The 144,179-nt window shown below is 33.1% G+C and overlaps 5 protein-coding genes, 3 long non-coding RNA genes, 2 other non-coding genes and 1 pseudogene across 13 annotated transcripts; 3 read left to right on the forward strand and 8 right to left on the reverse strand.

Annotated features, from left to right (window-relative positions):
- Window positions 1-13,975: 13,975 nt before the first annotated feature.
- On the reverse strand, window positions 13,976-16,228 carry LOC114416657. Its single transcript, XR_003667526.1, has 2 exons — window positions 15,169-16,228; window positions 13,976-15,038 (listed from the first exon to the last, which is right to left on the reverse strand). It is a non-coding gene; the product is annotated as an uncharacterized LOC114416657 (long non-coding RNA).
- Window positions 16,229-30,054: 13,826 nt separating this feature from the next.
- Window positions 30,055-32,575, forward strand: LOC114416658 (protein STRICTOSIDINE SYNTHASE-LIKE 11-like). Of its 2 annotated transcripts, none has more exons than XM_028381611.1 (3): window positions 30,055-30,375; window positions 30,841-31,131; window positions 31,986-32,575. In XM_028381611.1, the coding sequence occupies exons 1-3, from the start codon at window positions 30,131-30,133 to the stop codon at window positions 32,476-32,478; spliced, it is 1,029 nt and encodes a 342-aa protein (XP_028237412.1). In that variant the 5' UTR covers window positions 30,055-30,130; the 3' UTR covers window positions 32,479-32,575. The 2 variants fall into 2 exon arrangements, with proteins under 2 accessions (XP_028237412.1, XP_028237413.1); XM_028381612.1 differs by having other exon boundaries at window positions 30,056-30,375; window positions 30,856-31,131.
- Window positions 32,576-35,529: 2,954 nt separating this feature from the next.
- On the reverse strand, window positions 35,530-35,615 carry LOC114417551. Its single transcript, XR_003667813.1, has one exon. It is a non-coding gene; the product is annotated as a small nucleolar RNA snoR77Y (small nucleolar RNA).
- Window positions 35,616-37,343: 1,728 nt separating this feature from the next.
- Window positions 37,344-37,429, reverse strand: LOC114417552. The gene has a single exon (XR_003667814.1). It is a non-coding gene; the product is annotated as a small nucleolar RNA snoR77Y (small nucleolar RNA).
- A 10,117-nt stretch (window positions 37,430-47,546) lies between these two features.
- On the forward strand, window positions 47,547-53,334 carry LOC114416660 (plant cysteine oxidase 3-like). 2 transcript variants are annotated; one of them, XM_028381614.1, is made up of 5 exons: window positions 47,547-47,817; window positions 48,721-48,872; window positions 49,554-49,716; window positions 50,654-50,851; window positions 53,095-53,334. In XM_028381614.1, the coding sequence occupies exons 1-5, from the start codon at window positions 47,661-47,663 to the stop codon at window positions 53,115-53,117; spliced, it is 693 nt and encodes a 230-aa protein (XP_028237415.1). In that variant the 5' UTR covers window positions 47,547-47,660; the 3' UTR covers window positions 53,118-53,334. The 2 variants fall into 2 exon arrangements, with proteins under 2 accessions (XP_028237415.1, XP_028237414.1); XM_028381613.1 differs by having other exon boundaries at window positions 47,555-47,817; window positions 52,586-53,334.
- A 1,403-nt stretch (window positions 53,335-54,737) lies between these two features.
- LOC114416661 (enolase 1, chloroplastic-like) lies at window positions 54,738-59,117 on the reverse strand. The gene is made up of 7 exons (XM_028381615.1): window positions 58,430-59,117; window positions 57,189-57,496; window positions 56,650-56,804; window positions 56,251-56,568; window positions 55,884-56,030; window positions 55,746-55,796; window positions 54,738-55,298 (listed from the first exon to the last, which is right to left on the reverse strand). The coding sequence occupies exons 1-7, from the start codon at window positions 58,849-58,851 to the stop codon at window positions 55,233-55,235; spliced, it is 1,467 nt and encodes a 488-aa protein (XP_028237416.1). The 5' UTR covers window positions 58,852-59,117; the 3' UTR covers window positions 54,738-55,232.
- A 6,344-nt stretch (window positions 59,118-65,461) lies between these two features.
- Window positions 65,462-69,342, forward strand: LOC114415963 (tetraspanin-11-like). The gene is given in 4 exon segments (XM_028380831.1): window positions 65,462-65,696; window positions 65,699-65,862; window positions 66,448-66,731; window positions 69,318-69,342. Coding segments are annotated over 4 exon segments (708 nt in total).
- A 10,702-nt stretch (window positions 69,343-80,044) lies between these two features.
- On the reverse strand, window positions 80,045-81,932 carry LOC114415964. Its single transcript, XM_028380832.1, has 7 exons — window positions 81,794-81,932; window positions 81,620-81,690; window positions 81,390-81,536; window positions 80,877-80,987; window positions 80,516-80,782; window positions 80,198-80,308; window positions 80,045-80,098 (listed from the first exon to the last, which is right to left on the reverse strand). The coding sequence occupies exons 1-7, from the start codon at window positions 81,930-81,932 to the stop codon at window positions 80,045-80,047; spliced, it is 900 nt and encodes a 299-aa protein (XP_028236633.1).
- Window positions 81,933-84,517: 2,585 nt separating this feature from the next.
- LOC114415965 lies at window positions 84,518-96,933 on the reverse strand (annotated as a pseudogene).
- A 20,785-nt stretch (window positions 96,934-117,718) lies between these two features.
- On the reverse strand, window positions 117,719-120,564 carry LOC114416662. Of its 2 annotated transcripts, none has more exons than XR_003667528.1 (2): window positions 118,960-120,564; window positions 117,719-118,181 (listed from the first exon to the last, which is right to left on the reverse strand). It is a non-coding gene; the product is annotated as an uncharacterized LOC114416662 (long non-coding RNA). The 2 variants fall into 2 exon arrangements; XR_003667527.1 differs by having other exon boundaries at window positions 118,995-120,563.
- A 22,382-nt stretch (window positions 120,565-142,946) lies between these two features.
- LOC114414155 lies at window positions 142,947-143,716 on the reverse strand. Its single transcript, XR_003667136.1, has 3 exons — window positions 143,608-143,716; window positions 143,369-143,506; window positions 142,947-143,040 (listed from the first exon to the last, which is right to left on the reverse strand). It is a non-coding gene; the product is annotated as an uncharacterized LOC114414155 (long non-coding RNA).
- Window positions 143,717-144,179: the final 463 nt, after the last annotated feature.

The following is a 144,179-nucleotide window of genomic DNA, read 5'->3' on the forward strand; positions in this document are numbered from 1 at the left end:
ACCTCACGTGACGAAAGGCGCGATGATCTCCTCCAATGGTGCACCTCTCATAGGGTAGCCTAGTTGTCTTATAGCCAGCATGGGATTATAATTAATACAACCCCTCATTCCCATCAAGGGGATGTTTGGGAATCCTTCACACGAGCATAACACTTCTGCCCCTCCTTCTTTCCATCGGGGGAACCAACTAATGGACGCTCCTACCATACCTGCCAAGAGTTCTTCTCAATTTGCTTTTCCCTTTTCGGCGCACATGTGATGACCTTATAAAGGATAGACAGGCCTACCTTCATGATGAAAAATGTGGGAGACCAACCACACAGAAAGAGCAAGCATACAACAGACAATTCTTGCACCGCTCTTCTCGCATCTCAGGTCAAACGTATCATATGCATCGGCTAAAACAGTGATGATCAGGCTTTCCTTGCTATGATGATAAGCAAGAAAGGCTTCGATCACTGCTAAGTCCACTAGCCCGTCTACATTTGGAAATAGTATGGTCCCAAACACCAAAAATGCTAATATGTCAATGAACGAGGTCCATTCCCCTTGATTTATCAAAGCTTTTGCCTTCTCCTCCAAACACTTCCTAGGTATCCCAACTACCCCATTTTTATTTTGCTTTAATCGGTCTAGCTCCTGTTCTAAGATCTTGACCACTTTTGCTATTCTTGCCATAAAAGGATAGAACCTAGAAAAAAGGTATGGTTTCCTTCCTTTTAGCGGGCATCCTAAGATCCCTTCGAACTCTTCTATGGTCGGTGCCAACTGAAAATCCCCGAAAGTGAAGCATCTGAGCGACTAGTCATAGTATTGAGCGAGTGATACGATAGCTACAATGGACACTTCTACCATGGTCAAATCCCAAATTTTTCCATACGCCTTGCTGAAGGCTTGACGTCGAACTTGATCCATCCGCTATCCTAGTTCTCGCAAGCTGGCTAGTTCTAGGCTCTTGACTTTGACATGATAGAACCTTTTTTAAAAGGAGGGTGCTTAGTCCGACCCATGTTTGCGGGAAGGAAAATTTTGATGACCAATACGTCAACACTCTATCATAGAGGAGGTATGATGAATGCATCAGGGCATGTTTATGCTATGCATGACAAATGCGTTTATCTACGGACACAAGAGCTCGGAAGACCATCTCTTCTTACCCATAATGCATTGGGTATCATGGTTCGTTTGCAGTCATTACCATGGTGCCCAATGCATGCCATTAAGAAGGCAATGCAGACTTTCCGACTTCCCTTGACGAAGATTACGAAAAAAAATGCAAGGCATGAGCAATGACACGACATGAGTATGCATGCATGAAAGTAATGACTAATGACAATAAAGAGTATGTGGTTGGTAGCACAAAGAAAACATGCTAAACGAATGAGCACGATAACGCAATGACTTAATGCCAAAATGCCATGTGTGAACATAATAACATGGTAAATACAAGAATGATGTACACAATCACGATGTCATAAAGATATGCATGGCTAGATCAAGGAAACAAAACATAGTGTGTTTGTCTCATGCCCCTAATTTAGGAACCTAATGGAAGGGATTAAAAGTTGGCTATTTAGTGACAACTCCCAAGGAAGGTCGTACATAACTTTCAAAGGTTTCTAGAGATATCATCCTCTTTGATATCAAATATTGGGGCGGTAGGGACTACCAACGACAACGTATCATCAAAAGAGAAAAACTCTAGATGAGGCTTCACTATTATCAAGCGAGTCAGAGACCCAGCATGACCACAAATCGACATCCACTTCCTATGTCTCACACAGACCCAGGTATAAGGCCTAATAATTCACTGTGTGTGCAAAGGTGTAGGTGCTATGTGTGCATAGAACAAACAAATATTTCTAATTATGCATGTAATAGGTAGACAGCCACACACCAAACACAAAAGCATAGAAAAAAGGTTATATAAATATGTACAAAACAAGAACATAAAAGAGAAAAGGGAAACTAAATAAAGAAAAAGTCATGATAAACATTGCACACAAATTAAATGGCTTAACTCTCTAACAAAAGGAGTCCTCAGTGGAGTCTCCATCTATCGCAACCTACCCTTCGGCGGGAGGGCAAGGCGAAATGCCAAAGGTGCGTCTTCCAAAAAGGAAAACGCGTGGGAGTCACCACCAATGTTTATTCAAGGAAAACATTAGAAAAACCAAAAAAGAAAGGTCTGGGAATTTCAAAAATAAGGGTTCATGAGTTGTTTACCCATAGAGAATGTATTAGCACCCCACACGCCCGTCACAAGGGACAATAGCCTTTAATCGAGTGTGTGCAACGTGACTTCAAAATTATTTATTTTCCCTTTTTATATTTTTTACTTTTTAGGGTCGACAAGAGTGTTACCCTTGCTCCTACGTATCCTCAGGTGCGATGAGGAATTCAGACCTACGTAGTTCTTTAAAGCAAGAAAGTTGTGTGTTGAGTTGATTTTAGGCTTTTGAAAGATTCATTTTTAACTAACAAGAACAAAAAGAGGCCGTCAAGGCGTTGGACCTTGAACGATCTCAAGTGACTTCAATGGAGGGAAATTCAGTTATATGTTGATTTTAATCTTGGTTTTGTTCATTAACTTTCAATCTCTTTAAAAAGATGATTTACAGCACTAATGATTGGTTGAAATTTACTTTACAAGTAGAAAAAAGATTACCGATGATAGAAGAAAGAGATGAAGATTCACAAAACAACAAAGAAGACCCCTAAGGGTGCATAGATCGTATCCAAATCCTTAAAACACAAACTAACCGGATGACAAACGAAGACCCCTAAGGGTGCATAGATCGTATCCAAATCCTCGTTTCTCTCTTCTTTCTTCTTCTTCTCTCTGATTTCTCTCAAAAACCTCTCAATGTTGCATGTCCAACCTCTTCCTCAGCCTCTCTCACACCTATTTATAGGAAATGAGGGCATTTGGGACTATGGAAACTCGCCCAAGTGAGCTGGAGCTCGCCCAGGTGAGCTGGAGCTCGCCCAGTCAAGCTAATGCTTAGTCTTGAAGAAATTGGCTTGCCTAGGTGAGCTAGTTCCTTTAGCCCTAAGCAATTTAGGGGCCCAGGTGAGCCAGAGGCTAGCCTGAGCAAGCCAGGGTCCAGAAAATTGCCTAAAATGGCCCTTTTGCCCCTCCCCTTAGGTATTTTTTGCATCCTTGACCATAACGTCGAACGACCTCACACCTTGTGCAGAAACTAGTGTCGAACAACACCTTTTGGTTAGTGAGAATCAAAACATCAGCGAATGATAGTTCTCGAACGAAATTAGGGTCTGACAAGTCTATAGCTTTAGGAGTGTGAAACAATTTAGAACACTGTAGCTATTATATATGAAGGGTCTTCACAAGTAAAGATGAACAAGCTAAGTCTCCTCACAAGTAAGTAAGATTTATTTACAATGGAGGAAGGTGAAGACATACAATGTATGTTTGGACGCATCCAAACCATTTTAAATGAACTAAGATCCTTAAGCAAATATTTTGATAATTATGATCATATTGACAAAATTTTGTGAAGTCTGTCTAGAAAATGCACACCACAGGTTACATCAGTGAGAGCCTTAAAAAATATTGACACCATGTCACTTGAAGAACATGTTGCAACTTTAAAGATTCACGAACAAGAACTTCAACAAGACGAGGGACACAAAAGAGGGAAGTCTCTAGCACTCAATGTCTAGAAATCCAAAAAGGTCCCATCATCCAAGAAGTCATCTTCTATATTAGTATCCAAAAGTTCATCTAGAGCTCTAAGTGTGGAAACTCCTCTGGTCAAGAATCCAAGGAAGAGTCTGATAAGGATGACTAAATGGCATTAATCTCAAGAAAGATTCATAAGATGTGGAAGAACAAGAATGAGTCTAGATGGAAGAACTCATCCAAGAAGGTATTCAAGGAGAGAAAAGACAGAGAGAAAGTTTTATAATATGCTACGAGTGAAAAAAGCCCGAAAACTTCAAGTATGAATGTCTAGAATTAGAGAAGTTCAAACACAACAAGAAACACTTCAAGTCAAAGTATGAGTGAAAAAAGCCTAGACACTTCAAGCTTGAATATCCAAAATTAGAGAAGTCCAAAGACAAGAAGAAATACTTCAAGTCAAAGGACAAGAAAAGTCTTATGAGCACCTAGGAGGACTTAGACGATACCACCTCTAAGAAGAAGAAGGAGGAGGAGAAGCCAACTTGGGAAGAGGTAAATCTCAATAACCCTGAATCTTTAGAGATGGTAAATCTCAATGACCCTAAATTTTAGAGGCGGTAAATCTCAATGACCCTGAATCTTTGAAACAAGCTTATCAAGAACTACTTTCAAACTCATCTTTTTTTAAGCCTTACAAAAACTTGAGAAAAGATTTTAAAAAGCTTTCCAAAGATCATAAGGAACTTGAAAAAGCTATTGATGCTAAACCATATAGTTCTTTGGAAGACCCACTCAAATGTACAATGCTATCTTAAAATAAAAGAGACTAAATTCTACCTTGAGAATGAGATGATAACCAAAGAAAAATGTGCTTTACTCAAAAATTATTATGAGTTAGACAATAAACTTGAAACTTTACAAAAAGAATTAAAAGAACTTAACGACCTTCATGATCATGTTAAAGAAGGTATCACCTTTGGACATAATGTTCACGAACACACAAAGATTATGAAGGTCACAAAAGAGCTGTGAAAGTTTTAAATGACAAGCTTTTAAAGAATGATACTTTAAAAGGTCAACCTCAAGATGTTGTAAAACTTCATGAGGAGATTCATACTTTAAAGACAACCTTAGCAAAATTTGTTAGAGGTTTCAAATGACTTGAAAAGCTATTAAGATACAATAGAAGTCCTATGGACAAATCTAGTAATGGGTACAAAGGGAAAAGGTATGTTCATGATAAGGATACAATTGTTTGTTATTTCTATGGCCATGTTGGACACGTGACATCCAAATTCAAAGACCTACCAAAGAAGGGTGTGTGTCCAATGCATTCAGCACTAACAAGAGAGAACCCAAAAATATTTGGGCACCTAAGGAGTAAATTATTCTTGTCGCATATATCCTTGACAAGCAAGAAAGAAACACCTATCATGCTACTTAAATAGTGGTTGTTCACGACACATGAACAAAGAAAGGTGTATGCTCCAATGTCTGACCCCCATACATGGTTGAACTATAACTTTTGGAGGGAATAAAAAATAACTGATAATTGGGGTAGGTAAGATAGGTATCCACCTATTGATAATTTTTTTTCTTAAAGGTTTAAAAACTAATCTACCGAGCAGAAGTCAATCATGTGACAGCGGGTATGATGTTTCCTTTAATAAAGATGAATGTATCATCCATAATAGTGATGGGTTCATACTTTTTTCTGAAAGAGGAAAAGACTGATGCAGGAATGTCTACTCTTCAATAAGAAGAAAGAGATGTGGCTCTTGGATAATGGATGCTCTAGGCATATGATTGGAGACAAAAGAAAATTCTTCAACCTTAAGAAGAGACAGAATGGAGAGTATGTTGCTTTTGGAGATAACAGAAAAGCCTTCATCAAAGGAGTAGGTAAACTTGGTAAGCATTAGTCAATTGTGTGACAGTGGCTATAAAGTTAAGTTTGAACCTATTTCTTGTCAAGTTAAAGAAGAATCAACTAGAAAATTTCTATTCTCTGTTATAAGAAAGAGAAACCTTTATAGGATATGTCTAGAATCCTTACCTAGCCAATCCTGTCTAGCAACCTTCAAAAGTGATCAATGGATATGGCATAGAAGAATAGGTCATCTCACCATGAAAATTCTTTCTAAACTATCTAAACACAACCTTGTAAGGGACAATACACTCTTGCATTATGAATAACAACTATGGTCAATAAAAAAACTATAAATAGGTTGAGGAGCATCACCAACTGGTGACTGAAAGCTTTGCAGCTCATATTGAGTTTCTACAACAACTATAAGACTACTTCTTTCAGGGTCCTCCTACATCTTGGGGAGGTTTATCTTTTATTTTCTTTTTTATTATTTTAAGTTTAGGCATTTTAGTTTTCAGTCTTTCATTTTTAGTTTTAGATTTTATTTCCAGTTTTATTCTGTCTTTTATTTTGTTTTGTGCATTGAAAGCACTACATGTATAAAGTGTGGGGAGGGGTACCATCACTTCCTAGCTTTGAACTTATATGATATATGTGACTTCCTACATTATTTTGATTTCATCACTATGAAATAAAATTCTTGGGTTTAGAATTTTGAGTTTTCAATTATTCCTTAATAAAAAAAATAAGGGTAATTGGGTGAAAATTCAGATTTTTTTTAAGAAGAGACATTAGCATGCATGATTGTGAATTGTTATTAAGAGCTACCCTCATATATGTGAGTTTTGAGCCTTAATTCTCTTGATGTGTGTGTGATATTATCCTTTCAGTAGCATTTTTCTATTCTCTGTTTTGATATGCATATCCTTGGATGAATTCTGAATTTTTCTGAAAAAATGAGACATTAGTAGGCTTTCTTGAGCCCTGCAATTCTTTTGATGAGTTTTTCCCTTAGTTGACCATTTTTAGCTTGGATGATTAATTATTTTGGTCCCTTGCACTCTGATTATGTGAAATATTAATGTAAGGAAAAGGAAGGGGAATGTATGTATTTTGCAGGTTGTGTCAATAAGTAAATCTCAACTCCTTCTCTTAACTCAAATTAAAAATAAAAAGGGGATTGACAAAAAAAAAAGTGAGATAAAACTCACAAATAAAAAGAAAAAAAAAGAGAAAGCAATCTCCCAAAGTAAATAAAAAAAGATAAGGAAAAAAGGATAAATTTAAATGAAAAGGAAGGTAAAAAAATAAGTGCAAGTTTCCCTGTTGTTTGAGTGTGTTCATATGATTGAGTGGAACCACTTGTTAGCCTATTTCTTTTAGTACATACCTTACATTACATGCATGACCCCATTACAACCCCATATGTCTCACTTGTTCTAAATTTTTGGAATTTATTTGAGTTGAATTGATTGATTTACAAAGTTGTGAATTTCTTATTGGATTGTGATTGTTAAATTGCGTAAACACTAAAAGAAGGTGAGTAGAGTGAACTTGAAGCTCTTTAAGGTTGCTTGCATGTTGATTAGTAGCCTAATGGATTCTTGATTTAATTTTTGATACCATAATGTGTGAGTTTTAATTTTGAATAATGGGGATTTCTGATACATGAGTTATGACTTGAGAGAATATGTTTTGATTGGGAACTAGAACAATTGCTTGAAGTCAAGCAATGCTCAAGTGTGGGAAGGTTGTAAACCATATTTTGAGTGATACTTTGTGTGAGTTTTTACGCCATTTTCATGCATTTTCTTGGTAGAACTCACATTTTAGACACTAGTTTTACCTTGGGCATTTCCTTTTGGCAGCCATTTTCTCACTTTTGTCCACTATTTGTTCCTCAACATCTAGAGTTTCCTCTAAATGTATTGACATAGCTTTGATTTGGTTCATTCCAAACTTTTGTTGTTTGACTATTATACCACCCCTTTTGTTAATAACCTTTTGTCTCTATTTTGGTGTCCACTTTGACATAAACTGAGTGTACACCCCTTGCTTCCATAACAGTTTATTAAGTAGAGCAAGGCAAATGATGCCTTGATTGCCATCTCCCTTCATATGATTAGTCATATGAACATATATGAGGTGTGGTAGGTTGAAGGGGATGCCTTCCATTAAGTGGAACAGTGCAAAGCGATGATTTCCAAAGATATTATATTAGCGTGTGACCTTCCCCTTTGTAATTGCTTCCTATGAGGGTTCTTTCAAAAGTTCTTGCTTTGTCAAAATCCAATGACCATTTTTCATGGTAAGTGTTGCTTTTGTATTCCACTCAAATGGCTTCTTCTATATGCTTCTTTGAAATTTGAACTTTAACCCCACATACATATCCCGCCAAAAGAGTGATGGTGGAAAATTTTGGATTTCTCCAAAAGGTCCTAATGAGTTCAAGATAGATCTTCTGAGGCTCGTTGAAGTATGCTCTTATGCCACATAGTTGTAGATTTTTGTCTAGCCTTAGTCCTTTCCTCTTAAGCTCTGGGATGTCAAAGTATTACTTGATGCCCATCTTTGTGTGGTCTGCATCAACCCTTTTTAGTCTGGAGGTGGAGAAAAGTTTTATGTTCTCCATGGAAGGGTTGAAGAAGAAGATTTTCTAAGATTCAGGGTGTTTGGGTGAAAGGCATATGTAGGTTAGGGTTTGCACAAAAAGTGAAATGATTTGATTAAGGTGGAGGGTAGTTTTGAGCGATTGTTCTCAAAGAATGTGAAGAGGTTTATGGTTTGAATTGCTAAGGTTAAATGACATTTGAAGTGATTTGATAGGTTAAAGTTGTTTGGTTACTTGCCATAAATGACTAAACACAGAGCAGTGTTCGTGACTTTGCCAAAAACAACCTCATTTCACAGTTATATTTAAGGAAACAAATATGTGCCATAAAGCTATGGATTTGTCTAGACATTGGACATGATGTACTTAATGAAAAGCACATGCAATAGCTAAGTTCCTTTGGACGATATTCATTGGGCGCTTAACTATAACATAGAGATACATGCATGAATAATGACATAACATTAAGTTAAAGATTATACCTTTCTAATGTAAGAGTTTGAGAATGAACACTTTATGAAGTATGAATTGAGGTATGTTGGATTTTGTTCTTTCCATAATTCATATTGAGTCATTTTAATACTTGAAAAGACTCATCCTAGTGGAATAAGAACATTGCCCATTTTTAATTTTGAGTGATTGCCTAGTGTTATCAACTCATAGATTTTACCGTCATGAGAAACTATTCTTGTTGAGCTAGCCAAATCAAAGATAGATGTCTTAAATGTTTTAGAGATGGAGACTATAATTTTTAAAAGGATTTTGTTTTTTATTCCATCTTTGATATATATCTCAGAGAAAATCAACCTTATATGGCATACTTGAAGACCTCTTTCAAGGTTACAATTCTGAGATAAACCTCATATTATATGTTCAAGATTTTGTGCCATAGCCAGTAATTTCCTTTGATGGATAGATACTATAATAGTTTTGATTTTTTTAGCTCTCCAAGATTAAGTTTTTAAGGTTTCCTTTTGTCTCTTAGTAGTAAGGAATATGAAGTATCATGGATCAAAGACAATACATTCATTTTTGTTAAAGAAAATATAATTCCAATTTTTAAACAATTGATTTATGCTCAGCAGATTGTGTTTTAAATCTTTAATGATTAGGTTGAAAAAAATCAGTGGATATATTATACTTGAGCAGATTGTGTTTTAAATCTTTAATGATTAGGTTGAAAAAAATCAGTGGATATATTATACTTGTCTTACCCACTCCAGATGTAACTCCTTATTGATTCCTTCTGGGAGTTTATATTCCACCATGCATGAGAGTAGGGCATCAGGACATAGACCTTCCTCTTCTTATATGATGTGAACAACCATTGTCCAGGTACTATGACTGTAGTTTCTTTCCTATTAACAAGCATATCTACAACAACAATAATATTTTCTTTAGGTACCCAAATCTTTTTGGGTGTTCCTTTTGTTAGTGTTGTAGGCATCGAATGTGTCTCTCTTTGGCAGGTCCTTGCACTTGGACGACTTGTCTCCAACTTTTCCACAAAAATAACAAATAGTTATGGACTCATCATAAACAAACTTCTTACCCTTGTAGCCATAGCCAGATTTGTCTACATGACTTCTTTTATACCTCAACAACATGACAAGGCATTCAATTTCACTAACAAATTTGGTAAAAGTCTTCTTTAGAGTATCAATTGCCTCATAAAGTTTTACAACATCTCGAGGTTGATCTTTTAAGGCATCATTCTTCACAAGCTTGTCATTAAGATTTTTACAGACTTTTTATGTGTTTCATATTCTACCCAAAGATCATGTTTATTGTTTTCCAAGTCCTCATAATTTTTTTATAAATATGAATTGGCTCTAAAAAGATCATATCTCTCATCATTTAGATTATCACGAAACTCAGTGATTTCTTTCACATCCTTTCATAAAGCCTTAATTTTCTATTCTAAATCATGAAAGTTTTGCAATAAAACATCATTTTCTTTGGATAGTTCCTTACTCTCAAGATGAAGCTTATCTTCCTCCATTGATATAGTTTCATGAGCTCCACTCATTTGAGTAGTTTCTTCTAAAGAATTATCACCTTCAACTTCACATATCTTTTCAAGTTCATTATGATCTTTAGGAAACTTTTGAAATATTTTCTTAAAGACTTGTAAGATTGTGAAAGAATGGGAGAGTTTGAAAGAATTTAATGATAAGCTTGTTTTAAAGACTCAAGGTTGTCAAAATCTACCTCTTTGTCTTGTTTTTTATTTTGACTCTTCTGATGTTATGTTATTTATTAGACACAAATTTGATTACTCCTTATCCTCTTCATCTGAGGTGGAGTCATCCAAGTCTTATTAAGTGCTCATCAATCCTTTCTTGCTCTTTGACTTGAAGTGTTTAGGCTTTTTGCACTCATAATAGATGACTAGAATCTTCTCATTATCCCTTATTTCCTTGAAGAACATTTTGGATGATTTCTTCCATCTGGATTCATTGTTGTTTCTCTACATCTTCCTGATCTTTCTGCAGATTAATGACAAATCATCTTTGTTAGCTTCTTCATATTCATATTCATCATCAGAGGAATTATCCACACAAACTACTTTTGATGATGCTTTAGGCAATGATTTGGACGATGAAGGTTTCTTGGTCTTATGGACGATCAGTGCAAGTGATTTCCCTTTGTTTCCTTCATTGTCTTGTTGGAGTTCAATTTTTTGAACTTTGAGAATACCAATAAGTTCCTCAATAGATAGGTTGTCTAGGTTCTTTGATGCTCTCAGCGCAGTCTCTTGTGGTCTCCATTGTCTAGGCAAACTTCTTAAGATTTTGTCAATATGATATCATAAGATTTACCAAGATCTCTTAGTTCATTTAATATGGTTTGAAAGCATCCAAACATACTTTGTATGTCCATGCTTTCATCCATAGTAAACATCTCATACTTAAGAGTAAGGAGACTAAGTTTGTTTCTTTTTACCTCAGTGGAACTCTCATGTATTATAATAAGAGTGTCGCACATTTCTTTGGCTCTTTTAAAGTTGTGGATCTTTGTGTATTCTTCTTCATAAAGGGCACACATTATGGAGTTTCTTACTTTGGAGTTCAATAAGAATCTCTATCTTTCTCATCAGTCCATTTTTCTCTTAGAAGCTCATTGAGGTTGTCATCATAGGGAATGTAGTTTCCATTTTCCACTACATCCAACATGTCAATATGACAGGACTCGAAGACTACAATAATTCATTATTTCTAATAGTTATATCTTACACCCTTGAAGAGTGGTGGCCATTCACAGCTTGTCCTTCATTTTTCATCTTTCTCAACAATTTTCTTCCACTGCCATGTCAAGAGCTCAAGATTCCAACTAAAATGAAAGATATCACACTATAAGAGAGGTTGAATAGTGTGTTAAATAAAACTTAAAGTTTTTTCTAAAGATAGAGAGTTTAACAAAACAAGTTTATCACAAGTTTGAAAAGAATGTTCTTAATAAGAATGTCCACACTTAAAAATAGATTTTCACAAATACGGTTTTATAAAAACTTGCGCATCCAAAGACAAGATCAAAGCACCTTATATTAAACAAGTTATTATAGAAGCTAGAGTAAAAGCACAATTTTTATACTGGTTTGCTCAACCTAAGCTACATCCAGATCTTCTTTAAAAAACTATAAAAGGTTCCACTAATCACAATTGATTACAAATAGTTTGATTGAATGCAATATTCAAATCTCTCAAAGAGAGAATATACAATTAAGCTTGAATACAACAAATAAATTTGCTAAGCAAAGGATAGACTTCGTAGGTTCTAATTCTTTTTAGCGTTTAGACTTTCAGCACTTGTAAAAATTGAATGAATTCTCATGATTTGTGTTGATCCTTGAGGTCGATATTATAAGCTTCAAAAAATATCCATTGTGGGATTTGCGCCTTCCTCAAATAATTTTGTCATCAACGGCTTGTCTTTTCTACTATGTGGAGCTAGTTAAGAGAGAGGGGACAAAGGTACAATGCTTTTATTGCTCTCTTCTCCATTACGTGTATGATTGATTTTGTCATTGATGACATTTAATTTTGTCTCTACATGTATACACTTAAAATTCAAACATTAGACGAATTTCACAACATACATCAAGAGGGAAAATTCTAATATAAGGGCGAGCAAATCAACCTCGAGATGCTTTCAGGTGCAAGGCAATCATATGGACATTAACTAGCAGAATATAAATCACTTGTGTTAGTTAGTTATGTCCTTTTGGACTTATAATAACACTTGTACATTGGTAGTGGTTTTCATAAATTCATTGAATGCTTGTTTAATAATAATGCATTAGAAGTTGAATGATAAGTTAATAAAATCAATTTCCTTTTACCTTTAGACAATAACTTGTAAAAGCATATAGATAGCGATTTTTACCATTTGAGCTTACACTAGTGGAAAAAGGAGCTTTTGACGATGGTTTTTTTAACACATTCAAAGACAACATCATAGAAAGTCAAGACTTTTCATGACGGTTCCTAAGTCAAGACTTTTCATTAAGGATTCTAAGACAATTTTTCCAAAAACTTATAAAGTCTCCTTTCTAAGACGATTTTTGAAAAAACTGTCTTAGAATGTCAATAAAAATTAAAAATATTATTTTCGCCATAGATATAATAAAATATTATTATCAAAAATTGTATAGATATAATAAAAATATTTAAAATATTATTTTCTTTATATTTTTAAACAAGAAATAAAATAAAAATAAGATGATATTTCTAATTATATGGAAAAATAAAAAAATATGTCCTTATATTTATGTTTAATTGTGAGAAACTATTTTTTGTGTTCCTTAATAGTACTATGCAATAAAAAAGTATTATTTAATGTTGCGTTTTTTTTTTTGAAGAGGAATGTTGAGTTTAGATTCTAAATACTATATCAAATTTCAATGAATAAATAAAAAACTAGATACAAAAAAAAAACATGTTTGATTGGAAAAAAAATAATGAATAGAGAAAAACTTCACATCAATCAAATCAATGAAGAAATTCTGATCAAGGTTTTAGAATTTAAAAAAAAAAACATCTAAACTACATACTAGTTCACCTATAAGTTTCTAATATATGTTGAAAATTCATTGAAGAATTAGACTTACTAGTTTAAAAGCACTAATTACACCAAAAAAACATACATGGTTGGACACTTGGAATTATTTGGCAAATAGGTAATACTTGGAGTTGGAGCATTGCAATGATTTAAAAAAATATGTTCATAATTGGTTGTTGTAGTTAATCCACCATATTGAAAGGGATTGAACATACTATGAAAGTATAGTTTCAGGTTTTGATTCTTAGGTCCCATGTTATATGTTTCCTGAGCATCATAGACATATATATAGTTACAATTTGTTTCAGCAAGCAATTAATTTAAGCCCTATGCCACCTCCTGTTCATGCACGTTTCAAATGTTGGGAAGTTGAAAAGAGAATGAGGAAAAAAACTTGCCCGTATCTCCTGATCCCAAAGGTTTAATTGGCCTAAAATGATTCAAGCCTAACTGGTCTAAAAACATTATCAATTTGCAAAATGTAACTTACAGGAGATATTCAAAAAGTGACTGGGATGAAAATTTAAAATATAACAACCATATAGATAGAGAAGGATCTTTGATGTCATGTTCACTAATTCAAATAATCTTCAATAGAATACATAATTAAAAAAAATCTGAAAAATATAAATATAAAAATGTTTCTATTCTTCCAAAAATGAAATCCGAAAAAGAAAGAGACATAATCATAATATTCAAATTTATTGTGGGGTTGAAAACAAAGTAAAATAGTCTAGTAAAGGCAAGACAAGAATGGAAGCCATCACAAATGTCAAATGAGACATGTTGAAATGTTCATCACATAAGTCGAGTTATTTGTTTATGGTCATACTTTGTACTAGTACTTTTTGAATCTTTAACTAGTTAATATCAATAAACTGCAAAATGAAATAAGTTCCATAACCTTTTACCTTTGTTTTTGGTAAATGAGATATCATTAACTACAAAAAAAACAAAAGTTATTATCATAAATTGCACCTTCTGATCATGCATAGGCTGCAATTGAAACAAGTTCCACAACTTTTTACCTTTTTAGTTAATGTGATTTGATCAATAATTCACATCACTTTGCAAAACTCTAAAAAAAGAAGATAAGATTCAAAATATGAATTATTAGAAACTAGAGTCAAGCTAACTAGAAAGCAGAGAATAAGAAGTTCAAAAAGGAGAGTGAGTTAAAAAGCAAAGGACTTCTTGAACAGTAAAATTTTCATGCAAAATGAGTGCCAAAGCAAAGCATGATCAATTTTTACAACACAGTATAAATTATTATCAGAAGTGAAATTCATTAGTAATTAGCACAGTTGAGTAGTTTGTCAATACGGGACTTTCATGATCTGCAATATGAAATGGATGGCTAATTATTTCTACCAAAAGATATTACTAAATATAAATAAAAGTTTATGATAGTGTATTCATCTTTTCGCACCTAAACAAGTTAGTGCAAGCTTCACCTTCTACAAGAATGTAACTGTCAAGGAAACATTAAAAATTTAAATAACTACCATAAAACTCACATTTAGCATAGATCTCATTGACTTTCTTGAAGTCCTTCAAGTCAACCAACATGTGGGAAATAAAACATAAGCCAGCATCCATACAGGCAAGAGCAGTCATAATTCAGGTGTTACTTCTGTAACTCTGTTCTATTGTATGTTCACCAACAGAGCACACAGCATCAACATTTTTTTTCCATTTTCCTCACATCACATGCATATTAAAGTATTCACTTGAAATACTTGCATCACATAGAATAAAAAGGGCTTACCAATCTAGAAACCACATGCTTTCCATGATCATCAGTTGTCTTGATAACATCGTTAGGTGTTGCAGGAAGAACCTTCCAACTTTATATTGCATTAAAGTTCCAAAATAATGTAGTACAACCCAAGGGTCAATATTCAAACAGAACAAATTGTTTATAAAGAAGAAGAAAAATCATTTAAGTGCAAATAATAATAATAAAAAAAAGGATACTTTCAATGAATTGTTGGGTGTTATTAAGCTTGTACAACTTGTCTACAAGTATTTGCTCTCTGAAAATGTTATTCATGTTCTTCACCTCTTTTCCTTCACCAGACATAATTTTATCAAAACCCTATGCCCCTGGGAAACCGTTTGATCGAAAATAAACCAAGTAACATCTCAATTTTCAAACACTAAAACCCTATAACAGAATTGGGACCAAAATGAGCTTCAATATCAATACCAACCAGCTAAAAAAAGTGATAAGAGAAGGTTCAATTGAAAAACAATGAATTCGAACAATTAAGTGAATGCAAAGCAAAAGAAAGGAGAAGAAATTGACCAGAGATAGTAGAGCAACAATGCTGGGAAATCAGGACTAGTAAAAATGACCATGTTTTGGGAAAATGAGATTCACAGAGAGATCTTGTACCAAAAAATGATAGAAAGATAAATTCCCCCTTCGAAGGACACAAGCTTGTTCCTTTCCACCTCCACCGAACCCCCGATGATATCCCCCTTCGACAACGACGTCCCTGCCTCCGCCAACACATTATGCTCCTTCACCACCACCTTCGACAGCTTCATGGGCTGTCTTCACCACCGTTGGAGACACAGCAACAACAACAATGCCAAGTCAAAAACGAATCCCACAACGATTACGATAATTGCACCGGTGGAGAAGGGTGGTTTCGCTTTGTCTCGGTCTCGGTCTCGTGGCAAGGGTTTTGAGAAGACGTGTCATTGATTTGGAGATCTTCGAAGAGAGCGATGGCAAGGGGTTGTTGTAGTTTATCGAGCTCATCGATGAGGGCAAGGATGGAGGGTTTGGAGCAGAGAACCTCTTCATGTTCCTTGTTCAAGGGCTTGCCTTGGGTGACGACCTCTTCCATGACGAGGATGCAATTTAGCTTCTTCCCTGGGTGATAGGGTTTATGTTGGCTCTGAAGTGAGAACAATTGAAGAATGTGAGAGGGCGCGAGTGAGAGAGAGACATGCCTTTTGAAGAAGTGAAATGCTTTTCAAAGATGGTTCTTGAAGAAATTAACGTAGTAATGCATTTTCAAAGACAATTTTCTTAAAATCATCTTTGAAAAGTTGCAATTATTTACAAAAAATGTCACCACCATTTTTTTAAGACGATTTTTTTATAACCGTCGTTGATCCACCACCGTCGAAAACCTTTTTTTAGTAGTGTTATTAAAGCGACAAAAATACCAAGGGGGTTGAATTGGGGTTTTGAAAACTTTTTATGTTCCTTTCAAAACTAAAAGGTTTCTAATGATAGTTTAGAAAGAATTACTTCATAATGAAAAAATGTTCTTAACTCATAATAAAAATTCAAGTTGCTTAGAATGGAAGTGCAAGTGTTTTGGAACAATTCTTTTAAAGATAAAAACTTTTATTTCGAAGGTTGGTGTTTAATAAAAACATATTGATCAAAACAAGTTTGGTTATGTTGTTAACAGGCAAAATAACATATTTAGTGTTCTTCATTAAAACTAGATCTCATATCTATGCAATAGTAAAATAAAAGAGATAAGGAAGAAAAGTGCATAGATATTTGTATATTGGTTCAACCTGACCTTTGGCTGCTTCCAGCCTTCAGCCTTCAAAATGAGATTTCCACTAACATAACCAGTTCACAACTGGACTAGCGACCATTGGATTTTACAATCTTGTTAGTTCCACACTGGACTTCAAACCTACACTCTGCTAGACCAGCTACACTACTGGATATCACTCTTGCTAGACACTTTTGGGCTTTACAAAAAAATGGGTTTGTGATTCCACTGCACAAAGAATAGATTTTATCATCACAAGAGGAATTCCACTCAGGAATATGGTTTCATACTTCTAACTAAGATTATTACAAGTTATAGAACATAACACAAAAATGGGTTACTCTGACAGAGAGTGTTAAAGTTAGACCAGAAATTTCTCACACAGAGAATTTGTTCAAGAAGTTGCAGAAATGGAATGCTTCAACTTAACTTTTCATAGCCTTCGAAAGTACCTTAAAAAGCTCTCAAACAGACCGTTGGAGTGAACTCCACACAACTGACACACTTCTAGAGCAAGTAGGTTCACTTTTCGACTATCATGATGTGAAAACTGACGAAACCATTCTAAGGTTCCATTTTTGGAACCTTTATGAGGGGCATTTTGAAGAACCATCAGAATAGTCATTCTGATGTTTTCTAAAACCTAGTCCATAATTTATTAAATTCTCTTGATGAAGTTCATATTGATATTTCATTCTGATGTAGTGCAACTTCATCTCTTCTTAACATTGCTTCATAGTTTCATGCATTATGAAGTTTGACTACTTTCGAAATATTGTAGTAAAAGTTTGTTGTTGGTGTGTTGCGTTTTGTCCATGGTTTAGACTGAGTTGATTTCTTTTGTCCTTCAATCTAATGCGTCTCATCAAAATTTCTTATGGACAACTTTGTCTTTCAACAGTTGTACATCTTCTGATGTAGTCAGTTCTTCCTTTCTGAAGTGCCCACAGTGATTATGGCAAAGTGAATAATTTTTCAGACTTCAGTCTTGTGATTTTGTTTAAGTAATGCATTTTAAGTCTTTCTGAACTATTCTAATGTTTAGAAACTCAGAGTCTTGATCTTCATCATTCGGATGTTGACTCTGCCTTGCTTTGTTCTGAACCACGATGTTCTTGATGTAGATTTTGATGAAGCTTTTATGTAAGACCTTGTTGTTCAGTATTTTGCCAAGAACTAAGTACTCAAAGGGAAGCAAACTCCATCATTTTGATAGGCTTCAAGAATTCTTTTGAGTTCTCAACTATGACAATGGTTCTTTGAATCTTTTTTAGTATCTCAGAATGAAAGAACATATCTGTTTCTCAAAGTAAGAAACACTGAAACACTTAAGCAGAATGTTAGCCATCACTTAATTCCATCATCCTTTCAATTTGCATTACTAATGGTTTGTCATAATTAAAACCATGGATGTGGATTCAACACGTATATCAAGTATGTCTTGTTTTCTTCATGTAAACCATTAGTCCATCAATAATTTATATCTTTGTTATTTTGTTATCATCAAAATTATGGGTATTTTGGATCATCCAGATATACCATTTAGACCGTCTAGATCTAACAAAAAAATCATTTGTGCACCATCTTCTTCTTCCCTTTCACCTTTATTGTTTTGTTCATTTTATTTGTAAATTCTTTTCTACAAAAAAACCTTTAATAAAAATGGTTTTAGGAACTAAAAACATAGAAATTCAACAAGTATCTATAACTGAACAGAGATATTCCTATTTTAGTTCTGACTAGTAACTTCCTTCTTTCTAGAAATTGTTAAGTTTTCGTTCTAAGCTCATAACAATTCTTTATTTGAACACATTCTTTCTAAAATAACTTCAGAACTGTTAGTGCTTAGCTTCACTGAGCTTTAAAAGATTGGCTAAAATTTTGTTAAAACATAAGCACTTAGACAATGAAGGAAAGCTGGAGTTGCTGCACATGATGTCCAACGTTATGTCAAAGAATAAGATCGGGCTGCACAATGCACAAGGCAAGATGAAATGTCAAATGAAGAATTGAAGCTGCAGGATTCACGATGTCGGATACAATGTCCAGGACATCCTGCCCGAAAATACTGGAGTTGCTAAAAGCATTGAAGCTGCAGGATCCACGATGTCGGATACAATGTCCAGGACATCCTGCCCGAAAATACTGGAGTTGCTAAAAGCATTGAAGCTGCAGGATCCACGATGTCGGATACGATGTCCAGGACATCTGGCCCGAAAATACTGGACATATAAATCTGTTATATCTTTAACAGATTATTGTGCAGTTAGCAAGAGATAAGATGATCTATCTTTAGGAACGAATTAAAAGAAAATTAAAGTTCGAATTACAAACTAGAAGAGTTCGTTCAGGGATTAAAGATTAAAGATTAAAGATAAAAACTAAAAGATCAAACTGTATCTTTTAGATCTTTAAGTGCAGATTTTTTCAGAAGAATGATAGATCTCATCCAGCACAAGAAGTTGCAGCCCAGATACGCTCACTGCTATATAAACACGAAGGCTGCACGAGTTCTGTACCAAGTCCGGGATTGAAGAGTTATTTTGTGAGTTTTGGGACTTGAGTGATTTGTGAGCCACCTTGATGTTATCCTAACATCAAGTGTTGGACCTGAGTGTGTAGAGTTGATCTCTAGTTTGTGTAGAGTTGATCTCTCTAGTTTGTGTAGAGTTGATCTCTATAGGTTGTGTGGAGTTGATCTCTATTGTTCAGAGAGTAATCTCTGGTGTGTATTCGATTTAATTGTAAACACGGGAGTGTGATTGAGAGGGAGTGAGCGGGGTTTCTCATATCTAAGAGTGGCTCTTAGGTAGAGATGGCACGGGTAGTGGTTAGGTGAGAAGGTTGTAAACAGTGGCTGTTAGACCTTGAACTAACACTATTTTAGTGGATTTCCTCCCTGGCTTGGTAGCCCCCAGATGTAGGTGAGGTTGCACCGAACTGGGTTAACAATTCTCTTGTGTTATTTACTTGCTTAATCTGTTCATACAGTCAAATATAATCTCCACGTTCTGAAGCGTGATGTCGTGACATTTGGTACGACATCTGTCCCCAGTATCAGAATTTCAATTGGTATCAGAGCAGGCACTCGAAATCACTGAGTGAGATCTAGGGAGATAAATTCTGATGAACATGGAGAAAGAAGGAGGACCAGTGAACAGACCACCAATTCTGGATGGAACCAACTATGAATACTGGAAAGCAAGGATGGTGGCCTTCCTCAAATCACTGGATAACAAAACCTGGAAAGCTGTCATCAAAGGCTGGGAACATCCCAAGATGCTGGACACAGAAGGAAAGCCCACTAGTGAATTGAAGCCAGAAGAAGACTGGACAAAAGAAGAAGACGAATTGGCACTTGGAAACTCCAAAGCCTTGAATGCTCTATTCAATGGAGTTGACAAGAATATCTTCAGACTGATTAACACATGCACAGTGGCCAAGGATGCATGGGAGATCCTGAAAACCACTCATGAAGGAACCTCCAAAGTGAAGATGTCCAGATTGCAACTATTGGCTACAAAATTCGAAAATCTGAAGATGAAGGAGGAAGAGTGTATTCATGACTTCCACATGAACATTCTTGAAATTGCCAATGCTTGCACTGCCTTGGGAGAAAGAATGACAGATGAAAAGCTGGTGAGAAAGATCCTCAGATCCTTGCCTAAGAGATTTGACATGAAAGTCACTGCTATAGAGGAGGCCCAAGACATCTGCAACATGAGAGTAGACGAACTCATTGGTTCCCTTCAAACCTTTGAGCTAGGACTCTCGGATAGGGCTGAAAAGAAGAGCAAGAACTTGGCGTTCGTGTCCAATGATGAAGGAGAAGAAGATGAGTATGACCTGGATACTGATGAAGGTCTGACTAAGGCAGTTGTGCTCCTTGGAAAGCAGTTCAACAAAGTGCTGAACAGAATGGACAGGAGGCAGAAACCACATGTCCAGAACATCCCTTTCGACATCAGGAAAGGTAGTAAATACCAGAAAAGGTCAGATGAAAAGCCCAGTCACAGCAAAGGAATTCAATGCCATGGGTGTGAAGGCTATGGACACATCATAGCTGAATGTCCCACTCATCTCAAGAAGCAGAGGAAAGGACTTTCTGTATGTCGGTCTGATGATACAGAGAGTGAACAAGAAAGCGATTCTGACAGAGATGTAAATGCACTCACTGGGAGATTTGAATCTGCTGAAGATTCAAGTGATACAGATAGTGAAATCACTTTTGATGAGCTTGCTATATCCTATAGAAAACTATGCATCAAAAGTGAGAAGATTCTTCAGCAAGAAGCACAACTGAAGAAGGTCATTGCAGATCTGGAGGCTGAGAAGGAGGCACATGAAGAGGAGATCTCTGAGCTTAAAGGAGAAGTTGGTTTTCTGAACTCTAAACTGGAAAACATGACAAAATCAATAAAGATGCTGAATAAAGGCTCAGATATGCTTGATGAAGTGCTACAGCTTGGGAAGAATGTTGGAAACCAGAGAGGACTTGGGTTTAAATCTGCTGGCAGAATAACCATGACAGAATTTGTTCCTGCCAAAAACAGCACTGGAGCCACGATGTCACAACATCGGTCTCGACATCATGGAACGCAGCAGAAAAAGAGTAAAGGAAGTAAAAGAAAGAAGTGGAGGTGTCACTACTGTGGCAAGTATGGTCACATAAATCCCTTTTGCTATCATCTACATGGCCATCCACATCATGGAACTCAAAGTAGCAGCAGCAGAAAGAAGATGATGTGGGTTCCGAAACACAAGATTGTCAGTCTTGTTGTTCATACTTCACTTAGAGCATCAGCTAAGGAAGATTGGTACCTAGATAGCGGCTATTCCAGACACATGACAGGAGTTAAAGAATTCCTGGTGAACATTGAGCCCTGCTCCACTAGCTATGTGACATTTGAAGATGGCTCTAAAGGAAAGATCATTGGAATGGGAAAGCTAGTTCATGATGGACTTCCTAGTCTGAACAAAGTACTGCTGGTGAAGGGACTGACTGCAAACTTGATCAGCATCAGTCAGCTGTGTGATGAAGGATTCAATGTAAACTTCACAAAGTCAGAATGCTTGGTGACAAATGAGAAGAGTGAAGTTCTAATGAAGGGCAGCAGATCAAAGGACAACTGTTACCTATGGACACCTCAAGAAACCAGTTACTCCTCCACATGTCTATCCTCCAAAGAAGATGAAGTCAGAATATGGCATCAAAGATTTGGACATCTGCACTTAAGAGGCATGAAGAAAATCATTGACAAAGGTGCTGTTAGAGGCATTCCCAATCTGAAAATAGAAGAAGGCAGAATTTGTGGTGAATGTCAGATTGGAAAGCAAGTCAAGATGTCCCACCAGAAGCTTCAACATCAGACCACTTCCAGGGTGCTGGAACTACTTCACATGGACTTGATGGGGCCTATGCAAGTTGAAAGCCTTGGAGGAAAGAGGTATGCCTATGTTGTTGTGGATGATTTCTCCAGATTTACCTGGGTCAACTTTATCAGAGAAAAATCAGACACCTTTGAAGTATTCAAGGAGTTGAGTCTAAGACTTCAAAGAGAAAAAGACTGTGTCATCAAGAGAATCAGGAGTGACCATGGCAGAGAGTTTGAAAACAGCAGGTTTACTGAATTCTGCACATCTGAAGGCATCACTCATGAGTTCTCTGCAGCCATTACACCACAACAGAATGGCATAGTTGAGAGGAAAAACAGGACTTTGCAAGAGGCTGCTAGGGTCATGCTTCATGCCAAAGAACTTCCCTATAATCTCTGGGCTGAAGCCATGAACACAGCATGCTACATCCACAACAGAGTCACACTGAGAAGAGGGACTCCAACCACACTGTATGAAATCTGGAAAGGGAGGAAGCCAACTGTCAAGCACTTCCACATCTTTGGAAGTCCATGTTACATTTTGGCAGATAGAGAGCAAAGGAGAAAGATGGATCCCAAGAGTGATGCAGGAATATTCCTGGGATACTCTACAAACAGCAGAGCATATAGAGTATTCAATTCCAGAACCAGAACTGTGATGGAATCCATCAATGTGGTTGTTGATGATCTAACTCCAGCAAGAAAGAAGGATGTCGAAGAAGATGTCAGAACATCGGGAGACAATGTAGCAGATACAGCTAAAAGTGCAGAAAATGCAGAAAACTCTGATTCTGCTACAGATGAATCAAACATCAACCAACCTGATAAGAGACCTTCCATTAGAATCCAGAAGATGCACCCCAAGGAGCTGATTATAGGAGATCCAAACAGAGGAGTCACTACAAGATCAAGGGAGATTGAGATTGTCTCCAACTCATGTTTTGTCTCCAAAATTGAGCCCAAGAATGTGAAAGAGGCACTGACTGATGAGTTCTGGATCAATGCTATGCAAGAAGAATTGGAGCAATTCAAAAGGAATGAAGTCTGGGAGCTAGTTCCGAGACCCGAGGGAACTAATGTGATTGGCACCAAGTGGATCTTCAAGAACAAAACCAATGAAGAAGGTGTTATAACCAGAAACAAGGCCAGACTTGTTGCTCAAGGCTACACTCAGATTGAAGGTGTAGACTTTGATGAAACGTTTGCTCCTGTTGCTAGACTTGAGTCCATCAGATTGTTACTTGGTGTAGCCTGCATCCTCAAATTCAAGCTGTACCAGATGGATGTGAAGAGCGCGTTTCTGAATGGAAACTTGAATGAAGAAGTCTATGTGGAGCAGCCAAAGGTATTTGTAGACCCAACTCATCCAGATCATGTATACAGGCTCAAGAAGGCTCTCTATGAATTGAAGCAAGCTCCAAGAGCTTGGTATGAAAGGCTAACAGAGTTCCTTACTCAGCAAGGGTATAGGAAGGGAGGAATTGACAAGACTCTCTTTGTCAAACAAGATGCTGAAAACTTGATGATAGCACAGATATATGTTGATGACATTGTGTTTGGAGGGATGTCGAATGAGATGCTTCGACATTTTGTCCAACAGATGCAATCTGAATTTGAGATGAGTCTTGTTGGAGAGCTGACTTATTTTCTGGGACTCCAAGTGAAGCAGATGGAAGACTCCATATTCCTCTCACAAAGCAAGTATGCAAAGAACATTGTCAAGAAGTTTGGGATGGAAAATGCCAGCCATAAAAGAACACCTGCACCTACTCACTTGAAGCTGACAAAAGATGAAGCTGGCACCAGTGTTGATCAAAGTCTGTACAGAAGCATGATTGGGAGCTTACTATATTTAACAGCTAGCAGACCTGACATCACCTATGCAGTAGGTGTTTGTGCAAGATATCAAGCCAATCCCAAGATAAGTCACTTGAATCAAGTAAAGAGAATTCTGAAATATGTAAATGGCACCAGTGACTATGGGATTATGTACTGTCATTGTTCAGGTTCAATGCTGGTTGGGTATTGTGATGCTGATTGGGCTGGAAGTGCAGATGACAGAAAAAGCACTTCTGGTGGATGCTTCTATTTGGGAAACAATCTTATTTCATGGTTCAGCAAGAAGCAGAACTGTGTGTCCCTATCTACTGCAGAAGCAGAGTATATTGCAGCAGGAAGCAGTTGTTCACAACTAGTTTGGATGAAGCAGATGCTGAAGGAGTACAATGTCGAACAAGATGTCATGACATTGTACTGTGACAACTTGAGTGCTATCAATATTTCTAAAAATCCTGTGCAACACAGCAGAACCAAGCACATTGACATTAGACATCACTATATCAGAGAGCTTGTTGATGATAAAGTTATCACACTGGAGCATGTTGACACTGAGGAACAAATAGCAGATATTTTCACAAAGGCATTGGATGCAAAACAGTTTGAAAAACTGAGGGGCAAGCTGGGCATTTGTCTGCTAGAGGAATTATAGCAGCTACTGCAATCTGAACGTGCTCAAACGTATCACTTAACATTAATAGCACGTTCACTACAAAGCAAATTCGACCGTTGCTTCACACGTCCCTCTACATTCCTCATTCAAACTTATATTTTCGTGGTAATCTCGTTTTCAGCATTCCCCAACAGCTTTCAGAAATTTACGAAATCATTCCAAAGGCTCTGCATTTCCATGGCTACCTCACCAAAAGAAACTTCAGCTCCTAGTTCACCCGCTGTACCATCATCTCCATCATCCACCAAAGCACCATCAATCCAGGAACAACCTGAATTCCATATCCAACCCATACAGGTGATTCCTGGTCAAGCCCATGTTCCTGAAAAACTGGTTCCCAAACGACAACAGGGTGTGAAGATTTCTGAAAACCCTAGTCTTGCAACAAGTCCTAGGGAAGTAGACACAGAGATGGACAAGAAGACCCGCAGTATTGTGAGTAACATTCTGAAAAATGCTTCTGTTCCTGATGCTGATGAAGATGTTCCAACATCTTCCACCCCAGATGTTGCTATTCCTGATGCTGAGAAAGATGTTCCAACATCTTCCACGCCAAATACTGAAGCCCTCCCTTCACCCAGTGAAGAGGAATCAACAGAAGAAGATGATCAAGCCACAGAAGAGACCCCTGCACCAAGGGCACCAGAACCTGCTCCAGGTGACCTCATTGACCTTGAAGAGGTAGAATCTGATGAGGAACCCATTGCCAACAAGTTGGCACCTGGCATTGCAGAAAGACTACAAAGCAGAAAGGGAAAAACCCCCATCAAGAGGTCTGGACGAATCAAAACTATGGCCCAGAAGAAGAGCACTCCAATCACTCCTACCACATCCAGAAGGAGCAAGGTTGCAATCCCCTCCAAGAAGAGGAAAGAAATTTCCTCATCCGATTCTGATGATGATGTCGAACTAGATGTCTCGACATCAAAGAGGGCCAAGAAATCTAGGAGAAAGGTGCCTGGAAATGTTCCTGATGCACCATTGGACAACATCTCTTTCCACTCCATTGGCAATGTTGAAAAGTGGAAATATGTGTATCAACGCAGACTTGCGGTTGAAAGAGAACTGGGAAGAGATGCCTTGGATTGCAAGGAGACCATGGACCTCATCAAGGCAGCAGGACTGATGAAAACTGTCACCAAGTTGGGAGATTGCTATGAAAGTCTAGTCAGGGAATTTATTGTCAACATTCCCTCTGACATAACAAACAGAAAGAGTGATGAGTATCAAAAAGTATTTGTCAGAGGAAAATGTGTTAGATTCTCCCCTGCTGTAATCAACAAATACCTGGGCAGACCTACTGAAGGAGTGGTGGATATTGATGTTTCTGAGCATCAGATTGCCAAGGAAATCACTGCCAAACGAGTCCAGCATTGGCCAAAGAAAGGGAAGCTTTCTGCAGGGAAGCTGAGTGTGAAGTATGCAATTCTGCATAGGATTGGCGCTGCAAACTGGGTACCCACCAATCATACTTCCACTGTTGCCACAGGTTTGGGTAAATTTCTGTATGCTGTTGGAACCAAGTCCAAATTTAATTTTGGAAACTATATTTTTGATCAAACTGTTAAGCATTCAGAATCCTTTGCTGTCAAATTACCCATTGCCTTCCCAACTGTATTGTGTGGCATTATGTTGAGTCAACATCCCAATATTTTAAACTACACTGACTCTGTGATGAAGAGAGAATCTCCTCTATCCCTGCATTACAAACTGTTTGAGGGGACACATGTCCCAGACATTGTCTCGACATCAGGGAAAGCTGCTGCTTCAGGTGCTGTGTCTAAGGATGCTTTGATTGCTGAACTCAAGGACACATGCAAGGTGCTGGAAGCAACCATCAAAGCCACCACAGAGAAGACTGATGTGAGCTACTGTAACTACGAGTAGCTGATAGAAGATACTGCAGCTAGAGCATGGAGACAGGGGGAGCAGAAAGGTGATGTCACGTAAGATGTCTTGACATCCTGGAAAAGACTAGTAGCTGATAGAAGATGCTGCAGTGAACTGCTTCACAGCAGTAGGAGCATGGAGACAGGGGGAGCAGAAAGCTGATGTCACGTGAGATGTCTTGACATCCTGGAAACGACTTGCAACTTACCAATTCCGCTGTGCTTGATTACTCTGATAATGAAAGTTGCTGATCCCACTTGCATAACTGCTCGTACCTGCTCAGGAAGTGTCTAAGTATGTTTTAGACAAAATTTGCCAAAGGGGGAGATTGTTAGTGCTTAGCTTCACTGAGCTTTAAAAGATTGGCTAAAATTTTGTTAAAACATAAGCACTTAGACAATGAAGGAAAGCTGGAGTTGCTGCACATGATGTCCAACGTTATGTCAAAGAATAAGATCGGGCTGCACAATGCACAAGGCAAGATGAAATGTCAAATGAAGAATTGAAGCTGCAGGATTCACGATGTCGGATACAATGTCCAGGACATCCTGCCCGAAAATACTGGAGTTGCTAAAAGCATTGAAGCTGCAGGATCCACGATGTCGGATACAATGTCCAGGACATCCTGCCCGAAAATACTGGAGTTGCTAAAAGCATTGAAGCTGCAGGATCCACGATGTCGGATACGATGTCCAGGACATCTGGCCCGAAAATACTGGACATATAAATCTGTTATATCTTTAACAGATTATTGTGCAGTTAGCAAGAGATAAGATGATCTATCTTTAGGAACGAATTAAAAGAAAATTAAAGTTCGAATTACAAACTAGAAGAGTTCGTTCAGGGATTAAAGATTAAAGATTAAAGATAAAAACTAAAAGATCAAACTGTATCTTTTAGATCTTTAAGTGCAGATTTTTTCAGAAGAATGATAGATCTCATCCAGCACAAGAAGTTGCAGCCCAGATACGCTCACTGCTATATAAACACGAAGGCTGCACGAGTTCTGTACCAAGTCCGGATTGAAGAGTTATTTTGTGAGTTTTGGGACTTGAGTGATTTGTGAGCCACCTTGATGTTATCCTAACATCAAGTGTTGGACCTGAGTGTGTAGAGTTGATCTCTAGTTTGTGTAGAGTTGATCTCTCTAGTTTGTGTAGAGTTGATCTCTATAGGTTGTGTGGAGTTGATCTCTATTGTTCAGAGAGTAATCTCTGGTGTGTATTTGATTTAATTGTAAACACGGGAGTGTGATTGAGAGGGAGTGAGCGGGGTTTCTCATATCTAAGAGTGGCTCTTAGGTAGAGGTCGCACGGGTAGTGGTTAGGTGAGAAGGTTGTAAACAGTGGCTGTTAGATCTTCGAACTAACACTATTTTAGTGGATTTCCTCCCTGGCTTGGTAGCCCCCAGATGTAGGTGAGGTTGCACCGAACTGGGTTAACAATTCTCTTGTGTTATTTACTTGTTGAATCTGTTCATACAGTCAAACACAATCTGCATGTTCTGAAGCGTGATGTCGTGACATCCTGTACGACATCTGTCCCCAGTATCAGAATTTCAAGAACAATTATCTTTTTCAAAAAGAAATTTAAGTTTATTGAAAACACAATTCAACCTCCCCTTGTTGTTTTATTTTATTCACTTCATTTATAACTAACCAAATAGATTTTAAGAATTCTCAAGAATCATGATGTTCGAAAATCAGGTTTTTTTTTTACAAATTCTCTACTCTATCAAAAACCTCCCTTTAATTAAATAAATTTATTTTATAGGTTAAGTTTGTAAAGTTGACTTATCACCGATTAGTTTTTTAAATATATTTTTATACTTTCCTATAAAGCTTATTAAAGCTAGATAAAACAAAGTAATTGTTGGAGGATCATAAACCACTTTTTTTTGCTAACAATGGTATTGGTACAAAGAAGCCCTGCCAGAAGCGGTGACTAATCTTCGTCAAAGACTATGAGCATACAAGAGATGAGTGTACGTATTCCCCTCCCAACGTGATTTATTCATACCCAAGGACTAACCAGGATTCAAACTATGAATCATTTGATTAAGCGACACAAGCCGCTACCACTTGTGTCAACCGTTGTTAGTATCATAAACCACATTTATAAGCTTAATTAGACACCTTCTCACTCCATTTAATAAATTATTTTGAATATTACTTTTTATTAATATGTTGGTGTGAAAATAAGTCAATTGGTCAGTCGTGTCATCTTATTACCAACAAGTGATTTCCTTTAGGCGACTAACTCAAGAAAGAAATTGTGTCCCCTAATTGAGGGGTTCCTAGTTCACTCTAATGAGCTTTCTAGCAATCGTTGAATTGAAGTTTCTATGTTATGTTACTTCTATGAAATTTGCAGTAAAGGAATTTGATAAACATCATGGGACCAGTCAACCAAAAGTTTAAATACCAAAACCTAAAATGTCAAAAAGTCCAGGGACTAAAAACGTAGTTTATCTCATTATTATTTTTATATATAATATATGTTAATTAAAAAATTAATGGGTTTGATGATTTGATGAAAGATTGAAAACTTTAAAATGAATGTTGCAACTTGCAATTAAAATGAATGTAATTAAGGGGTGAGGCACACACATTCTGAGTAACAATGTAACGGGGATGGAGGTATATATGGCATTTTATGTATTTGCTTTTGCTTCATCGTTTTTATATTAGCTTATAAATTTGAGTAAAAGATGTATACCTTTATCTTGTTATACACTACTAATCTTGTGTTGAATTCAGGTGCATTTTAATAAAATTTTAGCTTATAAAAATAATTTCATTTTTAAAATTAATAAATAAATTTAAATATTGATCCGTCGATTCAACCCGTTTGTAAATGGATTGGGTTTTTAAAAAAAAATTATAAAATCAAACCCAACCCATTCAAATTTGATTGGATTTGATCATAGATGTGACCAAATCCGATCAAACCTTACCCTTGAACACTCCTAATTTAGTGTTCTAAGTTATTGAAGAGAGAGACTAAAAATACAAACAAAAAATTGAGAAACTAAAACTAGACACCTTATTATTTATGACCTTTTTTGTTTGAACATTATTTGAGTTTTATGTGAATCTAATGAGACAAATTTAACACATTGAATTAATTAAAAAGGTTCAAAATCATATCCTAAAATTAAAAATAATTGTCATTTTAAAATGACAACATTAATTCAAATTTGAGAATTAAAGGAGAATGAATCTTTAAAAAAAACAATGACTAAAATAAATTTTAATAACAAGATGAAAGACCAAAGTATATTTGAATTGGAGAGAGAAAAAGAGTACAAATGAAAGACATTCAAATGCTACAAGTTATTTGAATTCCATAAATCAATCCAAACTTGTAACAAACTATTAACATTTTTGGCAGAAAATTCGACTTTCCTGTGTCTTCTTGCCCTAAAGCTGGGCCCCGGAGCCTTTCTTTGGCTCTTTCACGTTCTAATAATGACAAGCAGGGTTGAGGACATTGCGGAAAAAGGAACCAAAACAACTTCAGTTTCATCGATACATAATATATATCTTCTGCTTCATCACATAATATTATCAGTTCTGCTTCATCTATACATACAAAATATTACTAACTTAGTTCAACATATATTGTTGGCAATCATGTTGAGCACTAACCCAATAGCTATCCTTGTGATCTTAATTTCCCTCTTCTATTCAGCATCTAAGGTTACCTCCACCAGAATACTCGATAGGCTCTTTCTCCCTTCATTATTGACAGGCCCTCAGTCCCTTGCATTTGACTCCATCGGTGGAGGGCCTTACACTGGAGTTTCTGATGGGAGAATTCTAAAATATGAGGAAACTTATTCTGGTTTCGTCGAATTTGCTTACACATGGCAAGACAGGTATGTATCTGTCTGCTACCATCAGGATGGATGATGAGTCTATCTTTTATTTTGTTGATTTAATTGTACTTTTTATTCCTAATTTTTAAATTTTTAAAAAAATTTATTCTTAATTTTTTAATTTGACATATTTTATTCTTAAATTTTAACAAACTAGTGTATTTATCCTTAATTATTTTATTTCTTTCATAATTACATTTTTTATTTCCACCTTTTTATTTTTTTGAAAAATTTTACACTTCTTTTTATTATTTTACAAATTTTACTCCCGATTTATTATTTTTTGTAAATTTTACTCTTCACTTTTGTGTTTATTTGATAAATGATTGAGGTAAATTTTGCAAGTTTCTTAAAGGTTAGGATAAGATGTGACAAATTAAAAAGTTAGAATAAAATTTGTCAAAAATTAAAAAGTTGAGGGTAAAATATATAATTAAATCTTTTTTTTTTTTTATGCAACCAAAGCCATTGTTGGTGCAGGAACAAGACAATATGTGATGGCATTTCTGACTTCTCAACACTTCAAGAAACATGTGGGAGGCCTTTAGGATTGAGTTTCTACTATCAGACAGGTGAACTGTTCATAGCTGATGCTTATTTGGGGCTTGTGAAAGTACCTTACTATGGAGGTGCTGCAACCCAACTTGTCGCTCATGCACAGGGAAGTAATCCTTTTGGATTTCTTTCCGGTGTGGATGTAGAACCTGATACCGGAACCGTTTACTTTACAGAAGCTAGCTCTGGCTTCAAGCTCAGGTAATACCATACTCACGGTTTCACTTTTTCATGTGCTTGCATAGCTTGCTTGTGATGCAAATGTGGACAAAGTCAGTTTGTTTGTACCTTGTACGTAGCTCAACTAAGCAAGGCTCAATCTTCAGGATGGGTTCTAATGATGTCAGATGTTTGATCCTTTATCAAAGAAAAACATGAAAAATGCAACACCTATTCTATTTCTGTCTAGTCTAGGCTGAGTGAGTTTGGGTAAAAATTTGCAAAAACTAATTTTTGAATGAAATTTTAAGTGATTTTATGTTAAAAAAAAATAATGGATTAACTAAATTTTTAATTAAATTTGATTTTTAGACCATAAATATTTGTTTGACAGGTTAAAATCTCTCAACTTTTTTTCATTACGGTTTTTAATTTCTAAATTTTTGTTTGACTATGTAATGTCCCTAAAGTTTTAAAAATGTAAGTTTCTAGTCTATAAATTTTTAAAAAATTTGATTTTTAGTTCTTAAAATCTCATTAAATGAATAAAAATAATGGATTCAAATTTTTATTTAGGAACTAAATTTTTTAAAAATTTAATGACTTTGACCAGTCAAACAAAAGTTTAGAGACTAAAAATTTTAATAAAAAAATTGAAGAACATTGATCAATTAAATAAAAATTTAGGAATTAAAATTGAATTTTGAAAAAGTTTAAAAACTAAAAAGTGAATTAATCCAAAATTAATTTATTAAGGGAAACTTGAGGTATAAAATTTTGGATCATTAAAGCTGCATCAAGTCAAAGTCATTTTTTTAAGGTGAGCAAAACATGTAATTTTGTATCTAAGAAACCAACTATGCACTAATTATAATTGTGGCACTTGAATTTTGCAGGGATATCCGTGAACTACTAAAAAACACAGATGATTATTCTGGAAACCTATACAAATATGATCCAAGCACCAACCAAACCTCATTGTTGCTCAGCAATCTTGCTGTGGCAGCTGGGGTGGCAGTAAGTGGCAATGGTTCATTTGTCCTTGTTAGTGAGTGCAATGCCCACAGAATTCGCAGATTCTGGCTTGCTGGACCTAAAGCAAATACTTCAGAAGTATTCTTGCAGCTTCCAGGAAGACCAGAGAACATAAAGAGGAACTCCAAAAATGAGTTTTGGGTGGCAATGAACTATCCTTTTGGGACACCTCCACCCCCAAGACCTCCTGTTTTGCCTCTAGGACTCAGAGTCAATGAGGATGGTGAAGTTTTAGAGGCTGTGCCTCTTGTCGATGAGTTTGGTACTGAATCAGTCAGTGAAATTCAAGAGTTTAATGGAACACTCTATGCTTCCTCCCTGCATGTTTCCTATGCCAACATTTTCAAAGTCTAGTTTTGTCACTGCTGCATTTGTGGGGTTATAAACAATGGAAGAGACATTTTAAATAAATAAAGATTTATTGATCCTTACATGCCATAGCACCAGCAAACCTCATTGCCTTGTAATCTTTTGCAGAATTGTTTGAGGTATTTTTTTTTTATCCGTAGGATCAGGTACCAGAAGATTTACAACAATTCGATTGAATCCATAACATTAATGGTGAAATCAGTGGGGTAGGAGGCAAATCAAAACCCCTTTCTGTTTTCTTCATTCTGACTGTAAACTCGACGTCGTTAGCAATCTTACTGACCAAAGATCAATTCCTTCCCTACGTTAACATATATGAATTTTTTTTTATCCATAAGAATTAAACACAATAAGAGAGCTTATAACATTTATACACTTTCCTCAACCAATTAAGTTAGACTCCCTTAGTAACATATATGAATTTGATAATTAGTATGTAGGTACCACTCCAAAAGTAGTTATATCCCGAATTTGAATTCTCACCTGTTGTTGAATCATATGATTTGGTTTTATTAATATAGAAAACAAAGATTTTATCAAGTAAATTATGGCTCGTTTAATTCTCACCTATTTTTTAATGATATGTATTTTAATTCTCGCCTGATTCTCAATATGCCAGATATATGATTTTAAGGTTCACTAATTAAAAAAAAATTGCCTGTCTCTTTTTAACAAAAGCAAATCATATTCGACAAGGGGAAGATCCGTATCCATTATATCACTTTCATCTCATGAAGCCCCGGGAAGCAAAAGCTATTTGTGCTTATAAAACAGTAGTAATTAGGCTGTATCAGAAGATTTTGTCCCTCTAAATTAAGCATCCGTTACCACTTTTGTCTATTGTTACTCTTCAACCAATATTTCTTATCCACTAAACAAAGAAGTAAAATTGAAAATCTGTCACTTCCCGTCCAAAGAAGCTAAGAGGGAGAACTTATTCCCATGGTTTGATTAGTGGATTGAGAAGACAAATAGACAATAGCAGAATTTGGAGCAGTTGAAAATATGGTAATGAGTATTAGAGTATATTGTTCAATAAATGGGTAGCCACAATTGGCCCTGATAGCAAGTTGTTTTTACGACTTTTGGTACAATTTTTTCATAAAATGGGTAAATTATGAAAAAATTCTAAAGATGATTTCAAGGGAAAGAAATAATGCTTCCAAAATGCCAATTTCACTTTTTCAATTTTTATTTTTTTGTTTTTTGTTTTTTTAAAAATAATTTTAATTGTAAAAAAAACTGTTGCAAATTGTTCCTTACATAAGAAATAACTCATTTTGTGAGAGGTAAAGAAATAATTTGTGACGGTTTTTAAATAGACAATTTTAAAAAATAAAATGAAATAAAAAATTTAAAAAGTGAAATGGTCTTTTGAAACATGATTTCTCCAAGTTGAAATCATTTTTCGAAGCGTTAGCTATTTTCGTATTTTTTAAAAAAATTATACATTTTGTTAATTTATGGAAAAATTTACACCATTCTCCTACAAAAGCCTTGTTTTTTACATGTCATTTTTACCATACAGACTCAAGTACATCTATAAGGTCGTTGACAGGCTCAACAAAAGGTCTTTTTGACAGACTCATGTACAATTAGAAGTTCTTTCTAAACAGGGAAATTGGTCTTTGATGGAGAGCATAGTTTTAGAAACCAAAGAATCAAGAATATTAGAAACCCGAAGGAAATCATCCATGAGTTTTTGAGTGTCTGCTTATTGGGATAAAAGGGATCTACATATGCAAATTGGTTGCTGCATAGCTTCTTAATAAAAAAAAATTGCAGCAAGTGATTCCAGCATCAATAGTTTCTTACTTTCTTCTATGTCCCTCCCCCCTTTTCTACACCGAGCTTTGCAAATCGATGATTTTTTTATCTCCAGCAGCGAAATTCGAAATTTAGGCAGTGAGAAAAGAATAACCTTTCTCATATGAACAGAGAAGAACTCATTTTACAAAAAGAAAGAGGAAGAAGCTTGAGGGTACATGAAAAAAAATTATTTGAAAACAATGATAGAAGAAAGCTAAGAGAGATGAGAAAGGCATTGCAGTCTTTATGACAATATCAAACTCGAAGTATATAGAATATTGATCTACAAAAGATTAACTACAGTGAAACCTCTGTTATTTGAAGAATTAAAACAACTAGTGTGATGATGCTCATCAATATTTAAATTCAGCTGGCTTTTCTCCTTAATTTATTTAACTTGCCAAGCCCGAAAGAGAAATGAACAAAAGAAAGATAGGAGATTTGAATGTTGTCATATAAATAGATCAGGCAACAAATAGCTTTATGATAGGTTGTGTTCCTTTCCTGATAAAATATCATCATATCTATCATGTGAGGATAACTAAAAACTCCCTCATAGTCCATTCTTCCAAAAATGATATGTATAACATAGAGAGAGAAAGCAAACATGTATCCTATTGTTTGCTTATAAAATACAAATAAGAGAAAGGTCAAGCTCCAACTTAATGGTGTATTTGTTGGGTAGAAAAAAATGAAAGAAAAGAGAAAGAAATAAATTATTTAAATTAATATAGAGAAAAAAATATGTGGGATCCACGTTAAGTTTTTAAAATTTTCCCTCGTTATTTTCTTTTTTACACTATCCAAACAAAGGGTAAGAGAAGACGGCTTAGGTGATTAAAGGGTTTATGTAAGCTATAAGCATTATCTCCAAGGTTTCAACATATGTCATTGCAATTTTGGATTATCTCTTGAGACATGTATAAAATATCAACAACTTTCATGACAATGACCTTAAAATAATTTTCAAACTTTAATCTACTACTACAAATAAGAATAAGAATAATTACACAATTTACAGTAAAAGTCCTCCGCCATATTCATTATTTTGTAGTTGAGTTGAAACAAAATAAAGACAAGTATATTTGAAATATTAAACCACCAAATTAAGACCTCACAGTTTAAAAATCAATAATTTAACAGAGAGAAAAAAAAAACTGCAAAACGTGACTTTGCAACTCAACAAAAACACAAACATGCTGTTAAGCAGTTAAAATATGAACCAATACGAAGCCTCAGCGCCAGTCAGAAATTCACATCAAATGTAAATTTGTTCAGACGGTAATTCCAATTCAAATAATCCTCATTGACTTCGTTGCACACATAACAACATAAAATAAAATGGGTACATAATCCTACTTTTATCCCTCAATGTGTAATTCGTTAATAAATATGTCTCTGAAAAATAAAAATACAAATTTTAATTCATAAAAGTGTAAAAAATGTGACAAATATATCCGATCGTTAACTTTCATCTGTCATCGTTAATAAAATATACTGACAAATGCGTCCCTAAAAGATAAAAATATAAAATTTAATCTCCGAACCTATAAAAAATTAATAATAGATTGTGACTAATTATTATTATTATTATTATTATTATTATTATTATTATTATGTGTTTATAATTTACTGTTCTTATTCGTTTAGTATTTATGCAATATATTTTTTAAATTTCCTTGTCAAACCTTAATCTTTGCTGTTAAAAAAAATTATCTTATATCTTATAATTTTATCAAATTTTTACTAAATTTCTCACTTTTAATCTTTAAAATTATTCCATATCACAATTCCAACTTAAGTGTTCTCATATTTAGATTAAAAATAATACGTCGAGAGTTTTGAATAGAAAAAATACAACCGGTTGTAGAACCAAACTTATTTATTTATTTATTTTAAAAAGAATTTAATCAACTATTTTTTTTAAAAAAAAGTCTCACAAAATTTAAACTAGATAAAGCTAAAGTGGAATTATAAGTCTTTTTCCTTAATCAATAAAATGTATATATATACCTTAAATATGAAAGAATCTCTTGAATAAATCTTATGTGCTTCTACTTGAGACAACACTTATTATACATAATAGAAATGAAATGAAAATAGTTACTAACAAATAAAGAACCCAGTAAATTAAAAAAAATACAATAATACTCAAACTAATACAGATGGATGTTAACTTTAAAACAAAAAAATTAATACAAAGATTTATTCTTTGTCTTTGGAACGTAGAGTTATATCTCTCTCTAATTTAAGGACTACAATGACCTTGGATTCTATTTGGCAAAATACATAATAAAGATTAATAACTAATTGAAGAAACAAAAAATTTCAAAAATAAAACTTTCATTTTCTTAAATGATAACTCAATTTTTTTATATCATAAAACTAAAGAAATTTATTTTATTTTGGAAAATAAGTAGTTATATTGATTAATTAAAAAATTAATTAACAATTTGATAGATGTGTAAATAAATAGATAACCAAAGTATAAGAGTTCAAATCTTAAGATGTATTTTACTTTTTTTTAATCTTTTTTTTCTAACTTCTCTCATATAATTCATTATTAACGTTCGGATATATTTGTCGCACTTTTTATATTTTTGGAAACAAAATTTTATAGAAAAACAACTTAGGTAATTAAAGGGTTTTTGTAAGCTATAAGCATCATCTCCAAGGTTCCAACATATATCATTGCAATTTTAGATTATCTTTTAAGACATGCATAAAATATTAACAACTTTCACGACAATGACTTTAAAATAATTTTCAAACTTTAATCTACTACTACAAATAAGAATAAGAATAATTACACAATTTACTGTAAAAGTCCTCCGCCATATTCATTATTTTGTAGTTGAGTTGAAACAAAATAAAGACAAGTATATTTGAAATATTAAACCACCAAATTATGACCTCACCGTTTAAAAATCAATAATTTAACAGAGAGAAAAAAAAACTGCAAAACGTGACTTTGAAAAGTGTAAAAAGCCAACTCAACAAAAACACAAACATGATGTTAAGCAGTTAAAATATGAACCAATACGAAGCCTCAGAGCCAGTCAGAAATTCACATCAAATGTAAATTTGTTCAGACTGTAATTCCAATTCAAATAATCCTCATTGGCCTCGTCGCACACATAACAACATAAAAAAATAAAATAAAAATTGTTTTGATATAAAACAATAGAAATGTAATCGCATAACAAATGAATTTTCACTCTTGTTTTTGGTCCAATCATAGTAGCATCGCTGGTCAATGCTCACATATAGCTACCGGCGATTGGACCTTACCCCCAAAAAAAAAAAAATTGAACACGGAAAACAAAACCCTCACAGACCCCAAATCACACGCACAGCGCAACAAAGAACGTTCTCGATTGCTGTAAGGGTTGCCAGCGGTGGATACGAACATTCTTTAAATTGGCGCTGCATTTAGAGTGTCATACACGGTATTTTCGTTTTTCCATCATCTACGTACAAAATAATAATAATAATAACAATAATGAACTAATTAAATCTCACACGCAATACAGATAAGTATCATAGCATAATATTTCTTACTGATATATTGATATGTTGCTTCAGTAAAAAAAAAAAAAGGTGAAGGAACCTCCGTCACGCCCTTTTTCAGCAATGATACAAACCACCGTTTCTACTTCTTTGGTTTTCCATAATTTAATAGACTCTCCCACAATAGTCTACTTCTAGTGAAATTTCGGACAAAAGCTCAAACTGAGCTGATCATACCTTGCCCAGCCTACGTTGTTTTTGTAGGTAGCTATATTTCCACTGTTCAAGAGCAGGTGCATATATATTTTTTTCGTTATATTAAATCCTTGATATATTAAATTAATACTACGTTGGTGAAAGGACTTGTTGAAAGAATAAAAAAAGTTCAATTTTAATTCCATCTAAGTATTTTGAGGGTGATGTGATTGCAGTTAAGGTGCGTATTCTGGAATTTGTATTGAGGAGTTAGAGGACTTGGTTGAAATCTAATCAAACAATGCAGAGTTGGAAAAATAACACTAAAGCTAGGCATCAATAAAATAATGATTTGTGTCATGTAAACCAATAACAGAGAGGAATAGAAAATTGCAGAGTTGCTGAGCTCACCTAAGAAGAAAACTTGAAATTTTCATGCTCCTTTGACTACTACACATGTACATGAGCTTTTTTTTATTATTTATTCTTCCTTTTATCGCCACTTCATCCACGTTAATACCATTGAATTTGCCCCTTATGCCTAAACACGGCAACTAAAAGTTAGGTAATCGCAGGAAAAGAGGTGGAAATTTCAAGAGGTTGAACTCTTTTAGGAATTGATTCTTTAGCTTGACTTCATTGATTGAAAAAGCAATCACTACGTGCATTTCATGGTAAAAAAACTGAATCCCTTGATAAATCTTCCTCTCCATAAATGTTAATCATGATTTCAGATAAATAAATGCATCCAGATTTACTATCGAGCTAGTCGACAATATTGAGCCTAAATCCCAAATCACCTAACATGATAATTAAAACAACGGACTCGGATCATTATCTTCTTTTATTATCGATAAATGTTACTCCCTCTAATTTTAAATATAAACAACAAAAAAATTAATTTTTCTTAAATATAAATAAATCTTAATTATTTATATCAGCTTTTTTTATTAAGAGAGGGCATTTTTACGAGTAAATTTTCTTCTTGGGGATAACTTTTAAAAAATTACCTAAAATAAGATAAGTCGTCATAAGTATTACGACTTCTGAGTTAGAAGTCGTAAAACTTGTTATGAATTTGTAATTTTTTTAACTTAAGTGAAAAAAATATTTATGATTTTAGTTAAAAAAAATTTACAACTTTAAAATCGTAAGAAATTTCTGTTTTTTTTCTTTTACGACTTCAAAATCATAAAAGTTTTTTTTTGTTTTATGATTTTGAAATCATAAAACCTTTTTTTATTTTACGACTTTTGAAGTTGTAAAACCCTTTTTAAAAAAAAGTTGTTTCAGTTTTTTGGTTTTAAAAAAATATAAGTTTATATTTTTTAGGATTTTTTTTAATTTTTTTAAATTGTAAAAAAATTTAATATTTTTTATTTAATATGGTGTATATTTTTTACAGTTATATTTTATATTTTATTAATTTATTTTAATGTTTTATTATTTAAAATATATTATATATTTTTAATATTTTTTATTAAAATGTTTTTGTTTATTTAAAATTTAGATAATCTATTAATAAAAATATATAATAAAATTAAAAGGAGATACTAAAAATTTGAAGCACTTTAATTTAAAAATTGATGATATTTAAATTAAAATTGCATGTTTTTTTAAAACTAATAATAAAACGATGTCACACAACGAATTCTCCTAGATATGCGTCTTGATCTCTATCATCGTTATTGTTGGTATTATTGTTATCATCATCATCCTCCTCATCTTCATGACTCATGTCATGCATTTGAGTAGGTAATGATAGACGATAACAAAAGTTCAATGGTGATAGATTATATGCAGATGGTGTAGTGTTGAAAGTGGTGTCAAACATTTGTAAGGGTCCATAAAAAACATTTGAAGTAGAAGAAATTTAAAATGAGTATTGAGACATATGAGAATCCTACTGGTTGAAAACTTTATTGACATCCTTGAGTTGCGTATCCAACTTATTGATATTGTGCTTGTGATGGATGATGTTGAGGCATATATTCAGAAACATGCCCGAGAGGTACATTAAATTCAGCATATGATTGATGTTGGTGATGACCAGAATAATATTGTGATTCAAATTTATAAAGTTAGGAATAATAATGAATAATAATATCAATAATTTTTTAAAATTGTAAATTAAACTTACAACCTCAGTAGATAGTGTTCCTTCGCGCGATATATATCATCTAGTTTGACGTATATATCATTGCATGTATTCTGAATTTTCATGCAAAAGACCTTAGTCCATTTCACCATAAACAATATAACTATTCTAATGATTCCATTTGGCAATCCAACCACGATGATGGTGAGGCCAACAAATGTTCGTTCTCCCTCTCATATAAATGTCATGGAGTTGATCTAGGTTTGGTGGGTCATCTAAAATAATTTATCGCATTCCAAATTGTCTCATGACCCTGTCTATTGGATGTCATTTCACAATTGCAAAACATATGAGAGGGGAATCGGTTTGCTAGCAGCTTTACAATCAGAACATGTTGAGTGGAATGGACTGGATGTTTCGTCTGTGTATTGCATTCGCCACATTGCATCAAATTTTAAAAAACAATTTAAAAATGTTGACTTAAAAAAACAAGTCATCAATATGGGTATGCTTCTTCCTATTTCATGCATCATATTCTTGCTTTATTACATCTTCACTATATTTATTACTCATTGTTTTATCTTTTGGCATAGGATATGAGATGAGAAAATCACGATTTGAGATAAAGTTGCTCGCAATAGCAGAGTTTCCACAAGCAACAGATTGGTTGGATCAAATTTCCAAGAGTAAATGGACTCATGCCTACAATGAAGGACAATGGTATGGCCATATGACTACCAACCTTGCCGAATGTATGAATTCTGTTTTGAAAAGTGCATTACCTATTACTGCCTTAGTCAATGAAACATTTAATAAAATAAATTATTCATTTGTTACTAATGGCATGAAAATCATGAATATGATAAAGACAGGACATAGGTGCTCTGAAGACGTATATGTCATGATGCAAGAAAATCAACACATTGTTACCTCGCATTATGTTCGCATGTATGTTCGAGAAACAGGGGAGTTTGAGGTTCAAGAAATTACAAATACATGACTTGATTGACGAGTAATGGCATGCACTATCAAATCGAATGAATGGGCGTGTGATTATGGACAATTTCAAGCACTTTGATTACCTTACTCGCATGCAATTGCAACATGTGTTTTTTGCAATTTAAATTATGATAACTTTGTTGACCCTCTATACAAGTTGGAAAACATAATATTTAGGTCCACATTCTATATCTGATCCTTCGAAACGATAACAGACATCGGGAAGGTCAGCCACTACTCGAATATATAATGAGATGGATGAACCAATTTCAAATAGGTCTAAGAAATGCTCATTGTGTAGAAGTGAATGGCATAATCGTATTAATTGTCCATACAAACAAATACATGACTAATATAGTTTCTACTTTTTATGTTTTTCTTTAATTTGTATTTTACATTCTATATTAATGTATTATGTTATTTTTAATTTTATTATGTATTTTTATTAATAGATTATCTAAATTTTAAATAAACAAAAACATTTAAATAAAAAATATATAATATATTTTAAATAATAAAATATTAAAACAAATTAATAACATATAAAATATACACCATAAAAAATAAAAAATAAATTAATAAGTAAAATTAAAATTATTTATTTGACATTTAAATAAATAATTTTTTTAAAATGTTAAAAAATTATAAATAAAATAAACCGTAAAAAATATAAACTTTTATATTTTTAAATAACCAAAAAACTTAAACAATGTTTTTAAAAAAAGGTTTTACGACTTCAAAGTCATAAAGTCAAAAAAAAACTTTTATGACTTTGAAGTCGTAAAAGAAAAAAAAAAACAAAAAAACTAAAATTTCTTATGACTTCAAAGTTGTAAAGAAAAGTTAACATAAATAATTTTGCGACTCCAGTTAAAAAATATTACGAAGTCATAACAGAAATTATGACTTCTAACTTACAAGTCATAACACTTGTCACGACGATAATTTTTTAAAAGTCACTCTCAATTGGAAAATTACGCGTAAAAATACCTCCTCTGGGTAAAAAAGCCTACTTATGTCTTATTTAATAAGACTCTTTTCAAAATATCTTTCATTTAATAAAGTAAAAAAAATTATGTTTGATATCAAGTTTCAATAAATGATAATTTAGGAAAAATGTTTATTTTTAATTGAAAATGATACAATTTAACTTTATATAATATATCTTTTTTGCTTATAATTGAGAGGGGAGTGAGTTATCATTAGTCTAGTTTTAAATATAAGAGAAGCATGACACATTAATTATAAAGTTAATTAAAATTGTTATATTTAAAAATAAAGTTAATTATATATGAAATATATTTTTAAAATAATAAAGTTAATTAAAATTGTTATATTTAAAAATAAAAAAGTGTTTTTATTATATTTGGGACAAGAAGAAGTAGAATGTTAGTTTGTGTTAGGTCCAGAATCTTTCTTCCCTTCCATTTTTTTTAATGATCTACCTCATCTAATATCTCTTACTCGGATCATTGTCCAACACATAAAATCCACTTTTATTCTGTTTTTTGGGATTTCGCGGCCTGATGGAATTATTAATATTTGAACTTATGGAAGCATCCGGTGACCTTTCTGAAAATAATGTGTTTCCAGCACTCTTCTGCTTTTGTTTATAAGAGCTTATTTAATAAATATTTAATAAAGTTCTTTGATAAGAAACAGATAGCATCCCAGCTTTTTTTTTTATAAGGATCCGGTTTTGTTTTGCAACCAGTTTGCTGACCTTTACAAGATCAGGAAAAACTGATTCCACCGCACATGAAAGTATGAAACCTTCACATAATTTCATCTAATGACCCAGTAACAAGACAGATCTAAAACTTGTTATAAAACCAGAAATAAACTAACCATCCTATCTTACTGTGCTTGAACCACTTTGAAATCCGTATTACTACTAGCAAAGACCATCTTATTTCCAGCTTCATACAGCCTGTTAATAATCAAAAGCTTAGCAACTAGAGAATACCCCATCAAATTTGTTAACCTCAAAAACAAAAAACAGTGCAAGCATAATTATTATGAGAATCTAGGCCGCTGAACCAATCCGTCATAATAATAGGCACTAGACATGACAACGGGCAAGGCGAAAACGAGTATTGTCTTTCTGGTTTTTGACCCCGACTTCTCACCATATATCATATTTATCCCCGATATCCGTCGGGTTAAACTTTATTACCCCATCCTCGTATTCATCGGATATCCGGTATTCCATCTCTGCTTCCATCCCCCGTTTAGATTTATTAAAAAATATAAAAAATTTATATTAAAAATCTGATTTATAAAAAAAGTCAGGTAATCTTTTAATCTGAAGCCGTATCTAATCAACTTGAATATTTTTCATCAAAATCAAGACGATTTTAAGTGAATACTCACGGATACAGATTTGATTGGCAAGATACCCACAACAGTTTTGCTGGCCCAAAACAATAGGAAGAAACCTAGAATATGGGTTGCGGGTAAAGGAGGAACATAAATCCTAATATTGCAACCTGAGAGTTGTGAGAGGATGGTTTTATAGCACTGAACAGGGCAGTTTTTTGTTTATACGGCTTAGAAACATGCCACTTTATTATTTTGCTAATAATAAATTATTGTTCTCGTGATCTCATGTAGTAATAAATTTAGTTGGTATAACAGCTGGAGTCATCTTGTTATTCGTCTACTTACAAAATTGAGTTATTGTAAATAATTATTTTTGTTCTTGAATATATAATTCGTTAATAAATGCATTCTTATAAAATACAAAATTTAGTCTCGAAAGTGTAAAAAGTACGACAAATATATTCAAATACTAATAATAGATTGTGACTAAAATTTTGGGAGAGCTATATCACATCGTTAAGTGTCTATTTTTGTTATATAGTTTTTAAACTTCATCAACGGTTGAGACATACATAAAATATTATTAATGGGAGTGAATTTTTATTACTTTGGCAAATTCATCTTACTTTTCTTTAACTACAAAAAAAAAAATCAAACATTTGGCTGTTAACTCTTGAATAAATGTTATCAACACAGAAAAAAATTTAATGTAAAACGTTAAGAAAATCATTGTTTTTGTTTAATCAAACACTATTTATTTAATTTTTTATATAAATTTTCATAATAAAATATGAATGTCTATTAGTGTATGAATGACATCAAATTATAAATTATAATAAAAGTTTGTTGATTTTTAATTTTTTTTAAATCATACACAATTATTTTTTATTGACAGATCATTTAAAAAATCATAACCTTAAAAAAAATCATTCCAAAGGAGGTGAGTGTTTTTTACAAATTAAAAATGTCATTGCAATTATAATTTCCCTAAAAATTATTTATGGATTTAATTTAACTATAATGTTTTACTTTACTTGAACCTTTCATCAAGCATGAGAGTGTAAAATAATTATTTATAGTTTATAAAATGAGTATTCTTTTTTTTTTTAGACTCAATTTAATTTACGAGTTTGTTTAAAAAAATTCGCAATCATTATATTTTTTTAAAATTATAATAATTAGTCTCAATCTACTATTAACATTTGGATATATTTGTTGCACTTTTTATATATTCGGGGACTAAATTTTATATTTTCATCTTTCATGAACGCATTTGTAAGCAAATATATCTCTATGTCAGCCATTAGAGATGACCACGTTGACAATCATTTCACTGATAAATTTATTCCTTTGTGTCACATAGACTATTTTATTAACGGTGACGGAGGAAGTTAACGATCGAATATATTTGTTGTATTTTTTACATTTTCGGAGACTAAATTTTTTATTTTCATCCTTTTGAGACCCATTTATCATCGAATTACACATTCAGGGACAAAGGTAGTTATTTACTTATAGGTGAAGTCAGCTTAGTTGAGGTTAAATACTCCCACTATTTCAAAACGATTAATATTTTAAAAAAATACACAGATTAAGAACAACATATAAATTTATTACTTGTTGAAAAAAAATATCATTATTTTGCATAAATACATTACTGATCGTCATTGATTGATTAATGGCAACAGTTAAAAAAATGATGGACGTAAATAATACTCAAAATCATTAAATTGATGAAAATTAAATTATTAGGAATAAATGTGAAATAGAGTTTTAATACTTTATTGAAAACTTAAAATATTAGTTAATATGAAATTTATTTAAATGCTAAAATATCAATATTTTAAAAATGATAGAGTAATTTATATGAATTTTGAATTGATTTTTTTTAACAGTGACCACAATAAGGCTACTTAAACTAATTTATTATTATGTTGATTTTAATGAGTTATTTTAAGTTTAAATCTTCTTCTTATTATTGTACGCTAAAAAAAAGTTATTCTCTATAGTTATTTATATGTTTGCATTGTCTAAACATTTTATAAGTCCTGTTATTTGATAGGATATGTTTATTTCATGTTATATATAACATTTTTTAAAATTTATATTTGTTTGTCATCATCAAAAAGAAAAAAATTATTGAACCTAAGATGAATTAAAATTCTTACTTATTTTAATTTGATGTAAATAAATATTAAAATTTTAAAGTTTACATCTAATAGCATATAAACAAAGTGATTGAATTTGCTTCCCATAGATAAGACAATACCATTTATTATCACTTTAATTCTTTGTTCTTTTGATTTTATGTACAGAAAATGTTGTTTATCCTTTATAGGATATATCAAAGAACAAGAAAGAAAAGGTCAAAGGATAAATCTACATACTCTATCAAATGGCAGGCCTAGAGCTATCACAATGTAGTTCATAATACAAAAGTTGATCTATCTTTTAACATGATATTTGGAGTGTCCTTTAAGGAATATAACATAGTGTTTTATGGATACAAGTTGGTGACATACATTTAATGCTACAATTAATGCTCAAACAAACATCTTAAGGCACATAATAGATGAAAGCAACATATCATTTAGAGATAACAATTACTCCCCCAACAAGGCTATAAATACCATAAGTTTTGAGGAATTGAATATATGAAGTCTAAACTATCAATTCTCTTTAGCATTTCAACTCTTGCAAAGATATTTTTTGCATTCTCAAACACCTTGTAAATTTTAAGGAAAAAAACATAAGTTTAATTGTATACTTATTGCTATAAGACGTTAACTTAGTGTATACCTAAGCTTAAACAAGTCTTCTAATTTGTAAAGAAGTAAAAGTGATTTGGTGATAAACAATACTTGAGATTTAGTTGATAGGAGCTAATATAAATACTACTTGAATTAAATAACTTGTAAAAAGAAAACTTGTATTTTTGTAAAAGTTAGTAAAATTTAATGAGTTGTCAAAAATTGGAGGTAATCTCTGTAATTGAAATGAGTTAGTGTAATTTTTTGTGTGGTTCTTTCTCATATTTATGTATATCTAACCCTTGAATTGTGAAGTTTGTTTTTTGAAAACGCTTTAGAAAAGTTTTTGCTAAAACATAAGCGTGAACACTATCATTTGTTATTTCATTGTAAGTTTTTATCAAAGTTATCTCTACAAATGATGAGTGGTTTTGCAACAAAGATTTGTAAAAATTTTAAAAATCACAGTTCAATTCCCATTGTCGTGATTTTTGCTTTTATATAATTTCTTGAGGATTAGAGGCAGGAGACGAAACAATTTTAAAATAACTCAATTCAACTCCTCTTGACTACTGAAACCACTTGATTCATGAAAATGATGTGTAAGAAATTAAAATGAAATGTTTTGAAGTACATCGACTAAAAGGTAAAGTTTTACCAATAATACACAGAAAAAATAAATAATTAAATTATTATTGTTTATATCTTATTTAATTTTATAATTATTCCTTTATTGTTTTCATCTACATATTAGATGTTTAAAAATAATATTTAGCTCTAAAAGGTTTTTACAAAATATCTTAATTATTTATATATTTTATTGAATATGATAATTATCCTTATTTTAGTTATATTAATTTCTTTTATTGTCATTTGATTCTCTATTTTTTTATATTGTATGATTTTTTTACATATAATGAACAAAATTAACAAAAGTAAAAACTTATTAAATGATTCTAAGTTAAAGAGTTAAATTTAAAATAAAAAAAAGGATAACTACAATTTTTTAAAATAAAATCAAAGAAACAAAGATTCAAGATTGAATTTATCAATATTAATTAATAAAAATTATTTTTTTATTATCTTTAAATTAACATATTTTAATAAAAAATAATAATACAATAAACAATAAAAATGATTTTTATAAAAATAGATGATAATTAAATTTCTGAAAATAATCTTACTGATACACGGACGCGGATTGTTATCGGATTTCAGCGTAAAATTTACTTGTCGACACTATTTGTTGTTTTTAATTTTTTTATGAGTAATTATTGTTTTTAATTTTTGTACAAAGAAGTTAAATTTTCAAGTGAAAAGAAAGAAATAACTGTGGGCAGAGAGAAACAGGGGAAATACCGCATTTTGGTTGAAGTAAAATAATGGTTTTGTTATGGATCGTAGATTGACACTGACCAATCCCATGTCAAAAATTACGACAATTATTATCTGATAAGCTGAGGGTAGTTATAGAGAACAAGGACATGGTTTTCTCTTCACTTCGCGGGTACTTTAGTATGAGGCAACAAAGCTCCAAGGTTCAGGCTTTGTATGACCATTGCAAAACCATCTTATCACCCTCTGGCTCTGGAACAGCCCCTCCTTCGTCCCAAGCTCTGATGAAGCTTTCTTCGATTCTGGGTATGTCTCTTTTGTTGTTCTAAACGTTCAAGTTTGCAGCTTTTTCTCCAATTAAGCAAAAAAAAAAATGTATTTTTTTTTGTTTTTTAGATTGGTTAATGTTCAGTTGGTCCAATTGGGATTTTGGGGGTGTTTTAAGTTGCTTGTGTTGGGAACATTGTTGGGACGAGTTTGGTCTTTTACGGTTAAATTGAAGCGATGGTTGGTTTTTGATTTTTTTTTAGATGATGTTTTATGTTATTATGTTAATGCATAAAAGTTCTAAGATTGATTTGGTTTTGAAGAATGAGAATATGCTCCAATAAGACTGTGGGAAAAAAAAAAAAAACTATTAGGAAAGATGCATGGAGTAAGACCAATATAACTTCAACGCTGTGAAAGCTGCGTGCTTGGACTTGTAATGTAGGTAATTTTTTATTATTGTAAATTTGTAATTACTGTTTAGTCTAGGTAATTTTACTTCTTGGAGAGGTCCAAGATGAATTGTAGAAGAAGAAAGTAGATTTGGTCATTTTTACTTTTTGGGGTTCTTACACTATGTAAGCAATCATATTAGAAGGATTGCAAAACTGAAAGGATGTTTTGAAGAGTTGATTTGTGGGAATTTGGCATGTTGCTGGATTCTGATGTCACTGATTTTGAGCAATTATTCAATGAGTATAGAGAAATATGATATCGGTCAATTGTTGTCAGGTTTGATTTGTTCAGCAAAGTGACCTTAGCTCTATTTTATCTCTGCATATTGTTAAGGTATTTATTCTGTTTCTGCTGCATTTTATAAATTGGAGGTTTCCTATCAAAATCCAGATTATTTTTCACATATTTTTGAATTTTGAAATGAAGATGTTACATTGCTTTGGATAATGGAATCTTAATCTTTGTTAATTATTCATGGCTTGGCAGACACTATTCAACCGGCTGATGTTGGCCTTAAGGAAGAAACTGCAGATGATGATCGAGGGCTTGGATTTTTTGGTGCTAATGCACTTAGTAGAGTAACTCGTTGGGCTCAACCAATAACATATGTGGACATTCATGAATGTGACAGTTTTACGGTGAGCTTTACCATTTTAGTACACACCACTGTAAGACAACTATGCATATTAGCATGGTGTTGCATGTCAAAGCCATTGAGCTCATAAGACTGTGGCTAAAAGTGCAACACAGCAAACCAAATTGAAAAAAAAACTTAATCCATAAGCCATGGCCATTTGAACATTTCAGACTCGTGTCAGATTCTGTTTGTATTTTGAATGATTGAACTGAAGAATTAAGATAGCATTGGTTTATCCGTGTGCAAGCAGTGTATGAACATGTTGGCTAATTTCAACCTCAGCATGGTAGCAATATGTTAAACATCTATGTTACTTATTTGCTCTTTCTTCTCTTTTCCAGCACTATGGTAGTCAACATTTATGTTTGTATTTCGTATGTATGTTGCATTAGTAGACTGCCTCTGCACTGCACTGCACTGCTGCAGGGTTTCATGTCTATGTCAGTGTATGTTTATTTGTTTATTTTTTTTCATTATTCTTGTCTTCTGAGTACTGGTATAAGGTGTTTATGTTACAATCCATTTATTCAAATATAGCCAAACTATTCCTTGTATTCTTTTAATTGGGTTGATCATGATGTTTACATTCTAATTCTAGCATCAATTATTGTGATTTTCTGTGACCATTCAACCTGTATGAAATGAGATTTACACTTAACGTAAGCAATGTGGATTGGTGCAGATGTGTATATTTTGTTTCCCTACTTCTTCAGTTATTCCTCTCCATGATCATCCTGGGATGACTGTATTTAGCAAACTTCTCTATGGCTCTTTGCATGTGAAAGGTTATGACTGGGTTGAGCCTCCCTGCATCATAGAAAGCAAAGGACCTGGATATGGTCAAGGTCTGACTTGTATATTGCATTTACTTATGAATTGACTTTCTTATTTCCTCTGTTTCTGTTTCGTATTTTTATTTTTTTAATTTTAAATATGTTTTTGTTTTTTCAGTAAGACGAGATTGTTGTTAATTAGTCATTTGAACTTCAATTGCCTTGTCCCATCATATTGTATAGTCTATATTATCCTCCTTTGGAACCTTATTTTTCATAATGTTTCAAATTATATACTCTAGATCTTCCTCAATTTAATAAATACAAATAATGCTTTTGGTTCAAATGTCTATCTGTCTTCATATACATCTGGATATTACATTTCTCCTGGCTACATGAGAACCATGCAGAAAATAGACATGGTTGGTGATTGGTGTAATAGAATTGGGGGGAATATTTTGTATCAATTGTTCACTCTATCTTAGATCTACTGAAAGACTATGTTTTGTTTTTTCTGATTCGATTCAAGGGGTTGATTGTTTATTTTTGTTCATCCAATCTAATATACTTATAATACAAAACCCAATAACTTACCTAGTTGCTATTTGTTTCATCTCTTTATTATCCCTTTACTTTGGCTATCAATGGGTAGACTGGAGATGCAGACTATTTGATATGTCTTTCCCCTTTGTCTACTAATAAAGCGGAAAAAAGAATGACAGTTGTTGGAAACTTTCAGCTCCTGTTATGATCTACTAAGACAGTGATTAAAATCCTTATAAGGCGGATTGCCTACAAGTAATAAATAATTCCATTATGCTATGTTTTGGCTCATGGTGATTTACATTCTTTATATATAATCTTCTGTAGATCTTTTTTTGAACATTAGATGATGTAAAAATTATCATGTTAATGGCTTATACATCCTGCTCTTCTGATCCTTATTTTGAAGTTACTTGTTATTTGTCAATTGATTTCATTATTTTGTTTTACTTTTCCTTTGATGCAGTACGACTAGCAAAGTTAGCAGTTGATAAGGTCTTGAATGCACTGTGTGATACATCAGTTTTATATCCCAAACACGGAAATCTGCACTGTTTTGCAGCAGTGACACCTTGTGCCATGCTAGACATTCTCACACCTCCTTACAGAGAAGAGGAAGGAAGGAGTTGTACTTATTATCATGATTATCCTTATTCAGCATTCTGTAAGTAACTGCTTAGTAATATTGCTTGTTTTCTATACATCATAATATATAGCAGTGATCAAGGTTTTAATTGCAGGTCACATCACATGATGCAATTGCAACATTTCGGTTGTGGTAATTGCTGTAACCACAGTAGGCCGTGATTGTGCATTGCATCACCCAAAATTGGCCTGTAATAACAACAACTTAGTAGAACTATAAGTCATTACATAAAAATAAGACCCTGTTTAGATAAACTTCTCCATAAATACTTATAGGAGAAGAAACTAAGAAGATAAAATGAATTGAGTTCTTCCGTAAGCTAAAAATCAACTCGTGCACATTAGCTTTTGGATAAGTTAAATGAAAGGGTTTCTATGAAAGTTAAGAGCACAAGTGATTTTAGTTTATGGGAGAAGTTCAATTTATTTTACTTTCGTATTTTCTTCTTCAATAAATACTTATTGAGAAGTTGATATGATCCTCGATAGGAGTCATATTGTTTTTATGGATCGTCCTTGAGTTGGTTATCTTGTAACAAGAATTGAAGACGAAATAAGATAGATTAAGGTAGAAGAAGAGGAGAAACTAATGCATAGCAATAAAACAATTATATTAATGGCACAAACTATAAGAATAAAACAACAAAAGAACTAGAAAAAAATGGAATAGATAGGAAATGAAAAGGAAGGCGACACACTCTAGGAAAGTGATAAGCCAAGCGAGGAATCACCACAAAGGTATGGAAACATTTGATAAGATGCAAAGGAGGTTTTAATTCAAGAACCAAAAAGAGGAGTCACTGCTCTACTCAGTAAACCTTATATATTATTTAACTCTCAAAATGAAAGAGATTACATCCCTATTTATAGAATTACTAGACAGCACACTTCTAATAAGGTCGGTAGCTAACCCTAATCTTAGGAAACATGAACAAAAAGCCCAAACAAGTTTAAGGCTTAAATTACAACTTAAATAAAAATAACCTTATTCTAGAATTAAAACTTGGGCTCCTAATTTACACCAAATCAGCCCATTTATTAAAATTAAAAATTGCTCTAGAAACACTTAAATAAAATGAAATAAAAAGTAGGTTGCAGGCCCATGTTGGTGCATTATTAGGTTGGCCTTCTTCCACTTAAATCAAGTGCACCATCATGGGCTCCCTTCTCCCATTTTAGGCTTGACCATGTAATGTGTTGATAACCTCTAAATTCTCCTTCGGTCTCTTTACTCTTTCTTTCATTGGTATTTCTAGCCCAACTACGGGGTCATTCATCCCTTTGAGTTCTTCCTTTCTCAAGTTCTTTTAGTCCAGTTGAGGGATCTCGTGAGAAATGTTTGTTTTTTTTTTTAGAAAAAGGAAGGTCAAAACATCAAAATTAGAGGGAACATTGCACCCACCCCCTAATTAACACTGATATGGGATAAGACATCATTTTGATATGATTGTTTCTTTATTTACATTATTGATTTAGTTTCCTACTTACTATTTGTATGTAATTGATTTATCTTGATTATTATCCCTACAATTAAGGGATTAGGTTATTACTGTAATTAAACATTGATCACTATTAATAAACAGCCAAGGGGACATTCTCTTTAGGCATTTAGAATATACAATTCAGATATTCAAATCTAAAAGTATATTGATGCTCTTAGGAAGTTAGAATCCTTTTTATAGAACTCACATTCTTTTAGGAAGTGAGTCAAATATGAGATTTCCATGAGTGATTTTCTTGATGGGCTCTGCAGCAGCTGGAAATGCACCTATACGTGATGGGGAAGAGGAGGAATATGTGTGGCTCGCAGAGTTAGAATCACCTAGTGATCTTTATATGCGCCAGGGGGTATATGCGGGTCCAGCTATTCAGTTTTAGCTCTGCTTGCTTGGATTTAAAAGCAATTGCATTTGCATGTTTCCTGCTGTGAAGGGTGGATGATATTAATGCCTGAAAATATATACTTATCCCATTTTGCTCTTGCTCCTGGAACCTAGTGACAAGAGGATCTAAAATGATCATGGAGGGCGTGTTCTGGTTAATTTATGCTTCCATTTGCTGGATGCATATTTTGAGCAAAGATTTTGATACATAAATCTGCAGTTTCTCATTGCCTTGGAACAACAAATCTTTGCTATGGTTACTGGTGGCCATTGTGTTTCATACCATGTTCCCTCATTATTAAATGTTCTAGATGTTCTTTCCTTGCAGTTGCACATAAGCATAATTATTTTGTAATGATCCTCATAAATATGTTGTTAGGTACAAAATGGATTCCCCTGTAGCCGTATCAAAGTATGGTAATATATTATCATGGAAAAAGATATCCTGTGGCATCAGCGTCTCTTTGGCAGTAGCAGATGTAAATTTAGTCGAGCTTGAGTACTGTAGTCTTAGCTTTGCAAAAACTAAACTTGGCTCATTTATTTAAACAAGTCTAACTGAAAGGTCGAACTTGACTCATTTATTCAAAGTATGACTCGAGGTTGGCTTGATTGAAAACTCCAAGGCTTGCATGACTTGTTTAGTTGATTTATAATTTAATTATTTTTTCTTTTATGAAAAATGTTTTTAAATTAGTTATTAACTTTATCGATTTAGTTCTACTTAATAAGCATTTTAATACCATATAGTAATCTAAAAATAGAAATGTGTTCAATATTTAATATGAATTCAAACATTATATACGATTACATTTTCATAATCCAATAAACAAAAAATTCATGACTTTTTTATTCCTACAGAAAAGAAACTTCAAAATTCATTTTAATGTTTTCAGCAAAGTGTTTCATACTTCCATAATGAATATATAAATAACGAAGGATAATAAAGTTATCATCATCAATCTAAATAAGAGTTATTCATGAGTTGTTGGTATCGATCTTGTAAAGTATGACTCATTTATATAATGGAGCGAAGTTTTAAGGTTGAATTTGTTTATTTATTTAAACAGACAATCTTAAACCAACATTTAACAAGTTGAACTCAAATAATTCATGAATATCAACTCATTTACATTCCTATTGGGAAATGTCATTTGATTTGCCAATTTCCTAATAAATTCTAAAATTATGAGCCAAATAAAGACAACATAATTTTTACGAATAAAATTATACAAACTAATATAACAAAAAATATAAAGAATAAAGCCAATTTATAAAAAAAAATCTAGAGACAAATCTTAAAATGTGTTTAAGAACTAAAAGGATGTTTGGTAGGGAGAAGTTTCTCCAAGAATCATCAATCCTAAAAATTATGTTTCCTAAGAATGAATAAAAATTGTTTAATTGACCATTGAGAATGTTTACCTAAGTTTCCTAGAAATTAAAGAATAATATATTTTTCCTGATTATTTTAATTATTTATTATATTATATAATTTAATAAAAAATAACATGATTTTTTCATTGTATTAACAAAAATTAAACTAGGCAAAATAAGATTCCTACCACCCCACAGACAAATTTTCATGAAAAACCGATTAAAAAATATTTGGAGAGCATTGGATAAGGGAGAAAATTTTTCATGTCCGAAAATCACTATTTCTGAAAATAATAAATCCAAGCAATTATGTTTCCTGAGAATAAAACTTATTTAGTTAATCATTGAAATCTTAAGATAAGTTTCCAAAGAGTTACATAATATTATTATCACATTAAATAATTTAATAAAAAGTAAAATGATATTTTACTATAGTGAAAAAGAATACTCGAAAAAATAAGATTATCGACTCCTTCCATTAAAAAGTTTACATGAAAAACTGATTAAAAAACATTTATAATAAACATCATTTCTCAATAATGTTATTCTTTAAAAATTGATGCCAAACATGAAAAACTCATTTCAAACCTATGATTATCGGAAAACAAAAAATTTAGCTCCTACCAAACGCCCAAAGACAAAAACTATTGCTGGGTCTAAAATTAAAATTAAGGAATTCCTTTCAAGTCGCAGGGTGAAAGGAGAAACAAATTCCAAATCATATCGCTAATGCCAGGTGTAACACAGACGGGACTTGTCCACAAGCTATGTAGAGAAGTACCATTACAAACACTGAACTACCAAACAGCAATGCCTAAACCTCTCCCTTCTTCAAAGGATTACACAGTATATATCTAATTGCCGGAAGCAGAGGGACTAATTCACAAGTAGGTCTCTTTAAAAAAAAAAAAAAAGTTACACTGATGGAACCATGTTACCGCACCAAGTTATCATCAAATCACATGATAATTATTTCAGTTCAAAACACATCTTAGGCTAACTCATCAAGTAGATCTGAAAATCCCAGAAGGCTAGCATCTATATCAAAACTCAGGATTTTCCTTGGTAAATCAATGATGACAATGACTCTGATGCAGAAATATTTCCAGAATAAGATTTTTAAGATCACTTGTGTTCACTCTAAGGTGATCTGAAAGCTTCACCGGCATATTGCACACTTCCAAGTTCCTCTTCAATCCGAAGAAGCTGAAAAGAAATTGAATAAATTTGCGATGGAGAATGTGTATTAGATCACTCCATTATCATGCTAGCGATTGAATGCTAAAGAAGCATTCTAAAAATTACTTTTCAGGAACAATGATATTTTATAAAAACAATAAATGAAGATTGAAACTGAGACATACTGAATAGAAACATTGACATAAATCAGTAACTCTAACTCTACTTAATTATACTGTTTTGTGTTTCACTTTTAACAATCTTTTATCTTGACAAGTCCATTTCAAGCCCAAATAATGAATATAACTGTACCAAAAGAAAAATGAAGTTAAAGTAGGTCAGAAACAAATATACATATATGCTGAAATTTGATTAATGAACACACTTTGCAACAGTCTTAGTCATAATGATTTCTATGTTGTCATAGGGTGACCTAAAACCTTGAATCAAAGAGGAACACAACATTCCAATTACCTGATTATACTTTGCCAATCGCTCACTTCGGCAAGGAGCACCAGTCTTTATCTGGAGGACAGAATTTGGATAATCAATATGAAAGTGATAACACCACAGTACAATGTATGGTAGCTAAAAAGATTAAGGATATAGAACCTGTCCACTGGCCAAGCCAACAGAGAGATCAGCAATGAAGTTATCCTCAGTTTCACCACTCCGATGACTAACCATGACACCCCAACCTGCAGCCTTTGAGTCAAGTGCAGCCTGAATAGATTCAGTCACTGTACCAATTTGGTTAACCTGCAGTCATTGGATAACAGAAAAAACCAAAGGAATCATTAATTGCAGCTGTAAATTCAGCCAACATGCAGCTGGTGTTTGATTAGTTTTGATAAGATGCAAATAAAAACAACTATCTTAAAGCAAGCTGCATGGAGGAAAAGCTGGAGAAACTAAACAAAAATGTAATGAAATGAAATAATTCTAATGATTGAAAGAAATTTTGTTTAAGGATGCTAACCTTTAGAAGCAAACCATTGCAAGCCTTCTTTTGGATGGCCTCAGCTATTCTCTTGGGATTTGTAACTAACAAATCATCTCCTACAAGTTGAATATCAACTGAAGAGAGAAGTGAAGCCCATGAACCCCAATCATCTTGATCAAATGGATCCTCAATTGACACAATGGGAAATTCTTTCACAAAATCTTTATATAGTTGACCAAGACTCTGGGCAGAGTGAACATGAGCTCCATCATTTGGTTGTTTCTTGAAGTTCAAATCATACTTCCCATCCTTAGTGTAAAACTCTGAAGCTGCAACATCCATGCCTATTTTAATCTGCGCCATTGTTTTTTATTTCCAGATCAGCACAAGTGAATATTCAAATTATGTAACAGAAATAATCAAAGCATCACCCACCTTGCCAGTATAACCAGCTTTCTCAATAGCATCCATGAGTAAGACAAGCCCCTCCCTGTTATCTTGAACATTGGGAGCAAATCCTCCTTCATCTCCAACATTACATGCATCTTGTCCATATTTTGCCTTGATTATTCCCTTTAATACATGATAAACTGTTCCACCAGAAATAACCAAGTTAACTGATTGTCACCATATATAGATCACTGGTGTTAGATTGAAAAAATTATGGAATTTGTGCTATACATAATGTGCAGTCTGGAAAATTGGAGTTAAGATTAGCTATCAAATCATATGTAATACCTACCTAAGCACCTAATATTAGCACGGAAGTTAATATCTGAATTCATCAATTTACACTCGCCAAACAATTGAGTTATTGATGAAAAAGGCAGACATCACGTTGAATGCCAAAATGAGAAAATGCACACAAAAGATGTGTAATTACAGCCACAGCCCACAAGTCATATACAGTCACAAGTCACAACCATACTTCCTCAGTGTGGTTACAGTCAGTCACAAAGTAATAGGTTTCTAACCTTCACTGCCCATGCGGAATGCCTCAGCAAATGAAGTGGCTCCAACTGGTAGTATCATAAATTCTTGCATAGCCAGATTATTCCCAGCATGACTTCCCCCATTTATAACATTGAAAGCTGGAACTGGCATAACAAGTTCCTTTGTTCCTGAAATCTCCTGGATGTGCTTGTACAAGGGAACTCCCTTTGCCCCTGCACCAGCTCTACATACACTCAGTGAAACTCCCAATATTGCATTAGCCCCTAGTTTTGATTTGTTAGGAGTTCCATCAATTTCCAGCATAATAGCATCCACATCAGCTTGATTCCTTGACAAACACAGCCGTAAATATCAGCCGTACTACCCAAAACTTCAAAAACAGAACCCAATATCTTTGTTAAGAGTATATGTAAATATAAAACAAGTTTCTATTTCTTTTCTTCCTTTCAAAGTGCCAAGCACAACACTCAAAAAGTGGTGTCCAACTCACAGTGTATAGCAAGCTACATACACCTAGCTCAGAAAAACTTCAGCTAACTCCATATCATAATATTTCACATAAATTTTATTCAAAGCTGTTTCTACTTTCTACTGCATCAGTACAAATCCTAAGCTTTTGATATACTACATGTATAGTTGAGTGTGTGTTTCGACAAGCATTTGCAAAAAAAAAAAAAAAAAATAGAATTGATAAAAAAGAATCTTATTGGAAATGATACTATTCGATGCATTTGCAAAATTAATTTTGAAGTAAAGCAACTTATGCTTGAATGTTGTTACCCTGAAACAAAGTTTGATGCAATACTTACTGCATTTTTTTTTTTTGCACAGCTGATGCAATACTTACTGTAATTTTTTCAACTTAATGCAAAAAAGCTATTTTTACGACATTTAATCAAACCGAAAGTTTGTAAGAAAAATCAATTTTACTGAACAATAATCAGACGTATGTGGTGACAACAAAAGACACTGAACAATAGCTTTCATTCCTTATTCTCAACACTTTATAACATTTTCTCAACATAATCGCAAAATCACCCTTCTCTCTTCTTCTCTTCCTCTCTTCCAAACACTCAGACGAAACCTTCTAATTATACAAACATAACGTTCCCCGTTATTTCTCCCAACCTACCCTTCATTCCTTTTACGTTCAACAACAACAGCAACGCGCAACAAACAAGAAGTGTTCGCAGGGGGAAAATGGTCAAGGCATTAATTAGTTAACCAAGAAACAGATGAAGGAAGGAAGAAAGTCCGTTACCTAACGTCGACGCCAACGAGTTTGGGAGCCAAGACCTCGTTGATGTTCCTAACGGCGTTAAGAACTCCCTTCCCGCCGTAAACGCTCTTGTCCCCGTCCCTCAGCTCCAACGCCTCGTAAATCCCCGTCGACGCGCCGCTCGGCACCGCCGATCGGAAAAGCCCGTTCGCCACCAGGTCCACCTCCACCGTCGGGTTCCCGCGGCTGTCCACGATCTGCCGCGCCTTCACTGACTTCACCTTACACTCCCTCACCGCCGTAACCGCCGGCGCCGGAGACTCCGTGGCGGCGGCGCGCACGGCAAGTGAGCGCTGCGGGCTCCTCAAGGGGACGCTTTGCGGGGCCCGCAAAGGGCGAGAGGCGGCGAAAGAGGAGGAAGACGGTGCTTTAATGGCTGGTTGATGAGTCAAATTCAAAGCCATTGTTTTGTGAAGTGTTTTGAGTTTGGTTTGTTGAAATGGAAAGAATGTTTTGTGTTTTGAGGTTTTTGAAGTGAGGTGCAATGTGCAATGGGTTTTATTTATGTGAAGGTTGTAGTGTTGTTGGGGTTGGTGAGGGGCGATGAAACTTACTTAAGTCAAGTGGAAGAGAAGCCTAAAAAACAACGCCTTTTGGAGGTTGTTGGAAACACCATCACTCTCCAAGTGAAGAGGTGGTATGCTGTGCATGTTTCCACTTGTTTTCTATGCTTTGTACTTGCCAAAATTATAATTTCTGGTCAACTGTCTCAATTTTTTTTATCCCAGGAAATTGAATTTGATAGTACGAGATTTACTATACTCATACACACTCACTTCAAAGTGTTCCAATTAATAGCGCGATGAAATACTGGTACAATACTATGTTCGATTTTTGGAAGAAATATGCTTTTTGGTTTTTATATTTTTATCAAATCTTGTTTTTAATCCTTAAAATTTCTTATCTTTTAATTTAGTTACTAAATTTTTAAAATAATTTATTTTTAATCCTTCCTTCCTTGCAAAATCTTCACTAACAGCGTTAACTTGTATCTAGCATGGCACACAGTGTTCTTTTCTCTCTTTTTTTTAGAAAAAATAATTAAAAATATGTGGAAAATTATTTATTACTTTTAAATGAAGTTATCAAACCTCTCTCCTAACACAAACCCACCTTTCAACGGTTCTATTTCTATCTTGATTTTTACCTTCATTCTTCAATAATTCATGTTGCAAATATGTTCACGTATCTTCTTTTGATTTTGTTTATCCATTGAAAGTAGTTTTGGAACAATGATGAGAGTCCCCCTTAGCAGTACACAGAAAGTTGGGACAACCAAGAGAAAGAGTGAAGTTTCTTTTTATTTTGATTCTTTTTAAAAATAAAACATTTAATTTCTATTAAATTTTTAATTCAAAATACCACTTGGAATAATGCATTGCCACATTTATAAAAATAATGGTCACGGTGTAATCTATGTGTCACGTAATGAATGACATCAACATGAGGAGAGACTAAAAATATATTTTTAATAAAAAAAAATAAGAATTAAATTGGATAATATGAAACTCCAGGAACAAAAACAAAAAAAATATAAGAATTAAAAACATATTTTCTCCTTGATTGTTTTTAAATAAATTGATTTTGATCAGAAATTAATTACCAGAAAATTAATTAATACTTCGTACTAATAAAAAGAAATGGTATTTTTAGTTAATTCACTTGACACTTTGACACCATTTTTGGTGACAATATGTTATTTATTTTATCCAAAATATTGTTGGCCAAATTTTAGTAATTGTGAGGATTAAAGTATGTATTTTTTGTTTGTTTTTTTATATAAAAAGTATTAATGTTCAATATTCATTTACTTAGATGGTGTCTTTAAACATAATTTTGATAAGGGGTGAGATTTTGAATAGGGAAAATTTAAATGTGATAATAAAGCTGAGGTTTTTTTTAAAAAAATCATATTTTATTTTTTTTATTGAAAATAATTTTATTCAAGTCGGATAGAATTACTATGAAAAATAAAGCTCTTCCTCCAACTATTTGACACAAATATGTGTACTCAAGACTTGATGGAATAATTTTACACCAATTTGTGTGTGTGTGTTTATAGACTTTGCATAAAGGGGTTCAAATTTGAACCACACTCAAAACCCTCTCATTCCTTTCATGAGCACTTTTGAAAGTTGATAAAAATTTTCATTTTCATGGTTTTTATGTGATTTATGTTGGTTTTGGGAATTGGGTGATATGAATGGTGTGAATGATGTGGAACTGTTGTGTGAGTGGTAGAAGGCTTTCGTCTTAGACTTAAAATCTCTTCCTTTCTTCCTCCCTTCATCTGGACCCCGAATTCTTTTCAATAATTAAAAACGGGAGAGTGTCCAATTTAATAATCCTACACCATAGGATTAAATTAACAACCCAGCTCTATTTAGAAAACCCTCCATTTCTCTTCCCCTTTTCTCACACCAATGTCAGCAAAACCTTTGTCATTTGGACCTTCACATTTGACGACTCCTGCTAGGCCGATACGGCATCTCGTACTCCAATCTAAACAAACAAAATTTCAATTCTATTATGAGGCTTTTTGTTTTTTCTCATTTTATCAACAAACAAAAATGGGTCTTGTTTCCTTGGCTTTATTCTTTTTTCTTCCTTTTTATTGATTTTTTTTTCTAATTTCAAGAGAAGCCATTTCAAAAAAAAAAAATGCTTAAGTGACCATTTTAGCTTTCCTTCCTATCTCATGTTGCACATCATTCAGATAAAGCTCACATTGGAGCATATTATGAAGCTTAACATAGGCTTGGGATTCCATACTTTTATTCAGAAAACAAAACAAAACATCTTGCTTGTTCTGTCTCCAAGATGAAATTAAGCACTATTAGAGACTTCAAGTTTTTGGATATAATGCAAAAACCTCAAAGATTGCACGATGCGTGCCTTGAATTTCGATTATGAAGGCGATGAGGTCCTTGAAGACCAAAGATGGAGAAGCATGAAGACTGGTTGAGAATGAAACACAATGTGCAGGTTCAAGAGAGATAAGAGAGAGTGTGTGTTTCTTTTTTGTTTGAAGAGGGACACGTAAAAAAATCACAATCGTTCATATAATCAAACATTTGAGACTTTTTTAATTGCACCTCCAGTTGACATTGCTATGGGAGAGGATCTAGATCCCTTCATCTCAAAGTTCATTGAGTTTGATGTAAGAGAAGCTTAAACTATATTTGATCTTATGTTTTGTGTGTTGAATCATTGTTTTGAGTTCATTAGAAGCATTTTAATTCAATATTCATGTTGGACATTGAAAAATTATGAATTGGAGTTCATTTGGAATCCATTGGAAGAGATTTTAGAAGAAAAATCACAATCTGACCTATCAAGGAATGACGCTTAAGCGTGATTTGAGGGTCTCTTAGGAACTGACATTAAGTACACTTTGAGCAACAATTGTTTTCCATCTGGATTTTGTATTGTATGTAATGTAATGTGTCATACTTTTATTTTCATACTCTCATAAAAAATATAATTTCATATTCGTGAATTAACTAAAAACTTTCTACTTGCTTTATAAATTAAAAAATCCATCCCTGGGTGCTATATTTTATATACATATAAATATAAATATATAAAAGAAAATTACAATTTTTTCCGGTAGAAAAAAATTATGACTAATTTATATAATTGAAAAGATAATAAACAAAAAGAGTAAATATATATTAATTATGTAAAACAAGTTTTAACTTTGATTGGAGAAAAATATTTTGTAAAAATGTTTATTGTCGTGAATTAGTGTAAATTTTACTACTTGTTTTTATAAAAAAAACTTATTCATCCCTGTGTGCGATATTTTATATGGTAAGTTAAGTTTAAACTTCTTACTATCATGAAAAATATTTATTTCCATTTGTTATATTCTCTTCACACTTTTCATTTCGTAAAATAAAATATTCAATAAATTAAGTATTTAAATAACGAAAAAGACAGCCATAAAAAATACATTCAAATTAAAATTATTATGATAAAAAATATAATTTCACCATAATAATTTATATACATATATATAAAGAGAAAGATGTGATAATCACAAATATAAAAATAAACATAAACAATTATTAAATAGTGAAAAAGACAGCCATAAAAAATACATTCAAATTAAAATTATAATAATGAAAAATATAATTTTACCGTAATAATATATATATATATATATATATATATATATATATATATATATATATATAAAGAGAAAGATGTGAATCCCAAATATGAAAATAAACACAAACAATTATTAAATAGTGTGATAAATTTTACTTTAATATTTTTTATCTAAATGACACCACAATTTTATCTTAATTAATAAACTATTCTATAAATAAATAAATAAATTTATTTTTAAATTTATTTTACGTCTCTCAAGTTTTTGAGGATCGCCTCTGCTGAACATGAAACTTAATTAATTCATCCCACTATAAGAGAATAATAACATTCCTCTCCTTAAAAAAAATAGCATTCCTCACGCGAGAAAAAATATATACTTTGAAACTTGATGCATCTAACCCCTAATAAAACCGATGCTTTAATATGCATTAAATATAAAAAAATATATTAGAGATAATGTATTTGATTAAAATATTTTAATATTTTGAATTTTAATATCATATTAGTACAAATTGTGCGTTCTTATAAATATAATAATTGCTCTGTTAAAAATACTAATTGTAAATTTATCAATATATGATCGATTTGAATTATAATTGAGAGAATTAAGAACATTTTATCAAAAGTAAAAGTTATTCTTAATAAAATATCAATAAAATATTTAAATATCTTCTAACATAATGTTAATATATTTAACCTTCATCATGGCGAAATTTAAAATTATATAAGAAAAAATTATAAGTTCATTAAATATTATACTAAATTTAAGCATTACACGGGACTACCGTTATGCATATTTATTATCATTTATAATGATCGATTGAAAATGTAATTAGGTCAGGAGAACTGAAATCATTATTTGAAAAGTAAAAGTTAGCCTTAAAAAATTGAATAAAATATTTAAATATCCAATAATATTTAAAAGTCCTTTTTGTAAAAAAAAAAAACCCTTTAAAAGTCCTATTTTTTGGACAGAACTTCATCCCTATATAATGATCTTTAAACTTACAAAGTGTTTTTTTATATATAATCTTTAAACACAGTGTTATTGTATTAAACCTTAAATACTCAACGTTACATTACGTGTACGCAGGCCAGTCAAGCAGATAAAATTCAAGTTTTAGGCCAATCCAAAAAAATAAAATAAAATAGTTTCCTATTAGTTTTTATAAAATAAATAAGTCTCATATGTTGACAAGAAATTTATCTATGTTGACAAAAAAAAAACTATTATATAACCATACATTATAAACTAAAATATTTCTCTTAAATTTTGTTTTAGGTTTAGTCTCACTCACTGTTTGTGTGTCTAATAATGTATCATTATTATATAATTTATATTGATGGGTTGAAACAATTGAGAGAATTACAATAACTATCTCAAAAATAAATATATCCTTGATAAAAAAAATAATAAAATTATTAAAAATCCATCTCATTATATCCAACCACTTATTATATTGAATTGTTGAATTTGTTTCCACATAGGTTTGAACCACAAATGACTCTGAATTTTAACATTCTTTTGTGAGTTCAAACATTGTTTTCAATGCCACATCATCTGGCATAGTTGAAACTCTAGATTTCCAATTTTTCCTGATTTGTTTTGCACTCACATGCTAAATGAAGGATTTGTAGCTTAAATTGTCATCAAGAATCGGTAAAAAAAAAAGAAAGTTTTTTTTAGTCTTCTTTGAAAGATGCCTATAATTTGCAAGTTTTTAATCCAGACATTAGATGAATCACAGAACACCACATCACATCTGCTGGCCACAGTGTATGCTTTGGAAAAACTCCTTACCCTCATTGGCTCTAAAATTATTGTTTATACTGATCATATGCTGCAATTAAATACTTGCTTATTAGACCTGATTCCCAACCTAGACTCATTAGATAGATTTTCCGCCGAGAAGGAGAGAATAAGAAAAATAAGGAGAAAAAGAGAAGAAAGGATAGTCGAAATATTTTTATTATATATGATGACCAGCCGTGATCCAAGAAAAAGAGGAAGGAAGAAATTAAAGAGCACAGGAAAAGAAAGGAGGAAATGATTTTCTAAAATGAAAAATTTAGACTTCACAAACCAAATTAATTACAGAGACTACATAAGCAAAATACACTTGAGGAACAACTTTAAATATTTATTCTTAATTAAACTTAAAATATTTTATATTTTTTAGACCGCATAAACGGCTAAGGTTACTATTATAAATTTGTTGAACTTATAATAATTACTTATTACTTATTCATGATTGTTAACACATTTTCTAATTTCTACCCTACTTTTTATCCTCTTTATTTATTTTTAATTAAAATTTATTAAAAATTATAAAATTATAAGTAAAATTCATTAAATTTAAAATAAAACTCATAATTTTTTATGAATTTTAATAAATTTTAGTAACTAATAATAAAAAATATATTTAAGTAAGTTAAAGAAAACACTGGGTACGTTTAAATGATTTATCTTTCTAATTCTAATTCCAATTCTTTCCCAATTTATTAATCTGATCCACAGTTGTAACTGTAACCACAATTTCAAAACTTTGATATATAACACAACTCTTCAAACGTCCAAACACTAATCTCTACATGCGCGTCACCCCATATATATTCAGTAACCACATAACCGTTACCACCCTCAACCCCATGTTCCCTCGTCCGCATATAACAGTTACACTTCTTTCTTTCTTCATTCTTCCTCATAAAAAGTTATACCTTTCTTTCTTTTGTCCTCGTAAAACAGTTACACACTTGTTTGTTTCTCCAATCATTTAAGACATTTTTTTTTTACAAACACCACCCCATGGATCAAAACTGACACAACAACAATGTTCTGCATAAACAACACCTGGTCGGAATCCTCCACACAGTCCCCTTGCTCCTGTCGATGCGGTCATGGGTGCCTCCACCTACATCCGTATCCACGGGGACTGCCAGAAGGTGCTCCAGTACCCTCTCCTCTTCGGCGGTCTCTTCATATTCGTTGTTTCCACCCTCGGCCTCATCGGCGCGCTGTGCAGCATCAATGCCGCCATCTACCTCTACCTCCTCGTCACATTCTTCGTCGTCTTAGCCTTCTCCGCCTTCACCATTGTAGCGCTCTTCGTCACCAGAAACAACACGCCGTCATCGGTGGTGTATAGCGTAGCCGTGTAGGGGATTTCTCGCCGTGGCTGCAGCACTACGTCACTGACGAGCGGAACTGGGACGTGGCCAAGAGTTGCTTGCTGCATAAGCTTGTCTGTCACGACGGTAACAATGTGTCTCTTGCTTTCAAACAATTGTCTACCACGCAGGTTTGTAACAATGGTTCCCCTTTTTGTACTTGCCAGGGAAAATAAAAACTCAAATTTCAACATAAACCAGCTATCATCCACGCATGGATCAGTGCCACTTTGTAATCCAATGTTTAATTAATTTTCTCAGGGTTTTTTATTTTACTATAATTTAACATTTTTCCACAAAGATTCACAAATTTTAATATTAAAGTAAATAATTATTTCAAATAATTTGATCTTTTTAATATAAGATAAAATGTGACGGAATTAATCTGTCATTGTCTAGGACAACAAAATCCGTCCCTGTGATTTCAAAATTGGCGACAAAATTTAGTTCGTTACACATTATGTCACAAAATTTGCTATGGATTTTTATTTATTTTGTGACGGATTACATCCCTCGCTAATTTTGATTATTCTAGTGGTACAAGTTCTTATTCTTTTCTCTTTTTTTTTCCATATTAATCTGGAAGGAAATTATATTAAATGTTGAACCTCGGTGGTAATAGTAGTTATTTGAATTGATTGTAATATATAGTTAAGAAACGCTGTGTATCTTAGAATATTTCCTAATTACCTTGCTCTGATTATTTCTCCACACAGTTTGGGTGCTGTAAGCCACCGTTGCAATGTGGATTCACAAAGAAGAACGCTACGTTCTGGGAAGCGCCGGCAAAAGCAAGTACCGCGGCGAACAACACTAATTGCAGAACATGGAGCAACAGACAAGACAAACTGTGTTTCAACTGCGATTCGTGCAAAGGAGGAGTGCTGGCCAACATCAGAAGCCAGTGGAGACATCTCACTATATTCAATGCATGCGTGCTCGTGCTCGTCACCACCATCTACGTCTTGGGCTACTATGCCATCAGGAACAATCGCTTGGAGTACTCCAACTACACCACCCAGAGGAGGAAGATCGGAATGAGAATACCCTCCACAGTAATTTGATCAATATTGAACCCTACATGCTCTTTCTCAATTGTGTGAAGAAAAATGTTTCTATGTATTATTGAGGAATGCCAAGATTCTATCGGACACTCTCCCTTAAAGACAAGACTTTCTTTGTGATTGATTATAATAGAGAAAATCTTTATCATACAGTTATATTTTTCTCTTTTGTTTTATAAAAATTTAGAGTAACAATATTTGAATATTTTTTTTATTTTAAACATTTATTTTCACACAGTCTTGTTTTTCTTTTATCTTTCTCTTTCTATTACAAATAAATTCTATGAAATTTATATTTTTTTCTCTGTCAGTACTAGGTATCTAATAGTATTGTGGATATCCATTTATCTTTTCCAAAAATTTATGATATGTACCAATATATTTTCTCTCTTTAAGGATTATCACTAGCAGTACGTGTTTTTACACCATTTATAGGTAGCATTTAACATTCCAAAATGCTCCACATAATCGTTTGTTTGAATCGGCTTAGGTACGTACTAGACTGATATGGGCAATACTTATGAATATTTTTTATTAATATGGTAAGCAGTTGTATGCCAAACTCACGTTACATGATGTGTATGCATGAGTGGTAGAGAAATTGTATTTATAAAAAAAATGGTTCGATAAAAGAGAGATAAGAAGAGAAGAAAAAAGTGTATGATAATTGTTAATGTGAAAACAGAGATAAAAAAAATATTATTGTAAAAGGATTTAAATATTACAACTCTCTAACTAATTAAGATGCTATTTGGATTCATACTACATTTTTTATAATATTAATTGTTATGATCTACAAAATTTAAAACAAGTAAAATGGATTTTAGATTTACAGTCGAATTCAAATTCCTATTTAAGTACAATAAATAAACAAATGAGTAAATAATATAGCACCGAAAGTGTAAATGAATTTTTTCATAAAAAAGAAGATAGTGCAAAAAAGATTTATATAATCATTCAATCATAAATTATTATAATAAATTTGTTATTTTTATAATAATCAATTAACTTAAAGCTATATCAATGATAATTTCTCATTAATTGATCATATAAAAAATATATTTCAATTCTAAATAATTAAAAGTTATTTTGTTTTCTGATCAAATTCTATTTTTTTAAGATTCCTATTTCTAATAAATATGTTCCTATACTTGATAAGCAAAGAAAGACATAAAACAAAGTGTAAACATGATAAATGAAAAAAAGGAAAAAAAGTAGATAGAAAGTAATAGATCATCTTCATAACTGTCAAGAAAATAATTTTTGAAACCCATTTCAATATCATTTCATATTATATCACAAATAATGTACAATATTTGGTAGAGATTTGACAAGTTGATAAGCACTCAAGCACTCGAGAACCCTCCCTTAATAGCTACCTCTCAAGGGGTAGAACAAGCCACTTAAATATTCCATTGAGCATACCATTCTACTTGATGTGAGATTTAAGCACTCTATAATACCCAAGTCCTTATCATAGCACCACTCTTAGAGAACCAATGTCTTAATGACTATACACACTTCACTAAAATTTTTCGATTAGCCTGATTAACCTTTGTAAGTAGCCTGAAACATTGGCAATCAGTTATGATAACAATTGATAAACACCCCCAAACACACTCTGGGAACCCTCCCTCACCCTATAATACCTAAGGCCTATCATATCATCTCCCTTGATGAGACCTGGCAATCTGACACTACTACAAAAATATGATTCTACATTGGTTCTATAGCATTTTTAACGACGGTTTCGAACCGTCTTTGAAGCCAGCATTGTAAAAAATCAAAACTTTTTACGACGGTTCTTGAAAACCCGTCTTAGAAAAGTTAAACATTCTAAGACAGTTATTTTCTTGAGAACCGTCTTAGAATGTGTAATTTTTCTAAGACGGTTTTTCAAGAACCGTCTTAGAATATAATTTTTTTTAAATAAAATAAAATTATGATTCTAAGACGATTTTTAGAAAACCGTCTTAGAATGTAGACATTTTAAACATTCTAAGACGGTTCTATGAGAGAATCGTCTTAGAATGTATGTGTTTTTTTTTTAAAAATAAAATAAAAAAATAATGATTCTACTAGTTCTCCTAGATCATCAAATTATTGCAATTAAACAATATTATTGGATCGCAAACAACAAATATTTCAATAAAAAAAATAGAAAGACCCACTATTGACTTGATCACTATAACACAACTTTGACTTGAAAATTATTCTATTATGAATAGGAAACTAAGTAGATAAGTCTACACAAGAGTCATGAAAATTTACCTGAGGAAGTATTTTTCTTGAAAATTATTCTATTATGAATAGGGAACTAAGTAGATAAGTCTACACAAGAGTCATGGAAATTTACCTGAGGAAGTATTTTTCTTCCATCACGCAAAATTGCACCTGATCACATGTGGAGAGAAGGAACAATTAAAACATAAAAGACCCACTATTGAAATACCATCTCAATTAAAGTACAACAATTAAGCTTGATTAGTCCATGACACTAAATATGTTTTAATTTTATGCAGTAGTAGAGCAAATATGAGAAATTAAAACTAGAAAAACCAAAATACGTTAGTGAGATAGCAATATTCGGTATTGTAGGATTTGTCTATAATACATTAATTAGACAAAAGTTTCTTTTTTTTCTATTGGCTTATGTGTTCCTGCAACTTTTATTGCTATTACGGGAATGCTAAAACTCCTATTTAAAGCATTCCACGAGGACCAACAAACACACAACAGAAATTTATAACTCTTAGTACTTTTTAAAATCATGATTAAGGAATTCAAAAATAAAATAAAGATAGTTAACAAGTTCTCTTTTTTATTTTAATTAGTACTAGTAGTTATGATTAGAATATTGGTTAAGATATTAATTAATAAATAAAATATACTTACTTAAAAATTAAATACTCTTAAATTAATTGTTTAAGTAATTAAGAGTTAATCCTCTATCTTTTTTTTCAAGTCATCTCTCATCAAATATATCAACTAAAAATGTAAAGAGTAGAATTAAATGTAATAAATATTATATTATTAAAATAAATAAATTATTATATATTAAATATGTCACACTAATTTATTTTTAAGTTTTTCATTCCTCCCTATTGTTTAAATTTATTCAATCTCAATTTACGGCTACAAATCACAAGATGGCACATCTAACTTGTCTCAGCATTTGGGTTGGGACTTTCGTAGATGAGGCAGTGAAATCCATAAATAAATTATAAATAGGGCTGTAAAAAAAATTTAGCTCAATTAAATCATAATCCAAATGAAGTTTTATTTAAAAGTTTTGAATAATGAAAATTAATTTTAAAAAATAATATAAACTAATTTCTAAATCAAACTAATTTCCTCCTCAATAAATGGTTTGTTTACCTGATATTTTAAATCAAGTTTAGTAAAAAAAATTCATCTTACTTAAATTTATTTTTAAATCTATTTATTTGCATTTTATTTGTTAAACTATTTTTAAATTAATTTCAACCATTTTTAAAAACAAAATTTGAATTAAAAAACAATTTTAAAACGGAATTGGCTTTAGAACAAACTTTAGACCAAATTAATATGGCATGCCGTAAACCATCCACGAATGGAAACTACCAAAATCATTTTATTTATTTTATAAATTGATACAAAATTGACTTTGTCGCTTTATTAATTTAACTTAACATTTCATCATACCATTAAATGCGAATCATATTTTTTATTTATTAAGTATCACTTATAATTGCTGTAAAAAAGTATCACTTGGAATTGTAATTGAATAGACTTGTATACAAGAAGATTTATAATTAAATAATTATGTAAATTTTTTTACATATCAGTATATGACTTTTTTTCTCATTAAAAGAAAATGTGTAATTTATTATTATCAACAAGGAGAAAAATGGCTGAAGCAAATTAAATACATAATTGAGGGGGAAAACATATAAATAACTCGAGAGAACCAAAATGTGATAAATACCTTGAGAATTGTTGACATGAATGAAGTGTTATCCAGATATAATGCATTATCTGCTGCTTCTTTTCGCATGAACTCAATATAAGCTGCCCTCATCAATTAAATGTGAATCAATATAGCTTCACCAACAAAATATACCGAATATATATGATCAATAAAACAAAATTCTGACACTTGTTACCCTTTTGCTGCATCAGTAACTATAATCACTTTTAAAACTTCCCCAAATCTAAAATGCCGAGACAAGCCATCTTTGGTGGCAGCAGATATATGTTACCTGAATTTTTCTGGATTCTTTGGCCATAGATTTGGGTTCCTAACATATTGAGGTTCAATTCCAAGAGCAAACATCTTGCACCAGTCCAGTTTTTGGTCCTCTGACAAAACAAGAGCAAACATTTTGAAGTGAAGTTTTGGTCTGCAACCATATATATAACAATAATAATAATAGACTATTAACCTATAGAATGCCTTGAAATACTATGAACTTGAAAGAAGAGATGTAATTCCAAAAAAATCCCATTGCACTGACAATATACTTTTGCACAGTCACCAAGCCAGCTCATGATACCTCGTGCACCTTGAAACATATCCTCTAAGGCAGTTAAGGTGACCTGAGAAGTGAGAAGGGAATAAAGATTACACAAACACCACATACATACCTATCCAACAGCTACTAGGCATTTAAAACAGTCATCTTAACTCAAACCTTTGCAGCATAACAAGAAGCACCAAAGAGCTCTGTATCATCTGAAATGGCATTCCTTTCTTTTAATCTCCTTTTTATCTGCTCTCATGAAGAGCATCAGGAAAAATTGCAGGATCTTTCTGAGCATCCCTTTGCATGATGTTTGATACTCTACATAGAAATTATTTCTTTTATAATTGAGCTGTTTAGTTTGAGATCATCCCTCTCACAAGGGAAGATTCACATCTTAAAAAAAGGGCTGCAAAACTAAAAAGAAAAGAAAAGCTTTCCACATATCATAATAACATGAATGGAAACTGGAAAGACTCAAAGACTATAGTTCCATAAACATAATCTTTTATAAAATAAATTTAATTAGAATGAAAAACAAAAAACATAAGAGCACAATAAAACATCCTCCATAGCAAAGACATAAACAAAGTGGTCAAACACTGCTTCCTTTTATCTTCCAACAATTCTAACACCCCCAAAAGTAATTCTAACATTGCATCCATGTGTTTGACAGAACCATGAACCAAGAAGCATAATAATTTAAAATCACATATATCTTAAACATGTATCCATGTGTTTGTCAGAACCAAGAACTAAGAAGCGTACAATGTAATTGACATGCATTCAAGCACAAGATCCAACTAATATCAAGCACAACAATCCTCCTTGATGATTCCGCTACATATAAAACCAGCACCAAGTAAAAACTAGTTCCCTACTGTTTTCTCATCAATTCAAAGTCTTCACCAATCAGTGAAATCAACAAATCAGATAAAATCAAACCATATAGTTTGTAAGCCTATTCATGTTTACTGCAACATTATCCAATCAACAAAAAGTAGTGACAGTAACGTGAATTAACTAAAGGATCGATATACCCAAAAAAAACTTTAAAACACACAACAATGAAGGTGACTTAAAAAGATAAATTAAATCAAAATTTTAAATCAAACCATTCAACTATATTAAAAATAAAAAAATCCAATAAAATTCAACGCAGAGTGATTCAAATTTTCACAGAATATAAATAAATATATACACATAATTAAAAATGCAGTTTGTGTTTGTTCCTTTCAGAATGCCGAATCAAAGAGCAGCTTCTTCTTCAAAGTGAAGTTCCGAAACCACAAAAGGAAAGGTTGAAATCTCAGTAAATAGAATCAGAAAAGGCAACATAGTGAACACGAACGAACATAAAACAACATTGTTCATCAGAGACTAACGGAACGAGACATCACAAATCAAACGGTTCAGACACGAAGCGTAATCGAAAACACAGAAGCTGCGCACCTGCAAGCAAGCGAACTGAAACCGCTGGTCTTCCAGCTGATATTGAACTGAAACCGCCGCGTCCTCTCCGTTGTTGGCGGTGGTATTCTGAGACGCCATCACGTGAGCAAGTCGCAGTGCGGCGGCTTTGGCTGTCACGTTTTGCGTGCGCTTGACGGTGGAGAGACCGATGACGAAAATTGTACCGAGGCGCGATTGAGGATGAGCCGGCAACATCGTCGGCGACGAGGAACCGGTGCTGTTGGAACCGCCGCTCCACTGCCGGGCGTAGATCAGACTCTTGTTTCTCCTCCGATCCATAAGTGTGAGGTGTTGCAGAGAGATTGAGCTAGATTTTCTCGAAGTGATATTTTCTCGAGAAAATTGGGAGAAAAGGTCAAAGAGATTGAGCTAGGTGTTGTGGCATGATTCATTTGTGAAATTATATAACAAAAGAAAAAAAAAATACAAAAACCCTCAAAATCTGAGAAATCCCAAACTAAATCATGTCGAAACCCCCCAAAAAGTGAAAAACGCAAAACGCAAAATCCTAAGAAATAAAAAACAAAAGAAAAACTATTTTTCTTATCTCACAAAAAAATGAAAGAATGACACAGTGTGTTGTACTAATCTCAAGCCATGGATGCTTGGGATCTTAACTTTGTGGTGCTTGAACGACAATGAGGTTAGTGGGTGACTCAAAGAGTCAAAGAGGAAGTGGAGAGAGTGGAGTGAGAAATGAAGGGAATTTCAAAGAGGTTAGGGATTTCAAAGGACACAGTGGCACAGAGAAAACAATGACGTTTTGACACATAAAACGTCGTCATTTTTTGTTTCTTCAATTACACCATCGTACATTTTAAGGCGGTTCCGTAAAATCCGTCTTAGAATGTGCGCCATAAAAAAAAATTATACTTCTTAATTACAAAATTGCCATCGCGTGACTTTTTAAGACGGTTTTATATAACCGTCTTAAAATGTGCGTCGTAAAAGAACAATTTTTTAGTAGTGTGATGGCTAGATTCTATAATTGATGAGTTTGTTTAGACTAAAAAAAACTTTAAAATAAACATTTTTTATACAAACAATATTTTAAGAAGTAGATATGATTTGTTTCTTAGAATAAGCAGAAAATTGTTTTCTTAAGCAGAAATAGTTTAAACAAATATATTAAAAAAATAGAAAATTATTTATTTTATCAAAAATAATATTTATTTCAACAAATAAGTTTAAACAAACTAATGTTTCACTCAACTTTTCCTATGTACTTAATTTTCAAGATACCAACAACTAGCTTTAACACCAATTGATAAACACCTAAGCACTTTGAGAACCCTCCCTTAAAAGCTAGTTGCCAAGGGGGTGAATACAACCACTTGCATACTCCATCACATATTTCATTTTACTCCATGTGAGACTCAAATAGCAGCACTTAAGTCCCTATCACAAGTTCACCAAATCCATGTAAGTACCACATGCTCACGTTGATTATGATAGGATAGCTATGTTTCCTATTTTGTTGACCAATAGGAATGGAAGGACTTTCATTGTGAGAGCAGAAAGAAAGGCATTGGTGAGAGTACAAAACAATTGAGCTTCCTTTGAGAAAGAATACAATATAAAAAGAGTAACATGACAAACAATTAAGCTTCGTCTTATGATTGTCACTTGCGATTCAAAAAACAAAAAGGCTTGAAGCCTAACACAAAAAAGATGTGATAACTTGAACTTGGCATCTGCTTGGGACACCCAGCGTTTTTGCTGGGACACCCAACACATTTTAAAAATGCCAAAAATACCCTTATAGGTATTTTCGGTTATAAATAGTAGGTTATGTTTTTCATTTCTACAATGCCTTTTTTTCTTTTGTAAAATCTCAATCCCTTAGTGTAATTTGCTTCTGTTAGCCTCCTATTTCGAGCGTTTGTTGTCTCTGGTGGTGTATGTGTGTTATTTACGAATATACAGTGAAGTTGGGTGATTTATCATCGCCAAAGAAGAAGAGGTACACAATTATTTTTTTAAAACATAAGATCATCAATCCGTATGAACCATATGGATTGACAATCCGTATAAGCCATACCGTATGACCATATCCATATGGTTCATACGGATTGTTGATCCGTAGGGCTTTTTTTTAATTGTAAATGTATTTTTGTGATTTAATTTTTAATTTTGTTTGTAGTGTAATTTTTTTTGTAATAGTTTTTTTAGTAATTATATAAATATTGATTTGGTGATATTATTTTAGTAATTAAATTTAGTAATTACATTGGTAAAAAATGATAATATATATAAACTTTTAAAAATTGCTAAAACTAGCATTAGATTGCTAAAAAAATAATTTGGTAATTAATTGAAAATAATTTAGTAATCATATGGGTAAAAGTAACATTAGATTGCTAAAAAAAGTTTTATATACATTTAAAATATTTACTAAAGTTGGTAATTAAATAATTTTGATATTTAATTGAATGTTGTATTTAGATGTTTATTAGAGAAATTAATAGTTAAACAAATTTGATATTTAATTGAATGATGTATTTAGATGTTTATTACAACGATTAAAAATTAAACAAATATGATATTTAAGTGAATGATGTATTTAGATGCTTATTTCAGCAATTGATAGTTAAACAAATTTGGTGTTTTATTGAATGATGTATTTATTAGAATTTATATGATATTTATTAGTCATTTGTTCAATTATAATATTAATTTTTATTTGTTATAGTTGAATATTTTTATGAAGATATGTAGTGAAAATGTATTATGTCGCTATATGATGTACAACACATTTTTTTTAAATTTTGTATAGAGCTATATTTGTGTCAATAATAAATGAGGTGATTTTATAATTTTTTTAAGTTGTTTTTTGTTTATCATTGAATTTGTTAAATGTTTTATTAAGATGGACGAAGAATAGTGGATGTATGATAGCATCATGTCTGAAGAAGTTGATATGAATGTTAAAAATGAGAAAGATGCTGGTGTGAAAGTAGAACACGTTAATTGTTCTGATACCTTTAATACTTCTCAGGTATTTGTCTAATTTGTTGTTGGTATAGTAATTATATTACATAAATGTTCATTGATTCCAGACCTTCTTTGAATTGTGTTATAGTTGTTTGCTACCCGTGATGAAGTCTTACATTGGGCTTGAGAAGTGGCTCAAGAAATTGGATTTGTTGTCGTGATAATCAGGTCAGACATAAATGCTGGTGTTAGAGGAAGGGTCTCATTTCTGTTAATAGCTTGCAAAAGGAGCGGTGAGTATAGGCCTAAGAAGAATGATTTGGTAAGAAGATGCACTGGGTGTAGAAAATGTGGATGCTTGTTTAAGTTGCGTGCGAAGCCAGTTTTGGGAGGAGAAAGATGAATGGTGAAGTTAATTTGTGGGATTCCCAATCATGAAATGACAAAGTCATTTGTTGGGCATCCGTATGCAGGTCGAATGACTAAAGATGAGAAGATTGTTGTTGCTGATATGACAAAGTCCATGGTGAAGACAAAAATTATTATTTTGACATTGAAGGAACACAATGCCAATAGTTATACAACAATTAAACAAATTTACAATGTCAGACATGCTTATTGTTCTTTCATAAGAGGGAGTAACACCGAAATGCAACAACTGATGATGCTGCTTGACCGAGATCAATATATTCACTGGCATAGGATGAAGGATGTAAATGTTGTATGTGACTTGTTCTGGAGTAATCCTGATGCAGGTAAATTAACCAATTCTTATAATTTGATTTTTTTTATTGACAGTACCTACAAAACAAATAGGTACAAACTGTCGTTGCTTGATATTGTTGGTGTTACACCACAGGAATGACATTCTTTGCTGCTTTTGCTTATTTGGAAGGAGAACGTCTTAATAATGTTGTTTGGGCCCTACGGCGGTTTCGGGGTCTTTTCATGAAAGTTGATGCACTCCCTAAGGTTATTGTTACCAACAGAGATTTCTCTTTGATGAATGCAGTGAAAACTGTATTCACGGATGCCTCAAACTTGTTGTGTCGGTTTCACATTGACAAAAATGTGAAGGCAAAGTGCAAAACCCTGGTTGCTCAAAAGAATGCATGAGATTATGTGATGGAGGCTTGGGGGAATTTGGTTGACTGTCCATGTGAAAGTTCTTTTGATGAGTACCTTAAAAACTTTGAAATGGCTTGCTCTTCGTGGCCTATGTTTGTGCACTATGTGTGTCAAAAATAGGTGATTCCGCACAAAGAAAAATTTGTGAAAGCATGGACCAACAAAGTGATGCATCTAGGAAACACAACCACTAACAAGTATGAATATTGTTTTTTGTTTGTGTTGATTTGTTTAAGTGTTGACTTAAATGAAAATGTTGCAGTTGTTTATACGTTGTTGTATATTTCATTTGTAGGGTTGAGAGTGATCATTGGTCATTAAAGAGACTCCTACAAAACTCCCTTGGTGACATATGCAATGTTTGAGAAGCAATAAACAATATGATGACACTTCAACACACCCAAATTAAAGCATTTTTTGAGACAAGCACGCACGTGGTTGGACATGTGTTTAAAGTTACCTTGTACAAAAAAACTACTTGGCATGGTATCAAGGTACGCTATAAATGAAATTGCTGGTGACTAAGGAGATGGAAACCATATCGAAACGATTTGAGCAGCTCGATGTTTGTGGCAAAGTACATTTGAAGACAAAGTTGTGAGAAATTACTTATCCTTATCTGAAGTCCATTTGTCCTCCTCCGGAAAAGGTGAAGACCAAGGGTGCTCCAAAAAAACCGTTGATCAAACAACAAAAGTCAAAAAAATATGATTCATCTTATTGGGAGTGTGTTGATGCATTACACTCTGTGCAAAATAGTAATTCTTCAGTGAAACGTAGTGCATCATCATCTGAGCAACCAATACAAAGACAGAATATTCCAATGTTGGATCAATTTCATCTGTGCATCCAGGATTCTATTGAAAACAGTATTGATGTCAAAGCAGATGGTAACTGTGGTTATCATGCAATAACTGCCTTATTGAGTATGGGTGAAGAATCATGGTCATTGGTGCACAACCATTTACATAAAGAATTGATATGCTGGTCGGAAGAATATATCAACCTGCTTGGTGGCATAGAGAGATTTGAGGAATTAAAGCGTTCCCTACTTGTTGACGAATTATCTATGGTGCGTAAGTTTATTGTTATGTCACTTTTTCTTAAAATAACATTTAAGTATCCGCTATTTGTTTTCTGTTACATGTAGGTTACCATAGACAAGTGGATGAATATTATGGATATGAGATATGTCATTGTTTTACGATACAACATAATTGTTGTTTCTCTTTCACAACAAAAAAGCATGTCATCTTATCCTCTTAGAAGTCAACCACCACCAAATTCTTCTGTGCGTCACATAATATACATTGGTCATGTGTAGGGGAATCATTTTGTACAGGAAATTGCATAATTATTATGTTAGTATAAATGTTGACAATGTTGTTAGTTATCTTACATTGAATCTGTTTGTCGTTATGTAACATGTTTTTTTATGAGACCATTGTCCTTTACCACCATTGGCGTTGTTGTGAAATACACATTGTCATTATCAGGCAAAGCAGTGGCCCACCCCATATATAGGTAGAATGCAGTGTTACACAAATTTGTTTAGGCTAAAAACCAAATTTTGTTAACATTCATGATTCTGTTCACATTTTTGTAAATAATAATTTATTTCCACTAATTATTTTAAAAAGTTAGGGCATAACTAAGTACTTTAAAAAAAATAAACATATGGTTTCATTAGTTAATGGATACCAATTTAAACATTACATTAGCTTACAACATAGTTGAAACAAATAGAAAATGCATAAAAAAACTACAATTAACTAATACTAATTTTGCATTGAATCATGTTGCGACCAAAACATGTCGTCTTCCACTTTGATTACCAGTTTACTAAAAAAAGCTAAAATTTTTATTGGGCCAATTTATTTTCAGAAGTTAGACTATACTAAGACCTTCAACACATCATCGTCAGTTTTCAGCTCAATAATTTCAAATTTGATAACTTTTTCTGAATACTCAAAATGACCTGACTGTCCAAAAAACAATCGTCTTACAATTTGTGATTCATGAATACCATAAAGGAGAATCCTTTGAGGTGCAACTTACTTGATCACATCCTTCAGTCCATCGATGCTACATCCCAAAAGAATGTCAAATCATTTTGGATTTTTTTTTCCTTTGAACGAGTAATCCACAAAGTCGTGTTGGTGTGATATGTTCCACCTCCTGTTGTAATATAGCAGAGAATCATTAGTAGGAGTCATAGTGGCTTGAAGTAAGTTTAATATATCATCCGGTGTTCTACCAATGATACATAATAACTCAATCGGGCCAACACACGAGTATTGATCATTACACATTAATATTGTGTTAACATCATCATCATTTTTCAATTACATAAATTGAAAGACAAATTGGTTACCTGCATCTGCGAATGGCTGCCGGTAGTAAATTTCATCCAAATATTGATCGTCGGTTAGTTGAAGGGTATTGTGCATTCTACTAGAGTTGACAATGGTTTGACTGCTTGTTTCTCCCCAAAATGCCATAGTTTCTTGTAGAATTTGGTTTCTAAAGGTAGATTGGGTGAGGATGTGTGATTGTTGAGAGTGTTGGTGTGGTATATATAGATGTTGTTCAATGAGTCTGCTTGTGTTATTTTTTTTAAATAGACACGTGTCACTTCCTATATGTTGTCAAGTACAACAATGTTGTATCATGCTTTAATTTTGCATCAGAAATGCATTGTTACTATCAGAACTAAAACAACTGAGTAGTCATTTATATTTCAGTATGTAGGTGTAGTATTCATTTTTTTAAATAGGCTCATGCAATTCATAGTGTGTTGTCAACTTTGCAAATGATTTATGATGCTTAAATGTTGCAAAAAACATACATTCGTAATTTGTTATGGACGAATTAATTTATTCCTCAAATCAATATTAATGACTAATTAACGATAAATGGATAACAAAAATTTGTATAAAATAATTAAAAACATGCCCGTAAGTAGCGTACCAAAATTATAAATTAACCAAATGTTAGTGTCAATACATAAATGCACCAAATAAATAAATTATCCAAAAAAATTAAAATTGACATATATAAGGCAAAAAAAAAAACAACTTCAATGATTGTCCGTACGCTGCCTACGTCTCGATCTGTGACCTACAGTTGGTTGGCCATTGTAGCTTCTTGCGATGCTCAGACATTCTTCAGCAACAATATAGGCTTCTGTTCCTTCGGTCAGATCCTCAGGTTTAGTAGTCTCTCAGTAGTCTCTCCAACTTATCAACAATTGCTAAATAACCATCCTACTAAGTAAAAAAAAAATAAACATAACAATTGTTAGTAATAAAATAGAAAAGAAAACAACAAACACAAAATACCAAAAAAATATATTGTTGATGCACATCAATGTCTACTTCATCAGGTGCTGCTGTCGACACCGGTTGCTGATGCACATCTGGTTCAACAAATGTGTCATATTGTTGAACCGGCGGAACTCTAGGAGAATCCCCTAACTGTGCCAGAGTCATAAATGGATGCAAAATCATGTATACCCACTCCATGTAATCTGACGAACACTGGCCAAGCACTACACAGATTTACCCTACAGGTGCAATGTAGTCACCAAACTGCATCCATCTAGCATTCATTTCTTTAACAAAAACTAAAGGCACAGTAGGATGTGGTGGAATAGTCTGGATGTACCCAAACTATCATACAACCCTCTCCGGTCGGTGAATGACCATCAAGGAACCCCATCTGAGATGGCCGAAAAACAAGGAGATGACCTCAAATTCTCTAAATGAACGGTGGTCACCATATGGAATCCAACACACAACGTCATTGGTCAGTCTATCCAGACACCTGCGATACATCGACACAGACAGTGCCTTGCCAGAGGTCCATCGGCATGCACATGGTCTTCTTTCGTCATAATCCTCGGCAGCTAGGGCGGAACCAATAGACGGGAAATGCTTGTAAATCCAACACTAAATATATTTTGCAAACATATTCATTAAAATAAGCGACAACATATAATAACCAACGCCAATGAAAAAATGTACTATTAACAGTTGTACTAACTTGTAATAGAGGGATATATCTTGCAAGCTGCCTTGCCGTGCTCTTTGACACCTCATTTAAATTATCATACATATGCACAAGTGCAGCAACACCCCAAGCGTAAGTCCCGCTCTGCATCAAGTCACGCAGTGCATCCAAGAATATCATGTGCACGTGTGTGACATTCTTGTTAGCAAAGAGTATGCATCCAAGCAGATGTAGTAACTACGCTCGTGCTGCTACAATCTAGTGACATGCCTCGATTTTCGTTTGATACACGTCTCATAGGCATGATAGTCGAACATAAGAGCCATGACATTGAATTGTCTCAGCTCTTGCCTCTACAAAGCTGACCTCGAGTAATTCCACCAACATATCGACAACGTCGTCGACATGAAGTTGCTCGAAGCTGTGGAACACCCCTACGATAAGAAAATGTAACAATGACGCGACTTCATCGAAGGTGATAGTGACCTCTCTGACGGGAATTGGAAACTACTAGTTTCCTTATGCCAGCATTCTACAAAAACAGACATTAGTCCTCGATCTCCCATATCTAGGGAACATGTGATCAAATGACTTATTCGCTGGCAGCCACAAGGCCCTCAATCTCTGGAGTAGGCCTCCCGAACTTAGCCATCTTCCTTCCATGGGAAGATATAGCTTCAGTTCAGGACGTTCCTGCAAACAATAATATCGACCATGTAACAAAAAAAATAATAAGTTGTAAACTACATGCTTTATGCTTTTTAAGAATTACATACCTCTCCATTCCAGACTCTCAAAGCAATGAGATTTTCAAAATCTCTAAGAACTGATGTGTCATGGGGTCCGCCTGGAAACCCTCAACATAAGTAACACCTTCTTCAACAAATGGTTGTTGCTACTCTTTGTTCAATTCCTCTGCGCTTGTTGGAGGATCCTCAACAACACGCGACTGTTGTCGCTGCCTACGGGCAGATGTGGTAGGCCTTCATCGCTAGGGACATCATTATCATCGTCATTAGCCTCTCTCCTTCCCAGGACTTTTCCTATTGCTTGGCCTAAAGTTCGACCAAGACCCCTAGTTCTAACCATTATCTACACAATATTATTTAAAATATTTTGAATTTTTGTTTCAATCATTTTTTAAAACTAACTAACAATGTTAAAATATTTTGAATTTTTGTTGCAATCATTTTTTAAAACTAACTAACAATGTTAAACTATTTTGAATTTTTGTTTCAATCATTTTTTAAAACTAACTAACAATGTTAAACTATTTTGAATTTTTGTTTAAATCATTTTTTTAAAACTAACTAACAATGTTAAACTATTTTGAATTTTTGTTTAAATCATTTTTTAAAACTAAGCAACGATGTTAAAATCTTTTAAATTTTTGTTTCAATCATTTTTTAAAACTAAAAAAAATTTTAACATATTTTAAATTTTGGTTTCAATATTTTTTTAAAACTAACCAACAATTTTAACATATTTTCAATTTTGGTCTCAATCATTTTTTAAAAACTAACTAACAATTTTAACATATTTTAAATTTTGGTTTCAATGATTTTTTTAAAACTAAAAAACAATTTTAACATATTTTAAATTTCAGTTTCAATCATTTTTTAAAACTAACAAACAATTTTAAAATATCATTTCAATCATTTTCTAAAACTAACTAACAATTTTAATATATTTTAAATTTCGCTTTCAATTATTTTTTAAAACTAATTAAAATTTTTAAAATATTTTAAATTTTGTTATCAATAATTTATTAAAAATAACTAACAATTTAAAAATATTCTAAAATACGGTTTCAATCATTTTTTTAAGTAATTAACAATTTTAAAATATTTTAAATTTTATTTTCAATCATTTTTAAAAAATAACTAACAAATTTAAAATATTGTTTCAATCTTTTTTTTAAATTAACTAACAATTTTAAAATATTTTAAATTTATATTTCAATCAATTTTTAAAATTTTATAAATCAACTAAAAAATTCTTTTATATTTTTATAATTTTTTTCACCAATCTAATTTTTAATCTAATTTTTTTATTGTTTCTATACCACTATAAAATAATAACACCCATCAATCCTTATAAAACTATTGCTAATATATAAAAAAATTACTAAAACATAACAAACAAAAATTAAATTTAGAATTAAAAAAATTTTAAAACTAAATCACAAAATAAATTAACAATTTTTTTTTAAAAAAAAGCTATGCAGATTACTGATCCATATGATCCATACAATCCATATGGGTTATACGGATTGTCAATCCGTATGACTTTTTTCACAAAAAATGGCCTCAGAATACCAACAATGCATAGATAATACAATACCAACGCAAACATCATGAACGAAGGAGCAGCAATGCACAAACAATTATAAGGAGCATACTTACCTCGAAGGAGAATGAAGAAGACGCAAGGAAGAAGAAGCATGATCCACGAAGAAGAAGAACCAGGAACGGAGGAGCAGGACCCACGAACGAAGAAGAAGAAGCATTAACGGAGGGAGAGGAAGAAGAAACACCAAGGAATACGAAGAGGAAGAAGGAAAGCAGCACACAAAAAGAAGAAAAACAACGCACAGTGACTCGTACGGACGAGTCACTTTTTGTTTTTATAAGCAAAAGGTGAAGGGCCTTTTAGTCCTTTCACCTTCGTTGTTGGGTATTACATAAAAAACGCTGAGTGTCCAAAGCAACGACCTTTGAACTTTTGAAACTGACAACCTATCATCCATACAAATGGAAAAGTTTTACCTACTTGCATTCCTATCACAACTAAGGGATAAAAAGCATATTCAATAGCCCAAAAACACAATACATTGTCTATAATATTAGTATTTATCTATTGCATTTTCAATGTTACAACATTTAAATTTAGAGAAATGAAGCACTTGAAACTGAAGTGTCCTTCCATTAATGTCTCGAGAAGATGACATTTATTGATCGTTGCATATTCAAAAGCCACATTATTTCAATTTCCAAATATCTCACAAGTCTTGTTCATTTATTGTAAATATCTTGGAAGAAAGACCTATTATATGTTGGTGCTCACAATATTTCATCCAACTTTGGTTTATTTGTAAACCTCTTTTTTTTTTTTTTTTTATCTAAACACTTGTGTGAAATCTAAAACAGCTTGTAACAAAGAATACTTGGTTGAGCTAAGAAAGACCTGTGAAACAATAATTGAGTGGCAAAGACTAAAATATCATGCGAGTAAATTATTCTGCCTTGGTTGAAATATAAACCAAAAGTCAAGAACTAAACATGGCTAAGGATTGTTGGATGAACAAAAATAACTACCACGTGTTGATCTCTCATCCCTTCTCTATTTATGTTTACTAACTAAATGCAGAATTTAAAATGTTTTTTTGGGGGAAGAATATGCTTATACCCGGCCAAAGTTGTTCTTGCACCTATTATTGTAAACCCTCTCACACCTTCTTCGATCACTATGGATAAAAAAAAATTGTTCTTGCACCATCTTATCCCATAAGACGATATTTAAACTTCTGATTGCAATACTCTTTTTGCTGTTACGCTTCTTACCTCTCAAAAGTGTTTTGATCAACCCAAAAGGTTTTCAAAAAAGATTTCAAAATACAATTCAAACTCCTATTCTTCTGTTTTATTTCTATCGTTACAAATGAGAATTATTTATACCATTTGTGCATTATATTGTAATTACCCTAATATTATTCTTTTCTAGTACCAAAAAGAATAATACTTTTAAATGTGTACCATGATAACTCCTGGTCCTGGATATTCAATAATCTTCAATATTTGATTAACATGATTGTATTATATTTTAGAATTTTGGTTAGTTTCGCTAAGTTGCTGCCGCAAAACCCTTCTCATAACCTTGTTGGATGCTGTCCTTGGAAGAGATGGCAGTGTGACTACTTGAGGAACCTACACATACGAGCATGTATTTAGAACACTAAACTCTAAACTGTTGTGATAATACAAAAGAGAAATGTTAAAAACAAACTCTCTAACATACTTTTTTTATCACTCTCTTATTGGTTGAAATTTATTCAAATTACAAAATTGTATGAATTTCATATCACATCTAATATATCTCTATCTTGAGTTTGTGGTCTTTAATAAATTCAAATCAATAAAAGAATGTGTTAGAAAATGTGTTCTTTGTACTCTTTGAACCACAATGTGACCATTGTAAACACCAAAAAAAAAAAAAAACACTCTTAGAAAAGGAAATTAATCAGTACCCTGAACAGTGGATTTAGTTTCTTTTGGAGAGCTGAATTAAAAGACATCCTCAATTGGTGTAAATCTTGCTTTGTGCTATTTGAATCCTTGAATACAACAGCTATAGTCAACAACTCAGGCCCACCACCAGAAGGTGGTACCCCTATTGCAGCTGTTTCCAGAATATTGCTATCTACTCCGTTGCATATGCGTTCAATCTCAATCGAACTCACCTGTCCAAACAAACAGCATGAAATGTCAGGACGCACTAATAAAGTCAAATGCTTAAACTTTTCGGAGACATTATATACAGAGAAAGACTAGTCTCTCTTTCACACAGACAAACCTGTTTATTATCAAAAGAAAACATCAATATAATCGAGAATCTGTATGATTGGAACTACAAAAAAGCTATAGAAAATTTCATGTAAAAAGGATCTAACGAAACAAAGCTCAACTATTTGATATCAACAAGATGTAATATATTTTCTGTTTCAATGATTAGGCTGCACGCTACCCAATTAATGCCCCAAATTCCTTTCTAGAGACACATTTCGTGTTGATGCATTCTATGAAGGTTAATTTTCAAATAATAATTTAGATTCATATGCCAATTAATTGACCATGATTCTGTCACCATTTTCAACCAGCTGGAGATTATTACACTTTCAGGGATCAAGTTCCTCAACAGTTGCATTTCAACTGTACAGGATCACAGACTTTACATTTTTTTTTCTAATAGAAAATCAAAATAGAAAACGTATATATGTGAACTCGAGAGGATCCATTTAATACATTTATTCATCCAAGTTAATGACAGCACATCACCTCATTCCCAGGAATTATATGAAGAAATGGAGAATGGTTGTTTTGCTTCCTAAAACTGGTTGGTGTTGATTTGGAACATCATATTCATTTAACATTCCAACTATTTTAATAATTAATATGTAGGCAAAATGTTTACCTTGATTCCCCCAAGGTTCATCGTATCATCCGAACGACCATGTGCATGATATTATCCTCTAGCAGTACGCACAAATACATCTTCATGCCTCCGTAATACCTGATTAGAGAAACTCAACCGTAAATTTTCAGGTACCCCAGATACCCAATTACCACATAAATAAAGGAGAATGGTATGCCCACCTTTCCATTCAAGAGAGGCATTCCTTTGAAATAGACACCGTAATGGTCAGCATTAAGCAGTGTATTTGAAGCCCCAAGCATGAGCGGACCAAGAGCCAACTCACCTATTCCTGGAACATTTTGTGGCTGTCATAGAAAAGAAGACCAAACATTAGTTAAAGTACCTAGTCTGAGCATTAGTTTGCTCAAGAAATAAAAATGAAGGGTCATAGATATCAGTTCGGCAAAGCAAAGAATAAAAGCTTCTAGAACTAAAATAATACCAAAATATAAAGCTGTCTTAGTAAACACAAATACATAGTGGTCATAAAAGCTTATCAAACATTAGTCATAAAGTGATAAGGAGGTGATAACTTCAAATAGATCATTAGCAGAAAAGAATAATAATTGTTCACACTTCACAGGAAACAAAAGCTATGAAAAGGACTGAAAATTTAAACAGCAGAATGAGTTTGTACCTGTACAAACTTGGCAAAGCCAGACCCAAGAGGGGATCCAATGTACAGAGCCATTGAAGCTCCATTTAGCAAGGATGCGTATACTAGCCATGGCCCCATCATCCGTCCAAGATTAGTGGGCCAGCACACTACATCACCTTTACGAACGTCCATGTGGCACCATGCATCTGCAGCAGCTTTTAGAGAGTAATATTGGTCCATGGAATTGCCTTTGGATCACCTATACCACCAAATGAGGTACATTATATTAGCTTTTGGCTAGCTTCATATGGTGAGTGAAGTCTTGGTATTGAATTAATCCTTTTACCTCAAATATCCTTTATCAACAGCACACAAACTTCTTTTGTCTAGAATGTATCCTTTCAGGCCAAAACAAAAAATTCAACTTACCTGTTGTTCCAGAAGAAAAGAGAATGTTTGTAAATGTTCCTATTGGTTGTTCTGTAGCTATGAATTCCTTGCCTCTGTATGTTACATGATAACAAATAAAAAAACTTCGTACCCCATTGCCCAGAGGCTCTTCACTGTTTCCGGATTCGAATCCATGACCAACAAGTCACCAAGGCACAACTTTACCGCTGTACCAGGGCTCGCCCTCTTTTACATGATAACAAATAAGAATTAAAATTTCAAGAGAATATCATAACTTTTCAAGTGCATTCTTTGCCTTTTTTTTTTTATAATTTATTGCATAAATTAAGTATCTATGAACAAATCAGGATTAAAGTGCTTACTTGAGACTATTGATTTTCTCCAAAAAATCATGCCAAGAGAGGTCACCGTTACGCAGTTTCATGCTAAATTCAGATCCTTTGGTAGGGATAACTACTGCCATAGGCGACTGTGCATCCACAACTCTACTGCATTTATGAAGCAACAATATGAGACACCCTATTATTGAGCAACAAAGAAAACAACTCAACTGCTGCGTGTCTTTAGCAAATAGTGAAAAGAATTTTTTCACCTGTAAAGGAAGGAAAGGGAAGAATGAGACAGGAAAAAGTAAATTACTATAGCACTGCAATTAGCCACAAAATTGACACCCATTTTTAAGAATAATAGTCAACCTATCAAGAAATAAACTAGTTTTTTAAATATGTTCAAATTATAGGATTTTATACAGGAAAGTAGGAAAAGACAATATAGATTGAATAATTTAATTGATATTGCTTAGATATAAAGGATGTGATATAAAATACAAATTAGTAAGTCCTATTTATAAAAGGTATTTGGGGTGTGGTCCTTTTGCACCAAAGAATCAAACTACTAGTGACTTCTCCGAACAATTCATTCCCGTGACAAATTCTTTCTGTCCAATGAATTGTACCAGTGGTTACTTATGTTGGATATGTATCAAACCATCCTGCACCGAAATAATTTATATCTTTGTCCCAGATAAATCTAGCCTAGTCTTTATCACAGACAGAGGTGGAGCCAGGGGGTAACCTGGGGATGCCATGGTTGCACCCAAAATTTGAGCTTTCTTTAAATTTTTTTTATACAAAATAGAATTACTTTATGCCCCCTCTGATAAAAAGGAAAAATAGGTCTTAATGAGGCATTTTACCATGCCTGCCTCCGCCACTGACCATAGATGTTGCATGATCCCATCTCATGTCCCAAAGTCTAGACCCATCTCTAAAAACTATGGCTCATTTCCCGTCCTAGATGCTGCACTGCATTATATTTTTAATTCATTTTTTTAGCATTCTTAATTTTATTGTACCGCTATATGACCAAGTATACTTTATGGTACTGAATATAGGACTTCAAAGAAACAAACGAGAAAAAAACATAGGAGTAGCAGAAATGAGGATGTTAAGATAAATGTTTAACCACACAAAAAGGGATAAGATACAGAATGATTGTATTTGAGGAAACATTGGTGTGACATATTGAGGAGATGATAGAAAATTGGTTTAAGTGGTTTGGACATGTGCAAAGAAGGCCGCTTGAGAAAGCATTAAGGATAGCAGATTACATGGTTTTTAATCATGTAAAATGAGTGAAAAAGAGACCTTGAACATTGGAGAAAATTATAAAAATAGATCTCATGGTGTAAAATATCCTAGAAAATATGGTTTTTGAGTGAGCATCTTGTATTCCATGTAATTGACCTCACCCAAGGGCTATTATTGTTGTTGTTTCTTTCAATATGTTTAGTCACAAACTTAAAGCTTTATAATCTTTAATTTGATGAGAAGTGTTAGAATATCTACAAAACATCTCATGGTAGTATTGCTGTATCTCAGAACAAATAAACACATGATTTTAGTCCTTTGATCTGAAAAGGAAGAGACGAAGACTAAGAAAGACATTGGAGTACATAGTTAAGAGGAATCTCAAGATTAATAATATCTCTAAAGGTTTGGTCTTCAACTGAATCGATTGATGTAGTGTAATCTATGTAAGCTACCTCAGCAAGAGGGACAAAGTTTGTTATTGTTGTTGTTGTATCTTAGAATATATAGAGTATCCTAGATCTCCGAGAGTGGTTGACAAGTTTCATGAAATTCATGATTTTTTCCTTACTTATTAAGGATTAGAATTCTAGTCTTATAAATAGGGGTTGCTACCTTGCACTTTGTATCACATCATATGAATACCAATTTTAGACTATTCAATCATTTACTCTTTCCCATCTTAAAATCATTATAATTTTAACAGATATAAACAACTTTATGTCAAGTGAGAAATACAGAAAAATCATTAAAAACATGAGAAGAGTGATAAATAAATCATCAGAGGAAATTAGGGAGTCAACCTGAGTAAATATGACTTTTGCTTTTGATATTTTAAGCCTAGTTGATATTTCACTAGCTGCAAAACTATCAGCAATTGATACAACAACATAACCTGCAAGAACGATAGCTAGGTAGATAACCACAGACTTGACATTCATTGACATATCAATCGCAATTGCAGATCCTTTCTCCAGACCCTGAAGCCACTAAAACTACAAAGGGCCAAAATCACAATATGCCGCAATCTTGAACCCCATGTCCCTTCTAGGTTTATACCACAATCGTGAACCAGGATGCCTCTGTATTGAGCATTGAAAAGGAATCCCCTTATTATTTTGGTATTAACAGTCAAAATATATAACAAAATCAAGAAGCATTGATCCTATTAACAGAAATTGAACTGAATGAATAAAGGAAGCTGTATCGAGAGAGAGAGAGAGAGAGAGAGAGAGAGAGAGAGAGACAGACAGAGAGAGAGAAGAAAATGAAAAATAGCTTATGGAATGATCAAAGATAGCTTAAGATTTATTTTCCAGTAAGTATGGTTTATATACAGAATGGAAAATGAAAAGGGAAAATTAGTTATTCAGTTACAAATGAAATGAAGGATAAATGAAATGAAGGGTAAATGAAATGTATGCAGCAGCAGTAGCATCCCAAATGCAATAGCAGCAACTCGAATTCTCATAGTGGCTAAGAGCCCCCCTCAAGCTGGGAATAGATGTTCATCATTCCCAGCTTGGAAACTAAAGTCTTGAATTGAGTAGGAGATAAAGGCTTGGTAAAAACATCAGCAAGTTGCATGGAGGATCTAACTGGAAGAAGCTTGATAAGGCCATTTAGTGATTTTTCTCGATCGATATGGCAATCTAATTCGATATGTTTTGTGCACTCATGGAAAACCTGATTGGAAGCAATTTGAATAGTAGATTGATTATCATAAAATAGATTAGTTGGCTGAGTGAATGGAATGCGAAATTCTTGAAGAAGGTATGTAAGCCATTGAAGTTCACATGTGGTGGTAGCTAAAGCACGATATTCTGCTTCAGATGAACTTCGTGAGACAGTGGATTATTTCTTAGAGTGCCATGATATGAGAGAATTGCCAAGGAAGATGGAGAAGCCTGTAATAGAGCAACGTGTGTCACGGCAATCGGCCTAGTCTGAATCACTAAAAGCTTGAAGACGAGTTGAACCAGTTGTAGGAAAGAAAATGCCACATCCCGGTGAACTCTTGAGATTGCGAAGAACCCGAGAGGCGGCTTTTGAGTGATCGGTAGTTGGGTTAGCCATGAATTGGCTTAATTGCTGCACAACGTAAGAAATATCTGGTCTAGTGTTAGTAAGATAGATGAGCCTACCAACAAGTCGATGATATGAAGAGGAGTCTTCAGCAGATAAAGGATCTCCTATGCCTGCTTGATGATGACTAGTACAATCCATAGGTGTTGAAACTGGACGACAAGCAAGCATTCCAGAATCAGAGAGAATATCTAGAACATATTTCCTTTGACATAGATGGATGCCTTGATGGGAACGAGCAACCTCAATGCCAAGGAAAAATTTTAAAGTGCCAAGATCTTTAATCTTGAAGGTTTGGTCCAGAAATATGGTAATACGATTGATAGCCATTATATCATTCCCTGTTAGAACTATATCATCAACATACACCAAAAGTGCAGTAAATGAGTTTTCATTGAAACAGAGAAAGAGGGAATGATCAGCTGAAGCTTGAGTGAAACCATGAGTAAGAAGAAATGAGGACAAACGATGAAACCACTGTCGACTAGCCTGTTTCAAACCATAAAGTGATCGTTGTAATTGACAAACTTGATTAGGGTGTGAGACTTGCATTCTTGGAGGCAGCTGCATATAGACTTCTTCATTTAATTCTCCACGAAGGAATGCATTGTTAACATCGAGCTGACGAAGGTGCCAACCATGAATAGCAGCCAATGCTAACAATAATCCGACTGTTGTGAGCTTCGCAACTGGAGAAAAAGTATCAAGGAAATCCAATCCTTCCATTTGAGTATACCCCTTGGCTACAAGTCGAGCCTTATATCGTTCAACGGAGCCATCAGCATGATACTTAATCTTATAAACCCAACGACACCCAATAGCTTTCTTATTAGCTGGTAAGTCTGTAAGGGTCCAAGTGTTATTCGTTTGTAAAGCTTGTAACTCGGCTTTCATCGCTTTAAGCCAACAACCATGTTGAGATGCTTTAGCATATGTCTTAGGCTCAGTAGATGTAGAAATGGAAAGAACAAAATGTCTGTGGGATGATGATAGACGCGAATAAGATAGTACAGAATCGAGAGGATGACACACTAAAGCTGAATAATCGAGAGGATGGCTCACTGAAGCTGAATTGGTATTAGCAGTTGAAGTGAGAAATGCATGATAGTCGTGAAGGTATGTAAGAGGTCTTCTATCTCGTGTGAAACGGCGTAAAGGTGTGGCTGAATTATTTTTTGTATATGCACTAGATGTGGGTAAGCTTACAGGCACAACATCATGTGTCTCAAAAGGAAAATGATCAAGTACAAATGGTGTAGGGGAAACCAAAGGTTGTGATTGTTGTGTTTTAGGTTGTGAGGGTAAGTGATTTTCATAGAAAATCACATTTCGAGAAACAGCTAAATCATTTGAATGTAAATTATATACCAGATAACCTTTTGTATTTGGCTTAAAACCCAGAAAAATGCATGGATGTGCTCTTGGGTCTAACTTTTGTCTATGTGCTGAGAGTGTGGAAATGTAACAAAGACATCCAAAAACTTTGAGATTTGATATATCACATGGACTTCCAAACAATTTTTCATAAGAGGATGCATTTTTCAAAAATGGAGTAGGTATGCAATTTATCAAATATGTTGCATGACTTAAAGCAAAACACCAGAAACTGTTGGGCAAGTTTGCTTGAAAAAGTAATGCTCTTGTTACATTCAAAAGATGTTGATGCTTCCGTTCAACAATTCCATTTTGCTTAGGCGTTTCAACACATGTTGTTTGATGTATAATTCCCTTCAAACTATAAAAATCACTCATAAGAAATTCTAGGCCATTATCCGTTCTAATTTTCTTAACCTTATTGTCAAATTGAGTTTCAACAAGAGTTATAAAGGCTTTGATATGTTCTTGTGTTTCAGCTTTGACATGCATCAGAAATATCCAAGTAAAATGTGAATAATCATCCACTATGGTTAGAAAGTATCGATGTCCTAGCGTTGAAACCTTTGAACAAGGTCCCCATATATCTATATGCAAAAGTTCAAAGCTATTCGATGCATGTGAGTTACTGGTGGGAAATGGAAGTCTTTTATGTTTAGCATAATGACATGTATTACAAACAAAATTCTTATCAAGCTTTAAGAAAGGATAGGTTGACTGTATATTTCATAAACGTTCAAAGGAAAGATGTCCCATTCTGAAGTGCCAAAGATCTATAGGTGTAATGGTACAATGTGGATGAACAATGTTGGTTTCCATGTTGGATATGGTCGTATAGTTTGGGGTGAGGTAGTATAATCCATTTCTCACTTCAATTGTACCAATCTTCGCTTGAGTGATCACATCCTGCATTAAGCATGAATCATAAGAGAAAATAAGTTTACAACTATTGGTAGAGACAAGTTTAGATATGGAAATCATATTAAAGGAAAAGGAAGGGACATATAACATTGCTGACAGGATGATGGAATCTGAAATGCATATGTCACCAAAGTGAGTAGCAGTGACATGATTGCCATCTAGTAGTCTAACTACAGTAGGAGGATTCAATTGAGTGTAGGATTTAAAAAGATCAAGTGAGGATGATACATGATCAGTTGCTCCAGAATCTAGGATCCATGTGTTAAGTGTGTGTGTGTGGTTTACAAAAGACAAAGACTTACCATGAGCTGGTGTTGTGTCAACGGAACAGGAGGCTACCTGTTTAAGATTGGATGACATGTTAGCTGAGTTCCCATCAGTTGGTTGTTGGATTAAAGCAAGCAATGCTTTGTATTGCTCGGGTGAAAAATGAATCTCCTTAGACTCTAAAAGCTGTGTTTGATCATTGGTGACTGCATCATCTCCTGCCACCAAGCTGTTAGCACTGCTCCTTGGGTTAGAAAACCTGTAACCTGGTGGGAATCCATGCTTTTTGTAGCATACATCAATAGTGTGACCCATTTTTCCATAACAAGTACATACTTTCCCATTCCTATGGCTGCTGGACTTGTTCCTTTCACTGTTATTTGAAGGAACTCCATGTTTCTTATAGCAAACATTCTCAGTATGTCCAGTCTTCCCACAGTAATTACAGGCCAATTTCATTGCATTAATTAAACTACCTTTCATGTCTATGTTATTAGCAGCTATCAAATTGCTTCCAATTTGCCTTTCCTGTTGTGCAACATAGGAAAATATCCTTGATATTTCAGGTAGTGGATCCATGAGGAGGACATGTGATCGCACATTCCCATATTGTTCATTCAATCCTCTGAGAAACTAAATTGCTCTATCCTCAAGCTTTCTTTGAGCTACAATATTAAGTGCTAAACATGTGCATCACGTATTGCATGAGCATATAGGATCAGGTCTAAAATTTTCCAGTTCATCCCAAATTATGCGCAATTTCGTGAAATACTCTGTAACTGAAAGGTTACCTTGCCTAATTGAAGATGCCTCTTGCTGGAGATCAGAGATCCTAAGAAGATCACTCTATGCATATATGGATTTTAGGTCTTTCCAGATTTCCTCTGCCTTACCCATTCACAAAATACTTTGCCTAATAGTCATGGATACCGAATGAACGATCTATGAAACCACCATGTTGTTGCAGCGCCTCCATGCTCCATAAGTTCGATCAGCCTTTAGTGGTTCTGGCGCACCTCCATCAATGAATTCAAGCTTATTCTTTGCACTCAGAGCAATCATCATTGATCTACTCCATGAATGATAGTTCAAAGAATCAAGAACTGGTGAAACAAGTGATACCGTTGGATTTTCGCTTGGATGCAAGAAAAGAAAGCTATCCACACCAGGTGTTTGTGAATCTCTCTCACTCATGACTATAACAATGAAGATGAATCAAAACAGAAATCGAAACAGAGACGAAAGCAGGTTGAAACAATATCTTCGAGTGCGCAGCAGAATAACAGAAATTGAACTGAATGAATAAAGGAAGCTCTATCGAGAGAGAGAGAGAGAGAGAAGAAAACAAAAAATAGCTTATGGAATGATCAAAGACAGCTTAAGCTTTATTTTCCAGTAAGTATGGTTTATATACAAAATGGAAAATGAAAAGGGAAAATTAGTTATTTAGTTACAAATGAAATGAAGGATAAATGAAATGAAGGGTAAATGAAATGTATGCAGCAGCAGTAGCATCCTAAATGCAGTAGCAGTAACTCGAATTCTCATAGTGGCTAAGACCTATTAAATAGTGAAAAATAGAAAATTAGAACAATCATGGAAATGGAAAATGACAGGAAGTGATAAAAAATCCTGAGCTGCAAATCACAGACTAGTCTAAGTGACCCAATTGATTCCCAAATTCTGCTATGCTTCCCAATTACTCTCTCCTTGGTCACATTCTCCTCACCCTTTTCCATACTTGCAGAATTGCCCACTCCAGTATGCAGTTTCCACAATAGTAACCTCCACAATTTTATGCAGCTCTTATCCTTCTGTACCATTTGTTGCATCCTTATTCCTCCTCTTATTGACCTACATAGTCTCTCTCAGCCAATGTCATTTCATCCTATTTTCTTTTACTTTTCTGTTACAAATGTGTGTTCAAGGCCCACCAGTAATCAACCATGCCAACCAGGTGTAAAGATAGGGTAATGTGGGTTTTACATACTATGCTCTAACATAGACAATACAGTAGAGAAATTAAAAGAAATTTAAACAGTTTTGCTTACCTTTTCCCTTAAGGGTGAGTTTGGTTGTGTGGAATGGAAGAAAATTGAGAAGAAATATTTGAATTAAAGTAGTGCAGTGGAGGTGTGGGACCACACTATTTTTTAAAAAATTTCTCCTCGAATAGTAATCTCTTCTTGGCAACCAAACCAAGGGTAAATGATGGTTAAGGAATCAATGAATAGAAAGTTTTACTAGAAATCAAGGTGGAAATGCATTGGTAACAAATAATGTTACACTTTCCAATAAAAACTCTTCACTTTTGATTCCTTAACCATTGCCCTTAAGACAATAATTGGCAACACAAAATTAAAAGTTATGAACAGCCATGAATATATACAATTCAAATTTATAGCAAGTAAAAGAACATCAAAGTCAAAGCTAATAACAAAAGGCTATTTGCAGCATACCAAACATTTTCACGCAATTCCTCAAGTATCATCCTCTTTAGAGGGAGATCATCATGTTGTTCTTCATGCCATATTATCACTATATCATTCAAACATCTTTCACTATTTACATTTAAGCAATTATGTGCTGGATTAATAAATGCTCTAGGAAGCCATTTACCACTTGGATGTGATAATGGGCCTTCCCCTGGGGGGCGATCATGTAAGATGCATTCAGGTGGTTTGGAAAATGATATGCTCATTTCATCCAACACACATTTCCAATATATCTGAAACAATACACAACAATGACAAAAACTGTCAAGAAAATGAAACAAAATCCCTCATAAATGCTACCAATACACTATCTATAAACTCTTTTCAATACCCTTATTGTTAAGTAGTGAAATGTACATAGGACCCACAAAATAAGAGATGAATCCCTGTTACTTAAGTGGGACCCACATCATTTAGTGAGAGTGCATTCAAAACCTTGAGGAAAATTTGTAAAAATTTCACCCATTAATGAAAGAGTGCATTCAAAAGAATGTGTTAGGAAATGTTAATAACAACATCCTAGATGAATGTAAAATTGGTAGCACCTCAGGGTTTGAGACTGAAAATTTTTGGAAATCATCAAAGCTTGTAATTGGATCCTTATATGCCGAACCCAGAAACTCTTCACCCTTCCTCTCTAGCAACTGCCAAACATTGGTCAAAGCAGCACTTTCCCTTATCACACATCAAACAAGGTTTTAAAAAAAACCACCAACCTTTCATTTCATGACTAAAACTAATACACACATTCTTCAATCATTCATCAATTAAAACATCTTCCACGTAAATGAAGAGATAAAACACATACGTACAAAAACTAACAAACTAATAACTAACATTCACTAATAAAAAAAAACACTGACACACATATTTTAATCTTAATTCTTAATAAGTAACATACGGGTCCGGTATCCAAGTGGGTGGGTCGGGACCGTAATCCTTGTAACAAATAAAGTACAATATCAGATGAAACGAAAAGGGAAGTTCAGGGTTGAGGACGCAGTTGCTAACGTGCTGCCATGTGGCAGGGTGCCATCACCATGAATTTCAATGATTTGTGCAAGACGTTGGTGGAGAGTGGCAACGTCTTCTCTTCCAATTCCATGGAATTCAATATCCGACATAGTGATAGAACTCAGTGGTTTGTAATAAGCCATGTGCAATAGTGATAGGATCCGAAGTTGCACAACTCACTTCACTTCACCCAAAAACTAAAACATCAAACCCGTTTCAATGGCGGGTTGATACGGATATAACCGTTCAATGTAGCTTCTGCGATTTGAAGACTAATTGGTGAAGTGTTATTGTAACTTTTTGTTCTTATCTCGATGACTAGACTAGAATTAAGAATTTTTTTTGGTGTTAGGAAAAAAGAATCAATGTATGTTATGTAGAAGAGTGAATGATATGACACTTATCCGCACCCGCTAGGACAGGGACTGGCTAGCAACGAGGTCATGATTTTGTCAATATTGACAACGTTCATGTTCAGTATCGATAAATGGGTGGTGCGGTGACCAATAAATAATATAAATTTAAAGGAACATTTGGTTTGGTTTGCCTTCCACAATCACATGATTTTTGCATAATCTTTTGGTTTGGCCTTCCACAATCATGTGATTTTTGCATAATCTTTTGGTTTGGTTTGGTTCACCTTTCATGCAACATCCTTTAACCTTTCGAGAATTACAACAACATCCTTTAAGATTTCGTGTGATTATATATAATTCTGTTCTTTTTTATTTTCTTACATTGAATCTCTTAACATATGTGTATTATACAATAAAAATGTTGACGTCAGATTATAATTATAAAGTAAATGTATTACAAAATATAACTCATTTATTAATAATTCCTTTCAAGTAGTTGTCGGACCTATTGTGCAAGGAACAAAACATACATGATTTAAATTGAGTTGTTCAATTTAACTTACTCATTCAAGTAGGCTCCTAGGTACACATCTCTTTGTGAATTATGCATCCATTTCTTAATATAATCTTCTGATTCAAATTGTGATTGCCCGAATCTTTGTATAGAATGTGGCTCGAGGAATCCATACACATCGGCATTCCCTGCTCGCATAGTTGTCTCAGTCATATGACTATTGTTGTTAAAATATAGTAAATTATGCATGAGTATAAAACAATCAATTAGTTAATATACAGTAATGTAAAGTGACTTAAAAAATCTACAATTATATAACAGAGATGCTCAGACATTGACCACCGTGAGCTATTTCATAAAGATTTTCATGCTTTATGTACAATGGGAAGTTATCATTATACACCCCAAACACGCTAGCATCCCAAGAAACCTACAACAACTTGAGGAAAAGATATAGGATGGTCAATGTCATTAGGTAGAGGGGATCTTCGTCAGGATCCGGCATATGTACAGGTTTCGCCGATCCTTTAGCTACCTGTTTATCCTACACAGTTAATAAACATTAAGCGAATGACAACCAAAACTTGATTTGTAATAAATCCTTTATTAATAATTATAAAAAAAAACACAATGAAATACATGTTCCAAAAAAGGCTTTACAAGATGTGTCGACAAAGTAAGGAAGATGTTAAGTGTTTGCCTCACTAACTGAACCTCTTGAGTGGGTATAGGAACGTGAGCATCAGCATCTCGAACTTGCTCAACACCAACCTTCACTTGATCATTGCCCAAAGGAATGTTGTTGACAGTCATGGACCCCTTATAAACTCTACCAACGACAACCAGTCAGGGAGGATTGTCATTGACATACAAGCCACATTTGTCCGAGTCTCCAGTTTCTGGGTCCTGCCCTGAGGGATTGGCACAACTTTCCTTTGTGCTGACACGAGTAGCAAAAGGACCAACCTTAACCTCAGGAGATAGTGCGAGTCCCTGTGATTGCATTTGCGACTGCATATGGTTGAAGGACATCATTAATTGTTGAGTCACTTTTTGTGCGAGTCCCTCTAATTTTTTGTGTCAACTGCTCTAGGTCTTCAACAACCATGGACAAAGAGGTGGAAGAGCCCCTTGAAGTCGGTCCAAAGTAGTTTTTGATGGTGATACAGGCTCCAGCAGCATGGATAGGACCTGGGTGCTCTAGTCGCCCAATGGCAGTAGTCAGTACATCCTGACATCCATGGGCGACAAAGCTTCCCTATGAGGCTTGCTCCTCCAAGGAATCTTGTAGTAAACAGACGAAACAAAATTGGTTTACTCATCCAACAATTATTATAAAAAATAACCACTGACAAATGAAAGTGACTTACAATCCTATCTGTGATTTCCTTTGTTGCCTTATGTGTCATTTGGCCAGTTTTCTTTGTGCGGGCCATCTTTCAATTGACGTGTTGTCTAATGGGAGATGGAGGATCAACAATAGTGTCAGTGCTCCCAGATTGGGCTGCTTCCTTCAATCGTTTCTTTTGTTTCTCCTCCATTAACTTTTTTTCTAGAAAATCATAACCCCCACGAGACAACACATGAGAAAACCATAACTTTTTTTCTCCTCCCATCAATGACTTTGCTACATAGGTCATTGAAGAATAAACAAAGGCGAGTTATGGCATGCCTAACTTTCTTAGGCAAAATGTCTCGTATTGCCACAACTAGCAGTTATTGCATCAAGACATGACAATTATGAGACTTTAAGCCAACTAACTTTAGATCCTTCAACTGTGCAAGGCTCTTAATATTTGAAGAGTGTCACTGTGGCACTTTGACACAGCGTAGACACTGACAAAAACTTATCTTTTCCTTTCTGGACAAAGTATGACAAGATGGAGGCAAGTATATTTTCTTACCATCAGACCTTGGATGTAACTGCTCTCGTATACCCATTTCAACTAGATCTTGGCGAGTATTCAAACCATCCTTTGTCTTGCCTTTAATGTTAACAAGTGTGCCAATGACACTATCACAAACATTTTTCTCGACATGCATAACATCAATACAATGTCTGACATCTAGATCGAACCAGTATGGAAGATCAAACAATATCAACCTCTTCTTTCATATGGAAATTTTACTTGTTTGCTTTTTTTGGGTCTTTCCAAATACATTATTGATGTCATCAACCCGCTCAAGAACCTATTGACTAGTTAACGGTATCGGTGCACTATCATGCTCTTGACTTCCATTAAAAGCTTTATTCAATCATTGATAAGGGTGATAAGCTTTCAGGAAACGTCGATGTCGAGTGTATACTGTTTTTCTTCCATGTTTCAAATGTACATAGCTTATGTCTTCTTCACAGATAGGGCATGCACGATGGCCTTTAACACTGTATCCACTCAAATTCTCGTATGCTGGAAAGTCATTAATGGTACAAAATAACATTGCACACAACTTGAATGTCTCATTTTGATACCCATTAAACACAACAACCCCCCCCCCCGTCCCATAACTTTGTCAAGTATTTAATCAAGGGACTGAGATAAACATCAATGTCATTTTCTGGTTGTCTTCAGCCCAATATCATCATAGACAACATCATGTATTTTCGCTTCATGCACAACCAAGGAGGCAAGTTGTAAATTACTAGTAAAACAGACCACAAACTATGCTTAGTGCTTAAACTACTATACAGATTCATTCCATCACTGGCAAGTCCAAGCCTAAGATTTCTTGGCTTTTTTCCGAATTCCAGATACAGATTATTAATCTTCTTCCACTGAGAGGAATTAGCTGGATGGCGGAGCATTCTATTGCAATCTCTCTCATCTGCATGTCATGTAAGGTTTTTTACGTCATCTGCATTAGTAAATAGACGCTTGAACCTTGCAATGATCGGAAGATATCATAACACCTTCGTTGGGGGGCCTTTCTTGGTGCTTTCATCACTGCTACACTTGACATCATCCTTCACTTTGTACTGTGGTACCCCACACCTAGGGCAGTTGTGCATTTTTTCAAACTCATTTCTACAGTATGCAATCATTAGGGCATGCATGAATCTTTTGGTACTCCATACCCATCGGACACTATTTTCTTCGCTTGATAGTAACTTTTTGACAACTTGTTTTCCTTTGAAAGCATATCCTGCACCACCTGAAGAAGTGCAGTGAAGCTTTTGTCACTTCACCCATATATGGCCTTGACATTAACCAGACTTAACATTGCTGACAACAACATCACAAACTTCTTGCATCCCGGATACAAAGGCTTATTCAAATTACTTTGCAGTGTATCATACATAGGGGCAGTGCTTGCTGAAAAGATTCTTGTCCAAGATCAGGAATCATTTCCTCTAAGCGATCTCTCATTTGTACGTCAACCAATTCAGATTAGGACTCCCTCTACATGTCTATCAATTCACCATGTCATATCCATGTCGTATAATTCTTCTTAATCCCATCACACAATAGATGTTCCCATATGTCGTTGAGTAGTTGTCGTCTCCCTTTGAAACAGTTTAGACAAGGACAAAAATATTTTCCATCCTCACCCGGTCGACTTCTTTCGGAGATGAATTCCAAAAACTATTCCACGCTTTCCTCATACACAGTGCTCATACAACTTGTGTTCATCCAACTTTGATCCATCTAATTATTAACTCTATGATACTCACAAAGTTTTTCGATGCGTGAAAATCTCACTTTTTCATCAAAGTTGTGGGCCCTATCCTATTCAGGAAGACATATTTTTATAGTAAATTCATACGTCAAGGTTAAGTCTCTTTTCTTAAATTTGACGAAATTTCGGTAGCATTTCGCATTAGTCTCCAAGTACTCGACATGAAAGCGGTGAGATTAATTCCACAGAAATCAAGTATGCACTTAGAGAAAAAAGAGAAATGCATTGTACCGAAATATCATCAAATTTAACAAAATAAACTTAACCTTTACGCATTAATGTACTATAAAAATATGACTCTTCCCAAATTGTCCAAACGGACAATTCAAGATTCAATACAATGATTAATGCAAACTGTCCGCAAGAATCATTGTATTCAATCTCAAACAGGAATCTAAGTTTCACTCATCATGGACATAACTTATATATAGCCCAATACTCATTAATCACAGTCAACAAGTAATAAAAAAGTGAATTGATAAACTTACCAATAATTGCAGCAAGAAACTAGTCTGAAGCTGGGTTGGAGTGGGACCAAGCAACTCAAGCCTCAATAGAAAACCAAGCAACTCAAGACACCCCAAATATCAGTTCAAACACTGAAATCAACAACTTTCATTAGAACTCAGAATTAAGAACCATTGCATGTTATTTATATAATAATGAATAATTGTCATTTACAAAAATAAACTTCAAATAATAAGAAGTGGAGGAGTATTGCACCTTCAATGGTTGTCAAATAAGCCTCATGGGACACAGCTTAAATTGTTCCTACCTGGAATATATATATATATATATATATATATATATATATATATATATATATATATATAAAGGAAGACATGATCTAGATTCAAAGAATTGCTCCTATCTAAATTAAGCCTCACAGGACCAACTAGAGGAATAAAATTTTGCAGCATGAATGACTTTTGGACATATTAGAGGAATAATAATATAAGGCTGCTCTTTGTTTCAACCAAACAAACAACATTTTTCTACCAACAAATCAACAATACATTTTCATGTACCGCAAGGTATGCATATTTTACAAGTATTGCAATCACTAATGAATATTGCTATACCTTTAACCTTTTTTATTCAAAAATCAAATCATTCATTAATAAAAAATACAAAAGAGTCCATTATTACAGTCTTACAGAGGCTTGTTGAGGCACCAAGTCTTCCCACACACAATTTTGGTAGCACCTACCAAGTGGTGCCATAACATGTGTTGGTTTATTCCTATTTCTTTTCACAAGAGATAAAGATAAAAAGTTCAAACTTTATGCTAACTGAATGCAGTCCTTCAATTTCAAGAGCAATTGTGGACTTCCCTTACTATCCTTAAAGCATGTGCAAACAACTTGAAATATTAAAATCAGACTCAGCTTCAATCCTCTCCATGCTATAATTAATTGTCAGTTCCAGACTCCATTTCAAGGCTAAAACTTCTGCTATCTATGGTGCTACGTTAATCTGAGAAAAAAAGCACACTTATAGCTATGTTGCATCTCACTCTCAGGTTTGAGTATTGAATATACATGCACAATACAATACATAAATTTTTTATCTATACATAAAATAGATTCCCTTCAGGAGGAATATGTCTCTACTTCTTTAAGCTCAATCAACTACAGCTAGACAACACAAATGTATAGCACAATCTAGTATACATAAAACATAACCTTTTTTAAATGACACGAGGAATAAGTTTAGCATTATAAGGTTATTACACAGAACCTTTACTGTATCAACAAACTTAGGATTTCTATGCCCACAAAGAAAGCATAACACAACATTAAATGCTCAAGCCGACGCTGACGTGGCAGGGAAGGTACCTGGTGTGAGATGTTCTTGACGCCACAAAGAAACCAACTACAAAGAGAAAAAGTGGAATAGAGGGAAGGTATCTGACAGAGACGCAGGATGTCACGATGGCGGAAGACGTCAACACTGGAGTGCGAAAACCAGAGTTCGAAGACACAATGCTTTTACAAGTAGGGACCTGAGATAGAGACACCAAGTGTGGAGGCGAAGAGGGTGCTGAGACAAAGAAGACGAGAGCGCGAGAAAATAGGGCTCTGGTTCTTATTTTTTTAAATGTAGGTTCAACATTGATTTTCACTAAAAAAAAAAACCAATGTTAACAAAGTGATGTTAACACTAACATTGGCTTTCTGAAAAAAAATTGATTTTAACTAATAATTTCCTAACATTGGTTTTTTGAAAACATGTTTTTAATGTAGTCACGTTAACATTGGGTTTTGGAAAATCGATGACAACGAACCCACGTTATTTATGATTATGCCACCGCATTTTTTTGCATCGGTTTTATAAAAAACCGACTTTAACCTAGCGATGTTAAATCTACATTTTGTAGTAGTGTTCCCATTGGGATAATCGGTTACAAGATATTGTCAATCGATTACCAAGCTTGTTTTCAGAAGAAAGAAGTCACTGTGAGCCATATAATCGATTACCATGGGTCTATAATTGATTACAAGTGTTCTTAAAATCTTAATTTTCTCTCTGTGTGTGAATTGATCGATTACCACATTGTTGCAATCGATTACTGCAACATACTAAAGGCAAATATGATAAATTGTAGGCAGGATAATCGATGAGCAAGTTCTTACAATTGATTATATCTTATTGCAATCAGAAAATTATTTTTTGTGGTTGAAATAATCAATTTTCTTATTATTTTAATCGATTACAACTATCTATAAATGCATAACAAAGGTATATAAACAAAATAACTGATTACCAAGTTTTGATAATCGATTATGGCGGTTATAACTTTTTTTATTATAAATACTCATCTTGTTGTTTCCCTAGTGTGACTCTTTTGGGAGATAAAATTACACATTTCAACAAATCTCTTAGAGGATTTACAAGGCATTTCTTCAAAGAAGTTCATCTTGTCAAGATCATGCATTCAAAATTATAAGATGAACATTATAGATTGAAGCTTGAAGGTTTTACATCCACACAACAAGGTGTTTTCATTCCATTCCTTTTTTTTCTCTTAGTTTTTTTTTATCTTGGTTAGGGTTACCAAGAAAGGTGTTGAGTTGTAGGGTTCAACTCATAGAATCTCTCTTATAGGATTTAAGGAATTAAGGGTAGGTTTAGATATTTGCTTGTGTTGTAAAGTGATTTCTTTGTAGTGATTGTTTTAAGGGTTCTTAAAGAAAATTGGATGTAGGTTCTATTTGTGTGACATGCTCCATCAAGGAAATCTTTTTGACATGGGCTTTAGGGGGATGCTATCACGTGGCAGAGTGGGAGAATTGGTGTTCACCTTGATCGGTGTCTCACTAATCTGAGATGGCACATGAGATTTCAAGAGGCGGAAATGAACCATCTTAGTTGGTTAAAATCTTATCATAGACTCCTCTTGCATTTGGAAGGGTCTAAGAATTTAAACCAGCATAGACGGTCATTCAGGTTTGAGGCTACATGGACCTTGCACAATGAGTTTTCAAACTTTTTTAGTACTAACTAGGGAAGGGATAAGGATTCTACTACTTGGTCTAGTAAAATTTCACCCTTTTCTAATGAGTTGAAGAAGTGGAATCGGAATGTGTTTGGTTGTATTCACAAACGAAAAAAATTATTGAGAAAGAAGCTCAATATATAAAAGATGATCCCCCTCTTTTGATCCTTTGTTGGACGCTGAGTTCAAAATATTGTGGACCGAGTATGAGCTTGTCCTTGCTGAGAAGGAACTTCATTGGTATTAGAAGTCTAGGGCAAAGTGGCTTTTGTTGGGTGTTCAGAATATTTGGTATTTCCATGGTGTTACGACTATAAGGAGGCACCAAAATAAATATGATTTACTTTATGATGGTGATGGTAATTGTATCATGGACCATCAAGCCTTGGAACAATTAGTCACAAACTTCTATAAGGATTTGTATGAATTTTTTTATCCTTTTTCCCTTGTCAATGATTTTCCTGAAGTAGATCAAGAGGTGATTGAATATTTGAAAAGGATTCCCTTCTTAACAAATATTTTACGAACTGTTAAGTATATGGGGAGCCTCAAGGCGCCTAAGCCTGATGTGTATCGGGCAATTTTCTTCCAGAAGTATTAGAGCACAGTGGGTGGTGATTTCTGTAGAGTGATTAGAGATGACTTCCAGTCTCCTCAGAAAATAGAAGATGTTAATCAAACCTTTATCTCTTTTATCCCCAAAAAGGGAGGTAAGTTTAGTTAAAGATTTTAGGCCAATTGGGCTATGTAATGTTGTTTACGAAGCTTTAACTCGTCTAATTTCCCAAAAGGTTGTGTCCTATTATGGGTAAGTTGATTGGTCCCTTCCAATCCAACTTTATTCCATCAAGGCAAAGCGGAGACAATATTATCATCGCTCAGGAAGTCTTTCACTCTATCAAATAAGAAGGGAGAAAGAGGATGGGTAGCAATTAAAATAGACTTGGAGAAAGCCTATGACAAATTGAAATGGGAGTTTGTTAAAGACACACTATGAGACATTAGCTAGGATTCTAGATAATATAGTAAGTATCATTTGAAGTTGTATTTCTACAACTTCAATGAGATTACTTTGGAATGGAGAAACGCTTCAGGAATTCACTCCTACTAGGGGAATCTCACAGGGGGATTCTATCTCTCTATCTCTTTGTGATGTGTATTGAACGTCTCTTTCAGTTGATATCTATGATGGTGGATCAAGGAGTTTGGAAACTATCTGGTTGAGTAGACATGGCCCCTTATTCCCCCACTTGGCGTTTATGGATGTCCTTATTTTATTTGTTGAGGCTTCAGTAGTACAAGTTTGTTCTATTCAAAACATCTTAAATTTGTTTTGCAGGAGTTCCAGTCAGAAAATCAGTTTGGAGAAGTCAAGGATGTTCTTCTCAACCCATGTAGTGATCAATATGAGGCACAAGCTTAGTCAAAAGATGGGAATTCAATGGACTGAGGGCCTTGGAAAGTACTTAGGGGTGCCTCTCTTGAAAGAAACTTAGTTCTTGGAATGATCTTCTCGTCCCTAATTGAATGTTTACAAGATTAGCTATATACACAAGTTAAACTATGTGGAAGCAAAGCTTCCAAGCTTATTTTGATGATGCCAAAGACTTAAGTCAAGAATCAAGATTCAAGCAAGTTTTAAGAATCAAAGATACATTCAAACAATATTAAAGAAATCAATAAGATTCAAGTGAAGATTCAAGAGAAGACTCAAGATATGCAAGAACCTCAAGAAAAGCATCAAGATAAGTATAAAAAGAATTTTTCAAAGAAAAGATTGAATAGCACAATTTGTCCGAAAGAATTTTTCAAAGAAAAATCTTTTACCAAAGTTTTTACTCTCTGGTAATTGATTACCAGAAGCCCAAAACAGTTTTATAACTGTTTTACAAAGTAGTAATCGATTACCAATGTTTTTGAACGTTGAAATTCAAATTTCAAGAGTCACAACTTTGATAAAATATTTTCAAACTTGTGTAATCGATTACACAACATTTGTAATCGATTACCAGTGTTTCTAAACGTTGGTTTTCAAATCTAAACATGAAGGGTCACAACTATTGATGTGAAATCGATTACACTATAATAGTAATCGATTACCAGTGACTGATTTTGAAAAATAAATTGTCAAGAGTCACAATTTTTAAAGAATTTGCCAAGAGTCACAACTTTTAAAGTGACTAGTTTTGAAGAGAGTTACAACTTTTAAAGTGACTAGTTTTGAAGAAATTGCCAAGAGTCACAACTTTTAACATGGTTTATTCAAGAGTCGTCAAATGACTATAAATATGTGACCATGACTATAAATATGTGACCATGACACAAATTTTATAACTGATTATTCTCGACATCTTTCTAAAAGTTTTTGTTCAACACTTGCTTTGTCAAGAAAAGTTCATTGGGCAAAAACTTGTGCTATTTTATTTTCCTCTCCTCCTCCATTCTTACGAAAAGCTTTTCAAGAGACCTACTCTTGGTGACTGTTTTTCAAGAGAAGGTCTTCTTGGTTGAACGCTGGACACAAGGAACCAACGTTCCTTGGGTTCATTGCAAGAAGCAGGATTTGCTTCTTGGTTGATCACTGGACACAAAAGACCAACATCTTTTTGGTTCATTGCAAGAAGTAGGTACAACTTCTTGGTTGTTATTAGTGGACACAGGGAACCAACGTTCCTTGGGGTTCATTGCAAGAAGTGGGCATAACTTCTTGGTTGTAATCACTAAACACAAAGGAGGGGATTCCTTTGTGGTTCATTGCTTGTAAAGAATTTTACAAGGATAGTGGAAATCTCAAGCGGGTTGCTTGAGGACTGGACGTAGGCACGGGTTGTGGCCGGACCAATATAAATTCGGTTTTGCATTCTCTCTTCCCTTAATCTTTTTTACTTTCTATTGTGTTTATATTTCTTTAAAGTTACTTCTCCTTATTTATTATTCAAGTAACTTATAATTAAAGAAATAATTGAATCTAGGGAATATCTAAGAAAAGGAAATTTTCAATTAGGAATAGTCAATGAAATCTTAATTCAACTCCCCCTTCTTAAAATTTCTGAGGCCACTTGTCCAACAAACTATGGTTAGAACATAAGCTAACTAAAGTTAGTTGTAACTAACTATAAAACTAACCAAAAACAGAAAGTTAACAACTAAGCTAACAAAATTAGTTGCTAACTAAGGTCCAAAATGGAAAATAAAGAATACAATTGTTGTAGAACTTGTCTAATCCTAATACCCCCTTCTCAAGGTGGGTAATGTATATTAACAAGGCCCAACTTGCACACATTCTGCTTGAAAGGATTAGGATACAAGGCCTTAGTGAACACGTCAGCTAGTTGACATCTAGAAGGAACATGGGACAATAGAATGAGACCTTCTTGAATCTTGGTACGAATCAAATGATAATCTACTTCAATATGCTTAGTTATCTCATGAAAAGAGGGATTCTTGGCAAGCTGAATTGCAGACTCACTATCAAAAAAAGTGCAAAAAGGAACAAGAATAGGGAGATGAAGATCATCACAAAGGTACTTCAGCTACTGTAATTCACAAGCAAGAGAAGTAAGAGCTCTATACTCAACTTTAGTAGAACTCCTAGAAAATGTGGTTTGTTTCTTAGCTTTCCAAGAGATAAAGGATTTTCCAAGAAAAATACAATAACCAGTGACTGATTTTCTGCTAATTGAACATGTCGCCCAATCTGAATCAGAGAAGGCTTGGATCTTCAAGTCATTATCAACAGAATAGAACAGACCTAAGCCTGGAGATCCCTTCAAATATCTCAAAATCCTTAAAGCAGCTCGTAGGTGAAGAATTATGGGCTTGGAAACAAATTGACTGACTTGCTGAACAGCAAAAGCAATGTCTGGTCAAGTATTGGTTAAGTAAATGAGTCTTCCAATAAGTCTCCTAAAAGAAGTGGCATCTTCTAGAAGATCTCCTTCACCAGAATTCAATCTAACATAAGCATTAGCAAGAGAATTGGCTGGCTTGCAACCAGTAAGACCAAATTCAGAAAGGATTTCCAAACAGTACTTCTTTTGATTAAGAACCAAACCAGCCTTAGTTCTTGCAACCTCAAAGCCTAAGAAAAAATTCAAATCACCCAGATCTTTAATGTGAAATTGATCATGAAGCTGCTGTTTGACTGAATTGATTTCAGCTAAATTATTTCTAGTAAGTACAACATCATCAACATAAACTAATAATGTTGTAAAAGAAGAAGCAGTTTGCTTGACAAACAAGGAATAGTCTGAAGTACTCTGAACATAACCGAGTTGAAGGAGAGAAGAAGACAACTTCTTATTCCACTACCTACTAGCTTGCTTCAATCCATACAATGATTTCTGCAATTTACATAAGGCTAGGATAAAAAATATGCATAGGTGGAGGTTTCATGTAAACCTCCTCATGGAGGTCTTCATGTAGAAAGGCATTATCCACATCAAGCTGTTGAAGATACCAATTGTTGGCAACAGCCACAGACAAAAGAAACCGCAAAGTAGTCAACTTGGCAACTGGTGGAAAGGTTTAAAAAAAATCAACGCCCTCTATTTGTGTAAAACCCTGAGCCACCATCCTAGCTTTGTATCTCTCCAAAGTGCCATCTGCCTTATACTTAACTTTGTAAATCCATCTACAACCCACAAGAGGCTTACCTGAAGGAAGCTTAGCCAAAGACCATGTTCTGTTAGCCTAAAGAGCCTGTAGTTTTGTCATCATAGCCTCTCTCTAACAATCAAGTTTGTTATCCTCTTTAAAGGAATGAGGCTTAGGATGAGTAAAGATGGACAAGTAAAAAGAAGTATGGCCAGCAGGACACTTAAAATAAGAAAGAAAGGATTGCAAAGGATGAGGAGTTGTAAAATGAGGAGAATAATAAGAAGAAATAGTGCCATAATAGTAATCAGACAAATAACCAAGAGGTTTTTTTAGTTTAGTAGAGAATCTGACAGGATCTGCAATGCTTGGAAATATGTCATTATTAGAAATAGATTTAGTAGAAGAATTGGACAAAAGTTCTAGTACTTGATTCTGATAAGATAAATGTTGATGAAAATCTTGAGTTTGAGTAGAAATATCAACATCAACAAGAGAGTCAAAATTGGAAAAATCAGAAAAAACAACATTGAAAGTACCAGTATCTGTGTTGGCAACACTAAAAGGAAAAACATTCTCATAAAAGATCACATTTCTTGAAACAAGAAAAGAATGAGAGTGGAGATTAAAAAGAAGATAGCCTTTTGTACCAGTCTTGTAGCCAAGAAAAATGCATTTGGAAGCCCTTTTATCAAATTTAGTTATGCCTAAATCCAAAGTATGTGCAAAAGCTAGACAACCAAAAGTTCTGAGGTTTGAAAAATCAGGTTTAGAACCCAAAAACAAGTTGAAAAGGGGATTTGTTATTATTTAAAAAGGAGGATGGCAGCCTGTTGATAATATAGACAGCATGTCTAATAGGATAAGACCAATAATGAATGGGAAGTTTAGATTGAAACAACAAAGCATGACCAACATTTAAAAGATGCTAATGTTTTCTCTCAGCAATGCCATTCTGTTGAGGAGACTTAGGACAAGATGTCTCATGAAAGATTCCATGTGTGGCAAAAAAAATTGTTAAAAAGAACTCCTTACATAATTTGATCTTAATTTCTTCAATTTTACTGAAAATTGGTTCTGAATAAGGAGAATAAAGTTTGGAAGCACAGTTTTAACCTCGACTTTTGTTTTTAGTAAGCAGATCCAAGTGAATCTACTAAAGTCATCGACAACTGTTAAGAAAAATTGATGGCCTTCAAAAGAGGGAATAGAATAGGGGGTCCAAATATCAACATGAATTAATTCAAAAAACTTTGAGCTAACAGTAGTACTGATTGGAAAAAGCAATTTCTTTTGCTTAGCATAATGACAAGTATCACAAGGATGAAAAGAATCAAAAGAAATTTCATTATATTGAGAACATAACTGGTGCAACACTTTATTTGAAGTATGGCCTAGCCTAGAGTGCCATAACATGGAACTATCAGTAGCATTTACAATAGAATCTTTAGAAAAAGAAAAAGAAAAAGAATTCAAATCACTGAAATCTTGCAGATGGAAGAGACCATGATATTGCTTAGCTACTCCAATCATCTTGAAGTTGGAGGTCTGCACAATTAGACAAATGGATTTACAGAAAATGACTAAGCAATCATTAGTGCTAAGAAGCTTTGAAATGGAAACAAGGTGAACAGAGAAATGAGGAACATACAAAACATTCTTTAAAAGAAAATTACCTAACTGAATGTCACCAACAAAAGATGCAGTAACAAAACTATTGTTAGGAAGTCGAACATGAATAGGTTTGATCTTCTTAAGAAATGAAAAAGAAGATTTATCAGGACATATGTGGTTTGTGGCACCACTATCAAGAATCCAAAGAGAAGAGGCAATACCTGACTGATTAACCACTAAATGTTGAATGTGATTAACATAAGTAGAAGAGTCCTTGGTTGGCTGAAGAAGGGCTATGATGGCATTGTACTGATCTTTGGACAAACAAAACTGGTCTCGGTTGGAACTATCCTCCAAGGTACCATGTTGTGAAGCTACATCAGAATATGCTTCAACCAAGCTAGTAGAAGATTTGAAATTTGAAGAACCTCCTTTACCACGACTTCTATATCCAGCAGGAAATCCATGCTTGAAAAAGCATGTCTCAACAGTATGATTAGTTTTTCCACAATAAGTGCAAAGCTTATTGCCTTTAGATCCTTTACCAAAATTACCAGGAATCTTGTTATGATTGGAAAAACTCTTATTGAAGAAGGTGGAATTGTCACTGTCTTTAACAGTGGAAAAAACAACAGTATCAGTAGGTGATTGAGAACTAGATTCACCAATAAATTCTCTTTCATGTTAAAGCACAAGAGAAAAATTTTTAACCAGAGAAGGCATGGGTTCCATAAGCATGACTTTAGATCGAACTGGTGCATACACATCATTAAGACCATGCAAAAAGCGAATTACATAGTCACCTTCACGTTTTTTCTTAAGTTTAGGAATGAGCCCACAAGAAAAAATACTAGAACATGTACATAGCAAAAAACATTGATACAATTCCAATTCTTTCCACAAAATCTTCAGACAAGCATAATACTCAGAAATGTTGGAATCACCTTGTTTACAACTTTGGATTTGATCTTGAAGATCAGCAATGTGAAACTTGTCAGAATGCAAAAAATGATCCTTGAGGTCTTTCCAGATTTCAAATGCAGAATCCATCCACATCACAGATTGCTTGATCGAAGGACTCATGGAACGAGTGAGCCATGACATCACCATGCGATTGCAACGCCTCCAAGCTTCATGCATTGGATATGTTGGCGGAGGATAGGGAAATGTGTCAAAGTGGAAATGCTCTTTGTTCTTGGATTCAAGCGCCACAATCATATCACGTTCCCATTGATGAAAGTTACTTTCGGTTAACGGTGGCGAAACAAGAACAACGACGGGATTCTCTCCGGGATGAAGAAAATAGGGATTGGCAAGGTTGACAAGGTGATCAAAAGTTGAATGTTGATTGTTAACAGCCATGGTTGATTAAAAAGAAGAAGACAAGAAAGATTGAAAAAGGAAACTAAATATCAGATAGAGAAAAGTGGAAGAATTGTGAACGAAGACAACTTCGTGTACATGGATGATACCATGAAAGAAACTCTAACATAAATTGGAGGGAAAACTCAGTTTTTGGAATGATCTTCTTGTCCCTAACTGAATGTTTACAAGATTAGCTATATAAACAAGCTAAACAATGGTTAGAACATAAGCTAACTAGAGTTAGTTGTAACTAACTATAAAACTAACCAAACAGAAAGTTAACAACTAAGCTAATAGAAAGTTAACAACTAAGGTCCAAAATGGAAAATAAAGAATACAATTGTTGTTGTAGAACTTGTCTAATCCTAATATATCTTTCAAAAAAGGCATCATGAAGTATGTTTCAATTCATTCTGAACAAGGTTCTTCATCATCATCTTAGCATATGGAAAACTAGGACCCTTTCCTTGGCAGGTAAAGTAACCATGACTAAATCTATTTTGCAAGCTCTTCCTTCTTATGTGATGCAGTCCACTATGCTCCCTTAATCAATGTGCGATGAGGTGGATAAAATTTTCCGTAACTTCATTTGGGGGAATAGAGATAGTGGGAGGAAAATGCTGTGGAAGCAAAGCTTCATGATGAATCAACAATGATTCAAAGGTGTTTTGATGATAACAGTGATGACAACAAAAGATGATGAACAAAAAGCTCAAGAGAATCAAAGAACATCCATCTCAAGAAAATCTAGAACAAGTCAAAGAGTTGAAGAATCAAGAAGAATTCAAGACTCAAGAAGAAAGCCTACAAACAAGAATCAAGATTCAAGATCTCAAGAATCAAGATCAAGATTCAAGAATGAAGAAAAGACTCAATCAAGATAAGTATTAAAAAGTTTTTTCAAAACTTTGAATAGCACATGAGTTTTTGACAAAACCTTTACCAAAGAGTTTTTACTCTCTGGTAATCGATTACCATATTGTTGTAATTGATTACCAGTAGCAAAATGAGTTTGAAAATGTTTTCAAACTGAATTTACAACGTTCCAAATATTTTCAAAAGGCTGTAATCGATTAAAATGTTTTGGTAATCGATTACCAGTGCTCTTGAACGTTGAAATTCAAATTTAAATGTGAAGAGTCACATTGTTTCATTCAAAAGCTTTGTGTAATCGATTACACTTATTTGGTAATCGATTACCGGTGTTTGTTTCTGAAAAATCTAAAGATGTAACTCTTCAAAAAGGTTTTGACTCTTTCAAATGGGTTTTAAGCTTTTCTAAAAGATATAACTCTTCTGAATGGCTTTCTTGACCAGACATGAAGATTCTATAAAAGCAAGGCTTTGTTTTGCATTTTATATCAATAATTCCAAGTCTTTCTAACAATCTCTTACAATCCTTTACAAGCCTTGAATCTCTTTGAACTTCTTCTTCTTCTTTATACCAAAAGTTTTCTGAAGTTTTCTGGTTTTCTAAACCTTGAAAACTTGTGCTATTCATCCTTTTCATTCTCTTCTCCCTTTGCCAAAAAGAATTCGCCAAGGACTAATCGCCTGAATTCTTTTTGTGTCTTTCTTCTCTCTTTTCCAAAAGAAGGAAGGACTAACCGCCTGAATTCTTTTGTGTCTCCCTTCTCCCTTGTCAAAGAATTCAAAACGACACAGTCTGAGAATTCTTTTGATTCTTCCCATTCCCTAATACAAAAGCGTTCAAAGGTTTAACCGCCTAAGAATTCTTTTGTATCCCCATTCACAAAGTATCAAAGGTGTAACAGCCTGAGATCTTTGTCTTAACACATTGGAGGGTACATCCTTTGTGGCACAAGTAGAGGGTACATCTACTTGGGTTTGACTGAGAACAAGAGAGGGTACATCTCTTGTGGATCAATTCTAGTGGAGGACACATCCACTAGGTTCAAAGAGAACAAGGGAGGGTACATCCCTTGTGGATCTTTGCTTGTAAAAGGATTTTTACAAGGTTGAAAGAAATCCCAAGGACCGCAGGTTGCTTGGGGACTAGAGGTAGGCACGGGTTTGTGCTGAACCAGTATAAAAATCCTTGTGTGTTTGTTTCCTTCTTCCCTACTTTTTTACTTTCCGCTGTGCATTTAATTTTCGCTTTTACTTTCTGTTAAGTTTCTCTTCTACTCCTCATTCTCTTAACAATTTAGTAAAAGCCTTAAAAGAGTAATTTTTAATTGGTAAGGTTTTAGGAATAATTAATTCAACCCCCCCCCCTTCTTAATTATTCTGAGGCCACTCGATCCAACAAATGCATCTGGTGGTTGCATGGGATTCTTTGTGCAATCATAAGTGGACTGGTGGGTTGGGCTTAAGAAAGACCTGAGATGTCAATAAGGCCTTTATGTTACGTGCCAGTTGGAGATTTTGTGACCCTAATCCTCCTATTTGGGTTTCTATCATTCAACATAAATATGGGTATGGAATGAGGTGCTTCCTATTGTTAATAACAATAGACCTTATAGTAATGTATGGAGGTGATGTAAGCTCCATTGGAGCTTGTAGGCCTAGGATCTTCTTCATCAATGGATTCCTTTGCTTCTTGGAAGATGAATGGCAGCGGAATGGAGAAGGAAGAGAGAAAGGAGACGCCACTTCAAGGAGAAGATGAGTCTAGAAGAAGCTCACCACCATAGGAGGTCATGGATAAGAGCTTGGAGGAAGAAAGGGATGAATGAAGGGAGAGGGAGAGAAGAACACAAAATTTGGTGCTCTAAGAAAGCTCTGAAATCTGAAGTTTAATTTTCAAATGATTAAAGTTAAAAAATGCACACACATGACCTCCATTTATAGCCTAAGTGTCACACAAAATTGGAGGAAAATTTGAATTTCAATTCAAATTTCACTTGAATTTGAAATTGAATTTGTGGAGCCAAAATTTCACTAATTATGATTAGTGAATTTTAGTTATGGTTTAGCCCACTAATCCAAGATCAATTCCAAGATTCTCCACTAAGTGTGCTTAGGTGTCATGAGACATGTAAAACATGAAGGATATGCACAAAGTGTGACTATATGATGTGGCAATGGGGTGTGGTAAGCAAATGCTCACCTCCCCCTCTAAAATTTAATTGGATTGGGCTTCTACCAATTCAATTAAATTTATTTCCCAACACGCATCAAATATTCACTTAGTGCATGTGAAATTACAAAACTACCCCTAATACAAAAACTAGTCTAGGTGCCCTAAAATACAAGGGCTGAAAAATCCTATATTTCTAGGGTACTCTACCTACATTATGGAGCCCTAAATACAATGACCAAATATAATAACATCCTAGTCTAATATGTACAAAGATAATTGGACCCAACCTTGGCCCATGGGTTCAAAAATCTACCCTGAGGTTCATGAGAACCCTAGGACCTTCTTTAGCAGCTCTAGCCCAATCCTCTTGGAGCCTCTTGCTCATGGCTCTAGTGACTGGTTCCTTCCTAGGAAGGATTGCATTAGGAGGGGTATTTGTTCAACATGGGTATGTTTTGTAGAAGTATCATTTGGAGAGTGGGGAATTGACATATTATTAAATTTTGGCGTAACAACTGGGTCCTGGTGGTGGTATTTTAATGGAGAATTCTACTAACTCTTTGCCTGAAGTAGAGTTAAATAAGGTTGTCCTCTTATTGTGATGAGTCTGGGGTTTGGAGGTTGGATAATATTTCTGATTTTCTTCCTGGGCACCTTTTGAATAATGTCTTGAGCATGGTTCCTCTCAGTGTTAGCAATATCAATGATGTTATAGCTTGGAGCAAGACTACTAATGAAACTTTTTCCATGAAGGCTGCGTATACCAATTCCTCTCTTTAAAACTCTTCATAATTGGAAAGGCCCTAAGAGGGTGAGAAGTTTGATTTAGAAGTTATGCTTCAGGTAGTTCTGACTAATGTTCGAAGGAAGCGGTTGGGTATGAGCGAAATGGATTTGTGTTGTATTTGTGATGAGCACGAGGAGTCTCTCTTTCATCTCTTTAGGGACTGTGCTGAGGTCCATTTGGTATGGCAATATTTTGTTAGAGTGGATAGTGGTGTTGATTTTTACACGTGCGGTGATTGGAAAAGCTGGCTCAACTCTTATCTGTCACGTACTCGTGAGGTTTATGATACCCATTGGAACTTTATGTTTGGCATTATACTCGTGAGGTCATATTTCAGCATGAAGTCTGGCATGCGTAGGATACTATCCATAAAACTCGTCACTTAGCTTGGGAGTATTCTGTGAGTACTGGGTTATGAGGTTGGGTCATCAATTACCACTAATAATCAGTGTATTAGTTGGCCATTTCCTGAGGAAAATGAGGTTCCAGTGAATTGTGATGGGGCAGTTACGGATGGCGGTGACAAGGCTGCTTGTGGAGGTGTTTTGCGAAACCATCTAGAAGCTTTTCTATGTGGTTTTGGTGTTAGTCTTGGAGGAGGTTCTGTGGTGGAGGTAGAATTGTGAGGCATCTTTTTTGGTTTGAATCTTGAGTAATCGAGAGGTTATAGAAAGATAAGGGTGGATTCAGATTCTCAAGTTGCTATTAAATTGGTGTCTCAAGGTTGTTGCACTCAACACCAATTTTCTAATTTGATCAAACAAATTCATGCAGTCCACAACTACCAAGGACATGTTACATGGAGTCACATTCTCCGGGAAGTTAATCAAGTAGCAGAAACTTTGGCAAAGCAAGCACTTATGGCTTTGAATTCCAAGTCTTTGCGTTTCCTCCTCAACGTATTCACAAGTTAATAGTGATATGACTTATATTTCTTTCCGTAGAGGATTCTAGACCTTTAGGATCTTCTAATTCATAAAAAAAAATATTTTTATCTCTTACAATATAATAATTTCTTTGCCTTTTATCCTTGCAAAAAAGAATTTTAGTTTTAAACAAAATATGTAATTTTATTAAATTTATAAATATGCTTCAAAGTTTAATTTCCATATTTCTACATGAATATCAATTATGTAATAAGTCATTGATTCAAGTAGTACTTAACTCAATCTATCTAATCAAGATCTCAAATTCAAGCTTTGTGAATGAAAAAAATATAATTAGGAGAAAATATTTCATTAAAAATAATCAATTAAGTTTCTTAACAAATAAATCATCAACTAAATTGATAAATACTCCATACCAATAAAATAGTAATAATAAAGAATATATTATCAAATTCAAGAAATATATCAAGCAAAAGCCAACCATTTGTAAAAGTGTTTTTTCTTTTTCTTTTAATTATATATATCTTTTTACGGAAGCCAATAATCCTTGAATCAGATGGACAATGATATTATGTGAGACCAAATCAAGTAGAATTAGGACAGATAACAATTCCATGAGATAACTTCGAATGTAAGAACAAGAGTCAACAAATTAAATATCAGAACATCAATGGACTAATGAAGTTTCCCGGTACGTGTTCAACTCATCCCTGCCTCAATTCAATTTTATTCAACTTATAAAGCGAGAATTTGATGACCCTATTTACTTCTTATTTAGAATCATTTCTCCACACCATAAAGATATCACCAAGAATAATTGGTACTTACACCCCCAATGAGTGCTAAATTAATTCTACTAAACTTTAAATCAAATAGATTCTACTAAATTTTAAATCAAATAGGCACATTTGTCATTTGACTCTCCAAACATCAGCAAGAAGATTCTCTTGCAAGTTGCTCTCCATTGGGCACACTTTTCACATACCATTATGCAGCTAGGACCTAAAAGTACCGTTTGGTGATGTGCACTGTGCTGCCTAGCAATTGGAGACCTACATTCCAGAGATACCTTTTTATCAACAAAAGGTAAACAGACATTAACCTTTACCCCACACGCCAGAGAAAATGACACATTTAAAACAATTTACATGCCCAAAAGGCTTGAGCTTCTTTAAAAAGTTTCACTCCAATACATAGTGAAATATGAATGGAGTCATTTCACATACTTTTCCACATAATGTCAAACCCAGCATCTTTTCAAAGATAGAAAGAAGGCTGTATTAAGCCTTGAACCATTTCAAGTATTTCATCCACATTCAGAAATTCATTCCCATCATATGAAAGATATTAATGCAACGAATACCAAGCTCTCAAAATATTTACACAAAAGGAATCTGGCAAATTTCAAAACCCCTCGTGCATCACTGATGTAAATAAAGCATATTATCTGTGGGGTAAAGGCATCACTGTAAAAAGAAGGTTAAATTATTCATTTAAGACTAAAAAACTTCGTACCCCATTGCCCAGAGGCGAAGGTATGGGGGAGGGATGTTGTACGCAGCCTTATCCTTGCATATGCAAAGAGGCTGTTTCCGGATTCGAACTCATGACCAACAAGTCACCAAGGCACAACTTTACCGCTGCACCAGGACTCGCCCTCTTAAAAGACTAAAAGAGAATTAAAATACAAACTAAAAAGAACACTTTTAAATTATATGGACTAAAAAAAATTAAAATGTAAACTATAGAGACTAAAAATACCACTTTCAAACTATAATAACTAAAAAAGTAAAAATCATGAAATTATAGGAATCAAATAAATAATTTAACCTAAAAAAAATAAACTTCACGGTTGTTTTATGAACCTCGCAAGGATCGAGTCTAGACACAGCATAATCCTTGTGAACCTTGGTGAAAGCAAGTAGTAAACTGGTCTTTCACATAGCTTTTCTGAAAATATTTTCTTACTGATGACCCTGTTTAAACTTCTTACTTGTAGAAAAGGGAAACAGTACTGAAAGGAAAAAAGTAAAAACATAAATAAGCATGATAACTTTTAATTTCAGAAAGCTTTCAAAATACATTAATAATGATGCATTTTTTCTTGAATAAACCATGAATTTAGTCCGCGAAATATCATCTTCTGTCTTAAATAATACTTAAATTAATGAAATTATACACGTAATCTCTAAAGTCTAAAGTATAAGAAATCATGTTACGTATTCCTTCAAGTATTGAAAAATTCTTCAATGTTAGTAAAATATCTCAACCCAAAGACCAAATTGATGGATATTGAACTACTTATATAATTTCATTAGATTAATAATTATTTAGAAGAGAGGATGATATTTTTTCTTGTTAAAAAAAGAGTTCCTTTTGCAAGTAATAAAAATTAAAATAAAATAACAGTTGCGCTAGTTAGTTCCAAAATATTCCAAGAAATTATCTTCCTATAATAAATATATAGGATAATTCATATAATCAAAAGAGAAATTGAGAGAAAAGAAAGAGTGATATCAGATAAAAAGTTAATATGATAGAGAAACAAAGAGAAGAAATTATATAAATATGATATCTCAATAACTGATGATACCGTCACAAGTTATTGGTCAAACAATAATATACACAAAACAACTGAAAAGCAAGAAAGGAATAGAAAAAAGGATGGGGCTCTCAATCTTCAAATCGTTCTCAGTAGAACTTTTGAAACTGATCAATCGCCACAAAAGAAAAAGGCACAGAAATATTTCAGAAATTTTCATTAGATTGCAGCAATAGCTTTTAATACTATTAAACATTGAATCTGTATTATCTGCATAATAGCCCCCACAGAATTGGAATATCAGCATCACAACAAAAGCATAAGTAAGCATCTAGATTTACATCAATTACTCCAAAGATTCAACCCATTGATTAAACTGCAATAAATAAACAACACCAGAAACAAAAAACAGAAAAATAAAGGGTTCCAAAATATGATTGTGCACTAAGGAGAGTGAGTGAGCGCTGGATGCAGAGGTTTATCGATCGATTCATGGTTCTGATGTTAAACAACGATTCAGGAAGAGATCGATGAACCGCTGCATCCAGTGACTTCACCAATCCTCCAAACTAAACACCCAAAGTTTTTGCAACAAAGATGAAAACGAATAAATAGATGGATCTAAGGAGCAAACACATGTTGGAAATCTGATATAGAAAGCGATTGAGAGAGAAGAGGACAAGGTAAATATAATATTATTATTTATATGCTATGAATACGATGGAGTGAACCAGGAATCCGTAAAGTCGTCGTTCCAATGTCGTGGATGTAGTTTATTTCTCTGTTCCTCCCTCTTTTCTCTTGGCGTGGACAGACACGTTTTTTTAGAAGAGGGACCCTTGGAAAGGGTGAAGATTTAGAAGAGGCTCCTTGGAAAGGGTGAAGATTTTGCTTCCTGTTTTTATAGGAGACTAGAACTACGGTTTTGCCCTTGCTTTTCAACGTGTATCACCAGTTGAATTCGGTCGGATTTTAGGTCAAAAAAGTCCAATTTGAATCGAATTCGACCCATTTAATTTCTGGCCCATATTCGCCTTATTGGACCTTCGGGTTAAGCGGGTCAAAGAAGATGATCCAAAAGGATGGGGGGGGGGGGGGGGGGGGGGTGCGCCGTTGAGTTTTCATTTGAAGCCAACAATTAACTTAGCTTTTATAGGTAGTTGTTTTTCTATAGAATAATATTAAACACTGAAACACACTATTCCATTAAAGAATATATATATATATATATAATAGGTTAAAATGTGATTTTTTCTTGGAATCATTTATGAAAATGATTTAAGCATATGTATGTAGGGACTTAAAATATGTTTTCCTCGATGTAAAAATGAGTTTTTTTTTTTTTAAATAACTGTTGAGCTAGTACAATGTTTAGTTGCACAATATGCTAATTGATTGCTTAATATGCCAAATTACTTAGAGATCAAAATCAAAATTCACTATTTTATGTGTGTTATCTCTACTAAGAGACATTTTTAAGATGGAAAGGGTTTGTATTTCAATAAAACGAATTCGATAAGAATAGTTGAACTCTAGATATATTTCTATTTGAGATAATAAGTTGACTATTGGTCCTCATACTTTAATCAAACCACGTTGTTTTATTGCATGTATCTTCTTTCAATCTCTATATCTTCTCGAAACTCAGTTTTCCAATTTCAGTTTCTTAAATATAATCTAAAACAAAATACTCTATATTATTATAATGGAAATTGTTATCAAAATTATGATTACTATTTTTGTTAATATACAAATAATTCTCTTAAGTTGAAAACTATAATTGCTTGCTCGATTTCTATTATAATTTTTTTCTTATTTTTTTATACTAATAAAAGGTGGGATTTCATTGTGTAAGAAAGTTTTTTCTGAAGCACCAACAAGAGCAAAACAACTATCCAACAGCGAACCAAGCTAACGTTGATCCAACTCATGGAAACCAAAGTCGCAACTATTGCACCATGAATCCAAAAAAAATGCATGAAACTTGAACACCAAACACAACAAAAGTTGAGAAACAAGAAAAAACCAAATTCAAAAACAGAGTTACTCTCTTCAAAGAGGATAGATCTCAAACACCTTAAGAGCATGGTAGAAACCACAAATCCAACTCATCAAACTTGTAATTCCGCAACAAATCCAAACACAACCTCAAACCCTGATCAAAACAAGGCTAGCAACCATCCATAAACAAAGTGGAACATCCACAACAAATGCATGAAAGTTGAACACCAAACAATCAACAAAAGCTGAGAAACAAGAAGAAATAACCAAACTCAACAACAGAGTTACTTTCTTCAAAGAGGATAGATCTCAAACACCTTGGGACCATGGTAGAAACCACAAATCCAACTCATTAAACTTGCAATTCTGCAACAAATCTAAACACAAGACCTCAAATCCTAATCAAAACAAATCTAGCCACCATCCAAAAACAAATCGAAACATCTACAATCTCCATCGTATGGGCACTTATCAAGAAGCTTGAGAGTTTCATTGGAACACACAACGACAACATTGTGAACTAGTAGGAGAATAACCATAAACAAACATGAAAGAGAACTTGTGTGGATAATGATTAAAGAAAAGAACACCATTGGCTTCTTGAAATTAGCAACACAATAGAATCAAATCCAGAGGAGCTCGCAAAACAAACATTCTTTCGAACGTTGTCTAGCCTTGCTACTAAAAATAGCTACTTTTGCAATAAAAAATCACCATAATCACATTCTGAAATTGGAAATTTGCAATTGCAATAACAAATTGTTGTAACACCAAATAACAACTCAACCATAAAAATGAGGGTAAACTTTGGAATACAAAGCATGCACATAAGTGTCAATATATTGGGATTTTCTTTTTTTTTTTCTTCAAGAAAATGATAAGGAAAACAAACAATTTGAATATAGATAGAACGACGTAGTGAAACAAAAGTAGAACGAAAAATGAAGCAGAACAGTATCAACACAACAATTTTTATGGAAAACATAAAAAGAAAATGGAGAGAAGTAAAAATATTAATGAAGAATGAACAAAATGAAGTGAAAGCGAAAAAGGAGCTTGGAGCAAGAAATGAAAATGGATAAATAGCCACTTTTGTCCCTGAATGTGTAATTCACTTAAAAATGTATCCCTGAAAAATGAAAATACAAAATTTAGTCTCCGAAAGTGTAAAAAGTGTTACATGTTAGAACAAATCTCTTTTAACCTGTGATATTACAAACTACAAAAGAAACACAGGTTATTAACAAAAAATGCGGAAATTACAGATCAAAACATACCTCCAGCCATTGTCATGAAGAGTTTCTTGTTTTTGGTTCTTCCAAGCTCTCTCTCTTCCTCTCTCTAGATGGTGTATAAGACTGAATTCGAAGGGATGAGCTCAGGGACCAAATTCATGTGCTTATATAGGCATTCTACCATCAAGAATGCATTTACCGGCCATTACCACTCATTATTGGCTGTTACAATTCATTATTGGCCATTATCATCCATTAACAGCCATTCAATTTGGCTTTCAAAACTGATGAGCGTTACAAAATTTCAAAATGTTATGACCATGAATTATTACATTCTCCCACTTGGTCCAAACATTTTGACTTAATGCTCAATCTTCTTAAGAAATGAATATATGAATCATAGTGATAGTTCCTCTTATAACGAGTAATATCATCTATGTATTACAATATACTCAATTTCCCAAGCAGTATACTTAAAGTGGTAATAAAACTTCATGAATAAACCCAATGTTTATTCTTGATCCAAAACATAATTTTTCTCAAATAAATCAATGTGCACCAAAATATGAGAAAATATCATAATATAAAAGTTTCAATTTTTACATATATATATACAATCATAAATTGGAACCAAGTCCCATTCTTTCTACATGATCCTTAAATTTAAACGGTGGCATGCCTTTAGTTAAAGGATCAGCGATCATCAACTCAGTGCTTATATGCTCAATGACCACTTTCTTGTCTTTTACTCTTTCTCTAATGGCTAAGTACTTAATGTCGATGTGCTTACTTCGACTTCCACTTTTGTTATTCTTAGCCATAAAGACAGCAGCTGAGTTATCACAAAAAATTCTTAAAGGCCTTGAAATAGTATCAATTATCTTCAGCCCAGAAATGAAACTTTTAAGCCATACACCATGTGATGTAGCCTCAAAACAAGAGACAAACTCAGCTTCCATGGTAGAAGTAGCAGTCAAAGACTGCTTAACACTCCTCCATGAAATAGCTCCACCAGCCATCATGAAAATGTACCCAGATGTTGATCTACGAGAGTCAACACAACCAGCAAAGTCTGAGTCTGAATAACCAATCATATCTAGATTGTCTGTCTGTCTATACATAAGCATGTAATCTTTGGTCCCTTGAAGGTACCTTAACACTTTCTTAGCAGCTCTCCAGTGGTCAATACCTGGATTACTCTGATATCTTCCTAACATTCCAACTGCAAAAGCAATGTCAAGCCTTGTGCATACTTGAGCATACATGAGGCTTCCAACAACTGAAGCATAAGGAATGTTTTTCATTTGTTCCCTCTCAAAGTCATTCTTTGGACATTGGTTCAAATTAAACCTATCACCCTTCACAATGGGAGCAACACTTGGTGAACAATCTTTCATCCGAAATCTCTCTAGAATTTTGTTAATATAGGTTTCCTGTGATAGACCCAAAATACCTCGAGATCTATCTCTATGAATCTTAATGCCGATGACATAAGATGCATCACCCATATCCTTCATGTCAAAATTCTTAGAGAGAAATTGTTTCACCTCATGTAGCAAACCCCGATCATTGGCTGCAAGTAAAATATCATCTACATATAAAACAAGAAAGCATATTTTACTCCCACTAACCTTGTGGTATATGCATTGATCCATGGGGTTTTCATCAAAACCAAATGAAGAAATTATCCCATGAAACTTAAGGTACCACTGACGGGAAGCTTGTTTTAAACCATATATAGATTTATTAAGCTTGCAAACCAAATGCTCACCACTATTAGAGGAGAAACCTTCAGGTTGTTTCATATAAACCTCCTCCTCTAAATCACCATTAAGGAAAGCTGTTTTCACATCCATTTGTTGCAACTCAAGGTCAAAATGAGCAACTAATGCCAAGATTATACGAAGAGAATCTTTCTTAGATACTGGAGAAAAAGTCTCTTTGTAATCTATTCCTTCCTTTTGAGTAAATCCCTTAGCAACAAGTCTTGCCTTGTATCTCTCAATGTTGCCTAATGAATCCTTTTTGGTCTTAAAGACCCATTTACATCCAATGGCCTTCGCCCCATTAGGCAACTCTACAAGGTTCCAAACTTTGTTACTCTGCATGGAACTCATCTCATCCTTCATGGCATCATACCATAAATTTGACTCTTTACAACTCATGGCTTGATCAAAAGTTTCAAGATCATTTTCAGCTCCAATATTATAGTCAGATTCTTGCAAATATACAATATAATCACTAGGAATAGCTGATTTTCTTACTCTAGTAGACCTCCTTAATGTTGTATCAACATTTTCTTGGGGATCATGTTGTTCAACTGGTTGTTCATCATTTTCATGAATTTGATGATCAACTTGATCTACTGGATTATCAACAACAGTTTGTGGAATGCCAATCATGTGTTGTTCATCATCCCTTTGAACTTGAGGGGTATGAATTACAACCAATCTTTCATTTGACGTGGAAGGTTGAGATTCTATATAATCAATTTCAGAACCTAAGTCCCTTAATTGATCACTCCCACTGATCAAATCATTTTCAATAAATTTGGCATTTCTTGATTCCACAATCCTAGTAATATGATGTGGACAATAAAACCTATAACCTTTAGACCTTTCGGCATATCCAATGAAATACCCACTAATGGTCCTCGGGTCAAGTTTCTTCTCTTGTGGGTTATATATTCTCACCTCAGACGGACAACCCCAAACGCGCATATGTTTCAAACTCGGTTTCCAACCTTTAAATAGCTCAAAAGGTGTCTTTGGGACAGCCTTGGTTGGAACACGATTTAATATATACACTGCCGTCTTTAGTGCTTCAGCCCACAAGGATTTAGGAAGATTGGAGTTGCTAAGCATACTCCGCACCATGTCCAATAATGTTCGGTTCCTTCTTTCTGCCACACCATTCTGATTCGGAGAACCAGACATAGTGTATTGGGCAACAATCCCATGTTCTTAAAGGAACTTTGCAAAGGGACCAGGTGCTTGTCCATTCTCAGGATACCTGCCATAGTATTCTCCACCTCTATCTGATCTCACTATTTTTATTTGCTTGCCACATTGGTTCTCAACTTCAGCCTTAAAGACTTTGAAGGCATCCAATGCTTCGTATTTGTTATGAAGCAAATAAACATTCATATATCGTGAATAATCATCTATAAAGGTGATAAAATATTTCTGACCATGTGCATCCATATCTGGACAACAAATATCAGTATGAATTATTTCTAATATGCTTGAACTCCTATTAGCACCTTTCTTAGACATGTTGGTCTGCTTACCCTTAATGCAGTCCACACAAGTCTTAAAGTCAGCAAAATCTAGAGTATTGAGTACCCCATCTTTCACTAACCTTTTAATCCTCTCAATGGAGATATGTCCTAATCTCCGGTGCCATAACATAGAGGAATTCTCATTAATATTACACCTTTTAATACCATTTTGAACATGCATAGAGCTATAAGTGGCATTATTTTGTAAACCAAGAAGATAAAGACCATCAGACAATATACCATTCCCAACACATTCAGAATTATAAAATAACTCAAATGATGTGTCTTTGAAATTAAAGGAATATCTAAACGGTACAAGCCTTGAAATAGAAATCAAGTTTCGGGAAAAACTTGGTACATAAAAAGTCCTTTCTAATTTTAAAATAAAGCCACTACTTAAAGTCAAAATGCAAGTTCCAATGGCCTCCACATGTGAGCCTAGCTTATTGCCTGATAAAATGCTTTGCTCACTTCCCACTGGTTTCCTTAGGTTTTGCATACCCTGTAAAGAATTTGCAATATGAATAGTAGATCCAGAATCAATCCACCAGGTGTTAATATTAACACTAACCATATTAGATTCATAACATACTAATGAGATTGATTTACCTTTCTTCTCAAGCCATTTCTGGAACCCGGGGCAATTCTTTTTCATGTGTCCCTTCTTCTTGCAAAAGAAACACTTTGTCACCTTCTTAATATCAGCTTGAGGTGGTATTTTACCATTCCCCTTCTGATAAGCTTGAGACTTAATTGCTTTGTTCTTCCCATAAGTAGTAGTCAGCAGTGCACTCTCACCCATCTCCATTACAAGCCTTTCTTCTTCCTGAACACACATGGTCATTAATTCATTGATAAACCATTTATCTTTATGTGTTATAGGAAATCTTAAATGGCCCATATTCATGCGGAAGGGTGTTCAAAATGAAATGCACTAGGAAAGACTCAGACATATCAACCTCTATTTTCTTAAGTTGAGCTGAAATATCTCGCATTTTCATGATGTACTCACGCACACCTTTCACACTGGTGAGCCGAAGAGAAGAAAACTTCATGATCAAGGTGCTTGCTAAAGTCTTATATGAAGTGATGAACTGGTCATCAATGGCCTTAAGCAAGTCTCGGACCTTTTCATGCTGGTCAACAGAACCACGTATCCCAGCCGAGATTTTAGTCTTAATGAACATCACGCTGAGCCGGTTGGATCGCTCCCACCGCTCATATAGCGCAACGTCAGCTGGGCTACTTTCATTTGTGATTGCAGGTGGTTCGTCTTTCCTTATAGCATAATCTATGTCCATTCACCCCAATTGTAAAAGAATTCTCTCCTTCCATATCTTATAGTTATCTCCTTTGAGTTCGGGAACATCACATTGAATATCAGAAAAACTAATAGTTTGAGAAGCTGCAAAATTCAAAGGCTTATGTCAAAATTTGAGGCATACTAATCTTAATTGTATCTTTTACCAATGTAAACATACCATAAAATTGAATCTTGTGACATAAAAATTGCCTGTGGGCTAAATTTTTAATTCAATAAGAAACAATTAAACCTTATGATAGAATAATCAAATTACTTGCTCAATATTCATGCTTTACGGGTACAATATGAAAATAATTTAATTTCTATCGTAAATTTTTACTTTATGATAAAATCGACAAATTATACATACATCATGATGCCTGTGGGTAAATCATGAAAAATAATACGTCATTTTATCCCAATTAATTATACAGATATAATAAAAATTCTTGTGAGATAAAATTCATTATAGAAGTATAATTAATTACAATATTATGTCTAATTCCTTATATGATCTTTAACCAACTTAATATATAATTTTAATCAAATATAGATATTGTGGCTAATCCATAATTAATCAAAATTATAAAGATCACTTAGACATAAAAATTTATTATATGAGAATAAATAGTATTTTGCATTTCAAAATCAAGATACAATATAATTATGAATAAGATTCTCATATAATTTTATAATTGAAATATAATATTATGCATTTTATTTCATATATATATGCATAGAATAAAATGTTCTAGAATATATTCATGCATAAATTAAATCAAAATTCCAAAAACTGTAAAGCAGAATGTGTATATAACGTATTAAAAACAACTACATATCAAAAAAGATTTACTGGTTTAGTGGTCTGCACATACTTTAGTGTTCTTGGAGTCAAGGGTTCAACACCCAGTTAGCACAAAATGTAGGAGTTTTCGTCTTTTTTTTTTTAAACACTGTTCATCATCTTCAACCTTTAGCGGGTCAAACCCGACCCATACGCAGACCCATTCGTTTTTCATTCATTTGGACACCATTTTTCACGATTCAAAAGCCAAAATTAAGGAAATCAAATGAAATACAGATTTTTAATTTTATTTTTAAGAAACAAGGCCCTTCATACCATAAACGAAATCAAATCGGAAAATATCGAAAAACGAAAATGGACAAGGCAGAGGCAATTCTTGCTCTGATACCAAATGTTAGAACAAATCTCTTTTAACCTGTGATATTACAAACTACAAAAGAAACACAGGTTATTAACAAAAAATGCGGAAATTACAGATCAAAACATACCTCCAGCCATTGTCATGAAGAGTTTCTTGTTTTTGGTTCTTCCAAGCTCTCTCTCTTCCTCTCTCTAGATGGTGTATAAGACTGAATTCGAAGGGATGAGCTCAGGGACCAAATTCATGTGCTTATATAGACATTCTACCATCAAGAATGCATTTACCGGCCATTACCACTCATTATTGGCTGTTACAATTCATTATTGGTCATTATCATCCATTAACAGCCATTCAATTTGGCTTTCAAAACTGATGAGCGTTACAAAATTTCAAAATGTTATGACCATGAATTATTATATTACAAATATATTCAACTATTAACTTCCATCCGTCACTGTTAATAAAATAGCCTACGTGGTACAAATGGATGAATTTGTCACTGAAATGATTGCCAACGTGACTATCTCTAATTGTCAGCATTGGAACATATTTGTCATGTAATATTTTTTTGACTTTTAGTTTTTCACTTTGCTGACAAATACATCCTTGAAAAATAAAAATACAAAATTTAGACTCCGAAAGTGTAAAAAATGCAACAAATATATCTAGACGTTAATAGTAGATTGTGACTAATTATTATAATTTTGAAAAATTTATAATGATTGCGACAAAACATTATCAATGGAAGTGAATTTTTATTATTTTGGCGAATTCTTCTTACTTTTCTTCAACTACAAAAAAAAAAAAATCAATCCTTTGATTGTTAACTCTTGAATAAATGCTATCAACATAAAAAAAAGAAATTTTAATGTAAAACGATAAGAAAATGTTTAATCAAACACTACTTATGTAATTGTTTTTTTTATAAATTTTTTATAATAAAATATGAATGTCTATTAGTATATGTAATGACATCAAATTACAAATTATAATAAAAGTTTGTTGATTTTTAAATTAATTTTTTTATATCATACACAATTATTTTTTATTGACTGATCATTTAAAAAATCATAACCTTAAAAAAATCATTTCAAGGAGGGGAGTGTTTTCTACAAATTAAAAGTGTCATTGCAATTGTAATTTTTCCTAAAAATTATTCATGGATCTAATTTAACTATAATGTTTTACAATAAACATTTTTTTTACTTAAACCTTTCATCAAGTATAGGAGTATAAAAAAATTATTTACGAGTTTGTTAAAAAAAAATTTGTCGCAATCAGTATAAATTTTTTCAAATTATAATAATTAGTCACAATCTAGTGTTAACATCCGAATATATTTGTCACACTTTTTACCGGGACTAATTTTTGTATTTTCATCTTTCAAGGACACATTTGTCAATGGAGTGGGAAGGCAAAAAGTCAAAAAAATAGTATATGATAAATATGTCCATATGCTGGCAATTTAATAAATTTAATATGACCACGTTAGTAATCATTTCAGTGATAAATTCGCCTCCCTGTGCCACGTAAACTATTTTATTAACGATAACAGATGAAAGTTAATGGTCGAATATATTTGTCACACATTTTACACTTTCGGAAACTAAATTTTGTATTTTCATCTTTCAGGATGCATTTATCAACGAATTACATATTTAAGGACAAAAATAATTATTTACCCAATAAAAATGTGAACAAAAATTAGCTTAGAAGTTTGCAACGGTGAGAAAATGTTTCTTCAAGGTGAGTGATATGCCGTAATACCATGTTAAAACATGGATCAAGAGAAGATTGAGAGAAAAAGGAGAAGTTGTATTCAATTAAAATAAGTAAAGTATATACAAAGTGATTGTTCCAAGCTTTTTATAGGTTAACAAACTACTAACCATTTACTAGCATACTAACCAATTACATTTCTCTTTTATATATATATATATATATATAATGGGAAAAGAAACAAGAAAAACTACACCGCAATCATATATGCGAGGGAAAGAACAACCTCTAGCATCAGTAGAGGCTAAATACAAAAGCTCCAAAGGGGGTTAGGCAAATTAAAGAGAAACAAAAAAAATTCCCTGATGGCCCAAGTTAGCCATGAAATCAGCACACTGTTTTGCCTCCCTGAGAACAAGTTGAATCTTCATCTTCCAACCCTCACAACACAATTGGCTAATAAATAAAATGCACCATAGAGATGTAGTGTTTAGACTTAGAATCTTTATCAGCAATCATGTGAACCACTATCAAAGAGTCCAACTAAAAACTGATATCCTTCAACCCAAGATCCTTGGCCACTTGAATGCCTAGTCTTAGAGCCCAGAGCTCCGCCCAAAGCAAGTTGCAGATGCCCAATTTATGATGAAAGGTAGTAACGATATTGTCCATATGATCACACACTATGCCACCACAAACAGCCCTCCCTGTTGAGGATTTATAGGATCCATTTACATTAATTTTGACAAATGATATTGGAGGAGGGGTCCAACAAATGGCCACCTCTTTCCTTTTGGGGTTCATCATCGAAAGAGGACCAAAAGTCATTGGAAATAACCTTGGTCATAGCTAAAACCTGATGACATAAATTATACACCATGTCAGTCCTATTATTGAACACCAAATCGTTACGATCAGTCCACAGGTGATAAGAAGCCACTCCAAAAAAATGTCGACCAATCATACTCAACATTTTTAAATTGATCTATAGAAAGATTAAAACGGATCCACTCATGAAGTCCAAGGCTAAAGAACTTTGCCCAGCTATGTGGAGGAACAAAACGATTCGAGAAGGGAGCAATATCTTCACAATCGCAAATCATGTGCATGACGGATTCAGGACCTTGGTGACATCGAGGGCAAGTGTCAATATCAGACCCTGGTAACCAATTGCATTTCTAATGAAAAGTATTATCTCTCTATTTCATTTAAATTTAATGTAATCAAATCCTAACAAACATCTAACTAAAAAATATTATACTTTTTTTTTGTTTTTTTTATGACGCAGCTATCTTCTACTAAAGTCAATCTTATTCAACACAGGTAAAATCATTGGATGTGACAATCCTTGAGAATATTTAACATTATTATATATAAGAGACTTGGACTTAATTTATACCACTCGTTAAGTTAGAGCAATTCTATATTAGTTGATTCATACACTTAATTGTATTTTTTTTCTTTTTTAAGACATGTAATTTAATCATTATTTAACCATGATCATATTTTTATTTTTATATATTTTTTATTTTACTTATATATGGAAAAATTTCTAGTAAATTGATTAACAACATGATAAAGTCTCATTTTACGTGAAGTCTAGGATGGACCATAATTTTTAACTTTTAGATTAATCTTATTATCATAGTCATTTCACACCAAATTTTTCCAAAGTAACCCCTCCCAACAACCCATCTAACCATCATTCGTCGTTGTTGGAGGCAATTTCCGGTGACAATATTTCATTTTTTTTTCTTTTCTCGTCTCTCCACCCTCTCTTACCTCTTCTCCAATGATAAATACAAGTTCAAAGATCCAATTAAAAAAAATAATTTAAAAACCTAATTTTGAAAATTCTCACTAGTTAAAGAAATAATTTAATCTAAAAATTATTATTCCTCAAAATTCGAGTTAAACTGATCTTCTTAAAAAGCTAAATTTTTAACTTAAAAAGGGTGCCCAATTCCGTCCCAACCTCTTCTTCAAAATTACTGGCCCTAGACATATGATGTGCTTGAATTTTAAACTTTGATTTCATATAGGATCAATTTATTTAAACCTATTTGTTAAAAAACACTTATTCAAAATTACTTAGTTTAAATAAACTTGCTCCTATCGTGCTTTCAGCCTAGTGGTCATGGGCCAGTTTTTTTTTTTCAAAAAGTATTTCTAAAAATAGTCTTTTTTAAAAAATTATTTTTTATAAGTAGATAGGATTTACTTCTTAAAAAACCAAAATTTACTTTTTTAAACAAACACAAAGAACAAAAATTCGTACGTAAATAGGATTTGCTTCTTAAGAAAACCAAAATTTACTTTTTTTAAAGCAAAAATAGTTTAAACAAACACATAAATAACATAAAACTGCATATTTTATTTAAAAAATATATTTTATAATAAATAAGTATAAACAAACAAACCCATAGGTAAGCGCATTATTTCTCATTTCTTCGTTCGATTATTAGGGCACACGCAGCTTAATTGCTTGCATTATTGAGGTACACACAACTTTGGGTCACCGTTAAGGAATATAACCGCGTCTGTGGTTTTCACGAGCAATCAAGGACAAACTTTTGAGTCTTGAGTTTCTAGTCCTTATTTATGTTGAGACATAAGAATAAAGAGAACTCAAACATATGAAAGAAAAAAAAAAGTAAAAAGAGATAAGATCACATGTATCATGTGACTCTCTTTTATATAAGTCCAACTTAACCAAGGAATTATACCTTTTTTTTTTTTTTTTCTAGTAAAAGGAATCCTACTTTCCATTTCATGCAAACCATGCATGCATGCATCTGCAAAAGTAGACTAGATAAAAGAAAGTGCATATGTTTCTTGCTTTAACCCTTTCCACGTGTTTTCCACTGCCATTAAAGCTCGATCATTCCTAATTAAGGAACGTAAAAGCCTTAACCATCACTTCCCTTTATATACTTAATCACTTATTCTAGCATCGATATTCTTGCTTCGATCACTTGGCCACGTTAATTATATTAATGCCATGGCATTGCAACAACTGCATCTTCTTCAATTAATTACAACAAGAGCAGCAGCAAGAAGTTGTGTCAAGCTAGCTCTTTGGCCCATTTTTCATTGTTATCTCTATGCTTTCTTGGAGAGTGAAAATGGCAGAATATGGTTGAAACGCGAGTGTCGCCATGTTTAAGTTGGGAGTGTTGGGACTAAGTTTATGGTTTGCGATGAATGCATTAATGCGATGTCACAGATGTATAATAATGTTTCTCCTCAAAATTGATTTTGAATTAAATATGCATCTTATAATTCAATTCATGGTGGTTTATTTATAAGTAAAACAATAAATCATTAGGATATTTATTTTATTCAATTAACTATATTAATATTATTTTTTATGTATCATTAGTTAAGAGTTATTTTTTTAAATTATCAAAATTTATAAATTAAAAAATATTTAATTTACAAATATTTTAATGTTATTTTATATCATTTTATATGTTTTTATTTTGAATAGTTTATATATTTTTATTTTTATCTTACCAATTTATAATTAAATTTCATAAATTAATGTGTAAATTATTTACATAATTTTTATAAATTAATTTTAATATAAAATTATTTTTACTCTAATTATATATGTAAAATTATTCATAATAAGACAATAAAAATATGTATATTAAAATCAATTTACAAAAATAATTTATGTAAATAATTTACATATTAAATTATGAAATTTATTATAAATTGGTAAAATAAAAACAAAAATATGTAAACTATTAAAAATAAAAACATTTAAAATCATATATAATAAAATTAAAAATATTTATACAATGAATATTTTTAATTTATAAATTTTGATAATTTGAAGAAAAAAATTAATAACTCTTGACTAATAATATATAGAAAGTAATGATAATGTTGTTAATTAAGTAAAATAAGTGTATTAGTGATTTATTTTTTTATCTATGAAGGGTCATGAGTTCAATTTCAAAAAATATGAGGACTAAATGTGTTGATTTAGAAATAAGAAACCAAAATGGTGAATTTAAAATTATAGAGAGGATAAAATTATAATTTAACCCATTATTTATAACAAAAAATACTCATGATCATATTTTATATATATATATATATATAAACACAGATTTTCAAACAATTATTTCAATTAGTTGTGTCAAATTGCATAAACATTCACGAACCTTTTGAAAGGCGTATTTTGACTTAATTATTAAGTTAGTTTATTTATTTATTATTTTAATGTAAATTATAAAATATATAATACTCTTTTTTTTTGGCACAAAACTCTAAGTATCCTTTAGGAAAATGGGTAAGACCATATAAATTATAATGCATAATTTATAATTCGTTCATTACAAATAATATAATACATGCTTTATACAAAATCTATGTAATCTTATTAATTCTAACTAATCCTTCAAATATGCTTCCAAGTTAAGGTCTCCGTTTACGTTTTTATTTATATGATGATCAGTTTAAGAAATATATATCACGCAAAAGCCGAACATTTTAGAAATTAAAGTAGCTTTTATACCTACTTCTACAAAGATATTATTATTTCACATGTGATATTACTAGACCAAACAAAGTGGAATTTGTAAAAGGACAATTCGATGAGATAACTTCGAATGTGAGAATTAGAATCAAGAAATCAAATGTCAGAACATTATTGATGAACTGATGAAGTTTCCCCGAATTATTCCTCCTTAAATCATGAAATCACACTGTTTCCAGATTCAAATTTACGATTTTCTAATACTTGTTTAACTCATCCCTGCCTCAATTCAACTTTATTCATCTTAAAGCAAGGATTAATGACCTACTTCAGTACTTGTTTTACATTAGGAACCAATTCTTCACATGCAGCTTTAACTTTAACTCGTGACAATTGCATGGAATAATTTAAACTTACACAGCAATGAGTGCTAAACTAGTTCTACTAAAGTTTAAATCAAATAGGCACAGCACAATATTTGCCTATCCAAACATCAGAAAAAGATTCATTTTTCCTTTATTTTCATTTCTTCCATTATCATACTCTTGTAGAAATAAATGAAAATAGAAAGTAATACACAATCGGTCAAAAATATCATAAAAAACATCATAATAGAAGAAATGAATTACTGCAATTCTGCATGGCTCGTCTGATATATTCCAGTGAGGAATATATTATCTCAGCCATTTTGGAGCTAGATCGTAAGGCGCAGTATATTTCTTGGCATGTTGTGTTCGTGAAGCAAAGCTGCAGCTGACCTTTTTTCAAGTTTATGTGTCTTATATAACCTCACTTATATAATATTTAATCTTTACATTAGTCATTAAAATTCACATGTTTTAGATTCTTATATCTTATTATGGGACACACCATCTAAATCTATGTACTTTAATCTAAAATCTTAAAACTTAAATTTATGAATTTTATATTTATTTATATTTAATCTTTTTATTTTTATCTGATGTGAGATTTCACTTCACATTTATAATTTAGACACTTTTAACCCCACTTGATCCTAAAAAGTAAGAAATGAATAAGAAATTTTCCGCGGAACATCAGCAAGAAGATTATCTTACTAGTTGTCTTCCATTACTTTTGATTTCATATAACATTAAGCAGATAGGCCCTAAACAGTAAACACAGTACCTTTCGGTAATGTGCACTGGAGACCTACATTCCAAAGACACCTTTTCGTCCACAAAAAGGACACCAAAAGAGACCTTTACCACACGCCAGAGAAAATGACACATTTAAAGCAATTTGCATTCGTTTGAGGTTTGCGCTTCTTTAAAAAGCTTCACTCCAATATAATGGAGTAATTTCACTTACTTTTCCACATAACGTGTCAAACCGACATCGATCTTTTCAAAGATAGAGAGGATGCTGCAGCCTTGAATCTGATCCACATTAAAAAATTCGCTCAAGAGTGAAGGCATGCCAAGAGTTCATTCTCGCCTAATTGACCATTTGAGTCATTTTTAAAATACATTATTGAGATGGGTCTTTTTTATTTTTATCATCAATGGGTCAACTAGTTTCATAAAGCCACTAGTCAAACTAACCATTTTGACCCAGTCAATGATGAAAAGAGACACATGTCACTAAATTATTTTAGAACAAATTCATGATTATATTTTGTTTGTAAGTATGATCTAATAATATGACAAAATTATGTAATCATAAGATACCTAAAATTTACAATAATAACACAATACTTTATCTTTTTTAATAGTCTAGAAAAGAAAAGAAAAAGAGTCTTCCAAAAAAATAGTTTAGAAAAAGAGCAACTTTGAAAGATTTTCAAGACTAACCTTTCTTTTTTAGACCCAAAAGCATTTTCAATAGCGGAATCATCACCTATTTCATGGCCACAGGGAGGAACCAATGGCGGTGGTTGTTTGGTGGGAAGAGGGGGAAAATGAGAGCTAGGGTTCGAAAGTGAGAGTGGATTTGAAATCTTATTTGAGATTTTAGATTTTAGTAGCATGAAGGAAATTTCATTAAATAAATAAAATTAAAAATATATTTACATAGTGTCGGATTAGCTGATGCATTTAATAAAAATTATTTCAAAAATAAAAAAACATATTATTTAGTATCGGCTTGTACAACACAAATAGTTTTTCATAAAATAAATTATAAATAAATTAAAATGACTTTAGTGTCCGGTAAGCCGACTCTTGTTGTCCTCTATAAGGCAAACACTAATGTCTGGCAACTAAACTCCTACATTCTTGTAGTGTGCTATCATGTGATTAACTTGTCTTATGAAGTAATATGAGGTGTATGAAGTTGATGTCATGTTATTATCATGTAATTAACTTGTCTTACAAACTAATATAAGATGATTATGATATGTTATGTTGAGTAACTATATGTACATGAGGATTGAGGACTTATAAATACTAATATGTTGAAGTGATGATATATGTATATGGCTTAATTATTGTAGTAAGAAATGCTCGTAATTATGTTAATCAGTGAACGTCTTGAGTTGTATTTGTTGAATTATTGATGATGATATGAGATGCGGTTGAGATGATGTTTTATGATCATAATTGATTTCATGTTAAAATCATGAGATTCACATTCGTATGAGTTTTTGGTGGGTTGTTTGCAAGAATTTAAGGTGTTGGTTACCATGCTTATTGAACTATATAGGTGAATTTATGAGTGTGATGAACATATGAATGGTGATGAATCTATAATATTATGACCTCTTATGGTGTTGAGAATGATGAATGAATTTGTGATGACATATGATGTTGATTTGAATGATCATAACATGCATGCATTGATGAATGATATTGCATGTGAATAGGTAAGTTGGGGGTACTTAGAAGGTTCTCAACCTAGAGCTAGAAGTTGTCAGTGGTTGCTAACGGTGAAAAGGCCAATATAATGTATGAGTGAGTGAATCCCTAAATATTTTAAGGTTGTTGCAAGCCTTACCAGAGGTAAGTCATTACCCACACTCATCCATTTTTTATAAAATCACACTTCTTCCACATGGTTAATATGAGTCTACCCGAATGATAGAGGTATGACTATGTTAAGGGACGTACTTAGATTAATTGCTCAAGGTGAAATCTTATGATTTATACATGTTATGTTATATATGTGATGATAGTAAATCATATTTTAATTGTTAAGTTTTATTCCATTTTATTATGTTTATCATTTTTGTAAATTTATCCTTGCATTGTTGTATGTGTGGTTTTTGTCTGTGATGATCCTGTATCTGACTTATGTGGGAAGATGGATAGACAGTGGTCTCATGTCTTTGGAGATTTCATGAACATGCGTATCTGGACGTGAATACTCGTTAACCGTTTTTGTTTCCTTTTTAATGTATTGATCGACTTAGAGTTTATGTGATTTATTCTTATAGTATGATTTATATTTATATGTATGTTTTAAGGAGATTTGAGTTATTATGATATTATTTATATATACTAGTATAATAACCCATAACATGCACAAGTGTTGATTTGTATGTGAAAATGAATAAATTTTACATTATTATAACTTTAATGTATTTTTAATTTTATAAATATATATTTGTGAAAATAATTGTGAATATTAAATATATCAAATAATTTTATTTCATTTATATAAACTTGATTTTTAAGAAAATTTTATATTTACAAATATATCTATATTTGTATTGTATTGGATGTATTATTAGATATTTATTTTATGAGAATGTTGTTTTGTACGAAAAATAAATCCATGCAAATTTACAAATCAACTCGATTGGTTAAAAATAAAAAACTAAGACTTGTACTTTCATAATTTTGAGTTTAGTAGTTAAAATAAATAGTAATATTATGCATGATATATGTTATAAATTATAAGTATTATATTAAACACGTGTGAGAATGATCTATTTAACATGAAAATTCTTGTATGATTTCCTTCATGTTCCTTATTCCATTTTTCTAGCAACAGATACAAACTAAGATCGAAATTATCCTGGGACATATTACTAAATAAAAAATAATTAATTATACTTAATTCTCTCAATTGCATAAAAGTTAAATAACAACATTATTCTTAATTCAAGTCCATATAATTTGTTACATATCGTCTTTCACTTATTTTGATTATTTGTTAATTGATTATCAAAATAAAATAATTTAACTTGTTATAAACTATCAATTGGAATGAAAATTATATGTCAAGATATGTAAAAGATATTTTTGAAATTAATTTAGTTAATAATTAAATTTCACAATTAATATTAAATATAAAGATAATTCTAATGATAATCAATTCTTTCATCAATTAAAATCTTTTTTAGAACTTTATAAATCAAAAGTTTTGAATACCACATATTTTATATATTAATTTATATTTTCATTATTAATAAACTAAAATTTTAAGAACTTTTTAATCATAATTTTTTCATGTGTTTATGTATTTTTAAATACTTATAAATATATAAGGCTTAAATATATTTTGTCTCTCAAATCTGAGAAAGTTTTGATTTTGATCTCCTAATTGAAATTTTTTTTTAGTACCTCAAATTTATAGAATGTTATTCTGAGTCCTGAGGGATTGGACCGAACAAATTTTAGTCTTCCAAAATTATGTTGAGGGACTAAAAGTAACATTTTACAAATTTGGAGGACTAAAAAACAAACTTTTAGTTTAGGGACCAAAACCAAAGTTGTCTCAATTTTTTTTATTTAATTACTAATTAAGAACTAATTTTATTTGATTAAGAACTAATTTCTATTTAATTACTAATTCATAACTAATTTTATTTTATTAAGCTACTTAATTGTACTTAATTGGTTTATTTAAATTTACATACATATTAAATTATCATTTATTCCTTAATTTGTACCCGTGCTATTTGTTGCTGACTAAAAGATTAACATTTTTAATAATTATGCAAATAAAAGATTTTAAAATGAAATATTATTTAATCTATTTTTATTGATTATCCTACAATGTTCTTTAATTTTAGATTTTTAATTAATACTTTCGTCAATAAATATTAATTAAAAATTCAATAAAACATACATTTACGCATTTTATTTTAAAATTAAAAAGCTTTTGTTAACAATTCACTCATTTTTAAAATTCAGAATTCAAATATTAGTAGCAAACTGTAGCTATTTAAAACATATAATTAAATAAAATCTGTTAATTAATGAAAAAAATTATGCATTTTAATTTCATTCAAATTGAAACGTTGAATGATTCTCATGTTGGAATTTTAAGTGATCCTTATAAAATACCAATAATTACCACGAATATATTACGTTAGATAAAGAGTTTTAGAAATACTTGGATTCATATTGATTGATCCAACAAACGCAACAAAATCTGAATTCATAAGCCATTTATGATCTATGTACTCTTCTTAGGATCTGTTACGGAGTACTATAGAGATAACGAATAACTAGCTAACAATGTAACTGGTGGCTTCATGATTTTTCCTCAACCAGAATCTCTTTATTCCTCAATAGGACCTTCATAATGATATAGTACAAGATTTGGATCAAATTGAAGAACTAGAAAGGTAGAAGAGAATCCCAAGGAAGAAGAGATTCTAATATTATTGATATAGAACAAAGAATTCAGAGAATTACAAGGGTATTGAGAATTTTCCAAACGTAAATGAGCCTGCACAACAGTTTGCTATATATAGCAAGTTGTTACTAACTACCTCCTAACCAATTTCTTACTTGGAAATTCTAACAGAATTAACTACCTACTGACACGTGGCATTGCCACTGACTCCCTCAGCCTCCTATTATCATCTAATCTGCAATCTAATTATAGATTACAGTAATGACCCTACATCAATTCCTCCCTCTCAAGCAAATCCTTGACCTCAAGGATTGAATTCTGGAAACTTTTTCTTTATATCATAGTAAAATTCCCATGTGGAATCCTCTGGAAGCTGATGTTTCCACTTGATGAGCACTTTTGTCACTGCCTTGTTGCCTCTTTTTACCGTCATCCTTATCGAGTATAACCTTAGGCTCCTTGTGACTGATTTCTTCATCAGTACTTGAACAGTTAACAGATGTTGATGCCTCCCCTATAAACTTCTTAAGCTAGGAGATATGGAACACATTGTGGATCAAAGAATTAGGCGGAAGTTGAACCTTGTAAGCCACTACACTAATATGATCAACAACAAGATAAGGACCATAGTATTTAGGGACCAATTTAGCATTGCTTCTGAAAACTATAGAGACCAGTCTATAAGGATGTAGCTTTACATAAACCAAATCTCCAATCTGCAATTTCCGATTAGATCTATGCTTATCTGCTAGCTGTTTCATCCTATCCTGAGCCATTCTTATGTGAAACTTCACCAATTTAAGCATTTCCTCCCTCTTCTGCAAACTTCTATCAACCAATTCAACCTTAGATTCACCAGGCAGATAGGGAAGGTAGGTAGGTGGGGCTTGTCCATACACTATTTCATAGGGGCTGACTTTAATTGACACTACTACAAATAAAGCTTTTTAAGTCAATTCTGCAAGCCATTTTACGACGGTTTTGAACCGTCATAGCACACAGTGTCGTAAAATGTGCCAACCTCTACAACGATGGTTCTGGAATCATCTTTAAAGATTGGTGTTTCTAAGACGGTTCTAAGAATAACCGTCTTAAAATGTATTATTTATTCAAGGCGGTTATCAACTATTAACCGTTATAATAGGCCAACTTTCTACGATGGTTATTGCTAAAATCGTCTTAGAAAGTAAGACATACTAAGACAGTTTACGTTGTAACAGTCTTATTATGTCCTTTGTTTTGAAGGCTTTCTAAGACGGTTATTGCTAAAACCGTCTAAGAAAGTGAGACATACTAAGACGATTTTCCAACAACCGTCTTAATATGTCATTTGTTTGTGAGACTTTCTAAGGCGGTTGTTGCTAAAACCGTCTTAGAAGGGAAGACATACTAAGACGGTTTACGTTGTAACAATCTTAGTATGTTCTTTGTTTGTAACACTTTGCAAGATGGTTATTCATAAAAGAAAGTGAGACATACTAAGACGGTTTACGTTGTAACAGTCTTAGTATGTCCTTTCTTTGTAACACTTCGTAAGACGGTTATTCATAAAATCGTCTTAGAAAGTGAGACATACTAAGACGGTTTTTCAAGAACCGTCTTAGAATAATTTTTTTTTATAATTTTTTTGGTGGAACTCTACTTTTTTAGCTGGTGTTTTAATTATTCTATACATTGATTTGAAGCAAAAGAATTTATATAATAAAAGAATTTACATAATTAATGAAAGAATTTACATCATTTTGAAGAATTGCAAAATCGTTTAATCACATAATAAAAGAATTTACATAATTAATGATAGTCTATAGTTTTGCAAGAATTTAAAATTACTATGCAATATCTAACATTGCTAACTTCAGTTGTAAGTTGTCCATAAATTACAAACTTTGACAACACAACTTTCATAAAGCAGTGCTGAAACCTCCCTCACCATGTAATGAGTCCATAATTAAGGGCAGATGCAATAAATCCCTGAACAAACAAGGACATTGATTAAAAGTTGATATAAGGATCACCGTGTGTTTATCAAATAAAAATAAAATAAAGATCACTTAGTTCTAAAATGCTAGAACAAACAATTTTATATTCTTCTCAACACCAGCAAGAAAAGATTAGTTACATAAAATGTTTAAAAATCAAAATACATTTAAAAAAATTATGAGCATAACTACATGATACTTTGACAGATTTCACTGAATGGTAACAAAAATTCAATCAAACTATTTTCATAAAAGCATTCACCTCTCACACTTCATTTGCAAGCAGTTCATTACACTGGTATATGCAGTTCATTTGCATAAATACATGTACTTTGACTAGCAAATAAAATTAGGTACTAGATAAATATAGGCAACAAGCAGCATACAAGTATCATTGAAGATCTTGTGGCAACACCAAAACAAAATGATATTAAGCATTGCCTTAACAAACACAGATTATACAATATACAATCAATCCGAATTATTTTAACACAATTTATACAATCTTAAAATTAGAGTAATGAAGTGTCTAACTATACCAGTTAGGTAACAAAACTTACCTTAAACATAATAACACTTGCCACAATGGTAAATGTTGTGAACATAACATAATATATGGGAGATACCACTGCCGTATTAAAAGTATCCAGTGCCTGATTGTAGAAATGAAAAAAATATTATCACGTGAATTATAAAGCAGAAAAAACTATTCATCAACTCCCCCCCCCCCCCCAAAAAAAAATGGTGACAATATGTAAAAGTAATTGCATAATACTAGTAAGTAGCAGAATCATGACAAATGGACATCCAACACCAACGAAACATATAGTTTTATCCTAATCCAGCATATCCAAGTTTAAAGCCAAAGAGAAAATGAACTTGTTCTCATAATAAACCATCCAGATACCTAAACTCAAGTTTGTCAAACTCGAGAGTCTAACAAGAAATAGTTCAGGGAACTAACAAGAAAAACTATTGTACCTTATTTAAATAATTCATTTGGGTAAGAACACAAACAATTACAACTAGAGTGAATGCCCAAGTTTGAGGGTAAATTAGCTGATTCATCCCAGACAGTGTTAACTTTATGACAATTCCAAGAGCCTTAACACTCATAACCTGTCAAAGGAAAACCTTACAATACAAATACAGGGGGGGGGGATAACAAGGGGAGACAAATACTATTAGAAAGTCATCAATGACTACATAATGAGACATACCGTTATAGAACCTACAAGGGAACAAACACCGATATAAACCATTATGTGTGTCTGGCCATAGAGAGGAATGAAGTGGAAGATAAGGATAAAAATAGCTGTTATTACCAAAGCTGCATAAAAGAGAAATGCTGCAGTAGAAAGATTATGTTCTTGGTTAGTCGTTAAATTATGTTCTTGTGTCGTGGCAAAAATGGAAAGAAGCATAATCATGTTGTCAAGTAGAAACAAATTCTGATAGATGTTGTGGTTTGAGATTATTGTAACTTGTCTGGAGTATAAGATAAGACAGAATTTCATCTATATATTATATTGTATATATTCATTTAATTTTATTTTTTTAATATTTGCTTCTTTTAAATATACTTCTTAATTTTAATTTCAAATTTTATTTAGTTTAATTATTAGTCCAAAAGATTTATATATTGATTATTTCAAACCACTTTTCCTTTTTATACTTTTTTTAACTATTTATTTATCTCTTTCAATTTACTATTTTCATCTTTATTTTTAAAAGAAATTTCAATAATAAAAAATGGCATTTATTTTTATGGTAAATTAAAAATATAGTATAT

The sequence above is a fragment of the Glycine soja genome, chromosome 6 (genome assembly GCF_004193775.1).
Source record: "Glycine soja cultivar W05 chromosome 6, ASM419377v2, whole genome shotgun sequence".
NCBI lineage: Eukaryota > Viridiplantae > Streptophyta > Magnoliopsida > Fabales > Fabaceae > Glycine > Glycine soja.

What these genes read in the sequence shown, in the direction of transcription:
- LOC114416658 (XM_028381611.1), top strand. Translation starts at nt 30,131, where the DNA reads ATGTTGAGCACTAACCCAATAGCTATCCTTGTGATCTTAATTTCCCTC. An exon ending in GCTTACACATGGCAAGACAG is followed by an intron (nt 30,376 to 30,840) that starts GTATGTATCTGT and finishes ATGCAACCAAAG; the next exon opens with CCATTGTTGGTGCAGGAACA. An exon ending in AGCTCTGGCTTCAAGCTCAG is followed by an intron (nt 31,132 to 31,985) that starts GTAATACCATAC and finishes TGAATTTTGCAG; the next exon opens with GGATATCCGTGAACTACTAA.
- LOC114416660 (XM_028381613.1), top strand. Translation starts at nt 47,661, where the DNA reads ATGGTTTTCTCTTCACTTCGCGGGTACTTTAGTATGAGGCAACAAAGC. An exon ending in ATGAATGTGACAGTTTTACG is followed by an intron (nt 48,873 to 49,553) that starts GTGAGCTTTACC and finishes GGATTGGTGCAG; the next exon opens with ATGTGTATATTTTGTTTCCC. An exon ending in TTATCCTTATTCAGCATTCT is followed by an intron (nt 50,852 to 52,585) that starts GTAAGTAACTGC and finishes TGGGCTCTGCAG; the next exon opens with CAGCTGGAAATGCACCTATA.
- LOC114416661 (XM_028381615.1), bottom strand. Translation starts at nt 58,851, where the DNA reads ATGGCTTTGAATTTGACTCATCAACCAGCCATTAAAGCACCGTCTTCC. An exon ending in ATTCCGCATGGGCAGTGAAG is followed by an intron (nt 56,805 to 57,188) that starts GTTAGAAACCTA and finishes CTGGTGGAACAG; the next exon opens with TTTATCATGTATTAAAGGGA. An exon ending in TTGGCTTGGCCAGTGGACAG is followed by an intron (nt 55,797 to 55,883) that starts GTTCTATATCCT and finishes TCTGTCCTCCAG; the next exon opens with ATAAAGACTGGTGCTCCTTG.
- LOC114415964 (XM_028380832.1), bottom strand. Translation starts at nt 81,932, where the DNA reads ATGGTTAGAACTAGGGGTCTTGGTCGAACTTTAGGCCAAGCAATAGGA. An exon ending in GCCCGTAGGCAGCGACAACA is followed by an intron (nt 81,691 to 81,793) that starts GTCGCGTGTTGT and finishes GAGGGTTTCCAG; the next exon opens with GCGGACCCCATGACACATCA. An exon ending in TGAGAGTCTGGAATGGAGAG is followed by an intron (nt 81,537 to 81,619) that starts GTATGTAATTCT and finishes TATTGTTTGCAG; the next exon opens with GAACGTCCTGAACTGAAGCT.